Genomic DNA, 144,179 nt, shown 5'->3' with positions numbered 1-144,179 from the left:
TCCAGTACCCCATTCACACAGCCCCGAGACTCGCACATACACACACACACACACACACACACACACACACACACACACACACACACACACACACATGCATGTAACTCATTTGCATAGCGCTTAAACAAAAGTGAAAGGGAAAAAAAACATAATTAAAAAAATAAAACACAATAAACAGCACGACAGGATTAATGCTCTGCTTCTCATTAAAACGCCACAGAAGCATCCTGAGCATCCTGGGTGGAGCGTGTGCGTGACTACTACAGTGTCGCCCTCCAAGGCTGGAAAAGGGGGGGGGCCGGCCTGCGATTGATGTTTGTGTTCATTTGAATAGGCACTCAGGGGCAGTGTTCCACCCGACGTTCAGCATTTTCATAGGTGACGATAGGACACTCACACACCCATACGCACTTGAAGACAGATAAATAAGTGTCGTGTTCATGCACGCACACACGCACACACACACACACACACACGTGGCATCTTCTACCACGCACAAATGCTTTTGTCGATCAGTGTGCACACTTGTGTTAAGCTATGCAAAACGGCAACATTCACACTTCACAAGTGCTTGTGCATGCTAAAAAGGGCTGATGTGCCAGCAGTGTGTGTGTGTGTGTGTGTGTGTGTGTGTGTGTGTGTGTGTGTGTGTGTGTGTGTGTGTGTGTGTGTGTGTGTGTGTGTGTGTGTGTGTGTGTGTGTGTGTGTCTGTTTGTCCACTGTGGAGGCATCATTGTTGCTATGTAACAAAATATGCACCGAAAGTGAATCTACCGGGAACATGGAGTCATTTTACTGACCAGCAAATATAATACAATCTCCATGTAGCCCCCGCGCTCAGGCCATTGCACAGATGTTGCATTGCCAATATGTCCTGGCTAAACAACAGGAAGCGATTGAGGGGATTTTGTTTCCATTTCTGCTGCATCAGGTTAGAAAACAATGCACTTGGTCCACACGCAGAGCACACAGTGATTCCTGTTAAAGTAGCTTCTCAGGAAAGATTGCTGAGGTCCTTTAAGAATATTACAGCCATATGGGTTTTCCCTCCACACATATCTGTTTATTTATTTACCTAGATTAGATCATAAAATCATGAAATTACCCTAAAATTGCTTTTTCGAGAATGCACACAGTATATTTATAAATATATATATATAATACATATATATATACTTTGCCCCTATCCCCTCCTGTCAGCGTATTCATAAATGTTCCTGGAAATTTCTTATTCTAGCAATCCTCCAGATAGCCAGAGCCCATTTCCATAGCTTTAAATAATGTCAATCTGGGCAAACCCTGGATTGAAGCCCCTGAGCCGGAAGGCACAATTTCTCCTTTGCCTACAGTCTGATAATTTTCGGAGCTATTGGCAACTTGGGAATTTTGCAGCCTTATCACTTGGGCTCAGCGAAGTTCACTGCCACTAATCGGTGCAGGGATCACTCATTCAAGGATTGCATGATCATGTTTTTTTTTTTTTTCTTCTTCTTCCAGGCCAGTGACAGCTGTCTGCACCGGGGGGCATTAGCAATGCAGATGAACCAGCCTAATAGGTTAATGCGTAACACACGAAAATTAGGTTTAATCCCCAGGCGAAATAATCTAACATTTCCAAATTCCTTGATGTGGGAATAGAGACATTGCCTGTGACTCAATTAGGTGCAATGCGGATCAAAGCAAATTTACCTAGAGCATGTGCCCTCGATCCCCAGCACGCAGGCATGTGTGCAAGTGTGTGTTTGTGTGCGCGTGTGACAGTGAGGGATATGGCAGTGTGCCTGTCCTCATAATGCTGCCGGCAAACCCAGGGCGGCAATAACATCATCATGACAAGACCTCTGCCTGCTTATTTATTCCCTTTACTTACCTCGCCGCTCAAATAATGTCAATGCACACATGCACACGGACGTGCACACCCCGAGACACACACACATTTGAAAACGAATAGCCTTAGCCGCGGAACCTGCAGTGAGGTGATAACTGAGACGGTGTGAGCAGCCTTCGTCACAGCAGCAGTGTTTTCAGCCTAATTGGAACTAAGTACCAGACACATGTGGGAGCAAATATATGTGGCGATTCATATGCATGTGGTCAGGTTGGGATATATTTCTTATTCAAATCTAAATTGAATGGGGGTTGGCTGAATCCATTCCAAATGTAGCGCTAATGTTGGATTCTATCCCGCATCATGCACCATGATTACTATTAATAAGCTCCCGCCATGTGTACATCGGGAGACCGTATACGGTGCCCTGTAATGGAAATGGAGCATCGCAGGGTTTTGTACGCGTGTGCACACGCGTGTGCGTGTATGTGTGTGTATCATTAGCAGGGTGCAGCTGGCCATTAAGGGGTCCTAGGGGTGGGTGTTGTTTTGCTCTTCTCCTCACTGTATTCCTGTCGGTTATTCTCTAATGTTTCACTCCGACCACCGGCACTTTGTTAGAGGACAAAAAACATTTCCACTCACACAAGTGTGTGTGAGTGAGGTCGAGACTGATTTCTCAAAGCAGGTAGCGAGTAATGAAAGACACACTCTAAGCCTTCACGAATTGGCAACCGAGAGAGGAGCGAAGACTTCAGGAATAAGCACTGTTTGGGGGTGGGAAGCGTCAAAACGCACCAATTACTATCCCCAGACAGTTACCCCTCCAAAAAAAAAAAAAGAAACGCACACTGAAATCAATGAGGACACAAACTGAACAATCAGCTGCAACTAGCTATCAACAATGGAGTGGAATATGCAAAAATGCCAATTAAATGTGTTAGCATACGCACAGGTTTTTTTTTCCTTCTTTTTTTTTATGATATCCCAACATCTGTGGCATTAGCCATGGCTCTCTTTATGTAAAATAGAGACGGGGAAATGAATACGCAATCTACCACTGTGTTTTCATCATTAGTGCGCTCCAACTCACGGCTCTGCTGCCTCCCAAGCCGCCTGAGTGGGGAGCGAGAGGAACATTTGTGTGCCCTCGCTTGCCAAATTAATTCTTGTCTTGACATCTTAATTCTCAGTTCTTGTGTGTGGTCAAATCAGCCTACTATAGAAAAGCAATCAAGCAATTATTCCCAAATTATATTTGCCCAACACACACTGATTGGTTATTCTTTTCTTATTGAGTAAGCTCATTAATTCTGAGCAGCTTGCTTGTTATGCCTCTGCCATTACTCCTTTCCCCTCTCATCCCCTCTCTCTCTTTCTCTACTCGCTCCCTCTCGCCCCCCCCCCCCCCCTCTGCTCTTCATCATGCACACTCACTCCCAGCTCTCACTCCCACTCTCCCCCTTGCACACACTCCTCTCTCTCCTCCTCTCTCCAACAGATGCACCCTATCTTCCAGCCCCAGCCTGCTGATGTTGTGGAGATGACATACACTACAAAAGCCCCATGATCTGTGGCATTGTCTAGTCGGCCAATTACTATTCCCATCTCTGATTAACTTTGATGTGGAACCTAATGAGATAAGGCAGCTTATCAAGGCAGCAGCTGATAGCGGTCTCATTTATTCCCGTGCCTGGCACAAGTGACAAAAACTAATGAGGAGGAGTTTGTATGGAAGCTCGGGTCTAAGGGAAGTGCAAAATTGTCCATCCGCAGGTTCATCAGCTCCGGCCCGAAATGGCCCCGGCGTCGACAGCGCCCGAGACACTCCACATAACAGCACCACGGCTCGCCGTGGAACAAGAGCCACCGAGTTCCCGGGTGTCTGACTCGCTCTCTCTTCCTCCTCTCTCCGGCATATCTCTCTCTCTCTCTCTCTCTCTCTCTCTCTCTCTCTCTCTCTCTTATCAGCTCCTTTCCCCCTTCTCCAGGCTCTAATGGTGCAGCTAATTGCTCAGGTTGTTTAGCTGGGAGGAACGGAGGAGTGTGAGCACAAAGCTGCTTCCCTTTGCCTGATATCCGAGGGGTGAAACCTTAATTTTCCACTTCTGCCATCTGTGTCTGTTTTTATTTCATTCATTAATCCAATCAACAGCGCAATAGGCTCTGCTGTTGATTGGATTCCTCTATAATATATTTCAGTTGTTTTAAGGATTCGGTCATGATGCACATTGTTTGTTTTTGAAATTAAAAGGAAGAATTGGACCGTGTCACACATTGAATTATGGCTTTCAAAAATGGAATTAATATCCCATCGTATCAATAGCAGCCGAGGTAAAAATAGTTTCTGTTTCTTATTAAAATTAAAATGTGGTAGCTCCTCTAGTTTCTGTGCCGCCGTAAGGCAGTGTAATAATTACTCTCCTTTAAAAGGGTTGTTAATATTTTCTTATCAACATTACCACTACATTGTAATGAAACAGTCCTTTAAAATAATACTTTTGTTGTGAAGCAGCAGCACATGCTCGTAATGCGGTTGACGAAGTAGAAGGAAAAAAAAAAAAAAACTGAAGTGAATTGAACTGTGAATTCTCCTGCACGGACTGTGTGTAGAGAGGCAGGAAGTGTGTGCCTTTTGATTTGGAGTATAAAAGTAAATAATATTTGTACATCTAACACATACTCGAAGTGAATGAGCAGCCCCTGAATGTGTTTCTATGAGCAAGTGGAGAGCTCTACAGACTTTAAAGCCGGAGCCCAATTAAGCCTCGCCTCATCGGGAGAGGGAGAGGAGCTGAAAGCTGAATACATAAGATAATGCAGCCGCACTAAAGCAGCCAGCTCGCTCAGTGTAAAATTAGAGAGGGAAGAAAAAAAAAATCTTGATAAAGGGAGAAGAAAAAGCAGCGACAGACAGTAGGGAGAAGAAGAGGGAAAGAAGTTCCTTTGGGCCAATTTCCTTTGAAACTGGTTAACCAAATACAGCTATTCATATTCAGCACAATTAATAGTGTCTCTTTCTTGTTCAGACGGCACATCACAACGGGCAGAGGGGAAGAGAGAGAAGAGGATTTCTTTCTCCCTCCAAATTGTAGCCAATTTAAGGACAAAGCGGTACCCTCTAGTTCCCCAGAATAGGAGTCGCACGCATAAAAGAAGACTGACATCCAAATCTCATTCACGGACGCAATTTCCAAATGCTAATCATAATCTGCAGATGTTGGCCACTGATACATCCGTTTATTTATTTATTTTGGAAGCATGTCTGTGCCCATTTGGACGGCCTGTGAAATTTGAAACAAAGAGGGGAAAATCCCTTCTTTTTGAGGCATGTTGAACAGTGTGCGAGAGCGGCCACAGCATGGACATCTGCACCAGCCTCAGATGGTGTGTTTGCAAGCACGCACAAAAAAAAAAACAAAAAAAAACAAACAGTCATGCGCACACACGCAGAGATGCACGGTAAGGCACATGCACCGAAGGAAACTCACACACACACACACACATTTGTTTGTTTCTTTTTTTTTTTTTTTTACTTCTCTCACTCTCCCTTTCTCTCCGGGTCGTTTTAAAGTACCTCAGATGTGTCATCAGACATTGGTTTCCATCTGAACCTGAGGGGGAAAAAAAGAAATACTTGACAGAAAGGTATATAAAAAGAGGACACTCTGAATTTTTGACATTTTTTGCACAGCTGCTTCAAAATGAGGAGGATGGAGAGGCGCCCGAAAAGCAACTCCAAGACGCGTTTTTGTTTATTTGCTGCCTTTTCTCCCGATCCTCTTTCAGGGAGATGGAGGCTAGCGCAAGGCCACAACTCACTCATCCTTCTATAGAAGGACCGTGAAAGAGAAATAGATTTGGCTAAATTAATTCTGGGATCTGTTCTATTCAGCCAAACTCGAAAGGATAACCCTTTTTCTTCCCATTTAGATACCAAATGCAAGGTGAAACTCAACCTCTCAGTCGGGTGATATTAAATATGCTGCTTCTTTTGATGGGTAAATAGATACAATAGCAACTGTAGCTGCTAACCAGTAATTAGATGTATTCAAATCGTGGCTAGTGTTGAATCGGCTGCGTGTTTGTTGATGTGCGCTCCTCTAGTTTTGAATTGTCCCAGCTCACCATTCTTAACACACTTTATATTTTTCCATCTTTTTTTTATTGCTCTTGTTTGTTTACGTAGAATTTCTCTTTCCTTCTTGTTTTTGTGAGTAAATATACAGATAAATGTCCCTGGTGAATAATGCATTAGAAAACATCCATTTTTATTGCTACTTACTATCATTCAACCATTTTCTATTTGACGTTGTAATCTAAATACGGACACAGAGCGTTCATGTGAAGAGTGTGTTGAGAACATGGTGACCCCTAGTCATGACTGCAGTCATGCAGCCCTCCATCATCTCTGATTGGCTATACCTCTGCTTATGTAACAATTAATATTCATACTTCGCTACATGTGATCCGTCCTCCGATGTCTGCTGATGTTGTGGAGCCCATTCTGGCTCAGTGGGGTTTATACTTGACTACAAAAGCTGTTGATTGAGGTGGCACTAGAGAGATGAGCATTGTGCTGCTATTTTGTTGTATTTCGCGGTGGCTTAGAGACGCTGTATAGATGCCTGTTTCCCTTTGAGGACAGTCTCTGGACGTTTCCAGAGCCACCGTTTGGCTCCTGGCTCGACTTTGTTGACTTTGTCCCGAAAAACAATCCTCCCAGCTGATAGGATGCCAGGTTCTGTTCGAAACAATCAGTACTCATGCCCCTCTCGAGCATGCCAGGCCAATCAAAAGGCAGGGGAAGACAAACGGAGCCGTGCAGCTGTCCTCCGAACAAAAAAAAAAAATGAAGCACTTCCGGGGGCCAGCGAGGAGGACCGGGGCGCTGGGTGCACCCTAAATGGACCATTGTGCTCTCCCAGAAAAGAAACCTTCGAAGATCACACAGCACCCAATTGTGGGCCAAGTGACACCCCTCCACACCCACACCTACAAATCACACATTTACCTTCCCCCCCCCCCTTTATCCATTCACTGCCTCCCTCTCCTGGTCGGTGAGACTTGGTTTTATTCTTCAGGGAGGAAGAAAAGACTCCCCTGCTACGAACGGATGGAGCAGCTTCGATATCCCCCCACCCCCACCCACCCAGTCAGCAGCAGCAGACCCTGCGAGGCGGACTCTGCATTTCCAGCCACCAAAAACACTCAACGTGCCGCAGCGGTCTGACTGGGCGCTGAAAGGGGGTCTGCATTTTAATATTCATATTCAGTGCACCAATTCATTAACATTCTGTTGGAGCCCACAATAGAGACTGGAGAGGCTCTGACCCTGCAGTTCCCCGATCAAGGTCAGTAACTAAGAAAATAAAATCTGAATTGCATCCCGGCACACAATTGGATCCTCCAGACCTGCTACATCCACGCTTAGGAAAATAAAATCCCCCCCCTCCTCCTCCTTATGCCCAATGATGAACGCATTCACTGTGTTCTCAATAAGGGCACTTTGGAATGAAAAGGCCGCGCTTCAAAAGTAAAAATTATTATTTTGATCTTACAATATGAAAGGCAAATTCATCTTCAGGACAAGCATCTGCAGAGCACTTCTGTCATCGCAGTGCCCCCCTTGTGAATGATGGATTTGTTAAAAGTTTTCCATTTAGGCCCAGCCGTGCACGCGCATACATACACACACACACACACACACACACACACACACACACACACACACACACACACACACACACACACACACACACACACACGCACGCGGGGGTCTGTAAAGGCACTCACAAAAGCTCCCGGGTTTTTTTAGCTCACCCCAGCAGCTTTACAAGCCGTGCCAACTATGCAGTGCATGGTGTCTGTAAAAGGTCACTCTTACTATTTACATCCCTGCCTGCACATATGGACACACGCACACACACACACACACACACACACACACACACACACACACACACACACACACACACACACACAAGAGTAGAGTCAAGAGAATAAATCTCACCGACCAGTCGATTATGTGATTGGGGGCTGTGACAAAGGGTGAGCATGTTGCTAACACGTTCCCTGTCAGTAGAGGGGCTATATGTGGGCAGACACAAAGCCTCATTAAAATACATACAGGGCCGGTGCTGCTCCGGTGGGTGGGAAAGATGCTCCATCAAGATGTCGTTACAACAAGGCTATCTCCACCCACTGGCATGTATCTCCCTCGCACTGTCCTCCCCCATGCCTGGACAGGACAATGGCAGGCTCCTTTATAGCCAGTGTGGGCCATTCCCTCCATTGCCTGCGAGGTCAGGGCCTAATCCTCGGGGAGTTCTCACATTGTGTTTTAGCGGACCGGGGTCAAACTGTTTGAAAAAAGGGGGTTTAGTTAAACATCTATTAGGCAGGCCCAGTGTGTTGGGGTGCGCTTGATTTATGTGCAAAGCTGTTGTGCTCAGCTGTCCGTATACTCCGTATATTGAGCTGTATGTTACCGCAAGTCCTGTATGTGTCAGTGTGGAACAAAAAAAAAATCCTACGGCGTACGTCGCCTTAAATAATACGCATTGACCCGACGTTCACCTCAACACATGTTCACCTACACATGCGATCTGTCTTCCACAAGGACAGCGGAATAGTTCACGCGTCTGTCATCTTCTCCCGCCATTGAGAGGCGCTGTGCCGGGCAAAAAAAAAAAAAAAAAAGGGAGGAGGAAAAAAAATTAAAGAATAAAAGTTGAAAGTAGCTGTGTTGTCAGCAGTGCCGTGTAGGCCAACTGCCCTGTTAGTGAGGCTGACATTCAAAGAGAGTTGGGATGCCGACAACAATCCCACAACCCCCTGCTGCGAGAAGACATTTCGCATGGTGGCCGACTGCTTTGATACGGCTCTTGTGATCCTCGCTGGCGTGGCTTTGAGAAAGCAAACACGCACACACACACACACACACAGCACAGAGCCCAGGCCATCAACCATTACATACCATTTGAACACAGTGCTTTTTATATATTCCAGAATTTTCCATTATTATTGTCATGAAACCACCCTCTTTCAGCTGGGCATTAAGCTCATGTTTTCATGGAAATGTGGCTTGTTTGGCGCCTTTTGTTGCCATCTTCATACCAATTTGGGGTTTCATCTCATGCGTCCATTTCTGAAATATTTTTTATTTTATTTTTTAAAGTATTACACGTTAACTGTACAGGTACATGAAAATGTATTTCCACAGAAAAGACCACTTCATTGAAAGTGTCCTCTTGTCGAAACCAAATAGAGAATAATTAAAACACGTCACAGTCCTCATGCTGCCCATTAATAGCAAGGCTGCCTCTATAATAGCGAAATGTCTCTGCGAGCAATAAGCTGTAATGCAGGTTAGTGAATATGCAACCCACTTTCAAGACTAAAGGCAAACAGGCTCCACTAATTATCGAGGCACTATGCAGTCATTTTTTCTGAGCAAGGGTTACTGAATGGTTGCCTATTACTTCACTCTCCCTGCACCAAATGCTTAAGATAATGACCAGTTACTAATTGGTGCTTACACCTTGTATCAGTTTGTGCCGAATATAATTGCAGCTATTATGGTACTAAATAATCATTGGAATTAGCATCTTTTAGCAAAAAAAAAAAAAAACGTGCTAAATAGAAGTATGGAGCATTTTCCACCAGGAGGTCTTAGTGTCGATGCACCACCGGTTGATTCATCATTAACTAGAGGGTTCAGGGCAGGAGGAATGCCTTTCCAATCATATTGTGGTGTCAGTGCATCTTCTGCACCAGCTAATGGAGGCACTGATGTAGCACATTCACATCTGTGTACAGTCTTGTGTGTGTGCATGTGTGTGTTTGCCTTCTTCAGCAGCGTATCGGCCATGTTTATGTGCATAATGTGAGTGCGTGGGTTCATAGCCGCTTGCGTGTGCTCGCCACGAAGTGCACAAGCGAGCGGAGGGAGGTCTATATTCTATGCAGATCACGCTCCCCGTGCTTCAGCAGCTCCTCCTTTGTGTTGGCCCTTCCGTCAGCTGTTGACTTCCTAAGTGTCTCAGACAGCCGTGTTTCTGTCTGCGCCTCTGTCCACTGCCTTGTCCCGCTCACATTTCTGAAGTCCGCTGACTGCTAATGGCCGTGTCCAGACAAAGAGCCCACTCTGTGGCCACTCTGCAGGGCCAGGCCGGGAGAGGGGGGGGGATCTAGGGACAGCCAGGAGAGGGGGGTGTGGGGTCCAGGGAGGAGGAGACACAGGGAGGGCCGAGTTTGGGGAAAGGGAGGGCTGAAGCTGGGAAGAGCACCCGGCACTGCCTGCCTCTCTACACTCATGTCACGCTTGTGTGACAACCACTCCTCTGTGCTTGTTTGAACTGTCCTTCCCAATTAGTACTAATAAGTCACTCTGTAAGGATGAGCAAGCATAGTGTGCCCAATCACCCCCAGTTCACATACGCATAAACAGATCTGTACACAAAACGCAAACACACACACCTCCCTCCCCCCTACCCCCTAAGCTTAGCAGCCCATGAAAATCCCAGGAGCACAACCCTGCTAATAGACAGAGGAAGCCCAAAACGCATCTCGTTCCCAGCAAACAAGTGCCAGTAAAGAGGCAAATTAATGACAAGTCGTTTGAAGGGTTTGCCTAAGAATAATTTTACTCTGGCGTCTCACTACCACTGAAGAATTGATTAGATCCCTGCTCAATCAAAGTGCCTGAATCAATAAAGAGCGGAGCAGGCATGCTCCAGCCCAATTTATTCACAGCGTCACTCTCACATAAGAGTCACAGAGAAACATAGAGAGAGAGAGAGAGAGAGAGAGAGAGAGAGAGAGAGAGAGAGAGAGAGAGAGAGAGAGAGAGAGCATCTCTGACAGATGACCATGCGAGGGCCCGCTGACACTGAAAGCTAGTGTCAATAGCAGAGAGGCAGGTGTGCCCCAATTCATGCAAGTGCACTGTTCACGACATTAACTCAAATGCCTTGCGGCTTCCATTCGGGGATCCACAACCACAACTTTGAATCATCTGAGATCGTTTCGCTAATAAATATTGTGTTGAAAGAATATAAAACCTTGCAGAAATAATTGCCGTTTTTTAGTTTCAAGAACAGGCAAACTGCACGAGGAAGAAAGCTACAGAACTCTGGAATAATGACTTCACTGGTGTTTTCCCAAAGTACAGGCTGAAGGACTTAGTCAAGCTCGGCTGTCCCTGACTGTTTATTGTTGCCTGCTTGTTTATTGTCATGCAGAAAGCAGAGGAGGTATTAAAGGCAGATTCTGCCCTTATTTTAAAATGTGCTGCCGAAGATTAGAGCGCTTGCCAAACACTGTGGAAACACTTAATTGATTTCCTTTGGACTGTTTACCTCTACTGTAGCCCTCCTAGAGCCCAGCACTGGCTCGCAAGCATGCACACACACACACACACACACACACACACACCCGTAGAGTACAACCCTGGCCCCATTGACGCCAACGCAGGCCTGCCAAGAGCCTCATTAGTATTCACAGCAGTGGCATTTGCCAGCCTGAGCGTTGCCGTGGTGATGCTGCCCACACAAGTGATGATAAATGGTGCTTTCAGCTTCTCTGCCTTCCATAGAGCAGAGCAGGGAGCTGAGGAGTTGCTGGCTAGGACCCAGCTACAGCCACGGCTAGCAAGGCCTCATCCCCGACGCCGGGCAACTGACGCATGACTGCACAAGCCCGGGGCTGCTTGAAGGCTTTGGGTGCAGGGGAGTGGTGGGTAAGAGGGGTTTGGTGCCGGATGGGTTGTGTGTGCGGATATGGAGAAAGGAGATTTAGGTTTACGCTCTGCGTGTGTGTGTGTGTGTGTGTGTGTGTGTGTGTGTGTGTGTGTGTGTGTGTGTGTGTGTGTGTGTGTGTGTGTGTGTGTGTGTGTGTGCGTGTGTGTGGGAGAGGGGGAGGAGGGGGAATGTTGGGAAGAAGTGTGTGCTTGAACTTGTTATTGTTGGCTGAAAAAAGTGATGTCAGCTTCAGTGTTACTCGAGTGTGTTTTGTTCCCTGTATTTGTCCATTATGTGATAATCTCACTAGTGACATAAAATATCTTACTTGAAAATATTGTTGACTTCTAATATATGTATATTGCAACCAAAACAAATTTTTGGGGTTGCAAAATCATGATTGCAGAATAAGCCTTTTTAATTGTTTTTGTATTAAAAATATGTTTCATTTACACATGGCACTAACATACATTACCATCAGTGACACGTCACAATAAAACCCTATATTGATATAGTTATAATTGGAAATCCTGTGTTTTTTTAACACTGAAAAAACAATTTTAAATAAAAGAATCCTAGATAAAAAATATTGTTTTACTTTATGCATCTATTGATAGGGATGTTCTATCATGAAACAATAAATCCATATTAGATTAAAGAAATCCTACAGAAAGTTAGAGTCAAATCCCTCACTGGGATGAAAGAATATACTTTTTTGTATCATATATATATATATATATATATATATATATATATATATATATGTATACACACATATACACATATACACATATATATAAATAATACAGTTAAACAGGTAAACCTTGTTAACACTCTTGCACAGAAGCAAAAATAACTGATTACTGTGTGAATAATTGTTTTATAGATGAACTACTCGGATAGCTATCTGAGCCTCTGCGGCTGATTCAGTCCCTCTCCTTTCTCTTTGCAGCAGGTGTCACAGTGAGGGTTGTTTGAGCCCTAAATCAGCGTAGACAAACAGAGGGTTATGGTATTCAGCTACACTTGCCTTCCCCAGAGTCCACACATACAGATGTGTAAGCAATGAGGACGAGGAGGCTGGACTGAAATCCTCCTGATCCTAGTTAAACAGAGGAAGACGGTGTTATTCCCACATTATGGTGCACAGATACGTAGCGCATTAAGAGCCTGCCTGATTAGAAGTCAGAGTATCTTATTAGAAATAGTGTGGCAGCAGAGGTGGACGGTGTCTTTATTTGATGCTCATATCTAGCTTTAGTGTTGATGGGGATTATGTAAACTCTATTAGGTTTGTTGTGCTTGTGTGTGTGTGTGTGTGTGTGTGTGTGTGTGTGTTTTCTCACTGTAAACACTCACCATTATAATTTAAATTTATAGTAAATATATACAAATGCATATGTTGTTTTTAATTTTTTTTAAAGTTAAGATATTCATCTTTGAGGAAATATTTAACGCGCCATGAAAAACTACAAATGGTCTCAATAATCCAGATTTATTTTTTTCCTCTTTTTTTCCTCTTAAGTCTTCTCAGTTGAGTAATAATAATAACCGAACCCCTCTTCCAGCATCAAAGTTGAATATAAAGCGAACAATATTTCTACCTTACAATTATCGCACAGCTGGCCGTTTGCATCACACAATCCTCTTACACAATCCTTCTTCTACATTCGTGGCACGACCAAGACGTTCTCTTCATCTACTTTTTTTTTTGGAGTGTGTTGAATTGTAAACTGGCCAGTGGATGTGTCTGATGAAATTACAGTAATTCTTACACGGAGCATGAGCGTGGCCCTCTTCGGTCGAACTTGGGGATGACCGCCCCTTCAAAAGATGGCCTGACCCTTCCGAAATCAAGCCTGATTACCCATCTCTAGGACACTAAGAAGCACCCAACTTCAAAAGGAGCAGAGACAATCACGGGTGGTGGTGGTGGTGGTCAGGGAGGGGGTGTTCAGAAACCTCAGCCCTGTGCTGTGGCGGTTCGGGCCAGACTGAACGGTCTCAGCCAGGGGGCCGGGGCTATTAAAAGATAAATGTATTTCTCTGTTCCATTATTCATGAGGCGAGGAGGTGGGGAGGGAGCAGGGAGCCAGGGGCTTAGCACAGCAGTGGATCCCTCCTCGTCAGGGCCAAGGCCCCCGCCGCACCCCTGATGCAGGAGAGGACGAGTGGGGGGTGGAGGCGGGGAGGTGGGGGGAGTGCGGGCGACAGCTGTGAGATGAGAGAGGGAGATAGAAAGATAATGCAACAGTGTGTATTCACATTATGTATACACATTATGGCTGAAATGTATTTCTTTATCAATATCCCAAACCAATGTGTTGTTTTCTTTCCATCAGTTTCTTCTGTAGAATTGCTCATGAGTGTTTTTAACTCTCATTTATGCACACACACACACACATATCAGAAACTTGGAAGGAGCATCACACTGTGGCTCTGAATAACCTCTCAGCTGCTGATTAAGTAAAGGGTTTGGGCAAATACTTTGGAGACATATTGGACTTCTACACTGAAGTGAATGGAAAAGTGAGCTTTTGTCCAATTTGTCTCTGATCTGCAAGAAAAGCAGATTAGGATGACCCCAGTGTCACTCATTTGGAGATGAGTCACTGTCGAGAAAAGCCAAACACACTGGAGAGAATGTCAAACAGCAGCAACAGCTAAGCCTCCTCTATTTGCTGCTACATGCAATTATTCCATTTTTTCCCTCTTATACAACCAAAGACAAGCGTGTTAAAACCATCGTCTCTTTATTCTTGATGTGGATTGTTTTTACTTATCGGAGCCAAACAAAATATAGGATTTGAATTTCAGTATATAAGTATTTCAAACATGATGCTATTTTTTTTTCAGTGTAGTATTGTCATTAAATCTATTTTTCAGAGATCAAGGAGTAAAACAGTCGTCACATTGTGTTGAACAAAAACATTTATCTCACATGCCTCATGGTGGGAGAAACTACCTGTTCACGCTGTAATCAAACGCTTTTCAAATTGTTTCATAATTACCTATAATTGAACCCACGCTGTGCAATTTCGCTGTTTCATGCCAGTATCTATTTTCTGCGGTTGCTAAAACCGTGCTGGCGTTGCGTTTGTCTCAACAGTGGCACTCACTGTAATCTCTTCGTATTCCTTCTCAAACATACTTCTGTAAATTATTTTCTTGCAAGATCACAAATGAAACACAAGTTGTATTTACAATAAATATATTGCAAAAATATTACATGTATATATATATAATGTCACTGAACACAAACCAGTCAATTAAAATTTCATCCATTCAACAGAAGCCTTCCCGCAAGATAGATCAATGTAGTTCCCGTGTCCATTAAAAAGTGCTTTTCCCTCGGCACAAGTGGTGCCCATTGCTTATATTAACAAATTTGAGATGCATTATGCCGGCATAAAATGCACACCACTGCTTGGGAGAAAAGACAAGCTCTATGACAGAGTGGAGGGTGGTCTGAACACATCAGTACTCATGACTCCATGCTGGGATCATTTGTTTCCAGACAAGAGGGCACAAGGGTGGGAAAAAAAAAAGAATATAAGACAGCCGGGAGATGTGGGAAGGGTGGGAGCTGGTGATGAAATGTTTGTGTGTGTGTGTGTGTGTGTGTGTGTGTGTGTGTGTGTGTGTGTGTGTGTGTGTGTGTGTGTGTGTGTGTGTGTGTGTGTGTGTGTGTGTGTGTGCACACTTGGCCAGATGAGGGTGTTTTATCTGTCTGTGTGTACCGTGTTAATGTGGACCACTATTCTTGCTTTGCCACTTTATGCACACTGGCTTGAATTAGACGCAAGAGACAAAAGGCTTCATATTTGTGCTTGCATGTCAAGGATTACTTGTTCCATTGAATGTGTCCCCCCCATTATCTGCTTATCACTCTCTGTGCTCTTTAATCTCTTTCTTGTCTCTTCTCAATGGCTTCCTCTCACTGTCTCCCCATCACAAATGTAGCCTTTCTCCCCCCTTCTATTTTTTAACACTTACAAAACTGAAAGGCCTGGCCTGGTCTGGGCCACCTGGAAGCACCAGTGAAGCTTTCTCCCAGGCCTGGCTCCCTGCCACTAGCCAGCTGTAGCATTGTGAGTGGCCCATCTCAATTAATTCCATGCATTGCAATTGTTGCCGGGCACTGTTTACAGCCACCTCCTACTCCGCCTGGGTAGCCTCTCCGATTGTCCCGGGGCCTCCCTTGTTTAATACTGTTTTGCAAGTTATTAAGCCCTGGAAGTCCATTAATCACAGTTCACGGGCTGTGTAAGCCCACACAAGGCAGGCAGGGGTGGGGGATGGGGAGGCACACTCGCTGTCCTCAATGGGCTTAGACGGTGGTCCATTCAGATCCCTAACGAGATCATTACCACTAACTAAATACAAACCTGACCCCACGACCCGCTGGGAAATTACGTAGGAGCTCCCTGGTGCAAGGCATTAATATACCCCCCCCCCCCCCACACACACACACACACACACACACACACACCACACCCTCCATCTCCACCCCACCCGTTTTCCTGCAACAGTGTGTAAACGCCCACCCCCAAAGTCTCCCAGTGCAACCCAACCCCGGTCCTCTGCCCCTCCCTCTTGTCCATTCTCACTTTCTTGCCAATGGACAGAAAACTAAACCTGTCATCAAAAGGGGCCTAATCACTGCTGTGGTTGTGGTAAACCAAGCCTGACAGACATTTCACTGAGGCCTCAATGGCCACATCAGTGCCACCTCCCTAGCCAGCCCCCCCACACACACACACACACCCCCACACCCCCCCCTCTTTCTCTCGCTTTCTCTCAGTTCCTCGCTCTCTCTTTTTACCAGGCCTCTGGCCAATGAGCAACAAACACCCGGGGGCTTTTCAGATTACTTGACACACTGTGTCCACTTTTGGGAGGGAGACCACCTGGTAAGCTCATTTTAATACAAAACCAGTTCAGTCTCCTCTCCCTTTTTTCCCCGACTCCGCTAATTCCGCCTCTCAAGCCAAGCTACCACCATGAATTCTGTCTAATCCAGTGACCCCCACAGAACATTCCTGGTTTTACACTCCTCGGAAGAGGCTGGATTTGGGCGGATTACATGCTTCCAGTTCTGTTAGGAGGCACCTGTGACTGGAAGCTGAAGGCAGGACCAACGCTGACAGTGAAACATAGAAGCAGAGGAGAGAGAGAGAGATTCCTCCCTCTCCTCTCAACCTTTCCCCTTTCACTTCCACTTTTTGAATCGCGACAGTCTCATTTTTGCTGTCTTCCTGTAACTTTCCCGTTGTTGAAGAGGCAGGTCGGATGTACCAAGCAGCCGTAGCATGGTGACTGCGTGGCCCATGCGTGGGGGAGTCAGATGGGGTGAGGGTGGGGGGGGGGGTTAAAAGGGATGACAGAGCAGGGGTGAAGGATGTGGGTGTAAACAGAGGTTGGTTGGGGGTTCGCACTGACTTTCACTTTAGCCCCTCAGCTTATGTTAAGATGTTGTCACTTTCACCATCTCAAGTGTTGCCACTTCAAATGCCGGAGCTTAGCGTTCGCAACGGGCTCCGGGGGGTTGAGGGAGGGAGAGAGAGAGCAACAGGGAGGAAGTCTGGGAACATTTCCATTTTAAACAAGCACAACTTTGTCACACTGTGTCACCTGACTACCGCGGCACCCCCTTTTCAATGTTTCCCAACTTCCTGTCTCCTTCTCTTCAGCTGCCTCCCTTCATCTTTCTCAAGAACTCTTGAAGGCGGTGTTTCCGCCCTGAATTCTTCTGCCAATTTGATGAATTGTATCTCGCAGCCTTTTGATTTTTGCGCGCAAGGCGCCTAATTGTTTCGCTCCTCTCCCCCCCCCACAATATCATGGCAGATGCTTAAGCTGTGCGTGCAGTTGTAGATGTGCATATTTTAAATTAGGTGTAATATCCCCCCACTTTAATCCATGATAAGATCTCAATTGTTCCATGATGTGAAATGGAGATGCAGCGACAACCAGGGCTGAATTAAATCGAAATCTTAATTTACCTGGATATTATCCTCCAGTGAAATATAATCACTGACTGAATAACTGGGCACACCAGCAAATTCTTAATTGGCTCTTAATGAGTGTCATGGAACATATTCTTCGGTGTAGATGCAGAGATTAGGGAAAGGCAGCTTTGAAAAAAAAAAAAAAAAAATGAAAAAGAAAGCAAGAGCCAAAACAAGAGCATGACCACATGCGAACAGAGGCACTCATATTTTCAAATCATCCACTCTGGAATACACAACCACAAATACAAAATGACATGAAAGTCTCACGGCATAGGCTGGTTGTAGAGTGTCTACCTGGCGCTGCATTGATTGTTCCTCAACACTGACCAATTGTAAGCTCATAATGATGATCTCTGGCATGACAAGTGATTTTAACCTGCCTGTGGGCCGCCCCCGCACCGAGTCACAGATCAGCTGCCCCGCGTAAACAAAAACATTAGGAGAGCGTTCCACATTTAAGAGCATGCTAATTACAGTCATTCCCATCTGAAGTACTTTCTGCTGCAATTTGCTCAGATCACCAAACCTCCAATCCCTCTCATGTAAACAAATAAACTCTCACGCAACAAAGAGATAAAGCAAATAATAAAATAGACACTGGCGCTATCGGAACTCGCTGGGGGCACTGTGTTTGAAGTAGGCTTCAAATAGTATCATACTGCTCTACAGCGTTGAGTCCTACAGTGTTGTGCACATCCCCAGCGAGGAATAATTACAAGGGTTGTTGTTGACGCGCTCAGGAAAACAAATCATTTGCTTTGTGATGGAAGAACGGAGATGAATGCCGTCCCAATGCAAGAAAGTAAAGATATTTATTTTACGCCCACAAAAAAAATTCAAAAGCAAAAAAAAAACTTAGGTCATAATCCAATTTCTGAAATGAAGAGAATGGAGTTCAGCTAATTGATCTAAACCCAACAGGTGCCAAAGAAGTTGGTTCTCCCTTCAGTTGCCTCCTGATAACAATAACTTTAATAAATTACCACTTCCTAATGGGCAACCCTCCGGTCTTATTTGTTCTCAACCTCTCACCTCTGCCCACTATAGGCACCGGGGGCCGATCCGCGGCCACAGATACGGGAGTGAATGTCACCGCGGCCCTCTCCAGCCCTCCAGGTGAGTGTGCTTCTGCAGCCGGTGGAAGGAAATGAAGCAAAAATGATCAAGTGTTTGTTTTCTGACATTTTGTCTCTCTGCGGCCTCATCAGGGCTGAGCCTCGCAGACGTCAAGTGTTAATTTAGGGTTCCTGCCGAGCGTGAGCCTGTCAGCGGCGGGGCTTGGAGGAGGGAGGTGAGCTCTTGCAGAAAATGACCCTTCTGGTCTGATTGTCTTCTGGCCTGCAGACTGGCACTGAGAGGAAAAACAAAGACGCTGGGAGAGAGAGAGAGAGAGAGAGCGAGAGAGAGAGCGCGAGAGAGAGAGAGAGCGAGAGAGAGAGCGCGAGAGAGAGAGAGAGCGAGAGAGGTGGCTGAGTGCTAATGCACCTAGCAGCAATTAGAGAGGCTTACCTGACTGCGTGAGCACAGCACGCAAACACACACACACACACACACACATACACACACACAAGGTACACTCTGTAAAGTACACTCCCCCCCCCCCCTCTCTCTCCCTCACACACTGCACACTCAGGTAAATACATACACACCAGCTGATCCTTTGGATAGAACTTATTCGCTCAGCCAAGCACACGCGCACACACACACACACACACACAGGCACACACTTCCACACTTTCACCGCGGCCCGCTCCCAGCGGATGGCTTGCCGCCACCATTTAGCCCAGTGATTATTAGGCCTGAGCTTACGACGGTCCAAGCCTTCATTCTGTGAAACTTAAACAAAAAGGACAGGCCTCTCTAAAGATTACAGCAGCACATTAACCACAGAGTGAACCATGAAATTGCTTTTTCCCCTCCCGCAGTGTTGTGACTCTATAGTGGTCACTGCCAGTCACGGGGAAGGTGCGCGGGCACCCGTGTTACATCACCCGCAGACGACACAACATGGCACCCGGGTGGGGCTTAGGCGACCAACGCAGATCAGCTGACCGGCGGTAAAATAGGCACAGGTATGGCGGCAGTGCGTTTTTTTATTCGTCAAAAGAGTGCAGCACATCAAATTCACAGTGATAAAGAGGGTTTAGAGGGCTGTCACATTGGAAGGAAAGGTTAATTCCGTAATTATTTCAGTGTGAAAAATAAATAATGTACCCTTTGCCGTTTTCCATCATTTCCTAATTCGCTTGGAAATTCATTTTCTTTTCTCTTTTTTTTTTTTTTTTTTTTCACTCCACCTAGCCCAATTCAATCACTTGAGTTCATCTGTCTGTGTTATGCAAATCTGAGCGGCTGAGATTGAACCCATTTGAATACCTGGTTCAACTCACGAGCGGAGGGGCTGATAGAAAAAGATGAATTCTTCCGTTTCAATGTGTCTCCCTTTTTCACCCAGTCGCGCGGTATCAAGGCTACCTTTTTACATAGCGCTCTCCTTTATTTTAGCCCATTGCACAATGCTGCTCTGGCAGTCAAATGTATGAATACGGAGAGGGAGTCTCTCTCTCTCTCTGTCTCTCTCTCTTTCTCTCTCTCATATGCTCTACAGAGAAGCGAGGTCTGTATCTAAGATCATGGCCACTAGCAGAGGAGACCACAAAGATAATTTATAAAAAACATGACAGGGGGTTCATTTGGAGTTGAGGATTGCCCAAATATCCTCCATATCTGTCACAAATAAAAAAGGATGGAAAATCTGTTTTTAACTCTTGATATACACGACGCGTGCTGGGCTTGGCTGATATTTTGGCTACATGACGTCCTGTCTAACTGGACAGGGTTTTGATTGACAGCCGGCCCCGGGCCTGAAGAGGGCTGAGGCCGGTGTCTTGGAGGCATGCAGACATAACACTATTATTCCAACTTATCCCTAGGAATAAGTCCAGGCAGCCAGGGCCCCAGCGGGAGGCTAATAGACTCGCCCCAAGGAGCCCCCCTGAAGCTTGATGCATTGTGTCAAGGCCTTGTCTACTTCACGCACATTAAGGATCACATGCCACAATTTCACAGTACAGCAGGGGGACCGGCCCCCGCCCCCCAGCCGCTGATTGGCCTGTGATGGATGGTGTTGACAATTACAAGCCGAGTACCAAGTGGAGCAACACAAAGGTCAAGGTTGAAGCTGCCACTGTGGTCTGGTTAACAATGGAAGGTCTCCATAGTAGGAAAATGCTGTTTATACTAAACACTAACTATGCAGTGTGTTATATGGCCACAAAGGGCTTTAGTCATTTGAAGCCATGGCATTTGTCAAACACCCGGGATGTGCTAGCCACGGTATTTAGCATTCAGGGGCTCAAAATGCCCTAGTGAAAACACGGTGGTCGTTAAAGAGTCCCATTTTAAAGACCGTTAAAGACAAACTGCTCAGAAAGGGTCATTTGCAGGAGGAAACCACCTTGTTCCAGATAGCAGTGGCCACGTCGTTCCGAGAAGAGGGGAATAAAACAGTTGCTCCCACCGCAGTGTCCTGCAGGAGTGAATCTTTTTTCAATATAGCACTTCAGGTTGAAGACATTTCTCCTGTCATTTTCCTCCAGTACTTCAGTGTAATTCTTTTCTTTTTTTTTCTTCTTTTTTTCGCTCTCCCCTCCATTTTTTCCCCGGCGACTGCAGTATGTGGCAGTCTGAATTGTGTGTTATTACCCAGCAGGAGACAATATCATTACCACATATTTGCTGTCAAGGGTCTGCAAAGAATGGTGCTGTCTTGGGCCTCAGTGATCTAACAACCTCACACAGGGCTCCAGAATTACCCACTCCTGGCTGGGGGAAGTCAAACACTACCAGTTAGAGAGGGGAGTGAACAAAAGAGAGGTACCCGGTCCCCCCCCCCCCAGTCTTTCTCTCTCCCTCTCTCTCGTGGCGATAGGAGGGGGACACACCTCCTCTGCGCCAAACGGAGGATGCTATTCTCCCGCGCCTTGATAGAAATATATGTTTGGCTCAAGTGCTGAATGATATGAGACTGCAAGGTGGATGTGGACGGGCTGCATCTATGACAGTGTGTCATTTTAGATAAAGACACAAATTGTAATCTCTGTGGTGTATTATTGGTGTTGGATCATAATTACCAGCACTTTTATCAAGTTTTTTTGCTTGATGCCACCTCTGAATCCCACACGATATGTGGAGAAATAAGAGGACAGCTTGTCAATCTGTCTTCTGAGGTGTATGCAAAAAAAAAAGTCAAGTTACTTTTCTGCTTTCCACTTAACATATCACATTGTGACAGGGGATTCGGCATTTGAAAGGGGTCCATGGAGATATGATGTCTGACGAAAATAACTTGAGAATGGACAAACAATCCCTTTCATGAAAACTGCTGCTCGGACTTTGTAACAATGTCTCTCCTCATAAGACAAATAGAATTGCTATCATTTCTGTTGACAGCGTACAACAAACAGACCAACATTTTTATGCATACTGAGTGACAAAGCCATCTATTTTCTTTCCGCAAAAATAGGCAATACACACTCTGGCAATTGAACCGCAAATGAGGAGTGAAAAATTCAAACTTCCTCTCCCATCCACCATCATTTATACAAGCCATAGAAATATTTGATTGCTCTTGCATATCTCCTCACGCTTAAGGAGGCAGCCAACCAATACGCGGCCACATAAATAAAGTCTTGGGCTCTATATGAGCCTATCATTTAAGAATCCAAGCGAATCAAGCTTGCAAACAATCAGAAGCGAGAGGAAGAGAAACTCTGTGAGAGCTTCTTCTTCCAGTGCTTTGAAGGTGTAAACAGAGACCCTTATTTAAGGTAAGATGTGTCTGTGCATCCTTGATACACCTCTGCGCTGAAACAAGGCAACAGTCCTTGTTTTCTTTTCCACAACAATGGGGGCCAGCTCTTGAGGAAGACACATTTATATTCATGAATTCAGGATCTATAGTGGTAAATTGTGAGCATGCAGCTCCATGTGGAACGTTTGAAACTTACAAACCTCAGAACATTCATATGAAGGATATAATGCTTTGTTGTACATTTCTACCGTGTACACAATAGGCAAGGTGAAATTTCTCATTAATTACATTTGATTCAAGGCAGTGTCCTTATAGAAAGACGTAGAACCAAGAAATGTGAATGCTAGGAAAGATAAGGTCAACCGAAGAGTTAAATGATAAACAACTTGGCATTTTTTCACTGGTGGATTGAAGGATTTCCAGCCGCGCCACCGCTACATTCACTTTATTCAAAGGTGGGCCACTATCAATTGAGAATTTAATTAATGTGGGGTTCCTGCATTCACCATTCAGCAAGTGATAACCAAGATCATGCCTCAGTCACACGCGCTATCTGACATGATGGTAAATTTGAACAGTTACACCTTACAAACAGAGAGCACTCAAAGACATCAGCTGATCGGACGATATGATAATGTTTTGAAATGGTTGGCACTAAATTAACCTGGTTTTAATAGGATTTGAGGTAGATAACGTGGAAAATTAATGTTTTCTTTTCAAGGCAATATACAAAATGGAAGCGCTACAAATTGATTTCTATTTCCTCCCTAGATACACCCCCACCTCATCCCCACGTTTTCATAATTTGAGATGAGCCGATATGGCATTAATATTCCCTATCTTATCTTGTCACATCCTGAAATTGTTGGAGAGGATATGATTAGCTGAACAATAGCATGAGAAATGCACTTTATGAAGGCTATCCAGGTTTTTATGTCAAAGAGAGTGGAGAGGTGGAGGATGGGCCAGGAAGCAGACACCATGGCAGTCAAATGCCCCTGTTCCTGGATCTTGATTTGTCACAGCGGGCATTTATAAGAGCCCGGGGCTCGGCGTTACATGCATGCCCACCGGTGTTGGCCATTCACACGTGATTAGCATTTTATTATTGTTTATAGGCCATTTAGGAAGCAGGAAGACAGCCCAGAGCCAGCGGCGCGAGGAGGGCTCCAAAGCACAGTGTTTTGGACTGGTTAAATGCACCATTAAGCCTTTTAAAATGAGCTCCACCCGTCAGAGACGAAAAACAAACGTGGCTTTCTGGCTATCAATGGGCACCACTTAGAGGAAACAATGCCCTGTTGAGGCCCACCAGTTTCCTCATCAATGAACATCAAAGATGAATGAGCCCTGGCTGACAGCTTTGTTTTGACTCTGATACCCACAAAGCCCTGCTCAATATCATCCTGGTCCGGCTCTCCTCTGGGCTGCCCTAACAGGTGCGACCCCTCTTCTCAATGCACCGTTTGACAAGACGGGCAGGGGTGGTGGGGGGCTTTGGTCCACATCCGCCTTAATCCATCCCACTATAAAAACCACTTTGAAAAAACAAACGTTTGTTTGGCCAAAGTCAAAGCTCTGGAGCCTGGGCTCATCCGTCTGTCTGCCCAGGCTTTCTCCCCTTTATTCCTGCCCGTTTTTGTCAGGGCTTCAACTCCCCCCCCCCCTCGCTCATTTGGACAGGACATTAAACAAGACCGGAGAGGATCTGATTCCCAGCCATTTCCCACAAGAGGAATACATAGAGTTACAACAGCCAATTGTTTGGATTATGATAACAGTGCCTGAAGAAGAAGAAGAAAGAGTGGGATAGAAAGGGGAGGGGTCAGAAATCTCAGAGAGCAAAACATTCTGTAAAAGGAAAAAAAAAAAAACCCACCAGCATCAAAAGACGCAGAGCACGGATCAAACCCGATTATCATTCAAGTTAGTCTTTAGACGGGGGAGCATTTTTAAGCCGGTTAATTTCTGAGCTCCCCTTCTTTCTGCAGTGAGAACTGTGCGTTTTTCTGCCAGTGATAGGCTCCCACTACTTCATGGGGAGATTAGAGCTCCTCCACTCAGGGATATAGAAAGGCCTTCAGCCTGGCAGAGAGAGGGGGGGGGGGGCAGTGTTGAGCATTTTAATCTAGAGTCACAAAGATAAGATGCAATGGCAGATCAATATGTGCTCTATGGTGGCAGCTCCCCCGAGAACTTGTCTCTCCGACTGTGCACTGAGAAGCCTTTGCCCTCCGTGTCCCATGGCTTCATTTCTCGACAGACCGGCTATCTGTAGTGACTGTCTCGCGGTGACATCTCACACCGGGGCATGTTTAACCCCCCGACGCCACGCATAACAGACGGTGAATATCTAAATAGGATCACCCGTGAAATTTGCCTCGATAAATCACTCCAGGAATCACCCCAGTTTGAATATTCGATATCACATCTGTCCTCGGCTACCTCAGGGGGACGAGGCAGGTACGATAAGGGATATTCAGAGGAGTGATTAGATTAAAGAAAGCTAAATTCTTATTTGATTGCGGGAGATGCATAGCAATGGTATTTGCACTCCGCCATGTCTGTGTGACTGAAGTAAAGTGTATAGGTAGCATTCAGGGTGTCATTTGTACTTAATTTCTTCTCCTTGGCATCAGTGCGGCATTCCATCATTCCAGCATCATCAGATGTACTGTCAGCGTTGAGGCATCGTAAAAATATATATATATATATAAATATATATATATATATATATATATATATATATATATATATATATATATATATATATTTAGAAAATGAAAATTCTCCTTTGCTTTTGAGAATCTTCACGCTGAAAAGTGGGACACCTTGAACTCTAATTTTCAGCCAGATAAACTGCTCCGGCAGCATGCCATTATGTTTTTAAGTAGACACAATTCTCAGCACTCATACAGACGTCGTTAGCACTGACAAGTGGGTTACGACTTCTCCCTTTCATGTGTGTCTCCAGCAGCCCACATCCTTCCGAGTTTACCGCCGTCCTTCACATTGCAGCATCCTGCCTCCGGTGATGCTTTTGACATGACTGTGTCCTAAACAGAAACGGATCATTAAAGGGCGGGGGGGGGTGCAAGGTATGTTTGTTAATTTTCCTCCTGGGCAGCAGTTCAGATACAACAAAGGCTCGGAGCCAAACTCCAAAGTGCTGAACCAAATCTGCATTTGCGAGCACAACACATGTGCTGCAAGAGACGACTGCAGTGCTTTGGGTAAAGGGTGGATGCTGCGAGTTGTTTGTGTGTGAGCGTGCGAACTCGCAGACGCGCGCGTGTGTGTGTGTGTGTGTGTGTGTGTGTGTGTGTGTGTGTTTGTGTGTCTGTGTGTTGTGTGACAGCAGACCTCGCTGAGGAGGACTAGCAATCACTCCATTCAGCATCTGCTGCCACACAGCTCATATTGTCATTCCCCAGTTTAAAGGAACCTTGAGCGGCTTCAAAGATCTTTTCAAAGCCTTAATCCTAATAGGTCGCGGTTTGTTCTGTCACATCAAAAGGGGGAGAGAGGATGTAGGGGGAATAATGCATCGGGCCTGGCAGAGATTCTTAAGGGCGGAAGATTGGCAGAGGATTTGCAGCGCGGGGAGGACTGAAATCTGAAATATCGGACACAGAATGCCTGCTGTAATAGATATGAAATAGGTCTTCTCAAAAGCATGAAAGGCTGACATTTCCAGAAAGTTTGTCATGAGAAGGCCCTTTTATTCCCCTTCGTCTATCTGCGTTTGTACTGCCACCTTGTCCATAGTGGAAATTCGCAAGTGTCACTCCAACAGGTTATAGAAACAGTTTGGACATTTTTTTCTTTTCCGCCCACCTCTTCCCTTTCTTTATTGAATGTTTAGAATTTCCAGTGAGAGACCAATCGAGTCAGGAAAACTGCCTCCTGCATGGCACTCAACTTTCTATTTTCATTCCATACCCAGCACTTGTTTCCTGACCCTCCGCTATGGCCAACTTTTACCAACGTCATTGGAGGTGTTTCTGAGATAAGACGGCTTCCTTGATGAACATATATTGCCCGTCAGTGTGAAACGGTGGCACGGACGATAAAGTTCAAATCAAGTCTTGCCAAAGCATACAGTGGGTGGGAGACGTGCTAGACCATAAGTGTCACTTACGTGTTTACTCCTCACCTCTCTGACACTTTATCAGCTCTGAAGGTGTCTCTCATGCATTTCGCCGGATCGACTCGGCAGACAAAGAGATCCGGCTCGTGATTCAACAGTGCACAAGTGTGCAGCTAATTAGGTGCTCATGGGAAACCGGCCATTGATTTTCTGTCAGCGCGTCTGCCCCCCAAAAAGAAAGCGGGCTGTTTGTCTTCTTCTAATGATGCACCGTGTGCCACTGATAACAGCGATAAAACAGGCCAGAGGTGTAGCATTAGCAAACTTGGACACACCATACCCGTGGGAACCCATATATAATGTTGCCCTTTAATTGTATGGCGGGTTTTTTTTTTTAGGAAATAGGTAGGCAGTGACTAGTGGGAAGCAAACAAAGTTTGTCGGGGATGGAAATGGACTGAGTTGTCTGACAAAAACATACCTTTTCAGCTCTGTAAAGGCGTGAAATCCCTCTTGTGCTTGTTATTTCACACTCCTGTGGCTCCGACTTGGGCCAGCCGTGCCACGGAAAACAAACAAACGCATGTGAATTCACGCAAACCGCACACACACACACACACACACACACACACACACACACACACACATAGAGAAGAGAGGGGATTTGGACAGACAAGTTACTAATGACCCTCCCATTTTCAGGATCCTCACTCGCACAGAATATGAATCCTAGAATCGCACAGAACATTTTTTTTTTTTTTTGCAAGTTATTCCGAAACGGTGCATCTCTGGCATAAATCAAGGCACTATCTATTTTTTTTTTTCTGGAATTATGAAATAACCAAGGCGGTTAATTCCCAAGGCGGGAAACATGGCTTTGCTGAGCGCGTGGAGAACTGTTATGTATAAATAATGGTTTCAGTATCACGCTGGACGGTGTGCCAGCCACCTGCTGATCCAACCACACACAGGTAGAGCCAGCTTGGGGTGACACGGGGCCGCAGACATGGGCATTCAATCTGCCAGCAAACTAATCAGTGAAAGGGATGAACTCCAAGCTTATCAGAGGGGGTCATGGATGTAGGTGGAGGAGGCAGGGATGTTTTGCGCGGCCACAGCAGGGTGACACGGTTCCTAGAATGGGGAAATTTACAAATCTCAATGCAGGAGGTCGGAGGAGCGCAACCCTCAAGGAGGTGAGGGAAGCTTTGCTGCCTCCCACCCACACGTTACCTGAACATGTCAGATGCTAACACCTTCAGCTCAAAGATGATATCATGAATGCCTGGTTCACTTGCCTTGCGATGGATATCTTGCAGCCACTGTGTGATTCTGTTGGTCTAAATACAGTATCATGACAAAGAGCAGTGTGCATCATGACTGCAAAAAAATGTCGGTAGTTGATAAAGAAAGCTCCCCAGAAAATGAATGGATACCTCGACTCACGCTTGAGTGTTGCATTGTCTCTCAAGCACTACCCAGTTCAAATGAATAAATAATAATAATTCATTTCACCAGACGATTGTCTGTCTTTGAAATGCAAGGCTCCACTCTCTAAATTCGAGAATGTTCTTTTTCCTCGGCGCGGTGACGCGCCGCTGAATGGAGGCATTATTTCAGCTCCTTAACTGATCACCGCTGGAAACCGTTCTGTATCAGCATTTAAAGGTACAAGACTGTATTTCAGGAGGTAATTTCACATCTTAACAGAATCCAATTAAAAGCACGGACATTTCAATTAAACGTCCCCCCGGCTGGTCGCTACGGTGTCACACCGTAAGTGAAATTGGAATCAGATTACGGTGAGAACCTGAAGAAGTATTTTTCAGCACAATAAGGATCACACTTTCCAGATAGAGACCCCTGTCATGCATACTGCAGGCACACAAAAAAAAAATTGCCTTTCTTTGCCAACATTAGTCATTTAATTCTCCCTCCTTATTAATTTCACAGCAGATTACCTGAGAAGATACAGAATGCTGTCAGCAAAGAGTTTTAATTAAGTATGGGTTATGCTGCCATGAGTGCCTTATGTGAAACTGCTGCCTTATAATGCTCTTGTTTTAATTACTTCAGAGTGCCCCCTCATTAACCTCTATGGAGATGTGCTACAAACTGCGGTGTGCATTACAAACACTAGATTTGGAAATTGCTTATATCCATGTGCAGAGCTGCACATTTGTAGTGTTTGAAAAAGAAGACGTGGGGAATTCAATGCAGCCGCGAAAGATGTTTCCTCATTTTGTTGTTTAGAAAAACCGCACTCTTTTTCAGCATTTCTAAATAAAAGGAAGAGGCTCTGCCGTTCTGGATGTTCTGCTTTGAACTTGTTAATTGGGAGATAACCTTGGCGGTCGAGGGCACCATGACGACCCCTGGTGGGAGCTTTAATCCCAAATTACAGGCTCTTGTTTGTGCCTTATTTGTAGAACCTTTTGTTAACAAATGGCGTCACGGATTCCAGTAAAATAGGTCTATACTTTAATATAACGGTGGGCCTAAAATATATTTAAATATTAAATATAATATTTTAAATTATGTAATATAATTTCATCAATATATTTTTTTATGATTACTCTTCTGAGGGCTCATACAAAAATAAAGGATGAACAAAAAAACTAAAATTCAAAAGCGTTTCGTATTAGACACTATACGCCTGCGGTTGACTCAAACACAGATTGGTTTTGTTTCATCATTTCATTGCTCCGGAGCTCATCTGTGTCAAGCGGCTGTGGGTGGTCTCACCGGCTGAAAAAAAAATCAGCAGCCCTGTGGACAGTTCCCTTTTGATCCTTTTCATCGTGAAGTTTCTGAATGGCCCAATATAGATTTCAAAAAATGCTCAGAGAGTGGGCTCCTATTCACAATATGCGGATGGATAGCCGTGCCACTGTCCACCCCAACACCTTAATGTGGTTTAACAGGATATATTAGCTTTTAATGGCACTTAATTGTACAAAAAGGAAATCCATAACCACATAAGGAGAAAAGTCAAGTATTTCCAAGCTCTTTATAAGAACAATTTAGAGCAGACAAGTGCTTTTCAAACCTTGGATTGGAATCAGTCCGACAGCCTGGCCATGAGAAGCCGGGTCTACATTTGTAAGGCTACAGTGCCACCATTTGGTCACCACAAGGCTTTCATTTCTCTGCCAGGCCCTGGCAATTGGCAATTCTAGGCCTGTATGAAAACGAATAAATTATGCTGCTTTATACTCTGGAAATCCCATTTTGAAATAAACGATCTCATTCGAAAATAATGTCACAGTTGGCCCCGTAATTGTCTAATTCGGCGCTGAACTAACTCCACAGCAGACTATGAAGTTGAATCGTCTCAGCCTATATGGTATGCCGGTTCAGAAATGAGCTGGACCCGAAGAAAAAAAAAAACAACCCGTCCAGGTGCAGGATGAGAGAAGGAAGAAAACGTCCAGTCCCATTGTTATTGTTGATAGATTATCGTAGGTCCGTGCCATCTTAGATAATGAGCAATAACCTGCACTTCAAGAACAGGGGAGGTTTGCCAAGAAGGAATGGTGATTACAATCAATTAAGACTGGTGACAAAGCACCAACAATAACCCTGTTTGTGTGTGTGGGAGCTTGTGTTTTATTCACGCATCCTTCCAAACTACCCTGTTTTGTGTAATCAACATCTGTTGTGACAGGCAACCTCCTCCTTCCTCAGAATGGCCCACTTCAGATAATGAGTGTCATACCAAACTGCAGGGCAAAGGCTGATTTTACTCCTCTTTTTTTTTTTTTTTACTCCTCCTCTTTGGCCTCCCGCTCTCACTACCCTCTGTTCCCTCTCCTGTCTTTCAAGACATCCATTGTGCAGAACCTTGAAAAAGAGAGACAAACACTCTCGCAACATTGTCAGGGCTCAATATGTGGGGGTGGTAGATGAAATAAAATGCAGTCTCGTCTTCTTTTCTGGAGAGTATAAGATCCCTCACAGTCGACTACTTAACGCTGACATTGTTGTCGATGCTTTTTATGAGTTATTCTAACAAAAGCCTTTTTTTCTGAGACTTGTCTTACGTTTTCTTTGATGATAGTTAAAATGATTATGGTTATAAATGATTTTTACAACTGTATTTGTAGGATAGACATATGCACTTTTTATTCATGAAAATAAACAAACTCACTGTGTTGCTTTGTTTGTCCCCGATGGTTTAGGCGCCATCTCCTGGCAAATTTGGTCATCCAAAATCTCACTTGACTCTCACTTGAGCTTTTTGTGAGTTCAACAAATAGAGAATAAATCTATTTTTATAATAGTAGACTTTATCTTATAATACTAAGTCTGGGGGAATAAAACAGTGTTGCATAATGTGATATGTGATCGGGGGAACAATGGCACAGTTAGGGTTATATGTCTATTTCTTTTTCATAAGTAGAATTAAGTCGGAAAAAGATTTCTCAGTCTCAAAGTTGAACTCTACACTCTAAGCTCTGTCTTCAATGTGATGTGTCTAAAATGTGTGAATAAAATAATTCTCCCAGCTTAGCCTCAAAATTAATTGCCTCCAAAATAAGAGAGATAGGTTCAGACAAGCGAAAGTGTGAGATTGCACGGAATGTCAGTTTGTTGGGGCTGATTAACGGATGCATCCAATTTCTTCAAACTTAAGATTCATCTCAGAACGTAAACACTTGTTTTTTGTTTTTTTTCCATTTCCAAGATGGAATTTGCTGTCTGCACAACCGTGTAGAACAAATTATTTTTGAAAATCCATTAAAGTCGCGAGCACACTGAACTCTATTCAATTTATCATAACCCTAAGTTTACTTTAACTACAGGAGAGCTCTGCTATTTAAAAAAAAATCCCTTGTATTCATATTAATTCATCAAAACCTCCAGTTTAAAGTGTCAAGTGGCAGCGGCTTGAATGAGCAGTGAAGCTGTTCTACCTTTTCTCTCTTTGTAAGTGTCACTGTAGAGGAGTGTGAATATCAAAAAACACAAGTGTCTTTGATCTGGAAGTTAGGTTCCTTGGTTCAATCATAACTGCATTGCAACAAATGGTGCATTCACTGTGGATATGAGACCTGCAGTATTTTTAAAACAGGCTTTGACTATAATGTGAGGGCTCTGAGCTGGAGCTAACTACAGTAAGATTTGATAGGCATTAATGTGCATTTATACAGCATGAGAAACTAAATGAACAATCATTTCACACTATTGTTTCAGATAAAACACCTAAACCTACATTTAATGGACCTTTTTTTTTTTTTTTTTTTTACAGCAGACACATTTACCCTACTTACACTTCTCATGGCAGGAAACACACACGTGCATCAATAACATTAATGGTGATTCTGTTCCATTTAGAGCCAACACACACACTACCAAACACTCCAATGGTAATGTTATTGATTACTTCTGTGCTCATCACATGTGGCAAGTCAAAATGTCTGCTGTGAAAACTGTCTAGTCTACAAATAAAAGTGCGACGTTGTATTTTTAATAATAACATATTAATGACAAAGATTGAAACCACTGCATTGTGGTTATCCAGTTTCCTCTCAATATCAGACAAGCATGCGGAACGTTGAAATACAGCCTACTTACACAAGTGTGTTGGAACATGCATTATAATTTAGTCTTAATTGACTTTTTCATTGAAGCTCTTGAAAAGCTGAAAATGACTAGTCTCCAGTGTTAATGATTAGTAGATTAATCAATTAGTGAATTGACAGAAAACTAAGTAACTACTACTAATTAAACAACTTTGATAATTCATTAATTGTTAAGTCATTTTTTTAGAAATGCACCAAAAAGCTGCTCAAATGAGAACATTAGCTTATTTTCTACTATGATATCAAACTACAGAGCTTTGTGTTTTTGAACATTGGGCTGACAAAACAAGCACTTTGAAATTACGATGGGCATTTTAACATTTATTTCTGATATTGTATACATCAAAACATTATCGAGAAAATGATTTGCATATAAATCCGAAATTGAAATAATTTCTGGTTGCAGAATGATCCCAAACATACAGGCCATGGCCTAAAATATGTTATTTACATTAAAGCAAACCGTCTGTCCTCTTCATTCCCATGCATTTCTATATTGTTGTTCCCGGCGAATTGTGTTTACCTGCTTCAAACACCAGAGGGCGCTTGGGAGCTATTAAACAACCAGACTCCAATCTCCTATTATCAGACGTCTATTGTGTGGAATAAAGTGGAATCGGTTGTTTTAGACTGACTATGGGTGCCAGTCTTGAACCTAAAGTTCACTGCGAGACATTGCACTCATGCTCGTCGTTGTTCAAGAGGTAACGTTGTGGGACGAAACCTCATGTCTTCACAGGGCGTTAAACTACAAATATGTTAAGTATCCTGAAAGGTTAACGTGCATGAAAACAAGCCCATTGGAAGTGCAAGGTGGAACGGTTATAAACAAGGCGGCGTATTTTTCATATTATCTGACCACTCCTCTCTGTCAGGCTGCGCTTCCGTGTTTACACACCCACAAAAACAAAAAACACACAGGACTCTAGCGGCCGTTGGCCGAATGTTTACCGAGCAGGCATAGAGCGGCGGTGAGGAAAGTGACAGTCGCACTGGAGGCTCGGTGTATGGTGAAACACAGGTGATTTCAGCTTCCACGGTTGCATTTCACAGCGGTATGTTCACTCGAAGGGGGCATGGAGACGTCAAGAAATCTACACAGAAAGTTCTGGACCCAAAGAAGGATGTACTGACCCGGCTCAAACACCTCCGGTCCCTGTTAGGTGAGTGAAATGTCACACCGGGCTTCTTGATGCTGCACCGCCGAGGGTTAGCTAGTCGAGCTAGCTAGCTGGCATCGGCAGACAAGCTAACGTCAAACAAGGCGTCAGGTTAGCTGGCTGGCTGTCACTGCGGTGGCGAATGCGAGCCAGCTGACAGGTGAAATAAATTCGCACAAAAAAACACCTCCGAAATTGGAAGTGTTTGCCACTCACCACAAGTTTTCATTGATTTTTTTATGTTCTAATATCAGGGGAAGACGTACTGAGATAAGGCATGGATGCTAGCTAATGTGAGCTAGCTCCCCTTGTGGCTACCTAGCTAGCCAATGCTAGCTGATGCTGCCTTGTCAGGGCATCAGTCGTCTCAGAAGCAGATGCCCATCACAGCCTTTGTTGTCATTTAGTCCTGTGTCATTCTGGCTCGTATTTCTAACTCTGGCTCGACACCTGTCCTTGTTTACTTTATGCTGAAGTGAGAATATAGCTTTCTTCTAGATCTGTAGCTGGTTGAGCTGCTATCAAGTTACTCTATCCTAGTGATGTTGTGTATTGTATTGATGTGGAACATTACAGAAAATATAAACGTGTAGAAACTAACTTGGTGATTTCCTTTTTGTTTCTTTCATTGGACGAGGAAGTGCAGTGTTTATGACTGTCACAAGACTGTTGTGTGACTGTTGTTACAACCCCTGTACTAGTTTATGGCATTCTAAAGATACATTACTTGTGCTGCACGTCAGAGTTTTGTATTACACATAATGGAACCTATTTCATTCATTGATCAATCTAAAAGAGTCGTATAGCTGATTTCTTTGCCCCTACGGGTCTGAATGTCAAATCCACATGCAAGCTTAGTAGTTTATGTGCATCCTGTTTTGCTGAACTGAATCCACATGACTTTATAGAATAACTTCAGCTGTATTTTAGGTATGCAGGTATACATTTTTTTTTTTTATTGCATCCCACCTGAGTAGACTCATTCTGTTACAACCAAGATGACCTCCATAGTACCGGGGACTGTAGCATATGTACTGATTCACTTCTGTTATTCATATTCATAGCACCACAGCTAGAACAGGGTCAGTAGGTACTCTGGGAGAGCGTGGAAAGGGAGGAAGTTGTCAGGAGGGAATTGTGATGAATGGAGGAAAACTGCAATGGATTCGTTAAAAGTGCAACATACTGTACGATGTGCTTTCTCTCCAGAATTTCAAAGTAGGTCACATATGCTCAAGTATTGCTCTGTACCCGAAGAGTTTCTATCTAAGGATTGTAATGCAGTTTCATATGTAGTCTAGTGGACTCATCGTATTTATACTAGAGGTTGACCAATATGGGCTTTTCACTGGCTGAGAGCAGGGTGGCTGATGTATAATGCAGATATATTGTTGTTCTTGTTTTTTGCATGCAACACATTTTTAATGATAATAACAAATGAGAGACAAAATTGCTGAACTTTTATGAAAATGCATAACACTGCATTGTCTGTTTGCTTGAGTAGACCTGCGCTCTGTCTACAGTGCACTTATATTAAAGAAAAAATGTATTGACTAAATAAATGTCCGCAGGTAATTAAAAAAAACAAAAAAACATAGGAAAATGAAAAACAGACTTTAAGTGCACATTATCTCTTTTTATATGTTGTGATATTCAAAATAAAATAAGTAAAGACATGAGAACTGTGAACCGCAGTAATATTGGCCAACCTTACTTGATGTGCAATTAAGCACTTTTAGGCAAAGCGTGACTGTGAAGCTACGTCTGCAGCAGCAGTGGAAGTCATTGGAACATCTTTTAGATGTTCAGGGTTTGAACTATTTGTCGACTGACGCATGCCTGGGTCAGACACGCGTGCATCAATCCTAGTGGCATGTTTGCCGTTTTATTGATTTCTTGCGCAGTGGCACAGCTGTGACGGCCAGTATCGGCTTCACAGTTTTCAGTTTTCTCTCTGCTATCACAGCACACCTTCAATATCAAGACCAGTACGGCCAAAGTGGAGGTCAGTGCGGAGCTCTGCATGCTCTCTGTTGTTCTTTCACTGGTGTGCAGTTAAAGATAAGGCTGGTCTGTTTGTCCAGCAGCTGATAGACGGGCCTCCGCGTTGATGTCCCCCTAACCTCCCTGATTCCACCGTGCTTTCAGCTAAGTAAGGACTTCCTCCTGGTGCTGCTGCTTCCTGTGTGGACAGGAAGCAGTGGTGAGAGACGGGGTGCTGTGGAGGACGGGACAGGGACTTGAGGGAATATAGCTGGCCTCTTTTAATTGCTGACAGCGGGGGGTTTTTTTCTACTAGTCATTAGATTTACAAGAATAACATTTGCCCTAGATGGGAAAAAAAAGTAAGGCAGTCGGACTGAATTCCCTCATGTGATGTTTGTTAAATGTATAGTGACGTTAAACAACACCATCATAACCTGTAATGGCAGAGAATTTGCTTTATATGTCATCTTAAAGTGTCCTCCCAATGTTTGTACACTAGTTGAGTTAATGGCAGCTTGTTAACTTTGTCGTAGACCCCTCAAAGTTCATTGTCCGTTATGCTATATGATGTTTTGGTGAAGTATTTTGTAGTCTTAAGTCTCGTCTTCTGTGTAGTTCCAGGACCAGAGGTCATGGTATCAGTGGTATTGGAGTTGAAAGTGCACTCTGTGGTCGGGGCTATTTTCAGAGTGGCCCTGTATTGGTTTTCTGCTCACTGAGTGGGCAGATCTGTGGGGATAGAGTGTGAAAGCTGCTGCATGTTAATTTGCTGGTCATGCCTGGCTGGATTTGGCTGAGGTTGTTCATTACAGGAGCCCAGCAGACCACCTGATCTCTTTCCTGCTCAAAGTCATTCTCCAGCAGGGCCCCAAGTTGTTGTTGTTGTTGTTGCATATAAAACCGCCTTTCCCCCAAAAAATAAGCCTGAAGTGGACGGTCAAAATGCTAGCAGTACAATACACACTAAAGGAGTGTTTGTCGGGGGGGGGGGGGGGGGGGGGGGGGGTACCCATTTATTCCTGGAGGAGAGTTTTCACTTGCTCCCTCCATGTGAGATCCAATGAGATTTTTAATAAATAATCATCAGAAATATAAATATAATGACTAAGTGGGTAAATGCAAATAATAGAACAGTCCGTAAAAAAAAAACGTAGCAATGTATTTTTCTCTGCCATATTTGAGCATGGGCCCTATTGTTGCAGGACAAACATCTATATTACCTAATCGACTGACTAGAGCTCCATCTCAAAGAGCTTTTGTTTGTTTCCTTTTGTTCTCTTCAACTGCTGTAAACAAGCTCGGCTCGGACCTGTTGGTGAACTGCATGGGAACAACAGTGAGCTTGTGCAGGTGTTGTTAGTGACAACAGGCAGGTGTGTGTGTGTGTGTGTGTGTGTGTGTGTGTGTGTGTACATGTAGGTGTGTGTGTGTTTATGGCCAAAGCTAATGCTTTTTTATATATATATATATATATATATATATATATATATATATATATATATATATATATATATATATGTGTGTGTAAAGGAAGATCTGCACTTACCTTTAGAAGAAATGAAATATAGTGTCATTACACCTTACTTTTCTCCATGTGCGTGCTCCAAGTGTTGCTGAGGCCAGGGTCAACTGGAAGCGCCGCTGGTGTAAGAGGAACTTGCAAGGTGAAGCACCAGAGGAAACAATGTGCAACACACTGGAAGGGCTCTCAGCCAGGTCCTCTGTGTGGCTCAAGTAAAGGCTGAGATCACTCGACTTCTGATTCTACCCTTTTGTAAAACACTCGGGTCAGACGTGTGAATAACGTCAGCCTCTTATCGTCGTCTAATCTTTTATTCCACACTGTGTAGGCACGCCGCCGACTCTCGAGGGTTTCTCGCCAAGTGTTGAAACCACCAGTGAGCGATCACAAAAGGGTTTTAATAACTTTATGGGGTCTTGAGGCTTTTTCTCTTATTTCCTTACAGGCTATCACACACTGAAGTAGAAGCCGCTGATGAGCACAAATAAACTCTTTTTCTTCAACTTGAAAATTAAATCTGTACAAAATGATTTCAATTACGCCATTGGCCAAAATATAAGACAACTTTAATTATAACATAGAGCATTTGAAGCAGTATGACACTTCCTTTCACAAGTAGAGGGCACAAACATGATTTAGGCATTTGTTAGTGACACTGTTAATGTTAAGGTGTTTGCTGTTGAGGTTAATACTAGAAGGCCATTCACAGGTCTTTGTGTGGTGTTGTTGTCATTATGGTCTTGGCATTTAGCATCTTAGCTCTTTCCCTTTTATAGCATGAGATCTGCAGAGCTGCTTAAGAAGAACTTTTTGACAGAATCAGCTGTTTCAACCATTTCAATGATGTAGTCATGCATTGTTTTAGCTTGGATTGTAGGTAGCAAGATATCACTTTCTAAAGAACTAAATTCAACTGACTTTATTGGGCTGAATGTTACATTGGAATATCTCTAAATAAATTCACCGTTATAAACTGGTAATATCTGACTGCTAATATGAGTCGAGCTGTACTTAAGATGGAGAATCTGGGTTTGCCCGCATCTCAAAATCAAAGACAAGCTGCCTAGTTGTGTTTTTTTTTGTTTTATACGGCCTAAAATTGGTTGAAAAAGAACAAACTCAACACATTGCATTAGAACCAGTGCTGCTGAAAAGAGAGCCCACGGTCTGTCCTCCGTCCTACAGCCTTACAGGCAGAGACGTCTGACAGTAAAGCACGAGGACCTCGTCATCACCTTAACAAAGGTTTACAAGATGTTCTCTAAAACGCTGCTGATTTTACGAGTTCTCCTCTTAAAAGTGATCTGCGGGATTTACAACAGGGACACTATCAGCTCTATAAGCTTTTTCCTGCTCCAAACTATTATAATCAGCCTTTAAAAATCAAACATCGGTTGGCCTCTAAACAAAGTCCTGTGCCGCAGTCCCAAGGGTGTTAGAATAGCAAACTCTGATGAAACGGAGCACTTAGCTGTTACACATTATATTTATTACTGCCGCTGGCTCACCGAACCTCATAGCGTCTGCTTCATACCACAGTAATGGCTATTTGTCAAATCAGTAACAGGTCTTGTTAGTTAACAAATTCTGCAGACGTGTCACGGCTGTGAGTTATGGTCTGCTTTGGTGGTGTTGTTTTTTTTAAAGCAGCAGAGGGCCAGCGGAGTCATTTCTTATCAGCCTCCATCAAAGAGCAGACTCTGGAATGTTCTGGAGCTCGCATGACATGAATACGTGAATCTATTTCAATATCATTTGTACTTGTATAAACAAAGTAATTAATTCCTATTTTAAGACTTTTAATACTAAACTCTTATTACCTAGTACTTTATCTGTTATAGGGAGCCACTATTTATAGACGGGGTTCAGAGCTAACTGGTTATAGATTTATTTATTAGGCTACATGTGACTTCTAGAAATATTTTGTTAACCTCTAGGATGTTTTTCATGTTTCAAAATTGCACAGAAACCTTTTGAGAGGTTTCCAGTCTGTGGCATTATTGTTGTTGTTGTGTTTCAGATGTGATATAAATCACATGGTGTTGAATGAAAGGCTTTTTTTTTTTTCCTCTTTTCTCTGCTGAGGAGCTAGAGATAGGAAAACACCAGTGCTCTGTTTTCAGCGGTGGAAGATGCGATCGTGCGCCGCACACGAAAAACCAGTTTGTCTAGTTCTGCTGTGTTCCTGTCGTTCAGGTCAAACCCAGCCCTAACCTGCAGTTTACTGGGACACCATTGGTGATCAAGATTTTATCTCAAAGTGGATTTCTGTTTCATGTTGCCTGTCTGAACGTCCAAGCTCCCGCTAATCTGCTATGGATTTATAGGTTTAACGCCAAAAGAAAATAAGCACTTAGCTTTGGCTTACAGTAGAAGCAGATTGCTGCACACAGTTGTTAGAGAGCATATTTTAGATGAGAAAATATCTACACAACCAATCAAAGGAGGTGTTTCTTTAACGTTTACTTTTCATTCTGAAGTTGGTTGGTTACAGGGAGACAAATGAAACCTGTGTTGATAAAGATGAGGAGATTAGTGCCACCTGATGATGAAGAGTGAAAGTTTCCCGTTTAGCAGCTCTTCAGCGCTAAGCTGCTGGAATAAGCTACTCTCTAACGTGCGAGCTGAGACTGCGATGAGGTCAGGCTTTGCCAGCTCTACCGTGACTCTTCCCCACTGCGCTCTGCGTCGTCCCTCGGTCCCCGATCTGTTTCACAGCTAGACGGGCCGCAAGTTGAGCGGCATCCGTCGAGCGCTTGGCACAGTGGCGTCGTAATGAAGTTCTGTTACGCACCGTAAGTGTTGCAGGAATGGCCCTTTTCATAATTGTTGCAATTCTTGGATTTCTTTGAATGCAGCTGCAGTTGGTACTGAGCCCTGGCTTACATGTGTGCTATGCCGCAAACTGAAAGTTGATTAAGTTAAACTCGTCAAAGCCGATCGAGAAAACAAAGTGAATTGGCTCCAATTTACCCCCCCGATGAGGAACATCAATTTGACCCAGCGAGTGCTGAATTGTGATTGACGTCTCCAGACTGGCACAGCTTGGAGCGCGTTCAGCAGTGTCACAATCAGCTGTGTGTCATACAGCCTGCTACACATTGTAACTTTAACTGTAAATTGCATCATGTGACAAACTTGCCCTCCTCAGCTGTTTTTTTTTTTTTAACAGATTCATGACTAAACTCTGTTTACTTTGGTCAAATATCAACTTCCTCAGGCAGCCATTGGTCACAAAGCAGTTGATTTGATTCTTCTTTTTTAGCACATAGAATACAATATGGCATCATTTAAATGTCCCTAATATACATGATTGTATTGATACTCTTTTTAGTTGAGGTTTAACATTGAAAGAGAAAATGTTAAACTATGGGGGGAAAGAATGTGGTTAAAGAAAATTGTGGAAAATGTATCTAGTGTTTAAAAATATGAAGCAGCTAAATGTGGCTTGTGTAGATTTACTTCATTATAAAAGGGTGAGATTTGAATGTAGAAACTGGAATTGATGAAAAGTATAATTCTGGTACTTTGTTGTCAGTCAGTGTGCCTTTTGGGGTCTCCCTCATGCATAACCCAATATGCATGCCCCCCCCCCCCCCCCCAAAAAAAAAGAAGAAAACATATCCCCTAAAGAAAATATCTCTAATCTTTGAAATGATCAATCTCATGCAGCCTTCTTTGTTTGTAAGAAAACCATTTAAGAAGGGAAGCACCATCTAGTGCTGGTGCATCCATTAGCTACCCCCCCCCCCCCCCCCAGCTCTTCTACTATGTGTTGGCACCCTGCAGGCATCCCTCTGCCGGAGCTCTTAAAGAGTCCTCTGTGTCTGATCTGAGCGCGCTGCCAAAGAAACCTATCGGTCTCTTCTCTCTCCTCATCTCCTTTCTGGCAAGAATGAAGTGCACCTGCAGCGCTAGCTAGCCCAGAGCTAATGCAAATGAGTGTGTGTCTGATCAAAGGCCTAATTAGTCAGCTTTTTGAGTATGACGCGGCATATTAATGACTTTTTTTTTTGCTTCAGGTGGTTTGAATGGTATTCATTGTAAGTTGTCCGGAGGGTTAAATATGGCTTTACTCAACCGTCGAACGTTAAATGTGAGTAATTATTATTGCGTGGGTTGTGTGCCCGTCACGTTTGAACAGTGGCCAGTGTGGTTTTGATTGTGTAAATATACTGAAGGCTTTGGCTCACTAGATGACCTTCACCCGTTTGGCTAACAAGCCCTATGTGCACACCGCTTAGCGCTCGCTGGGCAAACCCGGTTTAACATAAGTTCATTAGAATAGCAAGCAACAGAGAGAGACACTAATTATTCAGCTGAAGCTTAAAGCGATGCTGCTACCCACCAGATGAATGGTGCCCTATGCAAAGTTGTTATGCACCAAAGGCATGCCGTAGGTTTATTTAATACTGTCCACCCTTTCACCCGTGGCCCCAGAGGTCACAGGGAGGCCCTTTTAGTGACGTCGTCCAGCCAGGGGTTGGAAAATAGTGGCATAATCTTTGACGTTCCGGTGGGATATTTCTTCTTTTCTTTTTTTTCCGTGGTGGAAATGAAAGTGTGTTTATAATATCTGCTTCCACAGAACATTTTTGAGAAGATGCTGTGTTTTTCCCTGCCCTTCATAGTATTGCAGCGTGGCCCTCAGCTGTGGCTGCGCACTATTATTTTCCAGATGGTCCTCTCGTATGGGGTCGGAACCTCTGCCTTTTTCCCTGACATTTAACAGGAAGCGTATCACAATGGAGAACAGTGTCATCCAAGCCAAACCTGCCACGGCTGCTGTGTTTGGCATGTGTTTATTGATTCCACTAGAGAAGATTACAGCTCTCCGCACCATTAAGTTATCACTGTCAGCAGTATCTAGTCCATTGTTCACACAGCTTTCTTTGTCGGTTAACAATAAAAGCTGATTTAATAGTTAGTTTACTGCAATTCAAGCAGCCGAAGGGCAATAGCCGAGTATTAGCCTCAGTCAATAAGAAGTAGAATTACTAAGATTGACCCTTGGTTTGCTTTGTTACTGAACTTGGCTGGCTTTTCTTCTACACCCTTCTATTTACTCTCGTCCCCTTTTATCCCTTCCTCAGCTCTCTCCCCTCTATAAGAAGTGCTATTGTGTGTGAACCCCATCACTGAGTGTTGGCATTAACGAGCGGTTCTGAGCCATCGGCTCCTTCAGCTGCAGTCGCCAGCGTTAAGACACACGGTTTCCTCCCACCATGACAGCCCTGTGCGATCACAGCTCTCTACAGCTGCTGTTCATGCAGCACTCTTCCTCCTGCCTCCGACACGAGAGCCTCGCAGACGGAGCGGTGTCAGCTGGAGGCCACAGTTATCTCGTCGGGCTCAGAGGATACAGTGTCGTGTCCCCTGAGTTCCCGGGGCCCGGAGAACAGGTTTCTGTCCGCTCGCTGTCACCTGAGAAGTCAGTGAAGCCCATTGAGGGAAGAACCTCGCTGGATGTTGCCGTTCACAACGCTGACAGCCATTGTACAACGTCAATCTTTCAGCCCAAGTATTTCTTTTACAAAAAGTCAAACTTAAACCAGAGAGAAGGGGGGAAAAAAGGGAGCTTGTACTCCGCCAACATTCATTACTAACAGACAGTTCATGCCAAATATCTCTCACTGCTGTTCATTTCTATACCACCTTTTACTTGTACCCTCCTCAGCGGAATCAGAGGTATTCCGTCTAGTGCTATTGTAATTAACATATGCTGTTTATCCAATATTTTAGCTTACACAAGACAAACAAGGATTCTGAAATATTTTTAAATGTAATGCATTTTTTTTTTTTATCATTTAAAGATGCTGTTAATGTTGTCTTATTTGGCACATATTGTCAGTATAAACATGTAGTGGACAGATGGCTTTACTCAATGCATGAGGATTAACGCTGACCTTTGAACCCTTGACATACTTTATGCAGCCTGTAAAGAAACCAGTTCGTATACAGACACAGGAAGATTTTAGAGTTTCACTGTCTTTGTCTGGATTGTACTTCCGGGAGGCTGATCGGTGTCTTGTCAGCCCATCTGAGCAGATGGGGAGCGTACGATGATGGCCCTGTGACATGCAGCATGACATATGAATTTGCCCCCCCCCCCCCCCCCCCCCCCCCCAATCAACTCTTCACGCATGCAACAATATTCAAATCAGCTGCATCATTACCATACAGACTTCCTCTCTGTCCTTTGTCTCTCTCATGCACACAGGTACAACGTTCACACGGATCCGACCTGTTTGATATTAAGAAATGTATTAATAAATTGCTTATTTAGACATTGAAATTGATTTAGACATTGCATCATTATCCTTGGAACTGATCTTAAAGGCGCAGGCTTAAGCTCTGGTCTAATTATAGAACACAGACCAAAGCAGCTCTTTGTCTGTTGTCTGGGGGAGTTTGCTGAATGTAGAGTATTTAGCAAGTCCGCTGTAATTTGCCTCAAACCTGTTTTATGTGAACATCAGCCCACTCAGTGATATGTGTGATGAACATGCTCAAGCTGTCCCGACAACAACACACCTACGCTGACCCTCGCGCCCTCCAAAGTGTGGTTTCCTTCGCTCTCTTCCACTGTTCTCCAGAGGCTAACAGAATAGAGAGTGTTAGAAAACTGAACCATGTGGTACCCCAACCCCTCGGGTGTTGGCCTGGGTCACAGTTCTGCTCCTCCATCGCTAGAATAGCTTCATTTCAGAGGCGCAAGTGAATTAATGTGTAGTAAATACAGTGTATTTCCTAAAAACAATCAAAAACAAAATCTTTTTGCACACGGCCTTTAAGTGACAATCTGCAAGTTCATCATTCCAGCTACCTGTACTGAACACAGGCTAGCTAGGTTAGCTGATGCTGCCATCTCAGAGATGAACACAAGGAAACCAATGCTATCAGTGGGAAGAAGCCAGTTCTATTCAGTACTTTTTGTAATTAAACACCATATAAATGGTGTATGCATTGCATATTTGTCATTATACAAGTCAGATACAAATCTTTGCCACAGCAGACTGCGCCTACGTCCACAGCCTCTGGTGCTGGATGTTGTAGTGCTCTGTGCACTTCTTGCTGTTGAAGGACTAAGTCGCTGCACCGACAATCGTTACTCCCACCATTAAAGCTTTCCTTCAGGTTTCCAGTCAGTGTGTGTGTTCGGACGTGAACTTGTGAACTTTGTACTTACGCTTAAATGTGAATTAGGCAGCTTAACTCCAGCAGCAAGGAGCATTTATTGTAGTGTTGCTACTTTGACAGAGTTTAAGCATTAGATGTGGTCTTTAGTGTATAAGACACAGAGTAGAATTCAGTTAAAACACGCTTAAGCTGAGTGAGGAAAATACATGTTTTTTTTAAACATTTAAAAAATGTAAACTAGTAGAAACCCAAAACACAAGTATGAACCTGGAAATGAGTGTGATGTGTCTCCTTTAACTTCCAAAGAGCCAGTCGCCCGCTCGGCGTCCTCGGATGATGCCTTGCTGCTCTTTTCCTACGTCAAGGAGGAAAACTAATGGCGGTCTTGCACTGGATCTGATCTTCCCATCATGCATCTTCATTATCTCTGCTTTAATCTCAGGGCAAAGATAATTCATCTGAATCTTTGTCACACACTGCATAATTCCAGCACTCTCCCTGAGCTGGACAGCTTTTGGGACTCGTCCAGTTTGCCATGTGGCAGAGGGAGAATTGCAACAGAAGGTGAACCTTAATTGCGGTTAGTGTGCCAGTACTCCTCCTGGCCTATATTTGATTATTCAGACCAGGCCTATCTCATTACCACGGTTGTGTAAGTATGACAAACGATGGGGGGTTCATTACATGGAGAATTTTGGCATTTTTGTCAGTGCCAGTCTGTTTGCGACTGTACACATGTACTACCTATTTCTCTCATTAACGGTTGCAGCCTGTGTGGCCTCCCTCCCCCCCCCCCCCTCCTTAAAACCACATAACCACCGTGAAATAATCCCTAAACTCATCTAAACTGACATGTCTAACTAATCCCAGACGGTGACTGAAAAGCTTTTGAAGGAAATGTGGATTGAGAGTGGAACATTAGTTCAGTAGCACATTGATGCGAGCTCAGGTGAGCGGTAGTGACGCCGAATAAGGAAGTGAAGCGGTTTGCCTCGATGCAAAACCGATGTAGTCTGCAAAAAATGGGAAACAAGTGGAAAGTCGTCAGTGCGACAGTGATGTTCAACAAGTGTCACGTTTGAGTTAAAGAGACGGCGAGTCACGTAGAAATACGCTCACAGGAGCATTTATCTGTCTCAAAATAGGTCTGTTTGTAAGATTCGTAGTTCAACTTTCTGTACACTCAGATGAACACTGACATGTGGACACACACACACACACACACACACACACACACACACACACACACACACACACACACACACAACTAATTAACATGAATCCCAGTACAGCTGAGAAATACTGACACAATCTAATGATGAATGTCTGTTGGTTGGGAAGATGCACAGAAATACTGAGAAAGAATCAGCAAAACTTATATTATGGTCAAACAAGTAGCATCATGTATTGTTTATTTGAATGACTTTGGATGATTGTATTCTATCATTAACTGTAATTCTGCCTTTAAGAGCAGGGAAACACAAATAGAAGCTATAGCCAGAATAATATGATTGGCAGAATTCTAGACAGTCTGTTTTCATTTCATTATATTGCTATATGAAGTTATTGCCCGTGTCTAGATTTGAGCTTCAAAAAGGTATAACGCTCTATATTGATATAGCCAGCTTTGTTTTCCATTTTAGATGTCATGACACTTTTTCCCTCTCTTTCACAGATATCATTGACAAGAGTGAATTGAAGGCGTTCTTCGAAAGCAACTGTTCTCAGATTTATTTTATCTTCTATGAAAATTTCATTACACTGGAAAGCAACTTAAAACTAAAAGGTGAGTTCAAAGGTTATTTTTCATTTTGAACTGCACACTCACCCGTCGCCCACCACCCTCGACGGTGGTTTAATAATTAACCCTCTCCCTGCTTGTTACGACGAGGGTTTATTTCTCTCTGCATTGAGCACATAGAGAAGCAATCTCTGGCTATGTACAGAATGTGTGTGTGTGTGTGTGTGTGTGTGTGTGTGTGTGTGTGTGTGTGTGTGTGTGTGTGTGTGTGTGTGTGTGTGTGTGTGGTGAGCCCGACTCCAACACTATTGGGGGTTAGGGGGTTAAGTCCCACTGGGAGTATGCTCTCATGGTAACACAAATTCCTTTGAATAATTGTTCACGAGATGGCCTGTATTATCGTTGCATTATTGATGGGGCTAATGCAGTCTACCTCCCAGTTATGTGTTTAAAAAGCCTAAGTACTCTTCTTGTGTTTCAGGGAACAAATCTCAAAGGGAGGAGCTGGACTCTATCCTCTTTATTTTTGAAGTAAGTCCTGTGTCTCTTTCTCTGCTACTGTTCTCCATCTCTGATCTCCACTGATAGCCGCTGGAGCCTCAACCTGTTTACTGCTGATCTCTGGGGCGGAACCGTAGTTTCCATGGCGCCATACTGCATGTAACTCTGGCTACTCCCTGAATTTGCCTCAAATAGTCTGGAAATCATTCGGAGATTGTGCAGATGAGAAAAAAAAAAAAAAAAAAAAGCCCAGCTCAATCATTTTCCAGCCTTTGACGCCGTCAGCTCATTCCTTGTTTCTAAAACCTAGGTGTGCATGCAAATCAGAGTAGGTATGTCTAGTGTCTGTTGGTTGGCTCCTCCCTCTGTTCTTCTGAACACTCTTATGTCGCACAGGTTAAAGTCCCCCACCTTGTTTTCCCACCTGACTCCAAAAGGCGGCTCCAGTTTCCAATACAAACAGCCAGCTCTCCTGTTACATTTGCTCAGGGCAGGGCTGTAAGCATGGCAGGAGATCAAAATGAAGCAAAAATAGGAGGGCAGTCTGTCCCTCTCTGTACAGTATGTCTCATCCTAGTTTGTTCTGGTCACCTGGGCGAACTTTGTGGGAGTGTTATGCCTTACATAGAGGAAGTCATTCCGGCTTAGAAAGCACAGAAAGAGAGGATATTGTATTTGTTTGACAAAGTAGCCAGACACCGCTGCTATCTGTCTTTAGCTATGGATTCCTAATTTGCTAGTCAGGCTTATCTAGTATAGCGTGGACTCTTATTTTCATGTGATCACGCTCATGTCACATCTTGTTTGGTTCTTCCGTCTGGGTGAGGCATGGCTAACTTTTGTGCATTTTAGTGCGTCTGCTGATGCCAGACTCGATCGTTCAGGTGTGTAACTCGGGTGCTTCTTAGCTTGTTTTTCGGTAGATATTTTGATAATTGATTCAAATGAAAATCCTCATTGAGATCAGTAGACTCACTAGATGTCCCTGCGGTTTTTTGCCTGTCCGCACACATCCAGTCATCTGACCTGTAAATAAAGCCCGGATTCATACCTCCTACATATTTATGGAGTCATCTTCTTTTTTTCTTTTTTTTATACTAATATTGAAAGCAGCTTAACCCTCATTTGTCCCCTTTCAGCCCCTGCCTGTGCCAACGTGTGCTCTTACCCGTGAGCTGAGCAGATAAGCTTGCTGTGAGTGGTGTGTACAGGACAGATACAGAGTTGCTTTGATCCGGAGCTCTGCTGCACTCTGCAGACTTTCTCTGTACGCCACATTAGATTAGGCATGTTGGATCCTATGTGCTCGTGAATATGATATCAATGGATACGTTTGTTGCTCACAAGCATGCACCGCTAATGTGTATCATGTATTCCCAGAGCTGATGAGATGTAGCACAGGGACATGAGAAAATGCGGCGAAAGATGAACTAATATTAGTTAGTGGATTGTGCGCTCTAGTTACTTTTCTGCAACGAGCACAGTCCTGTGTAGCCTATGTTGAGTTTAGATTTGTGGCATCTTTATCATAAATCTAATTTCTCAGGCTTCTTCTTCTTCTTTTTATAAATGCCTATCAGTTGTTTTAGTCACCGAGGTCAACCAACCAAAACATGAACCCCAGCAGCCTTTGTCCAAAGAGCCTCAGAGCGGTGGCTATGAATGGACAACGGCTGAGACAAAGGCCATTTTGCGGCTCCGTGCTTCGCAACACACTTTAGCGCCGTACGACAGCTCCACATCACTGTCCCTCTGTTTTTCCCTGTAAAGCCACAGTTGTGTCCTCGTGTCTCCATGCACATGGGAGTCATAGCCCCCCCCACCCCGCCGCCCTCTCCATCACCTGAGTCCCTTCTCGCTTTCAAATCTGGCTGACCGACACAGTACATGTCTGCAGCATGCGTGTTTGCTTTGAGCTGGCTATGTGGGGATTATTCTGCTGTCATGATGAGGTATGTGACCCCCTTTTTCCCTGGGTTGCTGTGGGGGAGTAGGATCCCCCCCCCCTTCCCCTCTTGTGCTCAGCCCGTTTGAGTAATAGATATCTAGAGGGGGCAATCTTTTTGTCCCTCCTCCTTAAACTCTGCTAAACACCCCAACCCCCACCGCCACCAGCAGCCATTCCCTTCCAGGATCCCTTTGTGTCGGCCGCCGCGAAGGCATTCACCGTGGCAGCTCGTGATGCCGCACCAGAGCCGACAAGAGATGAGAGACCTGATATCTCTGTGAGAATGCAACAAGATGGTGGCTGGAATAGAAAAATGTGCAAGTCCTTTTTTATACATAACAAGTTCGGTCACAGAACGAGTTCAGCGGACACTTTTGTGTAATTAATTAAGGTGTGCCAAGTAATTGTAAGTTCAATGCACTTAGATATAACTGCTCAGTCAATGAAGACAAAAGGAACTTTGAGGTCAGTCGAGGAAGCTGTCTGTCAGGGAAGGATGGGCAGCAGTGAGAGGAGGCCGGCAAGAAGCCACAGGCTTGTGAAGCTAGAGAGCCGAGTGAGAAAAGCTTTGAGCAAAATCTTTCCGTCCTGAAACGGCAACGCTGCTGTTCGCTTATGCTCCCGACGACGCAGCTTGTTGTCAGAGCTTGACGCAAAGTTTAAGAGCGTCAATACTAGGCAGGTGTGTGAGGCGACGGCCTTGTCAGTGGGATTATGTCTGTTTCCCTCTGGCAGCCGTTTGTGTTGGAGTCTAGATGCATTCTTTCTGATCGCATTGCATGTCGCTCCCTTGCTGCTGTATAGATGTAAACATGTAGAGAGAAAGCTACTGAAAAGCTGTTTTAGACGGACGCTAAGGATGCTATGAAACCAGATGAGACCACTTCCTGTGTTAGAACATCGTTTTTTCTGTCAGAAGACTAGCTTGAGCTTGTCGGGGCTCGAGGGACTCGGGTTTGTTTGACTGTAAATTACTTTTACTGCCTGAGAGCAGCTCGATGCTGGTGCCACTGAGGTTGTGGGACAGGTTAAGGGACAGCTGTGGGACCAACAAGACTCTGAGGGAAGTCTGTTCATATCCACTCTCTCCAGGATACGACCTCACCGTGACCCGTCGTCCGTCACCCGGACCTGACTCAGCATTCTGAATTCCCCTCGTAGTGCTCTGTAAAAGCCCCTCATCTAGATTTGAGACTTGACTTACTGAGTTGCCTTATATGGGTATACCTGATTGTTATATCTAGTTAATCTTTTTTTTTTTTTATGGATAAATCAGATTTACCTTTTATTCCACCAAGATTTTCACTTCAGATGGAGATCTAAGGGGTCAGAATGACAGCATAGCTATCTCCAGAAAACCACAGTATGCAGAGGAATCCAGGAAAGACAGCCTAAAAGCAAGATATTTCTATTTCCAAAAGCGTTCCAAATTGCATTTGCCCAAGTTAAGAAAAAAACCTAGCTTTCACAAATGAAGCCCAATTAAGGAGGAATGAGCCATATTGTTGTCCACCTGCCATAGCTCATGGCAAACAGACGGTTCATTGTGACTCCTGTTCATTTAAATGCACCATTTAAGCTCTGTGTCTGTAAATGGTTAGTAATTAGTAAGTAGGTAATTAAAAACAGAGCGTCACTCCGTGTCTTTTCCTGCCTGCTGTAATGGCATCATACTCCTCCCGACGCGCGTCTTGTGTTGATTCACTGAAACTCTCCTCTACATGTTGACTTACATGTTGCTGAAGAACGAACTCAAGGCCATTTAGCTAAGTGATTTCTTTTTCCTCCCGCTTTCCTCTTTATGCAGTCCCAGTTATGACTGGCAGTTCACCAGCAGGGGGTTATTGGTTAATGCATGAATGCAAATGTACTAAGTGTAGCTCCGGTGTGCACTTGGAGCCGGCTGAGTAAATGCATCTTAATGAGGATATGCTTCAACCTGTGCCCACGTTTACCCTTCAGACTGGAGCAGATTTAAAGTTCTGCCGCACAATTAAGATTACTGTTTTAGTCACATGCAGGGGCGCCGGTCTCTTTAGTTGTTTAGCACATTTAAAAACACCAGGAGTCGACCCAACGTGTAAAAAGTAAAAAAGGTGCATAATAGGCAATTATACATAATACAATACAGCAATAAAAGAAAGGAAAGCATGAAATGAAAAATAGAATAAAACCACTAGCAGATTCCAGTAAGAGGATATTAGAAATGTGTTAAGAGGGGACTTTAAATTATGAACACATTTGTTTAATTCTTTTTTTTATAATTGTATGAATGTGTTGACGTGTCCTTCAGCTTTCTGCTGCTGTCCAGCACTGTTCTAATCATGAAAACCATTTCCAAACGGTCCCAGAGGAAGCCTGCTGCAGCTTGACTTTCTCACACAGAGCAAAGAGGAAACCCTGATGGCTGTACTAACCTACTGTTGGTTTGTTTGCACTCTGCTGCTGCCACCCACTGGCTGCAGAGGAGAACGACAGCGTCTTAGTCATTCTGCTCATGCTTCAGTGTGCTTTTGGTAAATGATTCTAAAGTAAAAGTTAAACTTCATTATATTTTAGGGTCATACCAGATATGTACATGTCAGCTTAAATTTACTTTACAACAAATAATGAGGGGCGAGCTTAGAAATGTGGTTCTCATGTAAATAAGCAGGTTTGGTCTCCAGTGATTGGACTCGCCCTGTAAAGCACTTTAAACAAAGCAGCGGTGTAACTGACGTCTTTTTGCACACCGTCCATTAGGCCTACAGGTGATTTTTAGTTTCCGTTGTAGAACAAAATATGTTGCACTGCAAAGTAACAGTATTGCACTTTATTCCCTACACTATACATACACTGTGTTTTACTAAAAGCTGTCGATTTTCTAATTGTTGCTTGGACATCTTGCGTTAGACACAAAGCACTAACCCACAGCAAAGCCACTGTCAGGAGATGTCATTGTCTTTAGATGGTATGATCGTCTCTGACTTCTATCAAAGACCTACACAATATGCAAATGACTGCGTTCCTCCTGAGAGTGCTGCACGTCTGCCCCCCTCGTGGACCACCTCTCGGAGAAGTGTATTCTGTGTCATGTTCAGGCCCTGCGACTGGAAACCTAAGTGCGGATCATGTAAATGCGTTAAGGCTGTAGTTGTACCGCAGTAATGCTCCCATCTTTATGCCGGAGTACGGCTGCAGATTAGAGTAACTCCACCAACCTTCACTACGGCAGACTCTCCATTCGCCCGGTATCAGCCAGTAAAGTCCTCATTGTTGCGGGCCACCATTCCAGCTCCGCAGGGAGTCTTTCTGAGCTAGCTTCTCCATCTCATTCCCACTCTCCCGTCCTGGTGCTCTTTGAGGGGAGAGAAAGTGTTATTGTGTCTGCTTGCACACACACACACACACACACACACACACACACACACACACACATACACTCACAGGGAAAGGCTTAAGCAGGCTACCCTGCTGTGTTGCCGCCTAGCATAATGTGTCTGCTGCCCCAAGGAGACGGAGTGAAGGAGGCCAGTCCCAAGCCTGTGCGGAGATGTGGTAATCCTATGCTGGATCAATAGCAAGGTGCAGCCCCGCGCCTGTACACGCATACCATCACGTCCGTTGGATCAGAGAGAAATTGAACAGCACAGATAGTCATCCAGAACTCCCCCCCCCCCCCTTTAAGCAATGTGTGTCTTTCAACATCTCCGCTGCCACTGGTAATGACGGGGATTTAGTCTCAGAGGACAAGGAGGGAAAGTTAAAGATGGAGGATGACGAGGGAAGAAGGACGTTGTTGACAAACTGAGACACTCAAAACACGATGACTTCTGGACCACCACAGCTCTCAGCGTAGTGTAGTGTAGCACAGGGCAAAAAGATAGTTAGCATATACCATCTTTAGTACGTGTGGTAATATTAATATTTAACGACAAAACACATAAACTGTCCTAATAAACAATAGAAACAAGCTAAATACTTACATTTTACTGTGTAAAAACGGCATGCATTAAAGATTACTTGTTTATTTTTATAAACTGCCAAAGATTTGTATTCAGTCAAAGTTATCAACTTCAATTTCATTGATTTAAAGACTTGATTTTATTTTTTACACGATAGTAGCACTTTGCATCTGTGACTGGAGAGGACTTGATCTTTGTCGCTCTTTCATGCACATTTTATTTTTTTTTTTTTTGGTCATGCTCTGGATCCCTCTCCTGCCTGTGTTTCTCCCGAGGGCAGCTGAGCCTTTTATTATACCGGCTAGAGTTGGTTGTCTGGTCGAGTGGGTCGGAGCTGCATACGTAAAGCAGCAAAGGACAGACTTGACCTCCCCACTGCAATCATGAAGTCTCATTGGGTCAGTGATTAGGATGTGATAACAAGTGAGCCATTGGGGGCATCAGTTGCTCACAGTGCATCGACTATTAAGTACGCATCTGCCCAGCCCCCCCCCCCCCTTCCTCTCCTCTCCTCTCCTCTCTCCTGAGGGACCCAGTTAACCTGTCGCTGCATTCAAGAATAATGATAGGCTGCTGAAAGGTTAGAGCTCTCTAATTGAGTTGTAAAGCGGTTGTTGGCGAGGTGATGACATTTCTCAGTGCCATCCTGTGTCGCGGGGATCTGCAGACATGCAAGGCCAAGTGGAGGGAAAGGGCAAGGACACGGCATTCCTTAAGTGTAGGCTTCTTTGGCAGAACAGTGCCACTTACCAAAACTAAGTCAGTTGGGGTTTCCTCCCTTATTTAGGATCAAATGAAGAACATACGGCCGCAAACAACAATTGTTTCCAATATTGTGTCATTGTTTTCTTGATTTATCGATTCGTTGTTTGGTCTATGAAATGACAACAGTCCAAAACCCAAAGATATAAAATGTTCCATCTCATAAGAAAACCAGAACATATTTAAATGTGTTCTTCAGAATGGAAAAAGGCCTTACTCTGTGACCTAATGCAGACATTATGCTGAAATGTGCCAAACTCTAATCATAACCTTTTCTATTTTTTCCATCAGAAAATTCTTCAACATCTGCCTGAGAAAATCTACAACCGATGGCAGTTTCACAGTATAGGTATGTTGTTGTTGTTTTTTTATACGTTGAATGCTTAGTGTTGTCTCTCTGTTACAGTTGACAGGTAGTTATATACTGTATATGCGTCTTTCTGCTCATTCCTCTGTAAAGATACACTTTAGGACAAAAAAATGGTCACCACAACCATGCCTAAGCCTTTCATAATGAAGAGAAAATAATTAGTCTTAGAAGGGGATGCAAATGGGAAAATGCAAATGAGCTCCTAATTTGAAATGCAAATAAGTAATTGAATTATGCTGCCTTGATTTCAGTCCCACACACAAAAAAGAAAGAAAAACCTCTTGCAAGAAGCGATAACCCCAATTATAACTGTTGTGTGTCAGCCGTTGGCAGGTAACAGTGTAGGTCTAGATCACTGTCGGAGATTGGCCTTCCCCTCAGGCTTCCAATTGCAAATATCATCAAGACTCATCTGGGGTTGGATGCTCCAGACAAATTCACCACTTTGTCAGTCATTGGACAACAAACCACCGCAGGCTTAAGGCTGCCTCTTGGCTTTTTCTTGAACTCACATTGAATGTTCTTTGGCGCTCATCAGTTCACATGTCACTGGTCAAGATGCGGTGCTTTCACTGTCTACTTCTATTTTGAAGAATACGCGGTGGTGGCTGGGTAGCTTCTTGCCATATCTGAGTTTTAATTGAACTGATCTATTTATTTCACATCTTTTTTTCTTTTATTTTTTTTACACATTCTAAAGGCTGTTTGAATTGCTGAAAGCATTTTAGTGCCCTGGGACAAATTCCTTGTGGTGGGTCAGGAAACTCAGGAATGACATTAATGACTTGTAGTGCTTTTGTCCTTTTTAGCTGAGGATTGCAAGGTCACAGACATTTGACACAGACCATTAGTAGCCGGGGAAAATCCTCACACCTATTATCGTCCTTTGTCGGCTAACTTCTAATTCCTTCTCTCCTGAGCCCAACACCTTCTGAAAGGTTCTCTGTATGGGTCCAACATAGCAATGTTATTGATTGAACCTGATGAGAGGAGAACAATGAAAGCACCAGACAAACACACTCATAAACTCCACCACATTCTTCTTAAATAACTCAGCCTCCTTCTCCTTCATCTTCTTCTCATCCTCCTCCTCCTCCTCCTCACCTCTGGAGTAGCTCATTGAGCCCTAACACAATCCCAGTATTATCCACAATCTTCAATGTAAAATACCTATTCAAGAACTAGCGAAAATGTCCTCATATAAACAGATGTTGTCTGCAGGCTGTCAAGAGCATGTCCTAACTCTCACGCACACACACACACACACACACACACACACACACAGACCTCTTCCGCTCAATGTATTCAGCAATCCGAGCAATGTCTCATTTGATTACAGTGGAACCAGATTGCCTTCATGAATGCATGTCACTGCCAACTGATGTTAATTTCCATCAGGAAAAAGTGAAGCCTAGCCGCTCTCCCCACTAGTTTGTGAGAAGCAGCCATTAATTAAGGTCAATTTGCCTCAGTGGAGATGACAAGCGGGTTCCTTTCCGCCTGTCGTGTAGCAGACTTCTGTTGAATATTTGGATTTTTCTTCCTTCCAGGTTCCATACTGAAAAAACTTCTACACACTGGAAATTCATTCAAGGTAAGTGCCGTTTTTCATCGTGATCATTGCCACAAATCTTCCAGCCTCGTGACTCACTACAGCACTACTCCTTTGTGTGTCCGTTAATGCGTCCCGATCTCCTCCACATCTAGATCCGATGTGAAGGGATCCGTCTCTTCCTGCTGTGGCTGCAGGCCCTGAGGGACAACTGCGCTGAGGAGCAGTTCCTTATCTTTGCCTGTCTGGTGCCGGGATTCCCTGCTGTGCCCTCCTCCAGAGGGCCCTGCACCCTCGACACCATCATCTACAACCCCTTCTCCAACCCCCCTGATGGTGAATATGAATGTCTCTACACGTGTGATGCTTTTATTATTGACATAGACTCTGAGACATGTGTCGTGATGAGTGCGATCACCGAGGTCATCTGTCACAAACTGAAACTGATATTGAATTGTGTAGGTTCCTCTTTTTTTTTTTTTGTGGGGAACTCTCGCTTTCCTACACTTAACTTAACTCGGCTCTTTTGTATCCGTCGATCTGAGCAGCCAAGGTGGTGCCTGAGGAGATTACCCCGCTGGTTCCAGCTGTGGTCGGAGAAAAGGTTGCAGATGACCAGACCTGTTACATCCTCGAAACCCTGCTCAAGTACATGGTCATCCAGGTAATAACTGATTATGCTAGGAAGAGACTACACAACTGTTTTTTTGCCAGAATATCAGCTTCAGAGTGGCGGTCATAACTTAGATCTCAAGTCTGAACTGAATCCTTTGTTAGTAGGGGGTGACATGCGGTGGCACAGGTGATATTGTAGTGAAGGGTTGCATGTAAGACGGAGGAACAACTGTTCCCAGCTGACCTTGGGCGTGGGCGGAGAGTTGGCACACTTGAGATAAATGAATCCATCCTTTTTAACAGTTTAAATTTGACCCTGGTTGGAGGGGTCTCCTAAAACGTTCCCAGCGAGACTGTACTTGAAAAGAAAATCAATCTGGACAAATAATCTAAATCATGGCAGGAATGCATCACCTGTGTGTGTGTGTGTGTGTGTGTGTGTGTGTGTGTGTGTGTGTGTGTGTGTGTGTGTGTGTGTGTGTGTGTGTGTGTGTGTTTTCACGGGCATGGTGTGGATGTGAGTGCTCTGGTAGTTTGTAATCCTTTTCTTGTACAACAGTGAGATGACAAACTAAATACAATATCAGTAGGCGAGTTAAGTTTGAGCGAGTTTGTTTTGTGTGAAGCTAACCCGAACCGTTTTCCCATTTCAATGGTGCGCTGTTTGTTAGAGGAACCTTCAAAGTATTGTGTTGCAAACAGTATGCTGTCGCTTTGTGAGCGATGCCGGAACCATCTCCTCTCCCTGAAGCCTGACCTTGTCTGCCTTTGTGCTCTGTTTGCCAGGCATCCAGTTTAGAATGGCGCAACAAAGAGAACCAGGACACAGGCTTTAGGTTTCTCTTCAGCCTGTTCAAGAAGTACTACCTTCCACACCTCTTCCCCTCCTTCACCAAGCTTACAAATCTCTACAAGCCTTTATTAGGTAAGCTGACATGCTGTGTTTTTAGTATACTGTATATACAAAAATGCACTGTTATGAAACCCCAAGTTGATCTTCTCGGCTCCTTGAATTCAAGTGCTGAGCGGAGGCTTTTCAGTTAGTAATTAAATTGTGGGTGTTAAAAAATTACAATAAAAATGTAATTAAACTAAATAAACAAATCCTTTTTTGAGACAGAGCATGTTGTGTGATGTGTGCTGTTGTGACTCCAAAACATGATTCTAAACCTGATAAAACGGAAATGTATAACAAGTGAGCAGTATGGATAAATATCATGCCGCTTGTTCATTTCCAGAGGTATATCCACATTATTATATTAATATAATAAATACTATTCTGCTTGTTTGAGACTTGATGGTTGATTGAACAAATTTAGATGCAGCTGGAAACTGGAAGAACCTTCACAGCCAGACATCTGGTGTTGACGTTTAATCTCTCTCTCTTTGTCTTTTTTTTCCTCGCTCTTCTCCTATTGTCCTTTTCTCTTTTTTTTTTCTTTTTTTTACCCTCCCTCTGTCACCATCGTTCACTCTTCATCCCGCTTATATTGCTCAATTAGACCTCCCCCACCACAGACCAAAACCCTTGTATGTGCCAGTGACGCGGAACAACGAGAGCACCTTCTGCACCAGGGACCAGTACCTGGCACCCCGTGTGGCCTTCATCACCTGGCTGGTCACCTTCTTCCTGGAGAAGAAGTACATCAGCAGTGCTGCTGCGGCGCAGAGCGCCAAGAACGGCACCGAGGTCATTCCCAAACTCATCCAGGTGAGCGGGAGAGTACCATTCTGTTGATTCCTCATGCTGTCACTGAGGATGGAGGAGGAGGGCTGTTATGGAAACCTCTGAGCTGTATCTGTATGAAGACTCCCTAGAGTCACAGTAATCACGGGGAGAGACGGAGGGGAATTAAATGCAACATTTACATTATTATGATTGCACGGAGGTGAGAATCATTTTACAGTAATGACCAGTACACTGGCTCATTCCCCATAAAAAATGACCATAAATCACGACTGAGGAATTTCCAGTCCATGAGACTCTAGGGCCCAATTATTTAACTGTGCAGAGGCAGCCCTGCAGCATGTTTCACCGTGTCTCTGTGGTGCCCAGACTGTCACTGCAGGCAGTAGCAGCCAGGAGAAGGAGAAGGCATCAGATGGGGATACGAACGGGCCAGCGGGGGAGCCGGAGAAGAGCCACTCCAACAGCAGCACGCTGTCCGATCGCCGGCACAGCGATTCCAGTTTGTGTAGCATTGAGGAGGAGCACCGCTATGTCTATGACATGGTGCACGCCATCCTGCTGTCCACCAGAGACAATGTGAATTTTGTCAACGAGGTCTTCCACCAGGTACAGTGGGGTCACCAAGCAATACGTCTTTATTTGATGTTGTAAAAATAAATTACATTGCAGGTGTAGTTTTCATTCTAGGTCACGAGTAGAATGCCGTCTGGATGGTGTCTCTGTGATATCGCGTACTATGTTGCCCTCTGCTGGCCGTTTGTAAACATAGCTTAAAGATGCCTCCTATGACCAGACTGCCTTTTAAAGCCATTCACGTGTTCTTCCTCATTAGGCCTTCCTGCTGCCGTCTTGCGAGGCATCGGCAACCAGGAAGGTGATCAAAGTGTACAGGAAGTGGATCCTGCTGGACAAGCCCGGCTTTATGACAGAGCCTGAGAAAACCGCCCAGGAAGATGAGGTTGATGACCGCTCTGAACAGACACTCAGCACCGAGATTAACAGCATGCAAGTACAGGTAAAACCTCAGATACAGACAGCCAATTCAAATACATGTTACTATAGCATACATGGATACAACTCTTGTAATTGGTTATTGGCAAAGAAATGATTACAGATTGCAAAAGAACACATTTTAGTTGCTCCAATTTAAACTAAAACAGCTAATTTGCAGTTTTGGAATATATTTTGGATGTATTTAATTATTAAATTGTTTGTGAGTGACATACTCACCGTTACACAGTGGTGGGTAGAGTACTGGAAATCTTTACTCAAGTATAAGTACAGTTATTCCCTTAAGAATTCTGAAGGTAAAGTGAAAATTACCATTTGACAAACCTAAATTATCTAAAGTAAAAATATATGTGCACCATTTTGCAGCATGGTTAACTCTAGTGAATGCACTTTGTTTTGCACATTGATTATCTCTAATTTAGCCATTTCTGTTTAATACAATTATTTTACTTTTTATATCAATATGAAGGTATCAATAAGATCACTTTTAAATATCGTAGCCAATTACACCGCTTCAAAATGAAGGCTGTTGCATATGATTTGCCTTGCACACAATATGGTTATTCCTAAAACATATATGAACATAATCTTGACAATGTGAAAGTTGACTGGTGAATGAAGTAGGGTAAGCCTTATATATAGAGGGAGACCTGTGCTTCATGCATGAAGCTCAACAGAACTGTTGTATCTTTACATTATTTCCTGAATAAATAACAACTTGTAGCTCACAAAGTGAAAGCCAAGATCCGTATCAGTGGCAACATTCTATTTAATTAATTCACCAACGGGCGTTGATATAAAACAAATGAATGAAAGCTAATTTCCATCCAGGGAAAGCCAAGAACAGGTTTCTGTTAATAAAGCTAATTGGCTTCCAGGAGCAGAGTGTGACGTTTACATCAGTTAAACAATCAAACTTTAAATTGAAAAGGTATTTGCCTGATTTTCTTAATTTTTCCATTCGCCCAATTTATTAATATCTGGCCCAAGCGCATGTCTCTTTTTGCTGCAAGGAAGACCAGTTAAAGTTCTCCTGCATAACCGCAAGCACACAGCTTGGATGACAGCTGTGACAGTGTAGCAAAATGCATAGCAGATAACATGTTTAACCTTAAACAGGCACGCTCTATAGTACCTGTCTTAATTCATATCTTAGCTTTAATCTGCTGACCAATTGACTGGCCTGCCTTTTCTTCTACCAAGGCGGTAGAGACTCACGGCCACAGACGTACGTCCAGCTGGGGGAGGACTTACTCGTTCAGCAGCGCCATCAGTCGGGGCTTTCTCACCGAGGGGCAGAACAGGGACGTCAAGGCTGGTATCCAGCCCACACTACAGGTCTGTCTTCATAGGATCCTGAGATCACAGCATGTCATGATTAGAATCAGTCTTACCTACTTTGCCTCTGTGTCTCGCTGTTTGCTCAACCTCACCGTGTCTTCATGCACCCATCGGTGTAGGTGTTCCTGACCAACTCCTCCAACGTTTTCATGCTGGAGCCATGCCAAGATGTAGCTAAACTCCTGGATAACCAGGTGGAGGTGTGCAAGGGTGTTCTCAGCATCTACCGGCACATGATCATGGAGCACACGATGAATACACAGACATGGTCAGTGAGACATTCAGATCCACATTGAACAGTTATTCCTTCGTGATCCTTGAATCTGATTTCTTATCTGGACTTCGAATTTCCTCTTTGTGTGTTCTGCAGGGAGCAGATGCTGCAAGTACTGCTGAGGATCACGGAGGCAGTGATGAAGAGGCCACAGGAAAACCAAAGAAAAGACAACTTCGCTGAAAGCTTAGCGTCTATACTTTTTAGGGTACGTCTACGGGTGCTTAGTTTTACATTAACTGGTACACAGGGTGTTGGATACGTCATTATAGTACACTGTAATTGCAGAACATTAAATGGACATAATTCGGTGCATTTTTCTTAATGAGTAGCCCCGATGATGTGTTGCTCGGGAACCTATCTTGGTGTGTATATCTTGGGTGGATTGGTTGTTGACAAAAAGCCAAAGAGACACTATACCAAATTAGATGCATCAGTATGAGAATTCTGCTGTCGCATCTTATCAGGGCCTGGAAATCAGAGCTGCAAGCCTGTCTGTCAATGCCAATTCATCTTTCCTCGTCTCGTCTCACATGCAGACCATCATTGTGGCGTGGGTGCGAGCCAACCTGTGCGTGTTCATCTCCCGGGAGCTGTGGGACGAGCTGCTGGCAGTGCTGTCCTCTCTTACCTGCTGGGAGGAGCTGGTGACAGAGTGGGCCAGCATCATGGACTCGCTGACGGCTGTGCTGGCACGCTCCGTTTACGGCCTGGACATGGCCAACCTGCCTCTGGACAAACTCAGCGAACAGAAGGAGAAGAAGCAGAGAGGACGTGGTGAGGGGGAGAAATGGGAAATGGGAAACGGAATGGCTAGAATTTGGGTGAAAAAAGTTTTTAAATGATCTTTTGGGATGATGAGTCTGGTTACTTGAGAGTTTAGCCGGTTTTCTTCCTGTTGGTTGTGTACGTTTCTTTCACTTTGATACGAAAAAGTAATTCCTGTTGTTCAGTGACTCGGTGTTCTAAAACAACTTGAGAAAGTCGAAAGGGGATGTATATTTTTACAAAATAACAATTGTGAAGCTTAAATATTTAAGTCAACCTACATTGCATTTATCCTCGCTTGTGTTAGATTTGGCTCAGATTTTTGTGTAAAACATTTTCTGCATTGATGTTCAACAAATAACTCGTACATCATAATCTCTTCCTCAAAGTTGATTGATTAGTCAATTACCAGAGTGATAACAATTTGATCAGTGAATAGTTCAATCTGGCTTAAAAAGAAGCAGAACATTCTCTTTTCTCCAGCTTTATGAATTTGAAGATATGTGGAATATTGTTCTTTTTTTGTCATTGTACCGTGAATAACCTTTTATGTAAAACTGCCATCCATCAGTGTGTCCTGCTGTCTGCAAGAGTGTCTTTTCTGATACAACCACAGGTGGCCGCCAAAGTCCTAAATGTTCAATTACTACATATCGGAGCTTTAAGTGTGACAATGAGCTCGTTCTAGTTCAGATAATACCCACACTATACATGCAAGTTTAAGGAAATGGACAAACAGACATTGATGTTGACAGCCACTACAGCAGTGGGCGGTTATGGTCTAATATACCATTACCACAACTGTCCTTGTTGAGACACTGTAATGCTGAAAGCCACAGGTAATTGTCTTGCATGCCAGTAGAGGATGCTGGTTCTAAATCTAATCATGAAGTTGATTGTTAGTAAAAACTGTACACTGACACCTCAGTATTAGCACTAATACGTGTTGTTCTCTGCGTGGCAGGTGTGATCCAGGACTCTCAGAAGGCAGCGGCGGTGGCGCGTTCCTTCTCACTGAGTTGGAGGAACCAAGGGGAGCAGGGCGGGCAAGGAGTTCAGGAGCCCATGAGGATTCGCTCGGCCACTACGTCAGGAGCTCCTGGTGTCGAGAAAGCCCGCAACAACGTCCGACAGAAGGCCTCCGGTAAGTACTTGTGATGTCTGCAATAGCATTATTGTTGTATTAGTTGCGTATCACTATACCATCAAAGCAGCAACGCTTTAAGACGTACGTAAGTATGATTCTATATCCATACTGTATAAATCCTCTGGCTTTATGTGGGCCAACAACACCGTGCTGATAAGCCTCCGGAGCACAGCGTCACACCACAGGGTTTTATCAGACGTATTGACGGCGTGTGAAAGCCTTCAGACAGCTCCATGTGTACGCTGGCCCAGGTGTCGTTGAAAGGCCCAACAGCGAAGACAAAGAGGCCGGCAGGTGGCCCCCATTGTTCCCCCTCACATGTCACTGGCCTATGTCAACATGTTTCCATGTCAGCTCGATTGCAGGCATACAGCACAATCTCCACCCCCCCCCCAGCCCTGACAGCATGTCAAAGGCCAGCTTTGGACACTCATTGTCATTACCTCATTTCAGACACCACAAACACCCCTTATCTGATGGGAATGTGGCAGGCTAATTAGAAGTTGAGCTGGAAGGCAGTAGAACAGTAAACTAGCTGCAGTGCCTGTCTTGCTTGTCTTAATTTTGTCTAGACAGAATCTTAATGTGGAGGATAAAAGACAGATAGGATGCCTTTTTACTTTCCTGGCCTTCCGCCTCCCCAATTACCACGACGTCCTAAAATGACGAGCTTGTTGAGCTAGGAGCAGATGTATTTGTGCCTGAAAGATGAAGTCTTAGAAGGTGTGTGTGTGTGTGTGTGTGTGTGTGTGTGTGTGTGTGTGTTTGTGTGTACTGACGCATCTATTATGCGTCTCATGTGCATGTTTATGCACCTATTCAGTTAGTCTTGTTTATTTGTATCTGCGTGCAAGCAGAGATGGACATTAAACGCCGCCGCTTCAAATTCCCTTCCCTTTCTTTGGCCTAATTGGATTTCTCCCACATTGATCTTCAAAGGCCCGACAGCCCTCCTCCCCACTCCTCAAGAGAGGGCCCACACATCAATTGCACAGCAGTTTTTGATAGTTTCATTAAGGGTGTAATTAATGCTCATTAATATGCATAAATGGGAAGCAGTAGCGGGCTGTAGCAGAGACGATGTATCTCTCTTACTGAAAGGCGTAATTAAAGTGTGAATAGAACCGTCCTCTTCCGTTGCTCTCTTTTAGATTAGGCCTGAAGTGCTACCCAGACACAATGTCAATGCCTCAGCATTGACGACTGTCAAAACTTGACTGTACTTCTGCATGCAAAGACAAAGATTTGGTCTTGATAATGGAGAAAAGGGCTGGATATTTTATTATGGTTCTCATTAAAAGGACAGTTCCCTGCCAAATCCATTATTCCTAGTTTTTCCTCTTACCTGTAGTGCTTTTTATTAATCTGGATGGTTTTGGTGTGAGTTGTAGAGTGTTGAAGGTAGAGATGTCTGCCTTCTCTCCGGTAGAATAGAACTAGTTACTCCAGATAATCCACCGACTTCTTTGTGAGCAGTCTCATATAGGAACTATTTTCCTTCTACCAAACTACACCCGCCAACCGTATCACAGCGCAGACGGAAGCGTGCATCTCTACTCAATGCTGCTCGCTTACCTAGCACCACTGAGCTGGTTGTTTTAACATCGTAGTGACAACACAAAGTCATCCCAAGCAAAAGGAGTGAATACACTATTCATGTATCTAATGTGTATTTGTATAGGGACTAGTATGTAGCTCAAACCAATACCACACACACCACAACATTGACAACCTGAGCTAATTTGCAAACCAAAGTAATACACAGCATGTGTACCTTGACGCAGGGTTTTTGGTTGATTACTAAAACAGAATGTGATACTTTTAAGTTATGTCAGTAGTTCAAATGTAAGCGTTTGATTAAAGCTAGGTCTGGTAATCTTGAGAAACCAGCAAGAGTACATTAGAGTTTAAAAATGTCATTTCCAATCTGAAAGTAGCTCGCAGCATTGGCTCCAGAAGTCACTCAATCTAGTAAGAATGGCGCCTAGTCGCCAACACTGACCCGTTCCTTTAGGCCTCCCTCTGAAGCCACTCCCCCCCCAAAAAATGTAAACTGAACATAAACAACGACCATGGCTGTTAATTAAAAAAATGACCAACCTATCTTTAATGTTGGCCTATTTTTTCTTTGTTACTGTTTTATTTTTGGGTATTTTAGTCTAAATCTTATTTTCAATTCATTCCTCAAATCCTTTTCAACGAACACTTCTAACTTACCAAGCTCTGGTTCTGCTGTGCTATTTACTCTGCTCTCCTGATCGGGATGTTTTTGCTAATTGAAGCACTTTTATAGCGCTCTCCTCTTGTTATGCTGTAACTGAATTATGTCTCCTTCCCTTTACCTCTTTTCTGTTTCCACTGTCTTTCTTCTTCTTCTTCTTCTTCTTCCTCTTCTTTCTTTTTCCCTGATGGAAGCGAAGCGAAGCCAGTCCATCAGCAACTGTGTTCATCTATACGAGGCTTTGCCCAATGCTAAAAGCGTTCCTATGCTGCTCCACACTGTGAGCTCTTTCTTGCCTGGTATCTCTTCTGGTAACTCTGCTTGCTCTCACAGACTCTCAGGTAAAGTGTGTTCTGGGAGCCGCATGTGTTTGTGTGTTTGTGTGTTTGTGACCTCGGCCCTGCCTTCCCATCCATCTGTCACTGTCTGTTATATGCTGTCAGTGTCTGTGGTGACGGTATCTGGAGCAGAGAGCTTTATGTTTTTACAGGAACTTCAGACTGTCTTGTGCTTACTTATTGAAAAAACCATCTCTAGCGCAGATGTGTACAATGTGTAGTAATACAGTCTATAACAAGAGTATGTGTGCATCACCTCTGCATGTGTGCATGTCCTCACTTCTCTCCAATGTTCTGATGACTGCGTCAACTCCCTAAAGACCACAAATGAGATTTCTCAGTGTGTTAACATTTGAGGGTTTGTGCTTTGGCCTGACTATTCTCTGCCTTCTTTTCTCCCGCCTGTCAGATGTGGAGGAGTGTCAGCTGTCAGAATGTGGGGGAGAGGAGGAGCTGGGAGGCGGGGATAGCCCTCTGCCACGTAGCAGCAGCACCTCCGACATCACCCAACAGCTGTCTGACACTTTACCAGGTACATGCGAACACATGGCTTCATCTTTCACCTCTGATCGCGACAGAAATAACACCCTTGGCCTCACATTATTAATATTAGATTTAGTTGCGCTACATGTAAGCCATTGGTTAGCTCTATGAAGGGAAAAGTAATATACCAGTTGAGTTGCAATTGTATTAATTATACAGCATTTACAATTTAATTCGATTCAATAACATAAACAAATACTTGTCGAGCCTTTTTGTCATTTGGTCGGATATCAGGGATGTGTAGGCCGTAGTTAGTGGTGATGAATTAGTATTAGATTGCGGCCTAGAATCCTTTGATGGATACATATATATACATATACATATTGTGCATTTTTAAATATATGGTGAGCTGTGACATGAGTCATATGGATGTCTGCATCTTGTTCTTAGAGTGACCAGTAATATCTTTACCACCTGTAGATGTAGATATAGGTGCCTGAGCTAAAGAACAGGTGGGGCAGCTCCACCCCTGCTGTTAGACTTTGGAGAGCTAATGTGTGTTTTTTTTTTTTGCATCCTCACTTTTTTTGATTATTTACTTATATTATTATTACTTTATTTAGCAGAGACAATGCTCATTGATTAACTGAAAAACAGAATTGTGAATGAGCCAGCTAAACCTTGAAGACTCATTTTCTATTGGCCTTGGCCAGATGTTAAAAAAATACCACATTTCTGCCTATTAAATTAAACTCAGGGCAAAAGGGTAGTAGTAAAACGATGAACCTTTTTGAACCTCATTTTCTGCTTTCTTATAATATTCCCTGTTGCACTTCAGCCCAGAAGAGAGAGCACTCCCCTACCTCCTGTGGCTCTGATAGCAGGACATCTGAGGGGAGGAGAGAGAACAGCGAGCCACCAGTGGTGAGAAGAATCATCTTGCACGATTGTATAATGTCGTAAGTAATGAAACTAGATTTTTCCATTCAAGCATCTCTTCTCTAATATTTGTCTCTGTGTTCCAAGATTCACATCCGGCGGAGCAGCAGTCCCACTGAAACCGAGTGCAATGCTGAGGGACACACAAACTACCCGCGACCCAAGCTCAGAGAGAAAAGTTAGAGATTACTCCACAATTTGTTTTCTTTGAAATGATCAGCACTGTCATTTCTGTGTAGCTCTGTTTTTTTTAATTTACATATTCTGCACCGGTTAGATCAAACAAGTATCAAACTCTTTGCCTGGATTAATAGTTAAGTCCTTACACAACCAGTACCTTTTTAATCTCATACCTCTCTGTATTTAACTTCTTACACTTTTTAACTCCTTCATCCACCTCATTCACCCGCCCTGCCTAGGTGAGAGTATAAGCAGCGAGACATCCAACGGCTACCTCAATGAAGCTGAGGTTACCTGGCAGGCCTTTGATGAGGAAGCTGACACTCAGTCCACACAGTCGGCCCACATGGACGTGACTACCGACCCCCAGAGCCAGGGGAGTCTGCTGCTCAGCCACAATGAGGCTCTGGCAGGTATTGGAACTGATACAAACTCACCTGCAGCACCTAAAACAGATCTCAACCCTCTATTTATGTCAATGTAAGACAGGCATCTTTCAGGGTACATAGGCTGACCCCGAGTTTAAAATAGGACTACTGCGCTGTGATCAGGAGCAGAATACTCCTGATCACAGCGCAGTAAGTTGGGAAGCAAGTTTGGCAAGGTGTGTCCCATCTAGCCAGGGTATTGGTGCCTCCAATTACCTCACTCCTGATGGATTAGTCATAGCCAGGTAGAGTGACCCGGTAAGGCAACTTGATCAGCTTGTCAGTATCTGCTGCAGCAGCTTTTGTCATCCGCTGGGCCGTTACAAAAGGTTGAGAACCCCTGTGCTGCAGTTCCTCTTTTAAAGCTGATGACATTATGTGTGCTGATGCAGTGTGGAGTTGTGCGAAGGGAAAGTGACCTGTGGTCTACGTCGCTATACGTTTTCATAGGAAAATACTCCTGATCCTTCTGCTTTAACGCTTCAGCTTTTAGTTTGCCCCCCCCCCGATTGTAGTTGCCCCTCTGCCCCTCCCACCCTTGCACGTGAACTTCTGTCTGTGTTGTCCTACATTGTGATCATCATGAAGCTGTCACTCTTCCTTTGTCCTTGTGCTCCCATCCTCAAACCCGATTTTATCCCTCCCCCTCCTTGTCGTTTTTAGGTCCCGAGTGTGCCCTCCCTCCCCACTCTGCACCCCCGTCCTACCACCACCACCACAACCACAACCACTACCCCCAGAACCCGCCCGCCTCACCAGCCCTGCTGGTGCACACAGAGTGCCCGCGGGACTGCCCCCTGGACGACACCATGCATCAGTCTGTCTTACACATGCCACACCACTTGGGTACTGCTCCCTAGCTGCTACTCATCATATAGACCAAAGAGTCCTCAATTACCACCGACTCTCCACACTCTACATGTATCCACCTTACCTTGACTTCTTTTGTTGCATTACACTATCCATGTTTTGGTTTTTTTGTTCCCGCTCAATTACTTGATTAAAGGCATACATTTTTTTTTTGGTCCTCTTTGCATTTTGCTCAAAGAGCGGAGCATTCTTTCATTTAATACTCACCTCAGATCTTTTAAACACACATTTATTTTTTGGTGTCTTTTCCTGCCCTTTACTCCCCTTCACTCCCCATCGTTCTTCTGATGCCCACTAGGTGGCACTGTCCTCCCAAAATTCAGCCTGTTCATTTGGATGGTGCATGTGACTGGTGCCGGTTTCCCAAAAGTGTTTCATTGCTTTGATCAGTTTCCGTTGGCAAAGAACTGAGTGCTTGGATGCATTTGGGAAAATGCACAGATGGATTTGGTAAACAACTGCTCAAACACTGACGGAGTCGCTTTATTTGTCTTTCAAGTCTCTAAATTTAAAATGCTTTTACAAAAGGTGTTCTGCATTTGTTGACTGAATCCCATACTCTTTATGAAATTAAATTTGATTCATTCTGTATTAGGTACCGGCAGCTACATTAAAAGGTGTTAACAAATAATTGATTCTCTAACCCAAACCATCTCATTCTCTCTCTCTCTCTCTCTCTCTCTCTCTCTCTCTCTCTCTCTCTCTCTCTCTCTCTCTCTCTCTCTCTCTCTCTCTCTCTCTCTCTCTCTCTCTCTCTCTCTCACCATGCAGACAGTAGTGAGTGTCTGGCTGATGATGTCAGCATAATTGCGGGCGGGACCTTGACTGGTTGGCATGCTGATTCGGCCTTCGTCCTGTGGAGGAGAATTTTGGGTATCCTGGGAGATGTCAACAGTATCCGCTGTCCAAAAATCCATGCCAAGGTCTTCTACTGTCTTTATGAGCTCTGGCACAAGCTGGCCAAGGTAAGGTGGAGAGGCCAAAAACATTATCTCAAATGAGAAAAATATATACTCACTCTTGCAAAGAGATAGTTGATAGTGCACTATGACTATAAAATTACTGATTAAAGGGCTTTTTGCAGATCAGGGGTGTTTTGAGGATTTACTTGTGTTTATGGAATAGGGCCTGTTTATTTTAGTTAACATTATTTTAAATAAATGGATATGGCTTTTTATATATTATTCATATAAACCTTGTTTTATACTTTCTCACACAACGATTATTCACGATGGTTACGTTTATTGACCAAAAGTGAACGTGTGCTTCCAGATCCGGGACAATCTCGGGATCAGTGTGGACAACCTGTCTTCTCCTCCTCAGCCCGCCTTCATCCCACCTCTTCGAATGCTGGCCTCCTGGCTCTTTAGGGTATGAACAACACGTATTGTAGGCACAGCAGACAACATCCAGAAAACAACAATAATGTCACAATACTTCTGTCAACATCTACAGAAGGTTTTAATATAGCCAGATCCAGACTGTCAGGTCTGGATCTGTTGTAAACAATAGTTGGTAGGTGTTTCCCTGGGAGAATCCCCTAATGCTCAGGAAGCAATTTGATTACAATTGCAGCATTAGCAACAAGTAATACAAATGGACTGAATGTTTAACTTAAGCAGCAACAGACGGCTTAACACAACACACAATAAATAATTCTTATCGTACTGTTTCAGCAAAAACATAAAAACAAGAATGTTGCACATTAACGTCAAAGTGATTCTAGTGGTGACGGGTGTAATAGATGTTAAACACGTCCCAAGTCTTCACCGCCTCATAATAATAGTGACACCTCCCCCCCACAGGCCACCATGTTGCCAGCTGAGTACAAGGCTGGCAAGCTGCAGGCCTACAAGCTGATCTGTGAGATGATGACCAGGCACCAGGACGTGCTCCCCAACAGTGATTTCTTGGTGCACCTCTACCACATCATGCACAAGGGCATCACCAGCGACGACCAGGTACATCCAGCAGGTGGCACCGAATGTATGGCTGCCAGTTGTGCTTTTATTCACCATTAGATGGCGCACCAGTCTAACACATGGCCCTGTTTCAATACTAAGAAATATGGTTTGTAGATGCCAATTTGCCGTCTAATTTTTCTTGCGTTATGTGACTCAGTGATTCCTGTTAGTTGTTGATGTTGATATGTGTCCAGTGTAGTTTTATTTAGGATCAATTGTAACTTAGTGAGGACAGGGGTCATATAGGTGCACTCCAATTCAAGATTTTTGAGGCTTCGTTTCAGCCGGTGATTTTGAAAACAGCGTGCCAACCAGTGGTGATGAAGACTACCTCTGTGTTTTGGCATCTTCCACCTCCTTTAGCCACACCCTTCCTTGTATTTAAATCTGTCCCGGCTCCATTCCTTCCAGCCGAAGCTGAGTTGAGATGAATGGAGTCCCCCAAAAACAAAGGACGGGGATGAAAGTGTGTGTGGGTGTGTGTATATATGCCCTCCTGGCTGGGTTTCTATTGCGCCTTGGCAGTGCGACAAGCTTATTAGAATGTTTTCCATGTCGTTAAATAATGTTTTGAGCCCCTGCCGCGTATACGTGATTAATTAAGGATTGACGTCTGTCGCGCTCCGTTAGACTGACATGTCGGCCAGGGGCCCAGAGTAGGCTGGCCTGCCTGCCTGCCTGCCTGTCTGTGTGTGTGTGTGTGTGTGTGTGTGTGTGTGTGTTTGTGTGTGTGTGTGTGTGTGTGTGTGTGTGTGTGTGTGTGTGTGTGTGTGTGTGTGTGTGTGTGTGTGTGTGTGTGTGTGTGTGTGTGTGCGCAAGTGTGTGAAGGAGCGGGAGGGGAGCCTGGGGAACGTAGTGTAGAGTAGAGCAATGAGGGGGGCACATTGAGGGAAGAGGCAACATTCTCCAGCTTTTGTTGTGGCTCTGTATAATGCGTCGGGGGGGCCAGAGCCAGGCTGGCCACTGAAGCATGCTCAAATTGGCCGGAGAAAAGAGTCCTCACGCCACACAATAGAGGACAGCCGCACGCCTGCTTAACATAAGAAAGTGGCTCTTACTCTCCCCCTCCTCCCTTCCTCTCTGCCTTCACCCGCAACCCCCACCCCACCCATAAAAAGGAAAAAACATACACTTTTCCAAATCCGTCATACATGTATATTTTCTGTTTTTCATGCACTCATTTTTCAATTTGCTTCCATGATTTTAGCAGCCATCAGTGCAGGCTGGTATCATCTAATATGATGATGTGCAATTAGAAAATAAACAAATGGTTTGTGTTTATTTTTAAAAAAAATTGGACATACGGTAAGTATTGTACATTTGTATTTTTTAAATATTCTAGCATACAGCTTGGGCATTTTCATTAGACAACCTTTTACTCAAGTCATAAATTATACCTTAACAGCCTTGTTTTATAAACAACAGAGGTCTCCTGTAAATCCTTTAAAATTCAACTAAGCCTAGAGAAATATGACAGTTCCCGTGTAGGGATTCTCCCTCCGTCAGAACCGAGGTCAGGGCTATTGTCCCGGTTGTCATCCTCTGGTCACTGGTCACACAAAGGCATGACCGTAGCACAATAGCAGTAATCCAGCTAATAGGTCTACTCTCTGGACTGCAATAGTCAACTGCGTATTTTGTGTATAGCGGTGCACACAAATGCAGCTTTGTACCTAATTCTGTTGCATAGGTGAAAGAAAACGTATCAACACCAGTTAATCTTGCGGACTAAAATGTAATGTGCTAGGTACAAGTGGGCGGACCCTTTTCCTTACCAAGACTAGCTCCTCCTCAACTTAAAAAAAGAGGTTTTGTATGATTATCATAAAGCCTGATTTGAACGTGACAGTTGACCCCTAAGCCACAAACCTGGCTGTTGATTAAACCCCTCACCTCGTAGTTATGCAGGTGAGTTATAGCCCTTCCTAACAGCTCATGAGGGGAAACCCCAAGATATTCATACTGATGATAGTGGTGTTGAATTGCAACAAGAAATCTGGGCCGTCCCTAACTAGATATGCTTAGTAAATAAGACAAAAAAAAACGTTCTGATGAGTGAACTGGGCTGAACCCTCTCACCCCCGGAGCCAGCAGGTGGACAGAACAAGATTTCCTTGAGTTGGAAGGCCACATGAAAAGGCCTGAGGTGGCTCCATTCATAGTTACATTAATGCATCTTTTGTTGATGCGGGGGGGGGCCATTCCTACTGCCAACACAGAGCCACATGTGGGGCTCAATTCTCATTTCTGTACACACACCTCGAGTCAGGTTCCCTCTACTTACACACACAATAGAAAACACTTTGCATTCTACATTTGTGGCTTGCTCTAAAATGCTCATTTCAGGCAATCAAGCAACAGTTTGTTGCATGCTAATTACCTCTGTCTGCACTGCACATTATGCTTCAGAGGTCAATTACTAACAAAGTGAGGGTAAAATGGGCCCTCAATCCGAAAGCTCTTCCCACCAATTTTCCACATGCACAGTGCATCATGTTGGATTGCCTCTGCCTGTTTATTCTATTCCTCTTTTGTTAACCTACATTCCCTGTTTACCAAAGCCCCAGGTGATTAATGTCCCAAATAGGTGTGTGTGTGTGTGTGTGTGTGTGTGTGTGTGTGTGTGTGTGTGTGTGTGTGTGTGTGTGTGTGTGAGACTGAGAGAGAGACACAGAAATGGTGTGTTTGCTAAGGTGCCCGTCGGTTCAGCTAGAAACAGGCTGATGTTTGAACTGTCCGATTTACACAGTTTATGGTCAAGACGGCAGGTGCTTCCAGCCTGGACCTTGCCTTTGTACACAAATATGCACGCGCATGTCTCAGATAAGAAAGAGAACAATCTTTATTGCTTTACTGATACAATGCATTCTCATACCAATATGTTTTATTTAGTTTTTTAATAAGACTATTTCTTCTGTCGATGAAGAGTAAATGGAACCATTTCCCTTCTCTTGACAACCTGCTAAGAGCTTTCTACGCTCTTGTCTGGGATGGTTCTACGCTGCACATACTTGTGCACTCTTTGCAGAGCCTTCTGCAGTACAGCATATGGCGATGTTAAAAGAGCACCCATCTGTCACTGAGCCGCCTGTACCTCCGAAAAACAATACCTTGCTGTAATTACAGGTTTGCTTCTGTGTACATACACGGGACTCACGAAAGTTGAGGTCTTTTGTTCCTCATCTCCTCTGTGAACAATCCATCTGCTCTCTCTCTCTCTCTCTCTCTCTCTTTCCCTCTCTCTCTCTCTCTCTTTCCCTCTCTCTCCTCTCTTTCCCTCTCTCTCTCTCTCTCTTTCCCTCTCTCTCCTCTCTCTCTCTCTCTCTCTCTCTCTCTCTTTCTTCTCTCTCTCCTCTCTTTCCCTCTCTCTCTCTCTCCTCTCTTTCTCTCTCTCTCTCTCTCACACACATTTCAAAAGCTAAACTGGAATCTGTTCAGGTAGCACTCTTATTATTGAGCTGTATAAAGCCATGTATATAACCTTTCTATGCAAATCACGGCGGCATGTCAGCTCGGGCATTTTCCCTCATTAATACGTATAAAATCTGTTTAGACCACTGTGCTTGTATCAGACTCCATGTCCTTTGCCAATTCATTAAATCCATTAAAACTAGTGTGACAGCAATTCCACAGTAACAAGCCCTGAATCGTTGCAGTATAAGACGCCTCCTTTTTCGTCCTGCCTCTACCTGTTAGTCATTATTCATGACATGCGGTCTAATAATACTAATAATGCTTTTAATCAGTTATTTCTTTGTGAGCCCTTTGTGACACCAAAGAGCATAAAACACACATCAGAAGCCTCAAAGCGCTGCATAAACTTAGTCACTGGAATTGATTTGTTCATGTGGGTCTTGATGATGCAGGATGATAATCACCACAACTGTTCAGTCAACGAGTTACTGTGTTCAGTCTGTATAACTATGTGTTTAATTTTTGTGTGTGTGTGTGTGTGTGTGTGTGTGTGTGTGTGTGTGTGTGTGTGTGCATGCTTGTCATCAGGATGTTTTGAACACCATCATCCGTTCCTGCTCTCCTCGTTTCTTCTTCCTCGGCCTGCCGGGCTTCACCATGCTTGTTGGAGATTTCATCACTGCTGCTGCCTGCGTTCTCAGCTCTGACTCCTCAGAGGTACGCACACACTTTTTCACATTCAGATTAATCATGCCAATCAAACTGGAATCTAACTATAATTTACTAGAAAAAGTTAAACGTTTTCAGGAATGTCATTGAAGGTCATTTTCAGACACAAGGTACTTATAAGACTCTTCAGTAACGGTCTCATTCATTCACTCACTCAGAACTGATCAATAATAACAAAAATCTGAAATTTACAGCTTTTTGACATTTGAAAAGTACAAATTGTTTTCTCAAATCCAATAGTTATAGAAGAGAATCTCAGGGGACAAAATGACACCAATTTTTTAAACTTGTTTCATTTTCGAGGTTTTGTTGTCCTTTAGACAGGATTTAGACAACTATTTCTGTGAATACCACAAATTGTTTTTGCTCAATATTGCCATAGAATCATTGATTATGATAATTCCTCCATCTTATGGAAGTAAAGTAAAGTTTATTGCACAATTGACATATAGCGCAAAATGAAATTGGCATCACTTCAATTTCATATTGTGCTGTACCTATTGCCTATGGATAAAACTGTATTTATATAGCAAAGAGCGCTTCATTCAAGCTAAAACTCATGTCTTAGTCAGTCAGACCGTGTTTCATTAAATGCATAAGAGCATCAGATTTAAAGTGTTTGATTCATTGTGGAAACCAACATGTGTTCGCAGTCATTGTGGCCTTTAAACGCAGTCGGCATTGTCGCCTCTGCCATAGAAAAAAAATGCAAACAGGTGATTGTTTAAAGCTGGATACAGCCTCTGTACACAGTCTTTTGGAACTGTGTGTGGTGTACATTTGCATGACTGAAACAATTAGTAGAGATTTGACAGACCAATAAGATAACCGTGTTGCCAGCATGCACAGATTTAAACATGGGCAACTTAGTGTTGACTGTCTCTTACTTCTCTGAACTATATGTTTTGGTTGCCAGGTAATTTCATCAAGATTTACAACCTTTGCCCATTTAAACCGTCATTTTGTTGTCCAACGCCGACCATGTGTCGGGGGATTCTGTTGAGCGTCAGCAGAATCATGAATAAAGATGCAATTAATTCTGCTGGATTCCCCCAATCCTTTTCCCCCACCGCCCGACTCCTTGAAGAAGGTTATTTTCACGTAGCTTTAAGGAATGAATGATAGCATTTTCTTTCTCATCTCTTGCAGGCTCCAAGGATGGAGGCTCAGACGATCCTGGGCTCCCTCGTGTGTTTCCCCAACCTTTATCGACAGATTCCTGTACTGCAGCGTGTGCCGGGCTCTGATGACATCACCATAAGCGATGAGAATATCAAGGTAAATGGTCAACATGTGCATATTGGATATATGAGATTACAAAAAACTGTGGAGTGGATTAGTCACCTGCAGTATGACGAAAAGTCTGAGTTTTACACTTTTCTCCTAAAATGTGAATATCAGGACGTTGAGAATGGTTTGATAAGTCTTGTGTTACATTGAAGGTTATCAGAACATTAAATATATCAAATGAAGTGAACATGGAGTAAAGTTGTTTGTTTGATTTGCGGTTCAGGATTATCTGGTCAACATCTTGCTAGAGAAGGCAACAAAGGAACACTGCGAAGGGGCCAGGTATGATCGGCAATAATGATGCTTATGAAGATGCTTATTTTTTAGGTTACATTTTACTATTTATTTTTATTAGTCCGAGCATTTACTAATGTCATAAAAATGCTGCGCCATGCTAGCTGCCGGCTCAGCCGTCTCCATGTCGAGAGCAATCCCACAATCTTAGATATGCTCTGAATTTGAAATTTAGCACCTTCTAGTTTAATTGTAGTACAGTACTCTGAACACATTTCGTACAATTCAAATGAATCTTCGACTCACCGGTTAGTTTTCACTCTGCGTCTGTCATTCAGGTGCATTGCTGTGTGCAGTCTGGGCCTGTGGGTGTGTGAGGAGCTGACGCAGAACAACATCCACCACCAGGTCAAAGATGCCATCAATGTTCTGGGAGTAACACTGAAGGTCAGTGACCCACTGAGGCGCTTGCATTTGCAGATGGATATCCGCTCACTTCTGAGTACAATATGATTTATAGAACACAACTGCACTTCTAAAATAAACTAGTTGCATCACGGGCGGTGTTGACGAACTGTGGCAAAGATCCTGAATAGAAATGGTCACCGTGTTCTTTAAATATATTGATGTAGGGAGCTTGGATTTCATCACAGTCCTTTTTTTTTTCTTTTACAACACAAGCCCTACAGTGTTTAGCTCCAACAGAAATGATAGTTGATTACATAAAAGGACTGCAGGACAATTTCAACATAGTGAGTGGACAAAAAGTGTGAGAATAAAACATGTCCAATCATGTGACTCATGGGCATATTTTGGAAGAGCCCTCTTTTCTCCCCGAGTGAAGAGATGCAGAGAGAGTGTTTTTTTGTTTTTGTGCGGGGTTATTTTTTCCATGGAAAAGGGTTTGGGGCGGTGGCGTAATTTCCAGGCTGCTCGCTCTCGGTAGATGTGGGCCAATTTAAGCAGCTACATCTCCCAGCTTCCTGGTCGAGCAACCCCCCTTCTCTAATGGAGCAGTAATCACTCCCCTGTACAACTTGACACACAGACTCAGCCAGCCCCAAAATAGAGGGTATAGGCTGGGTGGGGGATCTAGGGGGAAGAGTGGCACTGAGAGTCTCTTTTCTAAAAGCAGGTGCTGAACTCTCAGGGCCCCTTTTTGTGTTTGGCCATTTCTGCACTCCCCACATTGTCTGCCCTTGTTACATGTTGAGAGGCATTCAGCTGGAAGAAATGGGAAATTCTATTTCTCCACAAAGAATTTCAAATCACTAAAGAAATCCACATTTGAAGAAAATTGTCAACCGCTCAATTTTTTCCTGCAATGAGTCTAGAAGAGGAAATGAAATTTTGCTGATTATATGCACAGTAAGTGAAAAAATCCAATTTAAGTGAAAGTACTCAGAAAGTAGGTTAACTTCCCCCCCCCATCTTCTACCGGGAATATTTGTCACAATTATTTATGGAGTTACAGTGTGGAGTCAGCCTTACAGGCATAGCTTAGTGTACGTTCATTTCTAATCAATGAACTCACACCACCATTGAGCTATTTGAGCAGTTTAAAGTCACTGTTTCTGTTTGCGTCATTTATAATCTATGTAAACAGATAAATGAAGATGAATGCAAAATCTGAAGGCAGCAAAGAAATGATCTGGTTTCCGTTTGTAGTCAGACTCGTACCGACCAATCACTTTTGAGCGGGCTTTGGTCACATGCGGGTCTGTGTGGAGCCCATCGGCTATCGCTTAACAACTATTTTGCTTTTTATTTGCTTTTTTAAAATGTATCTGCATTCATATGCATATATCTGTTTATAGCAATTTGTAAGCCGCAACAATGTCAAGGCAGTCGTAATAAAAAAAGCATTCTTTTGCCACAAGAATTTCTATGTATGACAGAAAAACACTGGTTCATCAACAAGAATGTTCTCTCTGTGAACGCTGATTATCCCGTCCTCTTATTTGCTTGTTTGTCCAGTTTGGGAACAAAGCGGTGGCTCAAGTGGCCTGTGACGTGTTTCAGCTGCTCATCTCTCACTGGGAACATCTCCAGAGGTTGGAGCTCACTATGCCTAAGAAAATCATTGAGGTAACACACACACACACACACATGCAAACACACAGTTGAATTGCCAGTAGCCATTAGGGGCCTGTGAAAACATATTATAAGTAAGAAATTGAGTGCGAAATTACTATCAAGTCACTTAAGCCTTTAAATGCAAGTCTTACATGAGTCATTACGCATGCATATGCACATTCGACATCCCGTGGCATCACATCCATTTTAGCACACAGCCCTGACTCAGCTGATGAATAGGAGTGTGTCATCCAATTATCTTTCTCCTTGATTTGTCCCAACATAGATCTTTGTGGCCACAATAGCCTTTTTGTTGCCGAGCGCAGAGCACTCAACAGTGGAAGCAGACAAAAAGGTACATGTTGGAAAGGACAAGACGCGGCTGAGATCTAAAGGCCGTCGGTCTGCCATGTTGGAATTGTGCATTTGCAGAGGAATGTTTCAGCTGAAGTGATTTGTTCTCTTTGCCTCTCTCCATCTATTCATTTTCTGTCTTTGCGGTTCTCGCCGATTCCGTGTTGTTTTCTCAGCAAATGCCCAGTTCTTCTTTTTTTTTTTTTTCTTCTTTTTTTTTTTTGCTGTAATGATATATGTATGTTTGATGGCCAAAGTTCTTCCTCACTTCCGCAGTTGATGGTGTCACTCCTGCTCTGCCTGTTGGACTGGTGCATGGCCGTTCCGCTGAGTCTGCTGCTGGAACCCATCACCATGCCTTCGCTGGATGACCGCACATCCCACAAGGCCCCGCTGCTGGACTACATCTACAGGGTGGGTAGCCTCACTGGCAGCTGGGAGGTGGGAAAAGCTAAAAGTATACAACGAACCAACCTGGCTATGTTTTACTACCGTCTGCTTTCCAGTATCTTTTGAAACATACATAGTCTTTGCCTGCAGACACAATAACTTAAGCTTTGACACCTCCACCCCCTCCCCATCCAATGGGCTTGCCACTTTAATTAGACTCACCTCTGCCGTGACCTCATGACTATGCCTCATTTAACATTATAGTGGCACAACAGCAAAGAAGCACCCGCCGTAGCCGACGCATGCGGTTGGCATTTATCATATTCAGGAAACCCCTCCAACTTGCTTTGTAGTAGCATTCACTGCATTTGCTTAAAACAGGCAAAATATGCAGTGTTCAATCTAATTCTCCGTATTCGTCCCTCTGACGCTTTATTTTATGGTCTGACCCAGAGGATGAGGGCCGAGCTTCAGGCACAAATGAATGAGGTATTATTCATTCCCTCCTGTCTGGGCAGATGCGGTCAACGGCAGATCTTTGTAAGGATGTCACCCCTGATAAGAAATGGTCCAATTATTCAAACGGGACCCTTTGTCCAGTTGATAAGCTCAGGCTATAAACGCTTGTCCTGGAGATTTGAATGGAATATGTCTTAATATGAGAGCGACTGCAGCTGCTATGAAAGCAAAGACAATTAGGCATGATTGGTTGTCTATCAGCACACAAAAGGCATGGCCCCTCTTGGTTTCATTGGAAATAATATATTAAGCAAAGCATCACAAGGTGTGACAAAATTAATGCAATATCAAGACTAAAATCTATAAATTTCCAAAGATGCCTTGGCTGCTAATTATTCTCTTCAGCAAGCGGAGAATAGCTTCCCTAATAGAAAAGTAATCTCCCTTTTATTCCATCCTTGGCCACTGTCACTGACGAGGTATCAGGGAGGGTCCATTCATCTTTCATGCTTCAACTTTTTTTTAATTACAGTTTTATATTTAACATATATAAAGCCATCAAACACCAGCACAATACGTGCACCCAACTAACGGAAAGGTTTTCATGCTATTTATTCTGAGATGATGAGAAAAGTGAAAAAAAGTTGTTTTTGAGGACTAACAGCATGCAGATCGATGTAAAAGACAACATTGCATTAGACCTCATTGGTTCACTGGAGTTCTGCTCAAGCTTCTCCATCTGCTCTTTCAGCTTGCCTCGGCAGCCAGCTGCACCACTGTGTGTGTGTGTGTGTGTGTGTGTGTGTGTGTGTGTGTGTGTGTGTGTGTGTGTGTGTGTGTGTGTGTGTGTGTGTGTGTGTGTGAGATGAGAGATGCGTTTGTGCATGTGCACACCATTGTCTCTGTTTACATTTTTATTATTTGATTTATGTGTGTACACAGGCGCATTCACGTGTCCATACAATATGTGGCCCTTTAACTACAGTATGCACTGTGTGTGTTACCTTCCAGGAACTGTTGCTATGCGAAGTGCAGTCACTTAGTTGTCAAGCACAGCTGTGGGTCCCCCCCCCCTCCTTTTCTGTCTCTCCACCTCTCCACGGAGGAAGCTCTTTGGGGCTTTGGTGTAGCAGCTGTTTGGTTCAGGTCTTTTCAGCTTCAAGCCTCCAATCCCTCCCCCATGCACCCAGAGGTCTGCTTGGTAGAATCATCCACATACTGTCTACATTGCCCCACACAATACTGTTTCAGATGTCAGGGCCAGCCTGCCTCTCAGAGCGTCTCTCTGCCAAGTTTGAGTGCATGTGTGTACTGAATGGGATTAGCCTTTGCATGGCTTTACCCAAGTTGCTCGACTCTGAATGAGAGGCCCCCTCATTTACATACATTAGGCATATGTTTGAGCCACTCTGATGCAGCACCTTCCCTCCACTCAGATTATACAGTATACAGGTGTGTTTGTCTGTGTGGCTGAGCGTGCATGTTTGTGGTGGGAGCTGAGCACAGGGATAAAGTCCTAATTAAATCAAACAGTGTAAACCTGTCCAATGCTGTAATCAACTGCCCCAGTGCGTCTTATCTAGCCCTGCCAACGGATGCTCTGCCATCTGTTATGTAGATCGATACACTCGCACATCACAGGAGAAATGGATTAGTGGCAGTAAAGACCCTCTTTTCTCTCCTTCTCTCCCTCCCTTCCTCCATCGCCTTATGATGTAAATGGACCATATATTCCCCTTTCATATGCTCCTGGTTCATGTGGATCTGTAGCAGGCCTGCGGGAGTGTCACTGTCCCGTCTGACCAGACACCAGCACATCTAACAGGACGATGCCTTTTACACATCAAAGTTCCAAGTTCAGCCATCAAAGTGGATTTCACTGTCATTCTGTAGAAGAGCTACCCAGGCACACTTCATAAGAATCACTAAGTCCTACCCTCTCTCTGTGATTCCTCAGGTGCTGCACTGCTGTGTGTCCGGCTCCAACCTGCACACCCAACAGAGCCACTACCTCCTCAGCCTGTCCGACTTGTCCACTGACTATGACCTCATGTTGGGTCAGGTTAAGAGCTTCGAGCCGCCACCCTCCCAGACCACCACCACCGACTTCGGCAACTTGCTCACCGTAGCTGAGGGTAAGGACACGGAGCCTTCTGGGTTTTTGTTTTACTCCCTGCAAAATTGCACTGAACTGGCAGATAAAATGGAGATGACGATTTATTGACGTGTGAGAGAGTACAACCTCTCAGTTAGTGGTGGACGTAATCTGTCACATTATATCATATCCCCATATGACGATCTCTGATCACTTTTTTGACACACTATTTTATTTCAGCTCGTGCTGAGCTTCTGACAGACCCCCCCCCCCCCCCCCCCCCACCAAAATAAAAAAAAATAAAAAAAGGATTGCAGGGAAAAAGCAAACTCTGAGTAGCCCTTCCATTTGGAGCCACTCCATTAAATGTCAATATCTTATTAAAGTATAAAAAGGAAATCAACCATCACAGGGTTGATGTTCGCATTAGTACTCAGCCCTAGAGAGAAGACCCATTATGGGGTTTAGATAAAAATGTGATTTTTTTTTTTTCCTTCTTTTTTGTGACCTTGCGATTCCATTAGGCAATGTATTCCTCTCTCTTTCTCTCGCGTCCTCAACTTCCGAACTTCCGAAAAGTCCTTAGAGAGCCCACATACAACGTGCAGGCTACTGAAACAATGTCAAATTTGAACAGTAGCTTTCGTCCGGAACATTTCACCACACCTCTGCTCTCTGATGCACAGCTGCAGAGATTCTTAGTAGAAATAACAAAACACTATCAAAAGGGCAAACCAAAGAGTGCCGGCCTAGTTATATTCATGTCCCCCACCTCATATTGATCAAGTCACATCAAAGGGCTAGTGCATCTCTAATGCAGCTTGGCCTGCTTTCTAAAGAGCTTTCTCCACTTTGATGGGGGATGATGGTATTGATAGCACTGTCACAATGTAGGAGTGCATCTTCTTGTTTTTCCCACATCATTGCAGAATAAAGCGCGGCATGCCTTGCACTTGGGAGTAAAAAATAAATGCAATTCACTAAGTAGAGTCCTATTAAGCAGCATGTAAAGATGGTGGTTCTCATTAGCACTCAGCCAGTCTCAACGCTTGTCCATTGTAAGATGACTCAATGGGCTTTTGAAAGTTGTCTCTCATGATTAGATGCTACCTACTCAGAGGTGTGCTGTCCAAGCTATTGTGAGAAATGAATAAAATACGCCTATTAGTAATCATGAATGAGATTTGGCTTTGTATAAAAAGGATGATATGCATGTCTACACACAAATGTGGGGCTTTGAAATCTGGTCGGCAAAGTGTGCGTACAACGTATTACAAAAGAAAGCCGTGCAGCTTTATTCTGAACCCATCAGTAACTTTAACCATTGACTAGGTTTTACACTTTCTCGTGTGTATTTTCCTTCAGCCAGGGTCTCAGTATTTTTATCTCCCTGCCTTCGTTCTTTCACCAGAAAAGCGCCGTCGGAACATGGAGTTGATTCCCCTGACAGCACGGATGGTCATGACACACCTGGTGAACCATCTGGGCCATCATCCGCTGAGCGGCGGCCCCGCCCTTCTCCACAGCCTCGTGAGCGAGAACCACGACAACCCGTACGTGGAGTCGTCCGAGCTGTCCTCCGAGGTCTTCAAAAGCCCCAACCTGCAGCTGTTCGTCTTCAACGACAGCACGCTGGTTTCCTACCTGCAGATCCCCGCCGAGACCCCCACAGTCGGACAGCCCCCCCAACCATCCTCCCAAGTGCGCGTCATTGTCCGGGACATCTCGGGCAAATACTCGTGGGATGGCGCAATCCTCTACTGCACCACCCAGGAAGACTCTGTTGATGCAGACGTTTTTAATGCAGTCGATCGCCCTCTTTCGACTGCCACTACTGCCTCTCACAGCAGAAACCAGCCCAACTCTCCAACAAAGGGGCCGTACAAAAACCATTGCTCCGTCTCGGACTCCCTCTCTGACTGCTGTGAGGAGGAGGAGGCGGATATTCTGGATATGCTTTTGGAGAACTTGGGCCACAGCAGCCCAGAATGCCTGCCCCAGCCACAGCTTAGGCTCAACCAGCCCGCCTCCTCGCCCCATGGCATGAACCTGGAGCAAGAGAGCGCCATCCTGGAGGCCATTCTGCGTCAGACTCAGCAGGAAGACGAGCAAGTGAGGAGGTGGGATGCTGATGTCAGCTTTCGGGCTGCCTGCCAGAGGGAACCCTCCCACCAGGAACCAAAAGCTCCTTTCTACTTCTGCCGGCTGCTGCTTAATGACCTTGGCATGAACTCTTGGGACCGCAGGTACACTGCCAAATGAAGTTGACTTCATTAACTGCTCTGGTTTGCACTGTACTAGAAGGAAAAAAAGAGACAAATGGGGTTGTAAGAATAAGGCATACAGGAGCCTGTTGCTCTCAATGTATTTCTGTATCATTCAGTCTGCAAACCACATCATACATGTAAGCGGCATGACAGAAACAATAACACACAACATTGTGTTTTAACCTCTGCAGTCCAAAAACTAGTTATGAACCCAAGTTACATCATTCCTCCTCAAAGTAACTCAGCTGTTGGCTCGTTACTCAAAGAGAGAAAGAGCAAAGCTAAAAGCACTGTGGAGTCTAGAGTGTCTTAATCTCCTCTCCACGGGGTAAAAGTGCCCAGCTGTTTGCACTAAGGCCTACCTTGCAGAGCCACATCTTTGCCATGCCTCCCCGTAAATGAAAAGCTTACACCTCTTAATGGTGATGGCGCAACGTGCACACAGCTAGTAGGAGATTGCTGTTTGCACCTGTGACTTATTTTGCCTTTGTTAATCATGTCTGAAAAACAAAAGTTAGGTTGAAAACATTGTTTTTAGGACAATTTGCTTCTAGATCATGCCGCTGTATTATATCACAAATGGCTGTTCATACAGATACACATATCACATGTAATCAAGACTGTTTTTGTCAAACAGGAAAAGTTTCCATTTGTTGAAGAAGAACTCCAAACTCTTAAGGGAACTGAAGAACTTGGATTCCAGGCAGTGGTAATACCTTCACCTGTTTATCTCTATATATATCTGCTAATCATCAAATTGTCACTGCAGCCCTATGGTAAACCTATTTCTACATTCAATTAACACAGGTTATAAATCACACAGTTGGTCCAGGCTGATTATATTGCCCCCCTCTCTCCCTCCCTACCTCCCCAATGATCTTTCTAATTTGTACCATCTCCTGTTGATCACAGCCCTGGAAGTCTCTCACTATCACTCTTGCTGTCCTTCTCTTACTGTGCCTCTTTTAGTCCAATCAATAAGTACACCACACATTGCTTATGACAGGAGCTTATTACAGAGTTCCCTCAGGACTAGACTTCATTCTCCCAGATGGCAAGACTTGGTTGGGCAAAAACAACCTGTGAGCAAGCATGCAAAGTGCCCTAAATCTACCCCAGCGTGATGTACTGCCATGGCAACAGGGAAAGGAGACGGGGGGGCCTTTGCTACCATCCTTTTTTTTTTTTTTTTAAATCATGTTCGAGTCAGAGGGATAGTGATAGAATGTGCAGGAAAAACTTGATTTTTAACACCTCAATTCCACTGAGACACACAATTTACCTTGAGAAACAAGGTGTAGTCTTTTGAGTCATTGGACTTGCAAGTGGCAAGAGTAGTGAAGAGCTTTTCATGTTCTGTTGTGCTTATAAAATTGGCTGCTGTGTTGTTGTTTATTAATAAAGGCTGCTATGTGTTTTGTTCTGTAGCCGAGAGACACACAAGATTGCTGTGTTCTACATTGGAGAGGGCCAAGAGGACAAGTGCTCCATCTTGTCTAACAGCGCAGGCAGCCAGGCCTATGAAGACTTTGTGTCTGGACTGGGATGGGAGGTGCCGACTACCACACCCTCAAATCAACACATACAGATACAGCCCAAATATGAACACACTCGCACTCAGAACACATTAACCTGTACATGTATCCCTCAGGTGGACCTGGCCACACACTGTGGCTTTATGGGTGGCCTCCAGAGGAACGGCAGCACGGGTCTGACAGCTCCTTACTATGCTACCTCCACTGTGGAAACCATCTTCCACGTCTCCACTCGCATGCCATCTGATTCCAATGACTGCCTCACCAAAAAGGTAACAAAAGTCCTGTCTTGTGTTTTTAAGCTGTGTTATGATAACTTTCCCACCTGTCCATGACATTTGGAGACTCATAATATGTATCGTAGGAATTGCACACCTCAAATCCAGAGTATGTCGGAAATAAGAAGAATACTGCTTTGCCTGCTTGATGCGGTGAAATGGCTACACAGTGCTGCCTGCCCATAGCAGTATGTTGTTGTAGCCTTCAGCTCTGTGTTAAGCTGTGATCAGGAGGTGTGACTCCAAAGTGCGGGCATTGATTAGTGACCCTGGCCATTCAGACCTGAGGAGTAGAGAGTCGCAGGCGCGTGAGTGAAGAGAGGGCATGTGCCGCTGCGGTAATGACTATGATTCTGCTAGCCCATGCCCCCCTCCCTGTGTGCTGTGACCAGGGCCTGGATTCAGCCATTAGCTCTCCCTGCTAGGGCAGGCGCCGGCCGGATGCCGGCAGGATCCTTTTATCCAATTCCTGCTGCCGCCACAGGAGCGATCGATTGGGTTCTGCACTGGGATTCTGAGCTGTAGTGTACCGGTAGCAGTTAGCACGAAGAAATGAGCCGCAAGGCCTCTGCCCGTGCTGCCAATCTTCTCATACAGTACCCTGCTGGGAAGGGAAATTCATCAGACTCTCCTCATATCCAGTCCTCCACAGACCGTCCCCCTCTCCGTCTCACAAATAACCCCATACTCATTCCGAACCCATCCTGCACATGTGCTTAGCTACTGTAAAAAATTAGTTAGTCTTGAGTAAAGATTTTGGGTTTTGGTCGGCCAGAGTGAGGCGCTGGAGGGATGGCCGTGCCCAGAGTAGAGTGTGCTGCCACTCCTCTTCCATCCATTTCACGGGGAACTTCTGTAATTGCTCAGGCTCACCTTGCACAGATCTCTCACAGGCTGCACAGAAATTGGCAGGCTGGCTGCATGCATGGATGCGTCAGAAAAAGATGGCAGGGCAGAGAGAAGAGGAAGTGGGGTGAAGAAATTGATTGAGAAACGGACTTCGTCCGTGTCCAAGTAGGATGTTTCCCTGTCAATTTAAAAATATCACTTTTAGTCCAGCGGTCACCCACTTAATGCCTGTAACCGTAGAGGCATACCGTGGTGGCGGATGGGGGAGCTCTCGCTGGGCAGATTGCCTGTTTGAAGACGATGGAGGGTAAAAAACAAACAAACAGCTAAACCAAAAAGAAAAGAGGGAAAACCATGAATTCCTCAATCCAATTGTGGGTTTTAGGGCAGTGCAGGCTGCAGCAGTAGCAGCTGGCTTCAGTAATGCGGTTATAGAAACGACCTGCAGGGTTGGGGTCAGGCCATGTAGAGTGTGTGTGTGTGTGTGTGTGTGTGTGTGTGTGTGTGTGTGTGTGTGTGTGTGTGTGTCTGTGTGTCTGTGTGTCTGTGTGTGTGTGTCTGTGGAAAGAGAGGGAAATAGACGGGTGCCTTAGCTATCACATTCACCCCCAGGCACCACAGCTTAACTGGGCTGCTGCAGGTTGTTTTGATAAGGAGCCTCTTGTGTTCTGCGGTCCTCTGGTCTGCTGTCTCCATATGTGTGAAGCCCATTGGCTGGGTGGGAGGTCAAAGAGGGCTAATTGGACAAGAGCCTTTGACTTGAATCCCATTTTATAAAAGAAGTCTCAAACATGTGGATGTGATTAACAAAGGAGTAAATAGACGGGTGCAGAAGATGATTGACTAGAGCATAAGCATCCTCATTAAACTTGTTATTAAGCTCATCCAAATGCTAATATCTTAACCCAAATTAACATCCCAGTGTTAATTGTCTACTGCAAATGCATATTCAACATTTTCTCTGAAATTGTCCCAGTGACTGACCTGGTTGGTACCTGCTGATCCTTGGACAGAACTGGCGAGCTCCAGTAATCAGCATGCCGTGGATTTGTTTAAGATTACCGTATTACCATAATTAAGGGCTTATAATAGAATGTGCTAATTGCATTTTTGGTGGCGAGGGCATGATTCTTAATGGCTCATTAGGCCCACAGTACATTGGCAGATGTTTTCTTCTGAGTAGAGGCTTACTTTTCAGTGTCCATGATACCCCAAAAAACATCACTGGGCTACCAGCTACTATCCGCAGTAGAAAACGAAAAAGAGAAAAGGACCTGGTACCGAAAGTCGAGTGAGTCGAGCCCAACCATGATCTACAGAATACAGCGAGGATAGAATGTGACTGCGTCCCTCTGTTTTACTTGTGAGAAGGGGGAGCTGTTTACCTATTTCAAGCTAGCATCCATCAATTTCCTGTCATTTAAGTATACGTTCTTGTCCTGCCCAGTTTCATTTGAGTTTATGAATAGCGTGGAAATGGGAAGCAATTTAATCTATGATGGGGAAAGTCAATTGGATTTGAATTATTTGGTTTTGAAATGCTCAATTTTGCTCGTTTTATGTTTGCAATTTGAATTTGTAATGGAAAAGCTATAAAAAGAGTCAAAACCAGAGCCCAGACCCCTATTTAAACCATTGTTTTCAAACAAAGTTTGTGATTTACTCTTGTTGTAAGCAGTCACCTTGCTCTGGCACCTGCTGCAATAATGTTTTATCTTTAGGATGCATACGGTAAATAATGTTTTATTATCCCCTTCTCTACCTCTTATACCTTAGTTCACTCTAAGAGGTGTGAGCTGAAGGTACTGGCTGGTTGAACCTAGCGACATCACTGTAGGATGATGATGACAAGAACGCATATCGCCAGAAACTTGGTACTTGATTAGACTGATTTTGTTTGTTTACAGCTGCGTCACCTGGGAAATGACGAGGTGCACATAGTGTGGTCAGAGCACACCAGGGACTACCGACGGGGCATCATCCCAACTGATTTTGGAGACGTGCTGATTATCATCTACCCAATGAAGAACCACATGTACTTCATCCAGATCATGAAGAAACCACAGGTAAACCACTGTAGTCAGTGGGTTTTTAGACTATAATAAACTATACACATACAAGATGGATCAACTCATTGGAAGTGGGAAGTTATTTTTATTACATGTGGTCAAACAATTTTTAAGTGAGCTTCTTTTCCTTTTATACCAACGCTTTTCAGATTAGATAAGAAAAAGATTATGGAACAACAAATAATGAGAAAACAAAACAAGATAAACCAAATAAATACATTGTTGTTTGAAAACACCTATAAGGTCTCACCCCTTTCTATGACTTACAATAATTATTAAATAATGAACTTAAGGAGTGACTTCATGTTTTAAAACTGTATTATATAACTTCACTTTGATGAAACACATCAACGCTGATGTTAATATTAACATTTCTTACCAAATTTATAAAAAATCTGCATTTCACAGTTAAAAAATGCCTCAAAACAGCATCTACTGTTTTTAAAAAGCCCATATCTTGCGAAGCCAATTCTGATGCTCCTTTAGAATTAATCTACTAATCTAGCTAACATTAGCTAGCTAACTCTCTCCGGAGACAGAAGTGCTGTAGGGGAGAGTGAGGCAGAGGGATCGCAGGATCGCGGGGTGTAATTCTCATTTCAAGGAGCATCAAGGCTTTTCTTCAAACGGAAGTGCGCTCGGTTTAATCTCGCTGCCCCTTGTCCACTTTTCTGCATTTTTTTAAAAATGATGCAGTGGGTGGACTTAAGCTCGGACCTGAGGGTGAAGTTACACTTTGATGTTTAACATGGCAAAGTGTCTTAGTCTCCAGGCACACTTAGCAAGAAAGCCACTGTGGCTATTTTCAGCACTGCACTAATTTCCAGTCTCTGTTCACGGGTTAAAGCAAGCCTTTCTCCTGGCTTCCTATTCAGACTTTGCCATGAGTTTTCTAGGTCCTTTCTCCTCTTAGAGTTTCTGTCTGAAGGCTCTCGGTTTCCCCTACTCCAGCTGTGCATTATTACCCACACTGTGGGTATGTGCTCTCAGGGATGGTTACCATCCTTTGCTGACTAGCTTTCATCTCGGCTACTCTGAAGTACTGCACTCGATGTGTGGCCTTCTAGAGAATAGTGACATTTCTTTGTCTGAGAACGTCTGCCTTCAGATGTTCAGATACATTCACAATATTTTCTATTTGAACATTATTCAGATGAAAAACAAATAGTGTAATTTTGTTTTGTATTCCTCACGGAGGGCATTGATCATCTTTAATGTGGTCTTTGAAACGAGTCATTTTTCAAAGATGATCGAAATACATAATATAATGTGATAAACAATAGAATCTCAGCTTACTTTTATTAGGGGCTGTTGTTATACTCCGTACTAATACCCTATTAAGAAATGACTTGATTGTAAATCATGGACCACTCCAGTTATTGTGTTTTGATAGTCATAGACCAGCCCCTAGAATTCACTCTTATGTATTACTATAGCGGGGTGTATTTATTTAAAATGGTGTTAATCATTTTACCGTATATGTCAGTTATTTACTCTGTTACATATAAACTGTATTACTTATATAAATGATCGTAGTTACATTGTATCTTCATCTATTTGGGGATCTAGATGATATAACCCGAACTGCATTTATTAAGACCCTGTGAGAGGCTGTTTAGATCTACCCTGTTTTGTGTGGATGTCCAATCAGTCCAGTCAGTTGAAGTAATAAATTCCTCAGTGCGTGCTGCATTGACCGAGAGTTCTCCGGAGCTTACCGTGCCTACATGTACCAGGATGCATTGCGTGCTGAAATTTTCCCTTTAAACTTAACAATGACCACACAAAGACAAGTGTGTATCACGATTAAATACTGTGGTTCACACATAAGTGCGTAAAACATTTTCTAGCTTCAGAGGGTCTCTAAAGCCAAACCCCAACTCATGCAAGCCAGCACTTAAACTGCCGCCACCTCCAACAACTTGTAAATCCATCTACTCAGATATCTGATGTTAGTCTCCACAGTGTCACCACAGTTTTCTAACGTGCGATTAAGTTAATTGGTCCGTATCATTTCTGGTTAAAATCCATTTATTGTATAATTTGTTATTATACTAGCTGAACTACCAAGTTGAAGACAGCAGGACCTTTTGGAGACTTTGACATTCACGTCAACTTCCAGGTCAACGACCATTGAGCTTCAGTGATTAAGGGCCCCTTTCCAATATGCATGAACAGACGCGTGTACCCACACACAATCACACGCTGCCGCTAAAATGCATATTGCCCCTTTGTGTTTGTTCGGTAGCTCAATATGAGGGCTTTGTTTAGTATTGATTGTCATTTTAATTTCATTTGCCTAACATTGATTCACACTAGATATGTGTGGTTGTCATGCAAAGTTAGGTAAAAATTCAATTTCATTTTGAACCCTTGCCCTAAACAGATGGAGAAACGGTTAAAAAAAAAAAGAAAGAAAGAAGAACAACAAAGTTTTTAATCCTTTCTAATTTGTGGACGCTTACGTATACAATGACGGGACACTGACTAAATTAGCTTTGGATCATTGTGGAAGTTTTGATGCCTCAAGTTCTCATTCTTTTCTTCTTTCTTCCCCAGGTTCCTTTCTTCGGTCCGCTGTTTAACGGCGCCATCATCACCGGGACGCTGCTGCCAAGCTTGGTGCGGGCCACCTGTATCAACGCCAGCAGAGCTGTCAAGTCCCGGCTGACTCTCTACCAGAGCTTGTATCCTTTACTCCTCAAGCCTTCTGCTTCATTTACTGTTCACCGTCCCGTACGACGCATGGCTCATCAGAGGAATGCAACGATTCTTTCAAAATCAACCGTTGATTGCACATACAGCTGAGACCATTAAAGTTACGAGCATACATTCAGCGATGTTTTTATGATGATTGCATTAGATGCATCACACCACTGAGCTTAAATGTTCAGCACCACCAGTGGCCCGTTTGGGTAAATTCATTGAGACATGTGGCGTGCCTGTCACGTCAGCCAACGCACACAGCTGAGTGCTGACAGTGATCTTTATGGGCTGGCTGATTTACATACAGCCATTAGGCCGGGGCTGTTTCACAGCCTGGAGCAGCATGGGAGGTTGTGTGAGGCGGTTTTGGGCAGGAGCACAGATAATGTGTCATCATCTATCACTGCCGTTTTATGGAGCACACGGAGAGCCGAAATAAAAGCACCCTCAACAAATACATACAAGTGCATACAGACACGCGCATACCCGCTCTCACCACCCATCCTTCCAACAGTGTGCCGTTAAGAGCCTGACTCCAGCTGTAGTTGTCAGTTGGTTTAAAGGGAGTGTAATCACCAATGGAGATGAATTAGCATGTGAATGCCAGCAGCGCAGAGTTGGGGGGTGAGATGGGGGGCAGAGTCGGGATGGCCCCTGGAGGGGGAAACCTGATCTCCCTCAACGCCCCGCTCCTCCTCGGACAGCATGTACGGCACCGCCTCACCAGAACCACGCTGCCCCTCTGGCGGTTGCTATAGAAACCTCCCCTGGGGTGGTTTCATTTGGGTGGAAGGCTAGCTTCTATTGTTTTTGAAACATTGACATATTTGAAATGTTTTTTTAATTATTATGAGGTCCTTGTAACCTTGTCATTTACCCAAAAAAAAAGGCTTTTGTCCTTTAATCATCCTACAACTCACCTTGCATATGTTGTTTACAGTTGGGTGTGTGTAAGTATGCGTCTGCCCGTATGCGTTTCACAGTGCATCACATTCCCCCCCCACCCTACATCAGGCCTTGTCTGTGCGTCCCCAGGGGAATCCTGAGTGACAGATGTCTGTTACCCGACGCCAAGTGAATTAGCCCAGTGTGACTCTCGGTGCCAGAGGGGGGCCAGCCACAGGCCTGCCTGCCTCTGTGAGCCTCAGGGGGTAAGAGAGAGAGGGGGGGGGGGGGGGGCAGTACCAGGACTGTGCTGGGCCACAAAAGCCTTACCTGGCATTCCTTAGCAGAGGAGCAGACAGCACAAAGGCATGATCTATGAGAGGAGATAAGCGCTGCCTCTAGAGCTCTGGCACTGATAGGCTGCCAGGCCTCGCACGCTCCAAGAGTGGAGATGAATGAATGTGCCAGGCAAAGCACACAGCCAGCATGAGTATCTGCATGTCTGGGGTTTTTTTCTGCCTAGCTTGAGAGCTTGTGAGGACAGAAGCGATGTATTAACTAATGAATAGACAAAATGGTACGTGTGGTGTATGCCGTGTGATAAGCACGTTTTCAGGTTTTAAGAGAATGTCCTGACTGGCACAATGATCAGCGCTGGCATAAAGTCTTGTGGAGTTGCTCTTTTATGTCTCCATTGGATTTGCTGTTGTATTATACCAGCCTTTTGCACTTTTCGCTCTCCAGTCGTCATTCTTCCATTTTCTTAGGCTCTTTATCTTTTAGCTCTTTTTTTTTCTTCTTTTTCTTTTTTTTGCTGGGATGTGGTTTTTTTTGTGCGAGATGGAAAATCCTCATCCTTACTTTACCCCTTCACAATGCCTTAACAATCCACACTGTCCTCTCTGCCCGTGAGGCCGCTCTCTAAGGTAATTAGTTGAATATTTCTTCAAAGAGAAGCTATATGACCCCTGTGTGTCCAGATAAAAGGCCAGTATGGCACTGTGGCCCCCTCTCTCGCTCTGTCGCAAGGCTCGAGAGTACTCCAGCAGTCTGCCGCAACGCTCACAGGATCTCTCAGGCTAATAGGATTTGATATTGAAAAATGACCTCCAGCAACAGTGTTTTTCAGATAGATACCCCCCCACCCCCACCCCACCCCTTTGCTGTCTTTCTTTCTGCTCATCACATCCTCTGTCTCCTACTCTCTCCTTTTCCCTCAATCTGAACTGTGAGGGTTTGTGAAATCTGTGTACTTGTTTTCTCGCACAGGGTCCAGCTCTCATTGTCAGTTAGAATTTGTGTCAATTTCTTCCGTCAAGAAGACACAACCGCGGCCTTGCATCATATCACAAGCCCCCTCGCAGACAACTCGTAATGTATCATCTATTATTTATGTGCCTGATGGAAAATGCAGCTGGTCTGGCTTTGTGTGTCCTAAGTGTATTGTCTGCAACTAGTCCACCCTTCACAGCGGCATTTTGAATAATTGAGACCACAAAATGTTCAATCTAAAACAACTTAAAGGGGAAAATCACCACCTTTTCATGTGGACGTCCATTCAGTATGGATGGTAAATGTTGTATATTGAAGCAATAGATTCCTCAGTGTGTGCTGTATTGACCCAGAAAGCTGAGTTTGCAGGAGCAGAATCAGTTGTTTTTATTGCATTTGACATGACAGTGACGTAGTTGGATGCGAGGAATATTTAAAGGCTTCTGTTTGAGCTTCCTAGTCTCTGTCTCTGGACGGGTCACCATCAGCACTGACTGGACATCCACTGTCGAGGATTTTCCCTTTTAAGTGTTTATAAAAAAACACCATTCATCAGCAACGGAGTAGAATAGATAAATGTAATTTTGTTCCTCTGTTTACGGTACTTACTGCATGCACACAGTGTTTGATCGATGGGCTTGGAAGACACAATGAGTTTGTCTGTGTCACCTGAACCCAGCCTTTCACTGAATGGCTTCGCTGTCTGCTGCCATTTACTGTATCATGAAGATCCTTCATACTGTCACTGTAGAATAATGTTTTCACCCAGGAGCCGGGATTCATTTCTTTCTTCAACCAGCACTTGAGTTTGATGTGCCGTCCATCACTCTTTGTGATGGGGGTATTGTTGAGGCTAAAAATTGTCTGCGCACGTGTGTCGGGGAAATGGCAAGTTTCTAATAGGTGAGACAGTGTAAAACTGACCTTGATTCAGAGACGTAGCCTCCCTACTGGACAAAATCAATAGTTTTTGCACACTGCCCTTAGTCCCAATCCTCTGCTCTGACACACACGTAAACACATACACGCACACACACACATACACACACACACACACACACACACACACACACACACACACACACACACACACACACACACACAGATCCATCTCCAGGCAGCGATCAATAACCATAATCTGTTTCTGCCCATCGCCAGTCATGCGAGCCAGGCTTTTAGGTGGTGTGTGTGTGTGTGTGTGTGTGTGTGTGTGTGTGTGTGTGTGTGTGTGTGTGTGTGTGTGTGTGTGTGTGTGTGTGTGTGTGTGTGTGTGCAGTAGCAGAAAGAAGAGAGGGATGCTTGATCCTTTCAGTGTTGAAGTCTGTCATGTTCCCTCACAGGCTTGTGTGAGCATATCTACAGTCCCCTTACTCCCCTGAATGCCCAAACGAGATGTACATAATTTCAATGGACGTATACTGAAAAAACATAATAGACATGAGATCTTGTATGCACTCCTTTGTGTGCTGTTGCTGCCCCCCCCCCCCCCGACTCCATCATAATAATTACAGTCACTGCATTGGTAATGACATATTCTCACACCCCTTCTGAGCAAGTTATTGTCCCGCTCTCACTGTGTCTTTGTCCAACGGCAGTGCGTTCTTTTGTATACTGTAAGATTCCTCACCTAGCGGAGATGAAAGTGCGCCTGTATGCATGATAGGATGTCGTGAATAGGATCTGCCATGTTAGTGTTGTCTCACATGAATTATTTAGCATCGTTGATAGGTCTAATTTGCCAGCTGTTGTGCCATAACTGTCGGCAGTCTCATAGATAATACTCAGCAGTCTATATCACTGTGGAACACAGTGCTTGACTGGGCACAGTGAGACGCCAAGCTAGCCATTATACGCTGGTTTCATGCAATGGTCTGAGCTGATATGAGGATAACTAGCCAACTTCCTGTTTATGGAAACAGGACTGGCCAACTAACAGGTCTTCTAAAAATGCCAAGAGTTGTTTCTAATATACAGTAGCATTCTTAAAGGGAGACTTAATACATCACCATGACATGTGGTGCAACTTATATGAACTATCTGGTGGTGTGTCCGTATTTACTGGATACAAGTCTTTTAGTTGGAGGCAGTTGGCTGATGTGGAGTGGGTCGGTAGTTGGGGGGTTGGTTTAGGGGCCATTTCTGAGTTGAAGTGTCCCTGCTTGGAGTTGGCCAGGGTGGTTTGGGCGGAGGCTGGCATTGGCTTTGATAGAGCGGTTGAGAGTTTACGCAGTATTTGGGGGGCTACGCAGAGAGGAGGGGTCTCTCCCCCACTGAATGTTTTAACCTAATCCCATTATCAGTGTAGCGCACTGCCTCCCATCTCTTCCCACTCCTTAGCCCTACCCCCCTCCCGCCCTGCTCTCCAGCTGACCAGCTGTTCCTGCCGGGACTCACGACAATGTCCGATGTGTTCAGATCACTGAGTACCCCCCCCCCCCCTGTCCCCCGTCCCCCGTCCAATACGCACACACAAATACACAGAGCGCAGTCCATGCACAACCAAAGCAATTGCCTAGCCCATTGCTGGAGCCTACGAGGGCCCAGAGGGAGGAGGGTGTTAGCTAGGGGAGAAGGGGGTAGCGCTGGGGGTGAGGAGGGGGCAAGCACAGGCCTGTCAAACCAAGAGCCCTGACTCAGGAGGCAGCCCAGCTCGGATGGCATATGGCGTCTAGCTTCATACAACATGCAAAAGTATTCTCTCCCTTCGCTGCGCCCCCCCCCCCTCTCCCTGTCTCCCTCCCCTGCTGCTAATGCAGAATGACTCATAGCATTACTCTTTTTTTTTTTTCTCTCTCTCTCCTCCGTCCCCCCCACCCCCCCGACATTGGTTCCTCCTCCTCTTGCCACCCAGCCTGTAACAAAAGGCGTCCGCTGCATGGCACCCACACCATGAAAGCCCTGGGGGCCCAGCCCAGCCTGAGCACGGGGGCCGCCCCTTTTAAACACAGGTAGAGCAGGCGTGGAACCAGACGGCCAACAGCAGGGACCCAGAGCCCCGCCTGGGGTAGCGTACACACACACTGCTGGTGTCAAACTGTTGTGCCTGTTAGTGTGTTTGTGTTTGTATGTATACGGAAGCTGCCTCTATTTTGCGGTGCCTCTGGTGTAACTGAAACATGGGTGTGTCTATACATTTTTGAGAACCGTGTGTTCCGTTTGTGTCTCACTGCAACCTTTCTGAGAAATAAGGGTTGTCTTTTATTTGCCATAATAATAGAAGGGCTACTTTCAAGTGTAATTTAACTCCAGGGTTAATTACACTTTTAGATTTTTACATTTATTTCCCCACTTTTTATTATATACTGTTAATGAACCATTTATATAGTGGGAGGGAGCTTTCAGCAGCCAGAATAAGCCCGTTTTTATACACTACATATGTTATAGATAAAATACTAGCACTAGTAGATACTAGTAGAAACAGCATATCATGGTTTAACCCCAAAAATGTCATGCTCCGTGTATTTTTAAACTTGAACCCCCACCCTCACGCCCCTCCCCTTCTCTCGCCGTCTGTTATGCATTCATGTCTGACATCTGTGTGTTAGTGAGCGGCAAAGTGAAAGCCTGCAGGACTGACGGTTTTGTTTGGGGTCGTCCAACCTGTCCCGTCCCCAACTCAGGCTTTGGGTATCAGGTAGAATAACATAAACAATGACTTTATGTATTTAACTGCTTGGCCTGTGTCAATTTCAGAGCATATTAGTATTTTCTATATGTGAATATATTATATTAAGATTAATAAGGACTACTAATTACTTGCTCATGCAGGTTCTTGAAGAATTTCCACTGATATCAAATGGAAAACAAATAAATTAATTTAAATGAAACTAATAAATGAAAAACATTTAATCAAATATAGAAATTACAAGTGGTCGAGTGTCTTTTTCTATAGACACAAACTTCTATTTCAAGTACAGAAAGCATCACAATGCTGTGTTTTCATTCTGCTGCTGCTGAAGAAAAGTCTCCTAGTGTCAGGCTCAATAGACTAGATTCCCACCAATTGAAAGGACGAAGAGGATAGCACGACTTTTATTCCTTTTATTATGTTTTGTAAACTCTTGAACATGTTGGCCCAACAGTGAGTAATCATCACAAAGTGGCTGCTAATATGTAAAGGAATGACTGCCTGTGTTGGTTTGGATATTAACACTCATCAAGACCCCTATACTCTTGGAAAGATTGTTAAAAAAAAAAAAAAAAAAACGACAACCTTCCTGGCTAAATATCAACAAAAAAAATGAAATTTGCTTTAAAGACTTTCCTACTAACAGGTCAGCGGTCTCTGTGTCCACCAGCCAGAATAATCTGACCCAAGAGTGTCACCACTGGACTAATACCGACTGCATTTCCGTTAAGAAGACATGTTCATTGTGATTGATGTGTGGTGGTGCGGCTCCTAGCACGGGTGTAAAAACCTGTCTGTCTGCTTTAAGTGATAAGCATCCAGCTAGCCATTCCATCTGTTCCCCCTAGCCCTGTTTAATTAATGAACTTTCTTTCTCCGCCCCGTTGCCAGCCAGCGCAACACTAAAGCAAAAGCTGTTAGCCCTCTCAGGTTATCCAAATGGATGCATGTTCTAGTCCCCCCCCCCTCCTCCCCTCTCCTCAATGGGTGCGTTCTCATTGATTAGTTATGTTTTGTTTTCCCCTCTTTTGTCTCAGGGTTCTTGAAGGGAGGGTTAATGAGCTTTCCTGGCAAACCCTAGCGCTTGGAATCCGGGGATAAATGGGAATAATTTTGTTGGTTTTTTTTGTTTAGTTTTTTTTTGTGTGTGATGGGCTTGGCAGAGATGTGAAGCCTCGTGCCACTTTGTGTGTTTGTGTGTACGTGAATGATAATGTGTGTTTGTTTGGATGTGTATGAATGGCTTTGAGGCAGGGTATATTGCATTTCATCCCCGCTGGTCCATTATTCCTCTTCAGAAGCAGGGAATCTGGAACACTCTTTAACAGTTGGGTCTGTCACTATTCATCTTTCAGCCGTCTCAGCACAACTCTTGTCCTGTCCTCTTTTTTTCCACCAAGTACTCTCTCCCTTCCTTTATGTCCCCTCTTCCTTCCGTGTCTCTTGTTACAAGGCAGTGGACAGCCCTTTGTCCAGCTAAAGCTGCCCTCTTTTGTTTGTGCGGCCTTTTTTATCCTTGTGCTAATCGCCATGGTCGTGTGCCTGAGTTGGACCCCATATTTCACGCTCGGCTCTCCTTTGTTTGACACACCGCCCCTGATAAGAATCCCAATTCTAGGGCCTCTCTGATATTGAAATCCAACAGCGGCGTAGAAAGAGCCTTCAATCATCCATTATCTGTGCCCCAGTGATTACCATTCAATCTCCCAGGATCCAGGCTCCTCATCACCGGCCCCAGAGCTGCGGCGTCCCCTGAAAGAACCCGCATCCCTTAACGCCTGTGTCACATGCAAGCATATCCATAGACGTTTCTGATGCCGTCTTGAGACAGCCCTGTATTGAATGCTGCTGGGAAATGTCAGTGAAATGTCACTCACCGTTCTACGCTGGAATCTCTCGGTCTCTGATGTGGCCCTGGGTTTTTTTGGGACTCCTGTGAGAACGACTTGTGACATTATTGGGTTTCTTTGTCCCTAAATGGCTATTACATTTTTTTTTTTCTTGGATTGCTCTTTTTCGTTTTGCACGGGTTGCGTTGCTTTTAATGTCACAGACTTAATTGGCTGTTTTAAGAAGGAATTAGTTGATTATTTATAAGTTGCACATTAATGCCTCTTTAAATGGTTCAAAGGCAGTGTCTGCTCCTCCGCTGGCCTGTGGCCATTGTTCTCTTTTCGAGGATGTCCTTGTGCCTCGCAGCATTTGCATTTTTTGCACAAAATGGTATTTTCTGCATTGACAGACAAGGCACGGCAAACAAAGCAATAACAAAAACAAAACATTTAAGTATGCATCGCTGTGCATTGTCCGCCTCTTTTTTTTACAGAAAGCAGCCTTTGATGTGTTAATACTGATAGTCTGTGTCTCATTGTCAAGTGGTGGATGTGGCTGAAACAGAAGCACTGAGAAATATTGGCCAAAATCTTCCTGTGTGTCTCTCCACTGCAACAGGCTGTAATAATATTGAGTCAATGTGGAACAAAGAGGAAGTATTGTTGGCTGCAGACACAGGTACAACACGTTCTAATTGTGGGCTCCCCTTATCTTAACTAAATGCATCTTTGTCATACAGTATAACATTAAAATAAAGATTGATTCTAATGGTAATGAAATTTAAGAAAACTTTTGTGCTGCAGACATCCACTTATCCAACACTCTATGTTTAGATGCACAACAGCTCTCAGCACCTTTGTTTAAGGCAGTGTACACATCTTCATTAGTTATGTATAGCCTCTAATTACTATTGATGAGACTCTAGCTGATTTGGGTACAAATCTATAGCTTTTGTTATTCTAATGAGTGTTATTTACCCTCAGATCTCTGAGCCAGGGGGCTTCGGAATGGGGCTTTGTGCAGGCAGATCTAGCCGGGGCAGCTCTAGCGACACCCACTTGTTTTTGTATCTGCCGACTTTGACGAAATCCAGTTTCCCTCCCCCCACATCATCACCCGTCTGCATGGACGTATAGCACTTCCCGCTCCTCCATCTGTTTTTGTCCACCCATGAAAAGGTCCATTATAATCTGCAGGATGCACAGTTGATGTGCCGCGAGCTCCGCTTGAGCCAATCAAGGCAGTGCGCTGAACTTAGGCCACGAATCCAAGAGGCTTCAGCCCCTCCCCCAAGTTCATTTTGATTATCTGGGCTCTCTGAGATCTTCAGCTGAACAAGTTTTTATAACAACATTGTCTCCATCATCCCTTTCCCCCCCTATGAAAGCTTCCAGTCTGAATTGGGCTCTATGCGTGCCCACTGGATGATGGCAGGCTCCTGATTAACCCTGGAGTGACTAGCTAATGTCATTGAAGGAGGGCCACCTGGCTGTGAGACTGTACAGTCAGCTGCCACTGAAGGGCCAGAATAGGAGACGACCAGGTGTTGGGCTCCAGCCCCCCTAATTGTTGCCATGTAATAGCCTGCTTGACTGCACAATATAGCCCAGGGGCGAGGATTAGGAAAAAGCTGTTGCCAACACAGAAGTCCATTTTCTTTTTTGCTCAAGGTTTTGTGTGTGGGTTTCTCTCTGTGTGCGTGCTTATGTGTGTATACATGTATACATCCCCTTTGCCGTCAGCCTCATCCATTACAATTACAGCAGGTAGAGGACTGGGCCCCTTTTCCTGGCTGTCACCCAGCCCAGCCCGTCACCGTCCCACCTCATTCATTTCAGACATACAGCTTTAGATTGGGACCCAAATATAAGAACCGATTATTGAGGGTAACTATTGCAGACTTATTGTCAGGCTGAGTGCTCACTGTGTGGAAAGAAAACCCGTCACAAAACTTAATTTCCTCATATCACATCCTCAACAACAACATATTCATCCATCACTATCCTCATCAGTTTGATAAAAAGATATGAGCAACCTTGCCTGACTAGTGTCTTCATATGATATTTTAAGGTAATCACAATAGAATTGATTGAAATATGCCAACTGAAACCACCCTTGCCCCCAGTAACTAACCCTCTCTGCTCTGTGCATTCACCACAGCTGTGATCATATGTAACCCAGCGCTAATCATTATCATTCCCGCTAAATGCCTGGCATTTTGCATAAGGCCAAGCAGCCTAATTGGCCCGATGAACCTTTCACAGAGGGGGCAATGGAGGAACAAGAGACTTCACGTTCGGCACGCCTTGGCGGGGAAGCAGACAGAGATGCTTGGCGTTAAGGCATCACAGTTATTCTGCCGCACATGCCACAAGCATCATTAAAATTGCATAAACCTCTGTTCATTTTGTTTTAATATTTCAGCAGCGCTTGTTTGAACAGTGTTACCGTCGGGTTAAAATCAGAGCCATTTGGCATGACCCAGAGTTGGCCCACTCCTCATTAAGTGTCAGAGTGGTTTTCTAGATGTGTCAAATAGATTATAGAACATCAGGGTACTTTGATTGCTGCCATGCTTTGTTGTGGGCACAGGTGGGTTTGAGTTTGAGTCTGTGGCCTGATGATGATAATCACAATTTAAATTTACATCTAGAAAGTTGAAGAAAGAAGAGGTGAAATGCCTCATAAGTAATCAGATGGTTTTCAAGCGAAGTCTCGGCCGAGCGTGCCCTTCCCGGTTTCATCTTTGACTTTTTATTAAAAGTTCAAATTGAGATCAGATAGATGCTGTTGTCCCCTGTCTTTTTTCTAAACAATTCAAATATCAGGAACTGGAGGAAAAAAAAAAAATAGGACGCATATTCACCTCAGATAACTCATAAGATGCACACCTTTGTCCTGACCTAATAATGTTTCCAGATGGCTGAGGCATTCATGTCACTCTGGCCATCGTCACTGACAAAGGAGACCTTCAGAGAGAACTCTCACCCAGCCAGTCACAGAACTGTATCTGTTAATCTTCATCCCTATGAGCCTTTGCTCATCTTATTATGACTTTCTGTTAATGCACGGTGGGGGCCTGCGTGACTGTCTGGCTGTAATGGGCCTGTGTTTGATTAATCATGTCGATCCATTGTGTTTCACATCTAAGGCTGCTGTGTTACGACTCATCAATGGAGACCAGAGTCCTTTGAAAAGGAGATTGGTTACAGACTCAGCTCATCTGAATACACAAGCCCAGTGGGCTTTGATGGCAGTCATGTTGTGTCGAACAAACCGCGCTACAACAAATCATGACGTCACCAGGTATCTTGTGGCCATCGTGTTTCTCTGTGGTGTGAGGATGACTTGTTGCTTTATCATTTATGTTCAGTGAGCCCCCAACAACATGTCCTAACATACTTTAGGGGTCAACATTGACTTTGGTGTAGGTGCTGTTCTTATGATTTGTTGTGGAGCGGAAATCGATTTTTAGTGTCCCCCAGAGGAATGGTGAGCTTCCAGAGACTCGAGAAAATGGGCGACTACTTCCTCCAGTCAGCTCATAAATAACCTGGTCATGCCAGCCGGCAGACATCAGATTTTGTCTGCAGCGGTGGCAAACCTGTGTGAAATCACTGATGGGCAGTGATGATGTCACAGGTTAGGAGTGATGTCACAGCCATAACTTCCCGTCCCGCTGTCTGAATGCCAGATGGACGGTAGAGAGGTGTGGAGGTTGGAGCTTAGAAAGCTCTTGCTGTGGGGAAACTCACCCCTCAGGAGGTGTCATTAACCTGGGCTTACTGTTTGACCCGACTCCTTTGGGGCTCTGAGCTCCAGTTTCCTCGACCCGCTCCTAATTAGGCCTCTTGTTAAAACTCTTCTGAAACCAGCTATTCCTCCAGAGCATCTGATCTCCTGTATGTCTATGCACACCCAGAAAATGGACACACAAACACCTCCACTCATCGTAATGCATTTGTGACACATTCAGACATTTTCTGTCCCGCTGCTGTGTCTACAGCAAAAAAGCTGTTTAATGAGACACCAAGGTTTGAGTAGCTGCCATATAAAATGGGATTGGGACACACATGCACACTGTAAAATCACCCTACTGGCTAGTTTCTGTCATACACGCTCTCACTTTATCCATCTCAATCTGTTGTTCCATCCCACTATGCCATTATTCCAGCAGCCAGCTGTATTGCCACATTCACTCTCTCTGTCCCTATCTTTCTTTCTCTCCGCGTCTCTTCGTCTAAATGTCTCTGTCTTCCTCCCCGTTTTCCCATAATCACCTCACACCTCTGAGGGCCTCTGCTGAGACGAGCTTCACACCTCAGCTCTCGCTGTGACAACAGGTACCGCTGGCACTCACCGCCTGGCCTCTCTCCAATCAACACCTGCTCGGCTTTATCCCTCTTTCTTCCCTTCCCCTTTTCCATCTTCCCCACTCACTACTCTCCATCTCCGCCTTCTTCCTCCATAGTTCCATCCTATGTTTTAGTGTCTCCGCCAATTTGTTTCCCTGTGTATCCCCTCTTTACATTTCCCAGTCTCTCCTGCCATTTTTCTGCCTCTTATCTCCTTTTCCATAATGAGCAAAGGATAATCCATATGCAGTTCAATCCATTTGTCCATACCGATGCCGCATGTGATCCCCTGTTGATTTAAACATTTTCATGTGACACTTGTCTGCTTTCATTACCTCATATGGTAGCAGTGTAATGACTGGCAACAAAAGCCTGTATGCAAGTCATTTAAAGGTGTGTCTAGCTTGATTTTGCTACCAATCATTTTTCAAATCTGACACTTTTTCCTTTCTAGTTCACCACCTAAGCACGAGACTTAACACCTTAATGTATTTGTATGGAGGGACGGTATTTGTGTGATATACTGCTATGAGAGTGCATGTGGTATGAGGACGTGAGGCACTGTGCCTTTCAACAAAAAATAATGTCCACATCTGCTTTTTTTTACCCTGCTGCACTGGCACAGCGGAACAACCAAGCCCCCCCCCCCCCCCCCCCCCCCCACCTCCCCACCTCCCCATCCCTTCCTCTCAACAGGCCAATTATGTGACTGCTGGGAGTCAGTGGCGATGTGAGCGCTTCTCCTCACCAAGGTCAAGCTGATTGGCCCAGGTTAATGGGCAGATGTGAGGCTAAGAGAGGAGGGGGGGGTCAAGCACCTAGAGGCACTCTCCACCTCATCTCTAAACTGTCCCTCTTCACTACAAGAGGCCTTTTTACCACCAGTGCTTCTACAAACAGGATTAACCTTGGCTGCTGCTGTGGAGGCCTGAGAAGCATAGGGAGTGTTTCCTCTCCATGCATGGCAAACTTTTTGCTTTCATTATAGGGCTTGAGTTTTTTTAAAGGTTCTTCCCTGAATCTTAAGGTGTGGTGGTCGGTCATGTGTCCTCTTTGAGGATAATGTAAACATACCTTGGATCCTTATTGTTTCTATGTTGGGTAAAGGTGTTGTTGTTTTTTTATTTTAATTTAATAAAAGGCTGTGTTAGTCTACTAGTCAGCATTCTCTCACAGATAGCGTAGACGGGGTAGCCTGCGTGGTTTCTAGCGAGGATTAGAGATAATTCACAGAGAAGGACTTCTGAAGTGCTCCACAGTTCTCCTGATTGCTGAATATTGTTAGTGTATCTGTAAGGACTTGCGCTACCCCAACTAGCTTTAAGACTGCTGTGGTTGAACCTCTATTTAAAAAATACACTCCTTGATGCAGAGTCTCTGAATAAATATTGCCCAGTCTCCAGCCTTCCACTCTTTTCAGACGCGCTAGAAAGAGCAAGCTTCGGTGCACATATTTACCAGTCATCTTTTTTTTTTTAACCATTTCAATCTTCTTTCAGGGTTTGCCACTCCACCAAAACTGCACTTACCAAAGTGATGAGTGATCTTTTTCTTACTATGGACTCAGATTCCACCTTTACACATCTATTGCTGGATCTCAGTGAAAGTTTTGACACCATTGATATTTGTCTACTCCTTGACTGACTGGAAAATCAATTTGGTGTCTCTGGCCTTGGCACGAGTCTTACTTAGCGGATAGAACATGAAAATGTTCTGATGTGTAATATGGAGTGCCTCAGGGCTCTGTCCTTGGCCCTCTGGTTCGTTGTCTCCTGACAAAGACCTCTATAACATTTCCTGAGATTGGCCACTTGGCCTGTTGAGGCCTTTATATCCATTTCAGTTAGTTGCTTATTCTTTGATTACTTTAGGCTTTGTACCTGTTGTCATGTTACCATTATACCTCCAGCACTAATGGTAGTGGACTGTAAGTCTAGTACTTATAGTCCATGTTTGTCCTGCTGTGTATCTTTCTATTAAATCTTCCTGAGATTTTCTCCATTTTTTCCTTTAGGTCTTTTTCAGGGGTGAATTTTTCCATCTAAAATCGGGTTCTATGGATAGAGGGTGGAACAAATTGTGGTGTTTGATGGGGGCTGTATAAATATTGAATTGACTTGACCTGACTATGAAACTTTCCTCATTAAGCAAAGAGATTTTAGCCTAGTCACTCAACATGATAAGGGCATCTTTGACAAAAGCGCAGGGGTCAGGCACCCTGCTGCACGCGTCATCTGACTGAAGTGGATAGAAACGGAGCTTAAGAAGTGAAATGTCAGTATGGTGCATCTTAAGACCCCTTGTAATGCTCTATTGCCTAATCTAGACCTTCAGCCTCTGCCCTGCCTTAATCAACAGAATAATGATGTGAGTCTCTGTCTGTCCGTTCATTCTGTTGTTCATTTAATGAAACATTAGAGTAAACACTACAAACAAAAAACTCTTCACAATCTTTCATTGCTTTGTACAAACAAAGCACAAAACGGTATTCCAGTCTGGGACACTTGGGCTGAACCCACTTTAGTCTTCACCGGTCTCAGAGTCCCTGCTGCCGACAGCCATCCCTACAGCAACCACTGCAATTCACTATGGGGATGATATTCCCTATCTTGTCTTCACCAGATATAACACTGGCGTTCACTTGGCATTCAGACCAAATCGTTTTTTTGTCCCATCATGCTTTCAGAATGTCTGAAACTCCAGATGGGCTGTCACACAGTGGTCATAGGGTTCGTCCTTTCTTGACCAAGACCTCTGTGACATTTCCTGAGATCGGCCACATGGTGAACTCTTGAAAGAATGCCGATGGTTTGAATCGCAATACATTTCTGGGGTACCTTCAGTACTCAAACTAATGCACTTGTAATAATTACTTTAATGGAATCTGTGTTTTGAGACCGTTCTATCTCATAGGTCTGCTGAGCTCTTTGAGACCTTTTACTGACAGATAAACCTGAACATAGGTGGACTCTATAATGTTTAAAAAGAATCATGATGTAGACTTATAGGAAACATAGGTAGATGAGGTATTTCTTCAAAACTTTACCGCCATATCAGTTTTGATGTTCCGTTTGTATCTAACACAAACAGAACATGTATGAGCAGGAGCACACGTGGGATGCAATTAAAAAAAAATGACTGCTAATGGTTCATACTTTTCTGTTGATTGACAGTTGGCAGTTACGCATCAAGACGTGTTGCAACATTCCAGCACTGCCGGCACTTGTAACCATGGATGCTAACTTTAAAACAACATTTTGACACCTGATGTTTTATGGGAAACAAAATGCATTCGCACGTTTGTTTTTCAAGGATGCACACAATGTGCTGAATATGAAGTGTTTACATTCAGAGTACCTTTAAGTTGAGGCGTATTTTCTGAAGCCATGAACGTACCTGCTGTGTGTCTGTGTGTCTGTGTGTGTGTGTGTGTGTGTGTGTGTGTGTGTGTGTGTGTGTCAGAGTCAGAGGCCAGTGGTGGCGTGAGGCCTTTTGTCAGCAGGGGGACTGAGGAACACAAAGACAGAGGGTCGATGGTCAGGATGCTGCTCTCCAGAGAGACACCAGTTCAGAGGTCAACATAGGCTCTTTTGGGGAAGTGTGTGTGTGGGTGGAGGGTGTTAGTGTGTGTGTGGGGTGCCTACTTATGCACAAACGGCGATGTGTGAGCATGTGTACGTGTCCGCATGCGCCGGGTGGGGTTACACGCGGCACAAAATTGATCCCCAGTGGACAGGCGTTTTCAGGACAGGTCCCTGTGGACGGAGATAGAAAAAGGGGAGCGGGATGATGATGAGGCTTGGTGGCGGTTGGCGATGGGGTCCAGCAGGGATGGAGCAGCCTGCTAATGAAGAGCCATCTGAGGCCTCCATTCACCTTGAACATGGGCCACTGCAGCTGCCCTGACCTTGGCTTTGATCCACAAAGATGCTTGACCCCCACCATTCCCCCAGAGCAACCCCCTTGCCATCTGGAAGACACACATGCATATGTATACATACGTACGTGCGCACACCCACAGATACATATGCATGTACACGTAGGCTGACTCATACACACATGCTCATATGCCTTTACAGGTTTTATATTGTTAGATTGCTGAAAGAAACGGATTCTAACACCATTTGTGTTCTTTTGCATGTACGCTTACATTTTGTGTGTTTGGGCATAATTGACCTGTGCGTTTGTGTACTAGTGTGTACACTCATACATGATGTGCCAACAATGAGTCACTGGCTTTGTCAGAAGAAAGGGCGAGCAGCGGACAGGGTGGTTAAGGACCGTTATCCACTAAAAACACATTATCCCATACGTGTTAATGTTGTAGGTAATAGACTGAATTAGTGCTTTAAACCTAATACTCCCTCCTCACCCTCATAATGCCCTAACCACAACCTCCACGTCTCGAGACATCGCTCCACTTACTGAAGTTGTTTCACATGTGAGGGCTTTTTTTCTTGTTACTATCCCAATGGTTGCCACGCTCTATTGGCATTGGTTTCCCTCTCTTCTCCCTAATAGGAATGCAGCGGCTTGGAACGTAGGGGTTCCTTGGAAATTCCCAAAGTGGCGCAACACACTTTGCTCTCACACAGCGGCTTGTCGTGCTCGCCCGGTTCAGCTGTAAATGACAGTTATGTCACGGGTGACTTGGGTTGAAGTCCATCTGTGGAAATGTAGACCTGTCTGCATTTTCCTTTTCATTTATTTCATCTCTAGTTTTACGAGAGTATTTTACGGCACAAAATATAGAGGAGCTTTTGTTCGACATAGTAATATTGTCATTCAGAATAAAGGCTTTCACAACGTATAACATTTTCTTAAAGTATAACATTTTGTATTTTGTGATCCATCATTTCCAGAGGATTTTGTTATTTTCCCCCGGAAAAATAGGTCAGTGTCAGCGGGTTTGGTGTCCATCACATGGACATAGTCTTTGCATCACCGTTCTGGAAGTGTCCGTTGATTAAGTTACTGCATGGAGGCAGCCGCATCTGTGCAAATGCTGGGGAACAAGCTGTGCCCGTGGCTTAGTAATTAGAGACGAGCAGAAAGGAGCGGGAGTGCGAGAGAGAGAAGGAAAGATTACCCCTCACTGTGCATCAGGTCTGATTTCTGTGCGGCAATTTTTTTACCCACAGATAGCATCGTACATTTACTTAAGTGAGCTGATTATGGCTCTCGCTTTCACTCATCTCCAAAATACCTTTTATTAGTCTCCCTCCCTCAGCGCCAGTCTTTCTCCCTGGCAGCCTGTCATATATTTTCTCTCAGCTCTTGATAATTCTACACTATCTCCATTCATTTTATTCTTTGAAGTTTTTTTTCTCACCCACCATAATCCATTTGTCTAACTTGGATAGAGGGCAGCGGAAGGAAGTGGTGGAGGAGAGGCGTGTGTCAGAGTCGGAGAGAGCGCCTGCTCCAGCTGGAGTCAATATTTGCTTTAGGAATCTCAATAACAGGCCTCCAGTCATCTGCATCTCTGATAATGGACAGCCATATGGCTCTGTTGACCCACGCTGTGTGGAAGGTTCTCTTTCTCTCTCCTCGTCCTCCCTTGTCTTTCATTTCTCGGCTTCCTTCTAACTTTTTCCCATTATATTTTCATTAAGTCCTTCGTTCTACTTTATTTTGTCTTCCACTTATCGTCTATTTGGGCACATTTTGTTCTTCTACAAACATGCTTTTTCTGTGTCTGTCATCCATAAAAGCCTGGATATGACCCACCACACAAAGCTGTGACCCAAGTTACCATGGCAGCAGGGACCGGCATGCCCACTCTTTGTCCAATACTGTTTCTAGCAAGTGACAGAAAACAGTGATGTTGCATGTCTGGGTATGACTGGAAGACTAACATGGAGCTCAAGAGGGAAGTGTTTGCACATGCTTAAAGTGGTGCTGCTCTGCTTCTCCTGGCCCTGTCTTTCCACTCCCCTTTTCCTACTTTAGGTAGTTAATAGGAGCTTTTATTTTGAAGAGATTTCTCCGTGTTCTGTCCCGACAAAAGTCCAAATATTTTGTGTTTATCCAAGAATCTCATTGTGCAACAAAATGCCCCAAAAAATCAGTAGACATCCCCATTTTTATTCATTTTTTTAACATCTTGTCAATTTTTCAGTTTGTTTTAACTTAACCTCGCAAATATTCAACTTTTACCTTCCACGGTTGAATAATGCTTTACATGTTTTTGCCGTTTAAAAGACATGGACTGTAAAATGACTATATTCTTATTATTTGGTTCAAAGGGTGTGTGGAACAGAACATCGCCACCATTTACGAGTATACAAACCCAATCCCGATCTTCCTCTGGTACCCTATCCTTTTTGTCAGTCTCTGTCCAGCTCTGTCTGTCCCTGTGAGCAGCTTGGCCATCGTACCCTCTGGTGCCTCCCGGCTCAGGTGCCCGTCACCCCCGCTTTGCCACGGTTCCCTCAAAGCCATTGGTCATGGCTGTTGGCCCCTGCTGTGGCGGCATGTGCCCACAGCAGGCCCCCTGCCCAGTCACTGTCTCGTCCTATCTATCGAGCCCAGACCAGAGCCTCTCGGCCCAGTCCAGCCTATCTCAGCTCAGCCTGGTTCAGCCTTGGCTTCAGCAACAGCCCAGTGCTATTCCACCCTGGCAGTTGTAATGAGATGAGGGGGAGGGGGCCTCTATGTTAAGCGACTAGAGTGTGTGTGTGTGTGTGTGTGTGTGTGTGTGTGTGTGTGTGTGTGTGTGTGTGTGTGTGTGTGTGTGTGAGAGAGAGAATGCATGTTTGTCAAGCAATTTGTTAGGTGTCGTCTATCAAAGAAACATGGTCACAACAGACAGCCGTGAGAATAATCAGACTCATTGTCAAACATGCGCACACACTATTAAATCTCAAAAGTGCCATCAGACAGCCCTTTGTCACGCCGATAGTTCCCTGCACCATATTTTATCCAGCACTTGCCTCCATTACACAACAGACTTACCGCGATATATCTATGATAATGATATGATAATGGCATTCGGAACATTTTCCACCCTCATCCAGCAGCCATTTTGCAGGCTCACTTATTTATTTATTTATTTATTTATTTATTTATTAATTTGAGCTTTCCACATTTCAAATCCGGCCATCCATCCGTCCTGCATGCTGGCTGCCCAGGCTCCAGTCACTGCTTGTCACTCTGAATTTCAAATGGCTCCAATTTTCCCCCTGATGGCACGGAGAAGTGGCAGGCAGCACATCGGGGAGGGTGGTCCTAGACATGCTGCCTGCAGCAGGGTTCTATTAGAGGGGAGAGAGGGGAGAGAGGGGGGAGAGGGGAGAGGAGAGGTTTGGAGCATCACGCCAGTAGTGATGTATTCTTTCTTTCTTTTTGTATGATTATTTTGGAGACTGCTTTCTTATTTGGGGCTGTGTGGCATGGCTGATTGGTCCATCTCTGCTTCTGGCTAGGCTGCTGATGTTGGAACTGCCCTGCCTCTCGCTCTCCCAGCTCACTCTCACAGTACATGTATATGCAGAGCAGCACTGGGGGGAGGGAATTTGATTTACAACTGTGACTATGAACTGACATTCTGAAATGAGATTATTTTGTGAGTTTTAGGTTTAATGACAAACGAGGCAAAGAATTACTCCACCTCGCTGCCTTCATCTTCTCCAACAGGCCGTTATGTTTTGTTCCTTAACGAGCGCTAACCAGCTATGAGGAGCGGGCGCTCTACCTGGAGGCCATTGTTCAGAACCACAGAGAGGTCATGACTTTTGAAGACTTTGCCTCACAGGTCTTCTCTCCGTCTCCTGGCTATCCAATGAGTGGGACAGGTGAGAACTGAACCACACTGCACCTACACCCTCCTTCATGGTCTTTACGTTCCATGTCTTTTTGCTTCTCTCATTCCTTCTCTTCATCCCAATGTTGCTTCATCACCCTTTCTTCATTTTCTCCTCCTCCGGCCTTCTTTTGCCCTCCTTGCCTTTTCTCCTGTGTTAGTCTCTCCTCCTCCTCCTCCTCCACAACGCACCTGTTTGCCCCAGTCGCCTCCTCCACCCCCCTCATTCTCTCCACTCTTCTTCCACGCCTACGCTCACTGATGAATATCAAACGACGGGATCGGCTCTTCACGCCGTCCGACTGACTTCAAACACTCCGCTTTCTCCGCTTCCTCAAGCCCCACTCACCCTACTTTGTTCATCTCTTCTTGTTTCAAACTGCATCTTTCCATGCAATTACTTTCCTATGAATATAAGCAGCCTTGTTAAATGGCAGCCGTAGGGTGCACATTTGTGTGTGTGTGTGTGTGTGTGTGTGTGTGTGTGTGTGTGTGCGTGCGCGTGTGCGTGCGCGTGCGCGCGCGTCTTCATGAGCTCATTCACCAACACTTAAGGGATCCGACCGTCAAACAGCAGCTCGCGGATGTCAGCACAGCACCCTTATCAGTCCATGATGAATACAATGGAAAACGTGTCTTATCGTGTTCTTCCTTCTTGTAGCAGCTCTGATCGATCTGCAACAGCACTGAAATCAATACGGAATTGCACTTTTCCACTCTATCGGATCACAACACACATTCTGTTTTGACAAGGAAAGCTCTCCACAATACCACACCATAGATGTCTTGTCATTTTCAAACCTGTCAATGCTGATATGCTTTAAGGGTGGTTGAATATGTATGTAATATTTCTTTCCTGTATGCTGGCATGTGAGAATTATATGTCTGAATGTGCTAGTGTGTGAAGGACTTCAGATTCTCAGACGGCAGGTGTGATATTCAGGCTGTTGAGGGCAGGCGAGAGGTACTCGCCTACATTACCATACTGTTTGCCCAAAGAATCTCCTCAGACCGACCTCTTGTCACCTCCTCTCATACCCAGCACCAAACCAGCTGAAAGGGAAGGACTGAGAGGAAGAAATACAGATACAGAGGAATATAGTGGAGAGGGAGCTGCAGGCAAAAGAGAGAGAGAAAGAGAAAGAGAGAGCAAGAAGTAGTAGCTGCCATAGACTATTTCAACTATGGGTTCCTTTGTGGCTGGGAAGAGATGGGTTAGAGAGGTTAGCCAGGCTTGAGAATAATGTTTCACAGCATGGGACATACACTGTGTCTAATGTGAGAGGCCATAACATAATGAAGTCTGTACGGCAGTTGTGTCACCCTCGCTGCTGCGGAAACTCGTTCTGAACAGCAATTTGTATTTCTCCGGAATCTACGTGTGTAAATGGATTACAAGGTGTGTGTGTGTGTGTGTGTGTGTGTGTGTGTGTGTGTGTGTGTGTGTGTGTGTGCGTGCGTGCGTGCGTGCGTGCGTGTGCGCGTGCGCGTGTGCGCGTGTGTCCATTCACATTGTATCCAGGACTCACTTGCACCATGCAATACTGTAACACAGTCACTTTCTTGCGCGTTAACCATTATAACGGTGCTGTTGAGCAATTTCACAAATCGCTTTTGCTGCTGATGTTTGTCATTTTAAATACTGACTCATCTCGGGGGTCATTTGTCCAAATAACTGTATTTAAATTTAAGTGTTGTCAAAGTAAGCACATTTCTAACAGTAAATTTCCGCAAAAAAAAATAGATAATAGAATATATCTATTTTATGTTATGGTGCAGCCATGGAAATGTGACATTTTGGGTTTGACTATTCCATTGTTCATTATAAGGACCAGTGAGCTTCACTGCAGTGCTGGGACAAGCAGACACAGAATACAGTGTGTATGTGAATCTGTGATTTAGTGTGAAATGTGTGTAAATTTAAAGAAACATAACAATATTTTACAGACAAATCAAGAATTTAAGCCTAATGTAACATTAAGAAAACACACACACACCAAGTGCGACTACTGGGGGATATAAGATAACCAGCAAAATTCCCATTTGCCTAATCTAGAACCAGCGACTGTAAAAAAAAACGACAAACAATTATTCGTTTGTCAAAATTGTTGCAGATCAATTTCCCATCAGTCAATTAGTTGTTTAATTGACTTTAACAGTTACTCCTAGCCTCCACCGTTGTGTGTGTGTTTTTGTGTCTTCTTCTCAACCGTATCCATAAACTAAAGGCATGTATTTAATGCTTTAGGCCACATGAATAATGCATCCGAGTATCCTTTATCGCTGTAGTTAATCATCCTGATCTTTTGTGTCCCATCAAGCATATAGCTTCAATGTGTCATTGATGGCTGGCCGACGCTGCTCCTCATTCTCACCCTTCTGAAATGTGCTTTACTGCCCTCCTGTGTGTGTGTGTGTGTGTGTGTGTGTGTGTGTGTGTGTGTGCGTGTGTGCGTGTGTGTGTGCGCGTGCGCGTGCGCCCGCCCATCCATCTGTCTGTCCGTCCATCCTGCTCTGGCTCCCATTGCTGCCACTAACATGTCATCCATGCTCCACGACAGCGTGCAGGCGTTGGCCGGGGATGGTTTGGGACATGGAGTACCCCTGGGCCAAACTGGACTGTAAGACTCTGCCTGCTTCCTCCACACTAGGCATGACGCCCAGCCGCATCCCACCAGCATCCATCCATCCATCCATCCATTCATTCATTTAGGTCACTTTGAACCCCGCCATCATCAAATAACTGGGGGGGGGCTGCGCTTGATTTAGCCCTTTTGTAAAAGAAAAGTCAGGCTCAAGTTCCAAGTCCAGATTCTGCATGCTAATTGCTAAATGACGCGCTCCCTCAGTGTTTCACCGCTTCCCAGTGAAAGGCATTTTACCCTCAGCCCTCTCCGGTCATCTCTCTACATTTTTTGGCTTTTCAGCATCCTCCACAGTGTCGTCGTCCACCATGATCCTGAATGCAACCTCACTTTGACCCTGTAACTTCACACCGGCGTCACGGCTTCCTGCATGAGCCAGTCCATCTGTCATACAGACCGTGCTCTGCCCTCGTTGTGATACACCTGCACTGCTTTGCTCCGTTTTTATTGTCTTGTTTTAGTGTTGTGTGTTTTCATCCTCTAAACCTTTTTCTAAATGAATAGAAAGCGATACTTGTTTTCCTCTCATGGATAAAACAACTTCAAATCTCCCATGACTCTCTCACCCTAACCCTCTCCAAAAGTAACACTGGTGATGTATTTTTCTGTTGTTGCCATGTGAACTGCCCACCATTCATGCTTTGAATTTCAAAATCGCCCTGATTTTGAAATGTGTGAATTGGACAGATTAATCAGGTACCATCAGACATTATGGCCTTAGAGGTGTCTTCAGGAAAAACAAAATGGCACTTCATGATTAAGTCATCACCCAAATCAGTGAACCGTGTCTGACTTTTAAACCCTCCAGTGACGACTAACCTCGACGACACACAAGCTGTCTGAAAATCCCGCTCGTCCAGCCCTTCAGATAGCGGACTTTTCAGCAGCGCTGTGTTGTGTTCCGCTGCAGTGTGGTATGGTGTGTGTCCGCTGCTCTCTCTCACATGATGCTCTACTCTGTTTTTCCCTTTGTAGATTAAAAATATCTAAAAGGTCCAAATACTGTATATGGCGAAGGTAAGCCCCGAGTCAGACCGGAAGCTTGTTTCCGTCCAGCGGCCTACCCCGTCGCTCGATCACTCATCCTGGCTGTTTTCCTCCCCCACCCCTCCTTTTTTTCATTCAGCACTAACCAAGCTTTACTTACTGAGTGCTCTGACAAAGCGAAGGGGACAGAAAAATCAGGCTGTTTATTTGGGGGGTGTCCTACTGTTTAGGCCAGGCTGGTAATTGAAAGTGATGCACGGTGGGGACAATTAGCACCTGACTAAGTAGCAGCATGAACAATACGGCTACACTTCTGGCCCTCGCTTCTGCATGTGGCGCTCCTTTATCTCTTCCCCCAGCAAACACTTTTCTCTTTTCTTTCTTTCTTTTTTTTTTTTTCCTCCCTCCACCCCCCCCCCTCATTTCCTCCTGTTGGAGTGTGCCTGTTTGCCTGGGGCAGACTCTGAGACTAACACCTGCCGCACTGGAAGATGTCTTTGTCATCTAAAGCCTTGTTTGAACTGCTGCGGAGGGGACCAATGGGATAGCGGGGCCATTTAAAGACCCTCTTTGTTTTCCCTCTCGCTCGGTCTCTCCCTTCTTCTCTCCATTTGAAATTAACCTCACCGTGAGGCAGACTGGGCTGAGTAAAGAGCGGAAATGCTGGGTTCTTTTGACGATAATATTGATGCATTAGCTCTTCTGGATCTGGGCTATTTTTCCACTCAGTAACTTACTATGAAAATTAATTCTTACATAAGGCCATACAGTGAGGAACGACGTTTAGAAACTGATGTAACCACAGTCATTAAGTGCCTCAGTGGGAGTGATGACTGTTTAGTGCAGCATGTTTTAATGGCTGCTAAACGAAAAGGGAAGTCGGTTGAGTGGGTGGATAACTGTACCACACTATTGTCTGTGTATATTAGCTGTAATAGGTGGTTTCCTTCATCCTGTCTACCATGTGTCTTTACAGCACATCCAGACAAAGTTTAGTTTATAAAGCAAAGTATTTACTGTAGGAATGAGTTGAAGAATACGGGAATGCAGGATTTGTTCTGTCCATCGGGCCAGCCCACATTTTTAGCTAAGCTCAACCCTTTTTTTAGATTCATATGCAGATTTGAGAATTCATGTTAGGGACCCCCCCCCCCCCTCGTCACCTCCCTCCCGGCCCTTCACAATACACACACCCAATGTTTCATCCATAGCCCAGCCCTCCTCTCCCAACGAGCAGCCCTGGATGCTGCCGGTGTCCACTGTGCTGCTGAGTGTCTGTTACTCCAGCCATCTGCCATTCCTTTTAGCCGCTGCAACTTGAGATGCCTCCGAAAAAATGGCAGGAAATAAAAGGATAGGAAAGAAAATAGGCAACCAGATGCCATCTCAACAAAGCAGAAAAGTTGTTTAAACTCGGAGCACGGGGGCCGAGGCGGGTGGGGGGGGGGGTCCCGCGGTCTGGGTTTGGTCAGGGGCGCACTGAGGAAGCCGGGGCAGCGTTCACAATACTTGATTGTCCTCACCAGCGTTCCATGCCCACCTCCCGGCTTATTCCAGCTTGCCATCCCCTAATCATAGATGTGAAGTTTTTGAAAAAGGACAATACTTGACAATGGGTAGGCTCCACATGTTCACAACAAGAGCATAATGTGCAATTTTATTTTCATTCAAAGCATTCTGCTGTCACACGTGAATTGAAGACATTTTTTTTTTTTTTGCCCGTAGCTGCAAAGGTTACCTCTCTTTTTTTTTTTAATACTATATAAGCATCTGGCAAAACTGTATTGGGAAGAAAGGCAGCTTCTCTTTAACAAGCTTTGCTTTTTCACAGCATGTGAAAGAGGCATGTCATTTCTGAAATATTTTTGATTCTCTTTCTCACATCTATATTCTAATGACGTAAGGGGGAGAACAAGCTTTGAAAATGTTGTGAATGTTGGTGGAAATCCTATGAACTGGGTAATCTTGGTTGTGGGAGCAGCAACATGCATGACAAAGCATGCTGGGATGAACAGCAATCACACAAAGCCCAATGAACCCCACTGCCACGTCTAACCAGCTCCGTCTCTCTCTCTCTCTCTCTCTCTCCATCGTCGTCCTTTCTGTCTACAAACTCCCTGCATCTCTCTCCCAGGCTCCTTCACCGGCAGCGCCAGCACAGAAGCCGGAAACGCCGCAGCAACGACGGACTCTGTCGACCAGGTTTCTCCCACAATGCCCCGTGCCACAAAGAACCGAGTTTCCGGGAAACTCCGCCGGTCAGCCAGCGCTATAAGCAAATCCTCCAACTGAACTCTTCAACCCCCACCCCCCCACCCCCCCACCCCTTCACCCCCCCACCCCTTCACCCCACCCCCGAGTGCAGCCTTTAATCTTTTCTCGAAGAACCTCAAACACCCAGCCGTGACTGCAAGAGTTGTTTCTTTTCTGGCGAGTTCTTTGTTTTATTTTGTGTCGTATAAACATGTAACTGGAGCATATTGCAATTTTTAATTTAAGTGGCAATCATTGATTTCGTTGATACATTTCCATTTGTTGTGGTCTTTAACTGCTCAATCGAGATGGACATGTGACTAAACTATTTATGTTCGCCCTGGTGGTCTCAGCTTAAGAATCAGCAGCATAGGAAGACATAGGAGTCTGAAAGCAACCTGTAATAACAATTGTCGTTTTTATTCTCATGTTCTAGTGCATTCTCGACGCACTAGGGAAAAGAAGTTCTTACTATAGTAAGGGAATGGGAGCCTGCTTCACTTTGTTTCCATATCTCGTCGGTCTCAACACTTAATGCGATAAAGCACTGAATGATACAGCTGTGAATGGCACCATGCTGAAACTGCACAAGAGATTGGTATCCATTTATAAGTGTGTCTGCCTTTATACCTCTTCCTGCACCTGCCACAACCTTTCTGTGTCAAAGACGATGTTGTTGTCCTGCTCGTTGGCACCGGTTTGGACTGCGTGGACCATGTCCCTACACTGGAAAAGGAGCAAACACTGATGCATGGGGAATACCGCCCCAGAATGATTTGTACTCGCTGCACTACTACACAGACTTCCTGGGCACGGAGTCCCTGCAGTACGAGCAGTCAGAGGCTTTTTAATTGTTGTGAACCCAGAGTGGACAATCAATGACGTCTTTCTAACTGGAGCTGAAAAGAAATTTGTTTTTGTTGTTCTTTTTATCACTCTAATTTTCCTTTTTAAATGAATTCCGATGGATTGTGTCCCGATTTGATTTATGCAACTCCGCTGAAATGAGAAAAGACTGCGTTTGTAATTGTTTTCTGATGTCGTTAACATAGGCTCATGTCCGGTAATTGAATAAGTTCCTCCTGTCTCTTTCCTCTGCTATCAGTTTCCCTGTCCTGTGAAGCTGAAGACATCGACATTCCAACGTTCCCGACCAACGTTTTTGCACTCACCGTCATTGATTTAACTAGCATTGAATGTTTCTCTTTGTTCTTGGATTTAAATTGCTTTAAATTGTATTGGTCTGTTGCTGGATGTATATAGAAAGGACTACCTGATGAATTATGAATTATTTTTTGCTGTTCTGTTGTATTATGTATTCTTGTGCTGTTTAGAGGAAAAATACCGCCAGAGCCTCAGGTGAATCTTACCTCCATGCACTGGTGTGTGTGTGTGTATTTTGTGTGTGTGAGAGAGTGTGTGTGCGTGTGTGTGTGCATGTGAGTGAGTTTCAGAAAGAGCTTCTCACAGTGTCTGTGTAACGTCTGTCCTGTAAGATGCTGTCCAACACCACCTTTCCTCCCCATAATCAGATTTGAGTTCCTCCTCTCCGTAGTCTGAGATAAACCATGGACACCCTGTGTCACATCTCCCCGTTAGCAGCGTTAACTCAACGTTTTTTTGGTTTTTTTTCCATCCTCTGTGTGTCTAAAGGTCAACGTCTTGTGCTTCCCACAACAAAAACAACAGCAGATGGATTTTGAACTGCGGGGTTCTCTATTTAGTCTTTATTACAGGTGGTGTGCTGCTCCGTCTTTATCTGTGAATGGATCAAGTGGCACCAACTCCTCCTCCTCCTCTTTCCCATGATCCTCTCCCCATGTCGCCTCCTGAGGCCAGAGGAGGGGTGGCTGTTCTGGGTTTAGGTGGCATGCCAGAGCTGAACTCTAGCAGCCCTCCTAGCAACGGCCGGGCCGACGCTCTCACTTCTCCAGCCTGCCCGCTCGGGGTTGTCATGGTAGCCAGGTGTCGTCGTCGTCCCCCACACACACACACACACACTGTACTCTCACACCCTCTGAGGGCTCCACCCAAGCTGCAACACTATCCCCATCTGTTGCGCTGCTATGCCTTACTTTCCCCCCCATGCTCTCCTGTCATTTTTCTCTCTTCTCTCACACGTCGCCTCCTTTTGTTTGTTTATTCCCCGAGCAGAAAATGGGGAATCCAAACAGCAGGAGGACGGAGGGATCAATTTTAATTTTGTGCTTTTGTTTTTTGAAGAATGTATAGATATATAGGCCTGGATCACAACTATGTTTTTTTTTATTTCCCCCTAAAGCCACTTGAAGGAACCGCCCAGGATGCTGATCTTAAAGATTGTAGGTTAGAGATGACGTGTATAAAAGGGGTCTGTGCTCCCCCTTTGGTGGCTTAGTCGCTGGAGATGTTAGTTTGGACCAAGATAAGGATTGTGTGTCTTAAATAAGTGAAGATAATGAGCTAGTGTTAGACCCTAGTATGTTTTCTTTCTTTTCTTCTCGTTTCAGAAATACTTGTACATTGTGTCAAATTTGAGGGCTTGCGCGCCTTCTGAATATAAATATATTAATGCCTGTAATATAATCTTTGTATAAGAGAGAGGAAAAAAAGCTTGAAGATTTCATCATTACTTGTCAACATATCAAACTGTTTTTAACGACCGAAGTCCTGCTATCTTTATTAGAAATGTGAAAATTTAAACATTTCATTAAATCAATTTGAAATTCTAAGTATCTTTGTCCCTTTTCCTTCTCAAAAACACATCAGATAATTGTGTAACCTCAGATTTTGTGGAGTTGTGTGTGTGTGTGTGTGTGTGTGTGTGTGTGTGTGTGTGTGTGTGTGTGTGTGTGTGTGTGTGTGTGTGTGTGTGTGTGTGTGTGTGTGTGTGTGTGTGTGTGTGAGTGTGTGAGAGAGTGTGTGAGTGTGTGCGCGCTGACATGATGGTGCTGTTACCATGGGCTTTCTGACCCTGGCCCAGCCACACTAGCAGCAGCAGCAGGGGTAACCTGACCCTCCTCCCATCTGTCTCCCCTGCTGCTCAGCCCTGCTTAGGGGAGGCCGGCATAATGGAACCTCACCAGGAGGTACAGGTGCAATGGTTGCAGCACCTACGGGTGCCCTGCCTCGCCAGGGTCACATAAAGACGCAAGAAAAGCACTTGACCGTAATTGGAGCCCTAAAACTGTGTGTGAGAGAGAGGGTGAGAAAGAAGCCTGTAATGTTACCTCATTTTCACCCGGCTCAGCGCTGTTAGACCTCAGTTGTTCACTATGAGGTGCTTTATAACACAACAGTCAGGGTCCAAGTGTCCCAGCCCCTCTGAGGCTGACATCCTCTGTTAATACCACCCGGTTGTATTATTCCATGTGTTTAATATTTCACACTGCTTCCCTGTAGTCACACTTCAATTATCTCTCTGTCTTGATGTATTGTCACTGATGCCTTAAGGGGGAGTAATACTCATTTTAAAAAAAAGTTTGTGTTTTTAAGGCCTTGGACAGGTGTATGGTATTAATGAGCAGGAACAACTCTGAAGTGGCCAAAGAGAGAGGAACAGCAGATAAAGTCACACAGTGTAAGGTTGTTTTTTTAAAAATCCTTTTAAACAAATTGAACATTTTTTTCCCCCGGACGGTGATGACGCTCTGAGGTGAACATACTGCTGACAGCATGTGTCTGAAGGTCCGAAGTGACACAGTTGGAGGCTGCCTGCTAAATTACAACTGACTTAATGCTTTACAGGTTCTGGGGGTCAGATATGAAGCCAACCGAGCCCTCATGTGTCCTAAATCAGCACAAATCGAGCTGCATGAGTCTGCCGAAGCAGACAGATGTTTTACTGCTCCAGAGGTGAGTGTGATCCACCACCTCTTTGTCCTCCCGTCATGTCCTGACATGGTATTAAGGAGGGAATTTATGATTAGCCCCTAAGTGCTTCTCTGTGGCAGCAGCGAAACGGCGTCTATTGAGCCGGTGCAGCTATGATTTACTGCGCATCAGCCTGATGAACAACGGGGAATCGAAGGCGAAGGTTTGTCCAAGGGGGCTCCTGAGGTTTCTTTTCCCTGTTTAGGACGACTAACTAGATTCGCGCTATTTTGGAGTGTGGCTCCGATGTTGGAGAGAAAGGAGAAGTTTAATGCTAACAGTGTTGAAGCTTTAATGGTGTTAAGTTATACTATTGTTTCTCGTGCTTAAGAAGCCTCGGGAGGATCGGGGAGCCCACCTTTGGGAGTCAACTTTGAACCATCTCATCGGGCATAACAGCAGCATTGAAACTGCTCTTCACCTCCTTTGAACAATTATGTGTAGTAAAGACAGAAACTGTCTATAGTTTTTTATGAATTAACGTCCTAAATCCATGCAATATTTAAAAAATATACTCATAAATGAAGTGTAAAGATTTGTTTTAGTTTAAAGGTAATTTTGAAAGATCTTTTGCGCAACGTTCTATGCAGGGTAATTGTCTTAGTTTGTGTTCTGAGAATGCGACCACAACAATCCGAGGCCTTATTCCAACATCTCAAAGTATTCCGTGTCATATTTAATCTTTTCTATAATAAGAAATAATTCGCCTTAGACTTCCCTAAAGAGAAACAATTCCAGAAACAAAGCATTGACAACCAAAACTAGGATCAACACGCGTATTATTTAAACACTTTAATCCTCCACGTCTTCAACACAAAACTCCCCTCAGAAATATGATTATTGTTAAGACATAAAGTTCATTACCGTCGTGTACTTTGTTCACTCTGAAAAAGTTAAGCCACCTTGAGACACGTGTCCTTTTGAAAATATTTTATTTCGATAGACAACAACGATGTACACATACAATCAAAGCGCTATAAAAGCCAACATTTAAGAAAAATAACTTGTCCTTAAAAAAGATTGCATCTAAGGTAAGAGCTTTACGTTTTTTTTTTCTTTTTACAAGAGCTGTGGAGATTGAAGATTAAAAACCCGACTCACGACAATTATCACAACTCGTGAATTTGACCCAAAAGCAAAAACAAAACAAAAAATAAACATTTTGGCTATACGACATGTAAACTGCCAGAACGATTCACAGAAGAAGTCACAACAAACACAACAATAAGTTACATAAAATAATTAGAATAAATAAATAAATAAACATATGATGAAAAATATTGCAACAATTCTTCAATAATAATAATAATAATAATAATAACAATAACATAATAAAATATGTGCCAGCATTCAAAATTAAAACAGTCTATGTTGACTTTTTTTAAGGCAGTTATACAGCGGGATTTGGATGTGTATGTAGGCTATGTCGGACTAGGCTTATCTGTATACTAAAGGCATTCGTGGTTCTACTAAACAGGGAATGCTTCAGTCACTCTCTTTTTCCCCACCAATACAAAGTTGACAAGTTCTGTCGTTCACAAACAGCGTAAAGCTACAGCGATAGAGCGATCACGGTCAGTGAATTCAAAAGGCTTCGATGGGGAAAAGGATTTCTGAGAATGTTAAGACATTTCTTAGGTCTAGAAGCTATCATTGAACACATGTGCTGTCCTAGAAAAATACCCTTTAACAGTCAAACTAACGCTTTGTATTCTTTTTTTCTTTTTTTTTCTTGATAAACTAATTTGAGAAAGAAAATCTCAAAATAGGCCTATATGTAATTCAAATATAGAGAGAAGCATTCAACAATCACTGATTGGCATGGAAAAGACACCTCATTAAACACCACTTAAACATCAAACCGCCCTGCCTTTCATTGGCCTAAAGTTATGGCAGTGAGCATCACAAACTCTTCATTTTTTTTAACCCCAAAGCCACTTTTTTTGTTTCTCCTTTTTTTTTTTTTATCCCCCCCCCCCCCTCCTCCTCCATTAAAGGCACGAGTTTAGTGTTGTCTCTAGCAGGCGGGGCGCACCGGCATCTGGAGCAGGATCACCTGCCTGTTCTCCGAGGGGTGGCACTTGTTTATGTGCCTGGTGAGCCCCGGCGAGCTGTAGAGAGTGGCGGGGCAGTATTTGCACGGGTAAATCTGGGAGGAGTGCATGAGGCGCAGGTGTCTCTCCTGGCCGGCCCTGCTGGTGAAACTCTCCCCGCACACCGGGCACAGCAGGCAGTCCACCGGGCTCAGATTGAGAGGGCTTTGGTTTGAGGCTTCCTCTGAGGATGATGATGATGATGATGATGATGATGCTGAGGAGGAGGAGGAGGAGGAGGATACGACCGGAGCCTGCTCGGCCGGGTGGTCGCCGGTTTGAAACCCGTGCTCCTCCAGCACTTTCTTTTGCAAGGCCTGGTGTGCCATGATGTGTTTTCTTAGGTATGCCTGTCGCTTAAACCTCTTCCCGCAGTACTGGCAGTCATATGAGCCATCTTCAGAGCCCGACTCGGACAGACCTGGACTCGGGGTGTCTCTGTCACTCATGTCTTTGGCTTCGTCGGTGACTGACTTGACACCTAGCGGTGGCATTTTGGCCATTTCGGCTTTGATGCCCTGTGCTGGTGGCATCGCCGGCGCGCCGGCGGTGGTCCGGGGTTTGTGCCAGCGGCGATGAGAGGCGAGGTTGGCTGGGCAGCTGAACATCTTATCGCACTCGGGACACCGGTACTCTACCCTGACGATGCGGGAGCACTTGTGCTGAGCCAGGGAGAAGGGATCCGCATACGCCTCCTTGCACAGCTGACACACAAACTCCCCTAGAGGCTTGTTTCCTCCGGACTGCGACCTCGGCTTCATCTCCACCGGCCCCTCTTTGATTTTGAGACCAAGCACGGGAGAAGTCGTCATCTCGTCTTCAAAGTTGAGTTTCCTAATGGCTTTGGGTTTCTTGGAGGCGGGTTTAGATTTGCGCTCTGTGCCTTCAGCTGCGGGTCTTTTGGTGGCAACCCGGTTGCTGGGCGCCGGGAGGCTGCTGGTGGTGCCACTGCGGCTGCTGTTGCTGGTGCCGATTTTCAGGTCGACCGGAGCGTACAGGAGGTGGTCCAGGCCGGAGAGGGAGGCAGGTGTCGGGAATGACTCGGCAGAAATTGGCGAGCCCAGATTGAAACTTCGCTCAAAATATCCCCTGTCGTGCTCCTTGCTGATGGGCCGGGTGGGGCTGTAGAGGGCTTGGCACACCGCCTCTGGGTTGCCGAACTGTACCGGCTTCTCCAGTCTTGGCACCGGCACGTCAGCCGCTCTGAAATCCGGAGACGTTGCGGCGCGGTCTGGACTGGACGCCACGGACATCGGCGGGGAGGGGTCCACATAACTCGGCAAGGCAGCTGGGGTGGGATGCTCCTGGAGGTCATTTTCGTCTGACCGAGTCCTGTAGGAAATATGTGCAGATTTCTTGTTTCTTTTTACCAGGAATCCTTTGGGCATCTTGGCGAATAACAGCAGAAAGGCACTTCAGGGAGGTGGGCGAAGTCTGGAGTATCCAGGTTTGTTAAAAATATGGCAACTCTAGAGGCGTATGGGACTTTATCTCCCCGGTATATCGATTCTTCTGTTGCTGAAATGTTTTCGTCTCCAAGGCATAGCTCCACTCTTTTTATGCCGGAATGATGCTATTGTTCTCGCCCCCCCCTGTTGCAGAATCCCCGACCAATCAGATGAAAGCTGGATCCCAGTGGATTGGATTGTGGGAGGGCTCAGAGTCGGGGTTTGGTGGATTTCGTTGGAGGATGTGCAGATAGCTTAGCAGATGTACTGGCGGTTTATTACATTAATGTGTGCGCTCGGCCCCTCCCCGACAGAGGCACACGACGGGACCCTCCTCTTTTTACGGTCTGATAGGCCCCTATACAAATGCACACGTGCCACGGCTTTGTGGCTCTCCTCTGGGGGCCCCGGAGCTGCCAAAAGGAAATGTCCGTCACTGCCACAATCATCGAAATTTAAAATTAAGACAAGGATGAGATAAGCTTGGTTACATACAAACCAAAAGCTGTGTTTCTTTCAATTTCTCCTGCGGTGTTGCTCAAAGAGACCATTCACCTTAATACGCACAACGGTGAGACCAGATTCTCTCAGTTCTGTGTTTCACGTTGTTGTTGTTTTTTGTTGTTGTTGTTGTTGTTGTTGTTGTTGTTTTTTTACCTCCACACGTTTTAGACTTGTTTGTCTTCTCTATCCACGCTCCTCTTTTACGCACGACCGTTGCGCACATTACGCAGGCCTTCCAAGAGCCCAAACAGGTTCTATAGACCTTTATTTTATTATGTCTTAAATAAACACTATAGAGGGTGTGTTTCTTTATTGTAGGGCACGTGTCTGCCTCGGTTTAACTCGACATATAAATCAGACATCTCGCTGCATACATAAGTAATAAGAAGGCCCTCTGGTCTCTGTGCACAATAGCCACGTCTGCCCGTTCTTGAATATCCCTGTCTTTTTTTTTTTTTTGTCGTTTGAAAGGCAAATTGACCTCTTAACGGGACTCACGGCCAATCTGGCCCACAGCTAGACGCGTGCTGGGCGGAATCAGTGCTCCAGACAAAGAAGGCCGCAGCCGAGGCTTGTGTAGCAAAATGCTGCACAGATATGCAAAGTTAAAGTGAAGCTGCTGTTGTTTCTGTATACTGTGTGGAACTGTTGTTTGTACAAATATGTGCAGTTTTCAGGACGGTCATTGTTGATATTTGTGTTTAGTTTGCTGATAGAAGTTTGTAATCTTCCATATTAAAGTTTGCATTAAATCCAAAGTTAAACAAGTAAAGATGTGTGTAATACCTTAATCATTTCTGAAAACAAACCCCCGTTTCTTTAAATCTGGTCTAGTTCTGCAGCCTCCTGGCAGTCGGACAAAAACATCTTTATTTCTGACGACTGTCTGTGTCTAATTTTCTTTACCCGCTCCCCTATGGTTTCCGTGCATACCTCATATATTGTGTATTTGTCTTTTTCCCTCGTTATAATGGCTAAATGTAGGCTGCAGAGCGCCACTTGGCAGAGAGTGCATTCTTTTTCCTTTCACTCGGCAGACCAGGGAGGAATTAATCTCCATCGTCGTACATTGTTCCCCTCATTTGCATAAAGCTGCACTATGACCAAGTCAAATAATTACACAATCGGCGCTGAGCCGCAGGCCTGCGCCTTCCTTTCAATAGGCCTCTGTGTGCCGGTGCCTTCTCACCTGCCTGAAAGCACACCGTTATTTTGGTTGGATAGATTTTGTTGGATAGATTTACTAAAACAAGAAAAATAATATATTTAATTTTTAAATTAGTGAAAGAGAGAGAGCAAACTAGATAGAAACTTTCAATAATTTAATTCAGTAAACATATTTATATATATATATATATATATATATATATATATATATATATATATATATATATATATATATATAGTTTGAACATATTTTTGAAGTATTCATCGAAAATCACATTGATCTTTAAAGTCACCTACTGTCTTCTTATTTTTTAATCTTTTCTAATTTTTGTTTTCCCTGGTTTCGCTCACAGGGTTATCATTTACATTTGCTCTTAGACATAAATATAATCCAAACTTCTTGTTGGGTGTATCTCGTGTTCGCCTCCTCTGCTCTGTTACTTGTTGTTCTTTCAGTCTGCACATCTATTAGTCGTGGTTTGTTGGGACTACATGCTTTGATGGCATTTTAACGAGTTCCTCTTTCCCCCATGATAATTTCTGTGGGGGTGCGTGGGCCGGTGTGCTGCTGGCTACACAGACGCATGCGCGTGTTTGATCAGTGGCGCGTGCTGCACTGGCGGACGGGAAGCATAGGCGCCTAATTAGCATACAGCTGCAGCTACTTTAATGCAGGCTCAACTTCATCCTCCTAAACCGTATGGCGTGCTGTAGGATTTTAAATGTTGTTCTCACTTCCCTCGCTGCCAGTAGGCCATGTTGTCAATCTAATGTATCAGGTGATATGACAACATTTAAAGATATGATAGTTTAAAATTATTTTTGATGTGATGTAAAATCATATATTTTTACTGTAGGTCTAAATTTGCTCAGCTTTATGCAAATAGTCACTTTAAGAAGGTGGCTATGCTGTCGCAGGTCTGATAGTTCTTGACTGAATAACCAGAAGTTTGAGTTGAAGATTAAACCGTTTCTGAGCGTCTGGTCTCAGAAACCAGTTCTTACTTCATTGCACCACCTACAGGATGAAGAATTAATGCTTTACAGAGAAAGGTTGAGCTACAGTACCCAAAACACTGCACTCAGATCTCTTTGCAGGCATCTCACTGTGCCGTTTCTGTCAAACATTAACCCGGTTACCCAGGGAGCTGTGGAGCAGTTTGGTAATTCCACAAAGATTAGATTAGCCTTATTCTCGCCATACATGTACAGAAACCTCCTGTACCTCCCACATGAATGATTGGCTCCATGTGCTTTGCCAACCCAAGCCAATTTGAAAGTGCAATAGGACATGACTGTAATTGGTGCTCACTACATGGCCACCTTCAATGCATTGTCAATCAATTATTGTAATGGATTAGCTGAGGTCCTATTCTGGCTGGTTGTAATCTGATAGAGGGCTCTTTCAGCACCATGGAGAGAGCCAGCGAGGGACCCAGATTTAATCAGGCAGGCTGTGGACACGGCACAGCCTCGGCTTCAGCCTTTGTCCCTGAAACTGAGAGCAGGCAGGCACCAGCAACAGAACAATGACCCGGTGGAACAAAAGTGCCAGAGTTTAATGAAGTGATTGGTTTTTAAATATAGTTCTATTTGGGTGTTTCCAAAACACATTTAAACTCTTTCTACAGAGAGATGATGGCTCAATTCACCTCCATTGTCTTCTATACTACTCTTTTCTTTTTGGTTGCTCTGTTGCAGTTTTGTTCATGAATCTACCTGTTTGGTTGTGTGAATGAATCTACATATATACTTTTTTCCATTGTGTTTTAATTTAAATATATTTGTTGTTTGCTTCTGCTGTTTTTAATGGAGCAGCTCACTGCTTGGCCTTATGATACACTTTCCTGTCATTTGCAAAGAGAATATTTGTTTGGAGAGTCAGGAGGTTTTCTGCTATATCTTTTGTTTTCATAGGGAAAACAATAAAGACAGAGTCCTCTGTTATGTATTTCTTATTTGTTCCACCAAAATGAACTGTGTGCCACTGTTTGGGTTTCTCGTGGAAGACGAGGAAAACCATCTGTTGGCAGTCTCAGGGGAGTCAACGAGTCACAGTGAAACAACAGTCAGTCGGCACTTATAAAGAGCAACAATAGTAAAAAGGTTTGTAGTGAGCCTCTGGAAAAGAAGTCAGACTGTAGCATCCAGAGGATCAATGGGGAAATTGCCTGTTTGGCCATGAGAGCAACACAAAGGTTACTGTCTAGACTTTAAAGTGTACTTTAGAAGGATACCCACGAGACCAGGTTACTGTGAAAAGCCCTGTAAAGTGGTATAGCTCTGAGCTTAAGACTAATGGACCTCAGTGTTGACTGAGAATGTCCCCGATGTCATCCGTACTTTTGACAATGATGCTGATGACTCTATGAGGACAGATGTTTCTGGGATTTTATGCAATTTCTGAAGAGGTTCGGTGGAGCTGGCTACTAAACAACTACTAAAAATGGTCTTCTTGATATATGTATATATATATATATATATATATATATATATATATATATATATATATATATATATATATATATATGTCCACTGCAAGGTAAATATGAAACGCTATATCAATAATTGCAAAAAGGTTGCTTAGTGCTTCAAGGGAAACGTTAGATGCTTTAATTGGTTTTATCTATGTTGTGTGTGCACAGATGTGAACAAATACTTCAAAGGGACAACCCCAGATTTTTTTTTTCTTTTCCCATAAAGAGCCTCTTATTAAAAAGAGGTCTTCCTGCATATCAGGCATATCAGTGGCTGGAGTCCCAGGGGCATGTTTAGCTCTAATTTACTCGTCGAAAACATCAGAGTGTCTCTCAATAATCTCCACAGTCCATTGGCTGTTTGGGGGTGGAGTCCCCTGTCAGAAAGCATGCCCTGGAATGTTAAACACTAATTCACCTCTGAGCTGTGGAGGTGGATAAAGTGATTGTTCTATCTGGGAACTGATTAAAACGGCTCTGGCCTGCTTCTCACCTCTGACGTCCACCACATTTATTTCTGTATTCATGAGCGGATGAGAAAGTGCACAGGCAGAGCGGCTGCCGTATTACAGATAATAAGACCAGCGGGCACCACATTCGCTGCCACAGGTTTCCCCCTGCCCCGGCTCATTCAATTATTTCACAAGAGTCCTCTGAGGCACAGCTGCACTATGGGGGTGAAGAGGAGTAAATTGAGGGACATTCATGTAGACACACACACACACACACACACACACACACAGAGAGAGAAGCGCACGCGCCTCACATACAAAGAGGTGGAGGAGACACACACACACACAAACACACACACACACACACACACACACACACACACACACACACACACACACACACACACACACACTCACACTGTAGAAAGAGAAGCCAGCATATAAAGGATTTTACTGACATGCATTTGGCTTGGCACTAGCAGTCGGTGCATTTCTTACACATGTAGACAACCACAAATGGTCCATCCTCTGTTGCTCACAGACTCCCTGAAGATTACAATGATATTGATAATGACTCCACGTAAGAAAAATGAAATCAGGGCCATTGCTCATAGACTCCATATATGAGGTCGCCATTATCTTGATGAAAGTGTAGACAGCAGCTGTATCATCTAGGAGCATGAAAGATGGACTCTGGCAAGCCTAATGGGCCGTATCCTTTATCTATTGACATATGGAGCTACACAGTGGTCATCTTTCTCATAGCCTTAAACTATTAGTCAGCTTATCTCACTTATTATAAGACGCATTGAATTCATGTAGAAATCTCTGTTAAATACATAACGGCCTTGTTTTCTGAATTAATATTGACAGCTCTACTGTGGAAGTTGTTCTGCTGAGTGTGTGAAGACGGGTTGCTGTCCATGGTCCTGAACCTTTGCCCCTGAGTTTACAGTGGCAGCTGCCTCTTAGTACCTTGGGCTCTATAAAAGACACAGGGCCAGTGGGAAATAAAAGTTTGTGCCATGTGAGTGGCTTTAAGTGCCTGAGTGATGAGATTCTGCCATTCTTACTCTCGGATGAGTGGCAACGTGCCCTTGAAATAAGTTTGTTTGAACATGACTTTTTTTGTTTAATTGTACAGCTTTACTATTTGGGGAAATGTCTTCTTTTGCTTTCTTGCCAAGAGTTGGATAAGACAACCACTACCGCGTTCATATCTGTACGGTAGCCACTTAGCTTAGCTGAGCACAAAGACTGGAAACAGGGCCTGGCTCTGGCCAAAGGTAAACCCGACCAGCACCTCTAAAGCTCGCTGATCAACACTTTCAACAAAGTGGGAAAAACGTCACATTGTGAAGACAAACTCCAGGAAGTTACTTCAACCGGTCAATAAATATGCTGGAATATAAACAACAACTTGTTGGTTCTTACATGAGATGAGGGTGGTTGGACAGATGAAACAATCCAAACATAGATGCTTGTGAGTTTTAGAAGTGCTGACAGGTAGATTTTGTTACCTTTGGGTGAAGTCAGGCTAGCAGCGTCCCCTTGCTTCCAGTCTGTATGCTAAGCTAAGCTAAGCTAACTGGCTACTGGCTCCAGTTACATATTTACCACACAGACACAAGAGCGGTGTGTATCGTTTAGTTCATCTAACTTGCGGCTAAAAGGCCAAATGTCAAACTATTTGATAAATGTCAAGAGTTTATTTCCACGTAAGAGTCAGGAGAGAATTAGCTTGCGACTAACATGGTGTTACATTTGGTATATATTATAAATATATATTTCTTCCTGCTTCCTGCTGTCGCCTGTAGAGATTCAGAAACAATGTGGGGCTCAAGTTATGTACGTTCATCCTCAACATTAAGACAAAAACCTTTTCTTGGCCTTTGACTTTGGAATGCCGCATTTTCCAAACAAAGAATTCCCAGAATTGGCACTCTCTTCATTAGATGGCATGATTTGCATTCTCTTATAATTGTGCTGCTTCTTTGATTATTAAATGATCACCCTAATTAGGGAGCATAATAGGGTTAATCAGACTCTGCTCATCACACTTATTATTATTCCTGCAAAAAATGAAGGAAAAAGATACAGTACTTGATTAATTATATCAGCCTTTTCATCAGCTGGGCTGCCATTCCCCCCTCTGAAATTAATATCATGTTGTAAATGGAAGGAAGGAGCTGGCCGGACACAGACAGATGAAAGATTTCACTCAAATTAATTAAGCACTAATTATGCGGTGGGAGTTGGGAGCAGTTTGCATAATGAGCTCTATCAAAAGAGATCAGTCATGGAGAGGGGCTGTAGAGTTTCTATACAGCCTTCAGATGATACACAGACACCACTGCACATCATGAAGAGGGCTAGCAGGGAAGTGGGAAAAGGGTTAAAGCACTTTGAGCCTTGAGTCCTGAGGTTGAGGAGTGTTTTGTTGGGTTTGTCAACATGCCGCGAACCAGAAGCTTCCTCGCTTGTGGCATGTTTTGTTCCACAAACATGGATTATTCCGGTCTCACTTGAAGATATTACACGAGTCCTGGGGCTGTGCGTGTCTTTCCTCCCCCCCCCCCCCCCCTCCCCTCAGCTTAAGAATCAGATAATGAATTCCCTGCTCCAGCAAGAGGCAATAAGAACAGGATGTACCTCTAAATTCGAGCTAATCACAAACAACCTGCATCCACACTCCAGGGAGCTTTAAAGACTCTAATCACCTCTCACTCCAATTCTTGTGGCGTTCAGTTATTGTTGATCAGGGACTATACTGTGGCTATAGACAATGGGAAAAGGGATTAAACAGCCAGAAATTCTCAATGTCTTAATCGCCTGTTTAATCACAGCCACTGCTTAGTGTATGGAGTTGAGTTACTTGAACTGATTTGTGCCGCAGCAGCATGCAGCAATCATGCATAGGCTAATCAGGGTGCACAGCCCGACACTGCCCTTCAAGGTCTCCGAGTGGAATTACAAAGACTATGATTAGTTAATCAAATGAAGAACCCAATGTCCTTTCTTTATTTGTGTATACACCTTATCTAAATGGAAATTGTATAGCTGAGGCACTTCCAGAAGGACACATCTACATGTGAATGATCCTCCTTGAGCCCTTGGCAGTAAATGCAGAATAAGATCTTTCACTTCCAATCATCGTGTTATGGCATTGTGGAGACTTTTACATGTCTGAATGATATTTGTTGTCAATGCTCATGTGAATGATGCAATCACTCGGTCTGTTGTGAAGTAAATCAGGAAGCACTAGACGGCAGCTCTTCAAGCACACATGATGTGAGGCAGAATGTCAAGATTGTATTATTTTGAGAGTGGAGCAAAAAAAGGGAATCAGCTGTGGAAGGCAGCGTATTGATAGTACATATATAAATACAATCAGAAGGCCGGTACACATGTATGTGAGATTAGACAGCACAGATATATAAGTGGCTCTATAGTGAACGTTCTACAGCTTGGTACAGCACCCCTTAACGGTGCAGCCATTTGACAGGGTTACTTAGTTCATTATAGGGTTCATTGTATTAATTACTCTACAATTTAATTTGTTGCATTTTTTAAGCAGTTCAAAATTCAACCAATTTGAATAACCTTGAATAACATAATATGTCTAGCTTTTAGTGAAATGAGGGATAGCCTGCCACATGGCATCAATTCATAGAATCAATTCACTGGCTAATGGTAGCTAGTAATAACATTATCCAAGTTACTTACTTAAATAAAACAAACATGACTACACTTTCCTTATTATGCTGCTCGGTGACCCAACTAGTTTATTTAAATTAAGTTAACCTAAAATAACCTTATTTTAGGTTAGTTTGTTAGACACGTTAGGCATAATTTGATAAATTTGTTTATCTTATATTGAAATGATCATGCTAAAGAAACAGAGACGGTTGAAGTGCAAGAGATATTTCTAATTAAGAAAAAAAGCATGCTATCACCTTGGATTAGCCAAAATTGAATTATCACACACTGCCTAGACACAGCTGTGTATCTATTCCCTCTCGTAGGTTAGCCAATAAACATAAAATGCTGTATTTTCTGAACAAATCTAACATTGAACCTTTTTAGAAAAAGTTTAATTTATGGGGTAGACCCTTTTGTATCCTCATAAGAATAAATTCTCCAAATCTCTCAAAAATGTGCTCCACATTTATCTACATTTAAATTTTACTCTTAAGTTGTGTTTCTTTTCTCTTTTTTTTTTTGCATCAAAGCAAACCTTTCCCCACCATACGTCCTTCTGTCAGACATGCTGTTAGATATTGTGACTGTTGTTTCCTAAAGAGAAAAGAATTTCCCTCCATTGCTTTGTGATAACTTCCTTCCAGGGGAGGCAGACTTGACCTGCTCACTCCTCCTCGAATCCCCTCTATTATTTGTCAGTGACAGCCGCCCTTTGGAGGGCGGGCGGCTCTCTGAAAGGTACAGGGTCGTGGATGTCCCAATCCATCTCTGTCTGCCCGGCGATTGAGTGGGATTTAGTGCGCGGGGCAGGAGATGGTGGGGTTCCATTTTGATGAGCGATAGGTGGGAACCCTTTGACTCCCAGCACATGGCAAGCAGCGGCAGGGCTATGATGAGGGGTCAGAGGCAGCTGGTGGGGGTAACTGGGTAGGATCTGGGATTTGGATAGAGGCAATGGGGGTTGCATGGATCACAAGATAGAAGGTGTCAGTGATCCAGGACAAAGCCCCCCCACCAACCGCCTGAGTCTATCACTTTGCCCATCCATCACCCTTCCAGCTTTGTGGTTAGAGTAACGGTTGCTAGCTAATCGTTTCGTCATCAGGGAGATAATGGAGATGACAGTGAATAGCACAGAGTAGCAGCAAGGCCGCACCAGTAGCAATCCAGAGGGGGCTTTATGCAAGCTGGATGAAATATGTAGAGATTTCCTCCGGACTCCTGGCTCAAATATTAATGAGCCTCGCATTGAAGGGTAACCTCTCGGAGGTACAGGCTGGGTGACGTTTGTTTGAACATCAGTTAATGGTTACACATGAGTGTACCGTGGAGCTGGTTGAATGCTTTGAAACGTCAGCTTCCTTCGTTTTTATCTCTGAATGAAACCACCATGAATCCAAGGGGAATTTCCCCATATTGTGCTCCGAGAAACTCAAAAGAGATATCTGCGCTGATAAGGAGAGTAAAAAAGTTAGTGTGAAGAAGATGTGCTTGATCTCCTGTCAGCTTCCCAGTTCTCTTCTAAATATCACAAGATATGCATAGTAAACATTATCTGACTGGAAATCAGAGAAATTGGCTCATACTTAATCATATAATCTTTAAATCTCAGTACTCAGGAGCAAAGATCAGAGAAAGTATTCTTCCCCTTCTTGACTGAGCGTCGTCTCCCAGTTCAGATCAGATTCAAGCTGTCCTTGGAAGGATGTTAAGTCCAGCCCCAGCCTTGCTCCAGTAAACCGCTCTGGCAGCTTAACGCCATAATAACCCTGAGAGGCCTCGTTAGAGCCAGATCTTGAAATTAGAAGCTAGACGTTAGGTGGAATTGTTTGTGGAAGTATGCTGATGTGTTGTACTGGATTTTGTTTTATATGTAATGAGAGCTTTATCTGGTGTTTATTTAAACAAATTAAAAAAAAAACATATTTCCTGAATAATACATCCAAAGTATTTTTGAAATCAGCTGTTTCATAGTGTTACATGCAACATCAATATTGTGCGAGCAGCAGTGAACAAAGCCCGGCGCATTGTCAATCACAGGAAGTTGTGTCAGCCAGGTGAATGTGTAGCCAGTAACCTGATCTGCTGTTGACAGAACAGGGACAGGTGCTCCAGCAAAACTAATCCATACATGCATGCTAGACACAGGTCACCCATTAAGGCAGATTGATTCAGACTACTCCTCTCCACCATCCCAGGCCTGGCCTTACTTTTGTTGTTGCCATTATAATTGCAGTAATTCAAGATGGCCTGCATTGGAAAGGGAAAGGAATTTTCCCTGTTTGCCCAGTTAATGCTGGTAACATTTTCTCACACAAGGGACGAGAGAACATCTCTGGAAATGATTCCTGAATTTTCAGAAGGGGGAAATGAAATAGCTGGGCATCTGAAGTATTGGATTCACAAATTGGATATTGGATACTCTACTACTGAAGTTTCTTACAAAAATGATTCAGTATTTTGGCCACGAGGAGGTTTGATAGCAGTGGGTACGTGTATGGACTTATTGCAATAGCTTGCATGACCATCTCACATAATAGCCTTGTGTAGGCTAAAAAAAAAAAGCTCAACATATAAACCACAATTCACTTTGATTATTGTGTTATTATCAAGCCCACTCCCGTAAGGCCCCAAATGCCAAATAAAGGTTTACAGGCAGAGGCCAGACATCTGCTGCCCTCCTATTGGTTGAAAAGCCAGCAGCAGCCTCACCTGTTATCCACAGCCCAGTGCATGGTAAACACCCTCAGTCAGAGCTGCGGGGAGAAGGAGCCCATCTGGTCAGCCGCATTAACAACCAGCTCTTTAACAATGGCTTCCAGGAAAAAGGAGAAGGGTACAACAGGCCATATCAGCCAATAAAAACAGGCTATGCATGACATTTAGCGCCTGATGCGGGGCTTGGTGGTATACAGGTTACCTACTGTCCGCACCAGCGCCTGGCAATAAAACAAAAGGCAATCTCACAGAGCCGGGGGGGATGCTGTGTGTAAAGCCGCCTGTTTCAGCTGTTGATCTCATAATTTGTGTATAAAGATGCAGAGGGAGCATAAAGTTAAAAAGCATGAAGGGAATCATTTTCAGGGTGCTTTCATATAAACATCACACAACAGGCAATGCCTTTAGTTGTGCAAACACTTATTCTCAACTCTTTATTGCAATCCCAATGGGAACGTGTCATTGCATCTGGAGGATGAAGGACAGTGACAGCTAATATTATGTTGTGAAGGTTTATTTTTTTAAATTCTTTGGAGGGATGTATATAAAAAATGCATGAAGCCGATCAGATGAGAGAGCAGTGTAAATAGATCTAGCTGTCCAAGTGGAAGAAGCCACTGGAGAGCAGTAAAGTGGTTATTTGACTAAACAGTGCCATCTTGTGTTCGACTGTTCAAGAACCCTGGAAGGTGCAAATGATGGAGAACAAACCAAATAGTTGTAATTTTCATTAGAACAACAATATCTGCTGGTATCATTTTCTTGCAGATTATGAAATATTGTATGAATATTGCGCGCTTGAGCTACTGTCTAATTAATTTCCTTCTTGTGCACACTGTTCATCCCTCTAATGTGTCTCTGTGGTGCAGTGCTGCAGGCCAGAGCACATACCCTCATCCACAAAATGGACTCTAACAAGTTAGAAAATAGGGGCAACTCTGGCTTATTAGATGTTTGATGGGGCTCTATTTTTACAACTGCCTCCACCAAGCAAGCAAAGGATGGAGGCAAAGTCTCCAAATGAGATCTCGTGAATACAAAGAGGGATGTGAAGACGGAGAGGTTTGGGGTGGAGTTTGAACAGCAAGCAATGTGCTCTCTACAGCTGCTGGCACTAATGAGGATAATTACCCCAGTAATAACATTAGCCTATCTGAGGGAATGGAGGGGAAGGACAAGTGGTTGTGCTTGTGTGAGTGTGCGTTTGGGTGGGTGGGTATGCGAGTGTGTGTGTGCGTGCGTGTGGCTCCTGTATGTGTGAGTGCATGCATGGCCATGCGTGTGCCTTTCCTACTATCTCACTTGCAGTCTCTCCCTCATTCCCTGAATCTCAATATCTCTTTGTTAGCCCACAATAATTGTATTTGGGCCTCATATCCGCCATATCAGATTCGAGTTTGTACAAGGTAATTAGCAGGGGAAGGGAAGCCTCCACACCAGGAGGACAAATGCCCCCATGACATCATTCTGGCTCCACTCAGGAGGGGAAGGTTGTTATTTTTTTTTTTTCTTTCTCTCTCTCACTTCCTCCTCTTCATCCCTCTTGTCATTCAGCTGTCAAAAGAAGAGCAATGAATAGAGGCAAAAATGTAGTGGCAAGCGAAAGTTGATGACATTGAAAAGGAGGAGAGTTGGGATTAAGAAGATAAAGAAATGAAGAGATAAAGGAGAGAAAGGGGCGGAAAGTGATTTGAGATGGAGGGCTGTGTTTTCGCCACGGGCCTGTAATCTCCAATCAGCTTTGACTAACAGACAGCAGGGGAAAGTTCCTTGGCGTTAATGCAGGCTGCCATTCAGAAGGATCTGCTGTATCCAGCTGGGAGTCGGGGGGATGAGGGGAGGATTAACTGGCACTCAGGTGGAGAGAGAAGAAGAGAATCGGATGGAGACCCTGCGGATTGTTGTGCCCTCTCTCCCTCCATCCATCTCTTTCTTTTCTCTTATTTGAATAATATACTGTACTCTGTATGTTTTCTGGGTGACGGGTGAAAGCAGGAGGAAGTGAAAGAGGCTCTAGGGCTGACTTGTATCTGTTTGCAATTTGTATCAATTATGTTGAAGATGAGTCAACAGTCTCCCAAGTGTGCCAGTGTTCAAGGGGTTGTTGTTACTATTCGGTTTTATTACAATTATACAAATTTAGCAAACTCTACACAGCAATTAACAAGAATGATTTATTTTGTGTGCCATGGTACAGTAAGAAGGTAAACAAAAGCAGTGAGCTGTTTCATCATAATTTAGAGATAGCTCTTCCTCTTACATTGAGATGTGACCGACAAACATCGTGCCCTTTAATGTAGAATATGTTTGCTGATCCTTTACGGTAGATCCTGTAGTCTAATCATATAAAACAGATTTAAATTAATCCCAGGTAATCTCCAGAGGCCATCTGTCCATCACCACCGCCCTCCTCCAGATGATCAAAGTGCCCTTGTTCCTCCACAGCATGGCCTTTCGTCACCTTCCCCACTGGACAGCAGAAACATTTTGAGGAAGAATATACAGCATCTTTCAAAATAAGTGAATAAATTAAGAAATTAGTTTGCATGTTCTAAAGAGGTGCTATGGTGCCAAAATGTAATTCACCGTTGACTAGAGTGAACAGTCTACAGAATGATGCTCACACACTCACCTTGTCTCAACACTGTGAGCTGTGCTGATTGCAGACATTTCTCCCAAGGCATTGTGGGAGATGCAAGAGTAGAGCCCTGCGTCAGAGACTTGGAGGCCCTGTATCTGAAGCCAGGTAGAGACAGTGTCGCGCTGGGAACCACCTCCAGTCTGAAAAAACGGCGGGATTAAATCTCAGGAGACAATTTAAAGATATTAAATGTATGCATTGGACTTTTTCCTGATACATGATATATACTCAATGTATCATGTGTCAGAAGCCCTTCCATTACTAAACCACTCTTTGTTGTGATTATATCGTGAGTTACTGTGAGATTGTCATCTCAGCCTTGGAAAATGGAAAAAACATCCACCAGCTGGATTTTTAACATTAAAAACAGAATGGTCGAAAGTCAGAGCAGCAGAGGCAGATGAGGCCCTGATCAGACAGAGCCGGTTATTCATGCTGCATCTTTTTTATTATTGTTGCTAGGTAACCACTAAATGAGTGGTAACGTTAGCTTAACACAAACTATGAACTGTACGCTACCTAATAGTTAATAGTATAATACAGTTAAATGAATTAAAACAACTTACCCAAAATCTCATGTACTGCCCGAAATTGCCTCGAAGCCTTACTATGGTTGGTAAAGTCATGTAGCTCCAGGTATCCATGAAAAAATGTAAATGAAGTGGGGGGGGTTTCTGCTCTTAGTTTATTTATTTCTCAACTGGAGGTGTTTAAGGTGCTCCTATATTAACACGAGGCCCATACTGCGGAAAATGCAAGGCCTTCAGCAAAGCAAAAGCAGTGCGTCAATCACTTAATTCTTATTGAAAACAAATACAAAAAGCAGCTCCGGGCTTCTTAAACGTGCTCCGTCTGATCAAGGCCTAAGCCTGACTTTCAGCCCAAAGTGTGGGTCAAGCTCCAAAACCACTGGGTCCTACATTTCTGACATTGCAACTTGAAGTCTTTCTTTTGACATAAAAATGCAAAATAATCGCCTGTGATTATTTTGTAGAAAAAATAGGTTCAACTCCTGACAGGAAGTTGTCACTCCCTGTCTTCCTCCAGGCCGGGTTTGGAAGAGGGCAGGCTGACACCCCGCACCCACACTCGATGTCGTCCCCCGTGTAGTTGAAGAGGTCTCTGGGGCTTCGATGTATACGGGGCGCTGCAGTAGAAGAAAAGGAGCACCTCGAAGTTCAAAACTGGGACCCCTGAAGTTCCCTCTGAAGAAAACTATTCACATGCACTAAAATCTTGAAAATAATAACAATCCTGCACTGATAACATAAGAAAAGTGTAAAGTAACCAGAGTGGCAGGATGCTAGCTCCGTCAGCTTGAGGGTTGTGTTGCCGTGGCACAATTTACCCCCCAAAATGAAACCGTAAAATGGTTGCAAACTGAACCAAATGTGCAAGAGAGTGATGGCAGTCTTGGTTGCCTGCTGTTCTCTGCAATCAAACAGTCACATGTTGTTCCTCCTCTGAGTTTGAAATGTTTCTTCTGGCTCCCCTCCTCTGTCCTCTTCTGAATGGTTGGATTAGTTTTCGTACCGTGTACCCCTGCTGAAGTATATTTGACATTTTGTTTACCCCCTTGAGATTCCTTCATCAGCTCCAAGTCCTTTCTAACAAAGAGAGAGCATTTGCAGTGAGTATCCGACTCGTCTCATTTTTATTTCCTCCCAGTTCTGCTGCCTTTCTTCATGTGCCATTGTCTCTGGGCAGTGCATGACTGGCAAACGGGCTGCAGAAATGGCACAGGATCTAAAAATGAATCCTGTTAAATCAGAACTTCATACTAACTTAATGGAAAACGGCAGCTGTCTATATGAACATAATGATCCCAATATATATTCTACATGCATTATTTAGCATACAAGGATCTGAAGTTAATATAAAACTCTCTTTTACCAGCTCTCTATGTAGTGGGGGATTGTGAAATTCCTGGGTTTGGAAACATTATGTGATGATTTCATAATGACGTGACACAAGATGTTTGTTTGGGGAGGTTGGCGCCTCTCTGTCTCTAAATGAAAAATATGGAGTGTGGGAAAGGAAGCAAATCATTTAATTTAATCTTTTTTAAAATAATAAATACATTTAGGCAAGGGGTTATTGTTCACAGAATTAGGAATGGAGTGTTTGTGCTCACCTTGAAAAGTGCGTCGCTAGAATAACATGGGGCCGGTCAGGAAACTTTTGAAGCTTGGTCTTCAGCTGCTCAGAATAAGGAATTAATAATATGATGCATTTTGTATTGACATGTTGTGATCATTTCCCTCAATCTAATTTAATTATACTTTAATTTGAGTTGATGTGCTTGTTATGAAACAATAATTCAACATTTATCAAAAAACATTTACCAAAAAAAGGATTTCAGAAGGATTCAGATACAACTGTCCCTCAATGTCATTTGCTTATGTGCATGTGCAAACTGTCTGAATGAACCTGACCGAATGCACATATACATATTTAAAAAGTAAAAGTATCTGTAGTTAAAATAAGCTGCACTTGCATACAGCTTTACTGTGGGTAAATGTCCTGGATAATATGTTTAGCAACGTGGCACTTTTCCTTTGCCATCCGGTATGAATCAATGTTGTACACAGAGTTGGTGGCTGAGCACAATTACTTCCCTGTGTAAACCATGAATGGTCGGAGGCGTGGCTTTATTAGCAGTGTGTCTGACGTCACGTCACATGAAAAGCTCACGGTCCACGGAGGATACTTTAAATACCATGAAGGTAAGGATAAGGCATAATCTGAATCCGTTATATTCTTCAAAATAAACGCCATTTTATCCCAATATTAACACAAGTTTAACGGTTACCTTGGTTATCTGACATGATGTTACCTCATGTATCAATCACTTGAGAGGTCACAGTCAAAGCTAAAGCGAAACCACTGTTCTGTGGTGCGAATGTAGGCACCCGTATGCTTTATTTTGAAATAATTTTTACCGGAAGTTGCGCGTAAGCACGAACTTGACTTTTTCCACGTTTCACAGGAAGTAAAGAAACGTCTGAAGGAGAGAGAGGAGACTCCACTAAATGAACTGACAGATAAACCTTCGTTCTGTCCTCACACACACTTCACCTGCTTCTCCTGACCAGTTTCATCTGGTGACTCTGCCAGGGACGAGAATTCACACTTTTATCGGGAAATTCAGTAAGTCTCTGCTCTGACATTCTCAGTCATTCCTTTACATGAGGTCTCATTTCGACAGTTTGTCAGGGAAGTTGTACCTTCGCTCACTGGGTTAGACTTAAGTTTTACTTCTTCAGTCTTGAGTGTAATTGGCAAAGAGGCAGTGGGTTAACTGTTAGGCTACACGGTGACATATTGATATTGACATTGATATTAAAAACAAATGTTATCGTTTGATATTGATAGGCTAAACATACAAACAGACCGTTATTAATCTATTTGTTTTCATTGTATAGTATGGCTCAATGCACAGAATATAATTATGTAGTGAGTAAAATTAGAAGAGTTTTAAGAACGTAGCTTTAATGGCATAGATGAGTGTATGTTAGAGCAAATTCCATTCCCATGCAGCATTCAACAGTGACCTATACTGTTCATGGCAATAGCTTTGAATGGGATGAGTAATAAAATTACAAGCTGCGGCTTCTTTAGAGTCAATTAAAAGGTGTGCCCTCTCAAAAGATAAGAATAGCTCCCAACAATGAACAGTAGTATGTACTGACGTATCTTGCAGGCACCATAACGGTTTTATGTAGTTAGACAGGCTCAGGCTTGAACCGGCTGACGTGGGACAATGTGGGTGGGTCACATATCTGTCAAGTGGGTCTAGCAAACTTTCCAGGTGCGATCTAGAGTGTGCACAAGTCTTTCTGCGCCTTCTAAAATCAGGTACCACAGCGCGCCAACTGGAATAACGACAACAGGGCTTTGAATGGACGGTTGAGCGTATATGGACTAGATTGTGTGTTGTATTTTTGCCAGGTGACGGAATGTCAGGGAAGGTGCTGGTCACAGGTGGAGGAGGCTACATTGGGAGTCACTGCGTGTTGGAGCTCATCGAAGCGGGTTACCAGCCAGTCGTGGTAGATAACTTCAGCAACGCTGTCAGAGGTAAGCTCCCTCAAACACAGGCTGATGAAACTCTGTACGTCATCATAAACTTGGCAGTTCCAAGTGAGTTTGTTTGTTTAGTGCAGTGGAGTGGTACTCATATCTTGTGTGTGTGTGTGTGTGTGTGTGTGTGTGTGTGTGTGTGTGTGTGTGTGTGTGTGTGTGTGTGTACCTGCTACATCCTGTTGTGAATGGAGGAGAAGGGGATGTGCCAGAGAGCATACGTAGGATAGAGAAGCTCCTGGACACCAGCATTGAGTTTCATGAACTAGATCTTTTGGACCGAGCTGGCTTGGAAAAACTCTTCAAAAAGGTCAGAAAGTTATTACAGTTGATTTATTAATCAATTTATTTACCAGCTTTATTAGAGCTGGAACAATTACCTGTTTAATTGCTTAGTCAATCAAAAAAAATCACCTGCAACTATTTTGATAAGCAAATAATTAAATGCCCAAAATGAGCTTTTCTCAAATGTAAGGAATTTATTGCTTTTCTTTGTCGTGAATAAACTGAAATATCTTTTGGGTTTGGATTGTTGGTTGGATAAAACAAGCCATTGGAATATGTCAGCTTTGGCCCTGGGAAATAATAGAGGCATTTTATACCATTTTCTGACATTTTGCAGACAATTTGGTAAATTGATTAATCAAGCAAATATTTGTCAGATTGATGGATAATGAAAATAATTGTTAGTTGCAGCCCCAAAATCTGATCTCTCCAAATGTAAAAATAAACTGCACACATTTTTTCCTCATAAATCAGCTCATACAATGATTGAATAAATGCTGGGAGACTTTGTCAGTGGTGGTTGAAACACTGTCTATATCTAATGAACGCATCACTATTCATACAATTCCACGCTTAGCTTGTATAGACTGCTTTTTAGTTTTTTATATACCAAAGAATGTCCCTGCTGGCCACCATACATGCTCAGGTAGCAATAAAAATAGGTAACGTGACAATGCTACCATACTGCATGGGCACATTTGTTATAAAAAAATAAAAAAAACGTCCTTTGGCATTAGTAAAACCCATCACACATGCCTAAATATGTATCTGTTGCAGCATTCTTTCAGTGCGGTGATGCACTTCGCTGGACTGAAGGCTGTTGGGGAGTCAGTGGAGCAGCCATTGCGCTACTACAGAGTCAACCTCACTGCCTCCATGAACCTGCTTGAGGTCAGTTTGCACTTTTGTCCATTAAAATCAGCTCTTCGCTCTTCATTTTTGAACTGATCTTTATTTGTACTTGTTTTTTGCTCTCTGAGTGCATGGCAGCGTGTGTTCATTTGATACCATGTCAGCTAATCCTAGCACTGCACCCTTCATAACTGTTGTATACACAGAACTCTGCGTTTAATCCTACTCCTAAGGTGCATGTGCGTGTGCGCTTTAAACTGCTGACTGTATGTGCGTGCGGCGTGTTTGTTTGCATGCGTCCCAGGTGATGCAGGTTCACAGGGTGCACAATCTGGTCTTCAGCAGCTCAGCCACGGTGTACGGAGACCCTCAGCACCTTCCCATCGATGAGCAGCACCCCGTGGGCGGCTGCACCAACCCCTACGGCAAGACCAAGTTCTTCATTGAGGAGATGATCATCGACCACTGTAAAGCCAAGAAGGTACTGGTCAGGAGGCAGAAAGGCACTCGCAGAGGCACACTCGCATGTGTTATACGGTGTCTCATTATTGCCTCTGTGTCAGCAGGACTGGAATGCAGTGCTGCTGCGTTATTTCAACCCAATTGGAGCTCATTGCTCCGGCCAGATAGGAGAGGACCCTCAGGGTATCCCCAACAACCTGCTGCCATATGTTGCTCAGGTACATGAACTCTCTGCCAAATACGCCGCTAGATCAGAGCAGAGCATGCAATGGATGATTTCACATTGTTTGCTTAATTTATCTCCCCCATAGGTTGCCATTGGGAGGAGAAAGTGCCTCAGCGTGTTTGGGAATGATTATGACACACTTGATGGGACAGGTATTTGGGAAAAGACCTTTTTAATTGCGGTGCACAGATTTAATTGTGGTTTTGAAATATTCTTTTTTTTGGGCGGTGAGAGCTCAAGGTTTTCTTTCTCTTGGCAGGTGTGCGAGATTATATCCACGTCGTAGATCTGGCAAAAGGACACATAGCAGCTCTGAAGAAGCTGAAGGACAACGGTGGCTGCCAGGTAAATTTGAGAATTTGAGAAGAGCAGAAAATAAAACGCATTTTCAGTCATTTTCTGGTTCATTGTGCACGCCGTGAAAGCATGATTGAGGTATTCACGGTAGTGCTGGCATGTGTGCATTGTTGCGTCTGTAGGTTTACAACCTGGGAACGGGTACAGGCTACTCTGTGCTCCAGATGGTGAAAGCCATGGAGAAGGCATCCGGGAGAGAGGTGAGTGACAGAAGAGCTCTTTTCTCTCCAAAGTGAATTGTCTTCAGGGTCAGCGGTTGCATTGTGTCTTCTGAGTGACTTGGAGCCGTGACCACAATACATCATGTTATCCCGGGAGTTAAAGGGTGGCAAAGCCGACATTGACTATGGAAGCTGATTCACTTTTCAGGCTAAACCACTTTCCTTTTTGTCAATTAAACTTAAAATGAGTGCGTCCTCTCCATAGATCTCATACAAAATCGCCCCGCGTCGGGGAGGAGACATAGCATCCTGCTACGCTGACCCTCGTCTAGCGGAGAAGGAGCTGGGCTGGAAGGCCCAATTTGACCTGGAAAGAATGTGTAAGGACAGACACACTGCAAAAACCTACATGTATTTTATAGAGGATTTTAAGATTAGATAATATCCTGATGTTATATTTCATACTCATGTAGGTGAGGACCTGTGGCGCTGGCAGTCCACGAATCCCACTGGATTTTCCAATGGCACCGCCTCTTGATGCGACTCCTGCAGTTCGTTGTTGTCAATCGTCTTCCAAATCACCGGGACAAAGCCAACCATCAGCATCCTCATTTTTTGCACAACTTATAAACACCATAATTCATGTTTAATCATGTCATGTTTAATTTTCTATTTGTTCTATGATAATGGTTCTTGTTTACTGTTTACACTAGATGAAACATATGTCTCTGATTTCTCTGTTGTAATTATATATTAATAATGGATATTTTCTCTATTGATGTATTGATCTGTGAGCCATATATACGAGAAAGAATAAATACATTTTCTGACAGGAAACTGAAGCCTTCAATTCCACTCCATTATGAAACCGGGCTGTTTCAAATGATAGTAATTAAGGGAAATTGACTGTTAAAGTGCTGACTACATTATGAGATGAAATGAAAATTCTTCAGTGACACAAAGCCATAACAATATTCCAGTAAAATATGCAGATCACCTGAGGATATGATGTGGTTACTGAAAAGTCACTATTGAGCAACACAGGAACATTATCACAGTCATGCCAAGGCAGATAAAACACATCTACCAATATGATATTGTCATTTAAGGGTTTGAGTATCACAGGAAAAATCCCTACAGAACTACTGTAGAAATATTGCATAATTTTACAGAGCTGGGGGATTAGGTGTCCGATATTAATATTCTGTTCACAGTACACTGCATTTAAACGGGGCACTAGGGCTTTAAATGGCTCCTTGAACCCTCGGGCACCCAGTTAATAAACACCCACGTCAGCACAGTGCTCCAGTCGCTCTAACCGGGT

General features: G+C 44.1%; 4 protein-coding genes across 7 annotated transcripts in view; 3 read left to right on the top strand and 1 right to left on the bottom strand.

The window, feature by feature from the left end:
* The first annotated feature begins 32,986 nt into the window (after positions 1-32,986).
* ralgapa2 (Ral GTPase activating protein catalytic subunit alpha 2) lies at positions 32,987-118,086 on the top strand. Of its 3 annotated transcripts, XM_068721463.1 has the most exons (41): positions 32,987-33,236; positions 45,557-45,667; positions 46,104-46,153; positions 53,069-53,126; positions 54,698-54,741; positions 54,855-55,035; positions 55,248-55,363; positions 56,101-56,239; positions 56,817-57,025; positions 57,371-57,610; positions 57,837-58,019; positions 59,219-59,353; positions 59,476-59,624; positions 59,727-59,838; positions 60,170-60,407; positions 61,363-61,542; positions 63,961-64,107; positions 64,514-64,636; positions 65,426-65,511; positions 65,614-65,704; positions 65,946-66,119; positions 66,798-66,980; positions 67,776-67,969; positions 68,277-68,375; positions 68,810-68,965; positions 72,971-73,099; positions 74,261-74,389; positions 74,625-74,683; positions 74,974-75,082; positions 76,613-76,723; positions 76,998-77,066; positions 77,342-77,479; positions 79,872-80,049; positions 81,421-82,255; positions 82,914-82,985; positions 83,705-83,828; positions 83,928-84,083; positions 86,846-87,004; positions 89,567-89,694; positions 109,361-109,482; positions 115,257-118,086. In XM_068721463.1, exons 1-41 carry the CDS (start codon positions 33,131-33,133, stop codon positions 115,412-115,414), a joined length of 6,180 nt encoding a protein of 2,059 aa, XP_068577564.1. In that variant the 5' UTR covers positions 32,987-33,130; the 3' UTR covers positions 115,415-118,086. The 3 variants fall into 3 exon arrangements, with proteins under 3 accessions (XP_068577564.1, XP_068577565.1, XP_068577567.1); XM_068721464.1 differs by lacking the exon at positions 63,961-64,107; XM_068721466.1 differs by lacking the exon at positions 66,798-66,980.
* A 2,115-nt stretch (positions 118,087-120,201) lies between these two features.
* Positions 120,202-122,844, bottom strand: insm1b (insulinoma-associated 1b). Its single transcript, XM_068721950.1, has one exon. It carries the CDS (start codon positions 122,706-122,708, stop codon positions 121,245-121,247), a length of 1,464 nt encoding a protein of 487 aa, XP_068578051.1. The 5' UTR covers positions 122,709-122,844; the 3' UTR covers positions 120,202-121,244.
* A 16,586-nt stretch (positions 122,845-139,430) lies between these two features.
* gale (UDP-galactose-4-epimerase) lies at positions 139,431-143,480 on the top strand. Of its 2 annotated transcripts, none has more exons than XM_068721637.1 (11): positions 139,431-139,579; positions 140,381-140,509; positions 140,710-140,822; positions 141,575-141,688; positions 141,954-142,130; positions 142,216-142,329; positions 142,423-142,489; positions 142,597-142,682; positions 142,817-142,894; positions 143,121-143,235; positions 143,329-143,480. In XM_068721637.1, the coding sequence occupies exons 2-11, from the start codon at positions 140,389-140,391 to the stop codon at positions 143,391-143,393; spliced, it is 1,050 nt and encodes a 349-aa protein (XP_068577738.1). In that variant the 5' UTR covers positions 139,431-139,579; positions 140,381-140,388; the 3' UTR covers positions 143,394-143,480. The 2 variants fall into 2 exon arrangements, with proteins under 2 accessions (XP_068577738.1, XP_068577737.1); XM_068721636.1 differs by having other exon boundaries at positions 140,707-140,822.
* A 520-nt stretch (positions 143,481-144,000) lies between these two features.
* The window catches only part of zbtb8a (zinc finger and BTB domain containing 8A), a 6,938-nt gene continuing 6,759 nt past the window's right edge, over positions 144,001-144,179 (top strand). Inside the window, exon 1 of the mRNA XM_068721947.1 lies at positions 144,001-144,179. This exon is cut by the window's right edge and continues 151 nt beyond it. The gene's annotated coding sequence lies outside the window, so the exon portion shown is untranslated.

The sequence above is a fragment of the Cebidichthys violaceus genome, unplaced genomic scaffold (assembly GCF_023349555.1).
Source record: "Cebidichthys violaceus isolate CVI_PGR_0920_01 unplaced genomic scaffold, fCebVio1.0.p SCAF_28, whole genome shotgun sequence".
Lineage (NCBI taxonomy): Eukaryota > Metazoa > Chordata > Actinopteri > Perciformes > Stichaeidae > Cebidichthys > Cebidichthys violaceus.
This window is presented reverse-complemented; position numbering and strand designations above follow the sequence as displayed.

What these genes read in the sequence shown, in the direction of transcription:
- ralgapa2 (XM_068721463.1), top strand. Translation starts at nt 33,131, where the DNA reads ATGTTCACTCGAAGGGGGCATGGAGACGTCAAGAAATCTACACAGAAA. An exon ending in TCTCTACAAGCCTTTATTAG is followed by an intron (nt 56,240 to 56,816) that starts GTAAGCTGACAT and finishes TTGCTCAATTAG; the next exon opens with ACCTCCCCCACCACAGACCA. An exon ending in CTGACTCTCTACCAGAGCTT is followed by an intron (nt 89,695 to 109,360) that starts GTATCCTTTACT and finishes AGCGCTAACCAG; the next exon opens with CTATGAGGAGCGGGCGCTCT.
- insm1b (XM_068721950.1), bottom strand. Translation starts at nt 122,708, where the DNA reads ATGCCCAAAGGATTCCTGGTAAAAAGAAACAAGAAATCTGCACATATT.
- gale (XM_068721636.1), top strand. Translation starts at nt 140,389, where the DNA reads ATGTCAGGGAAGGTGCTGGTCACAGGTGGAGGAGGCTACATTGGGAGT. An exon ending in TGACACACTTGATGGGACAG is followed by an intron (nt 142,490 to 142,596) that starts GTATTTGGGAAA and finishes TTCTCTTGGCAG; the next exon opens with GTGTGCGAGATTATATCCAC. An exon ending in ATTTGACCTGGAAAGAATGT is followed by an intron (nt 143,236 to 143,328) that starts GTAAGGACAGAC and finishes ATACTCATGTAG; the next exon opens with GTGAGGACCTGTGGCGCTGG.